Raw genomic sequence first — 144179 nt, 5'->3', positions numbered from 1 at the left:
AAGCAGGTTGATAACACCAAGGAAGTGTCAATGAATCCACTGCTTCTGCCTGAGGATCCCTGGACCTGGACAGGTACCTGGGAAGTTTTTTGTTCAGATGAGATGCCATCAAATCTATTTCTGGAAGCCCCCACATCTGAACAATTTGAGAAAACACATCTGGGTGGAGAGACCATTCTCCCGGATGTAAAGTCTCATGACTGAGGTTATCCGCTTCCCAATTGCCTATACCTGGGATATGAACTGCAGAAATTGGACAGGAGCTGGATTCCGCCCAAACAAGTATCCGAGATACTTCTTTCATAGCTTGAGGACTGTGAGTCCCACCCTGATGATTGACATATGCCACAGTTGTGACATTGTCTGTCTGAAAACAAAACTGAAGAGCCCTGAGAATCACACGGAGTTCCAAAATATTGATTGGTAATCTCGCCTCTTGAGATTTCCAAACTCCTTGTGCTGTCAGAGATCCCCAAACAGCTCCCCAACCTGAAAGACTTGCATCTGTTGTGATCACAGTCCAGGTTGGACGGACGAAAGAGGCCCCTAAAAATATACGATGGTGATCTAACCACCAAGTCAGAGAAAGTCGAACATTGTGATTTAAGGATATTAATTGTGATATCCTTGTATAATCCCTGCACCATTGGTTCAGCATACAAAGCTGGAGAGGTCTCATATGAAACTAGCAAAGGGGATCGCGTCCGATGCTGCAATCATGAGACCTAAAACTTCCATGTACATAGCTACTGAAGGTAATGACTGAGACTGAAGGTTCCGACAGGCTGCAACCAATTTTAAACGTCTCTTGTCTGTTAGAGACAAAGTCATGGACACTGAATCTATCTGGAAACCTAAAAAGGCTACCCTTGTCTGAGGAATCAAATAACTTTTTGGTAAATTGATCCTCCAACCATGTCTTCAAAGAAACAACACTAATTGATTTGTGTGAGATTCTGCAGAACGTAAAGACTGAGCGAGTACCAAGATATCATCCAAATAAGCAAATACTGCAATACCTCGCTCTCTGATTACAGAGAGTAGGGCACCTAGAACCTTTCAAAAGATTCTTGGAGCTGTCGCTAGGCCAAAAGGAAGAGCAACAACGTGGTAATGCTTGTCTAGAAAAGAGAATCTCAGGAACTGATAGTGATCTGGATGAATCGGAATATGAAGATATGCATTCTGTAAGTCTATTGTGGACATATAATGCCCTTGCTGAACAAAAGGCAGAATCGTCCTTATAGTTACCATTTTGAAAGCTGGTACTCTTAAATATCGATTTGAAATCTTTACAGGGAGTGCAGAATTATTAGCAGAAAAAACAAGGTTGGAGAAGGCGCCAAAAGGCTATCTGGTGGTGAATATTTATAAAATTATTTTAATTAAATGTGCTTCAAAAAATAAAGGGTATGAATAAAATTTGTCTATGACCATATAAATATAAAGATGTGACTTAACATGTGATATACACTTGCGTTGTAAGAAGGTAGTCTACTAATTAAAAATGAATAAATAAATTCAATTTATTACTAAAATAGTGAAACTGCTAATACATTTCTAATACATTTCTAATAGAATAGTACTTTAAACATTGCTCTAAGTTCACGATATCAGCTGATAATACTTTTTAAAACTTTATAAAAAGAGAAGCATCAATCAATGTATGACAATTTAAAATTCAAAATCACAGTAACCTATAGTATTACAAATACTAAACTGCTAAACAATAAATTCATTGACTAAAAGAGCTATTATGATCCCGGGTTAAGTAAACCTGTGTGTACGGCTATATTTTCTAGTAAGTAGATTCAGGTAAGCACTGTGTGCTAATAACGATGGATAGTCTTTTGATAAAGGAGAAATAGAATTTAGCACATTGTTCCTTAAAATACAGTTCAAGTAGGTAGCTACGAGTCTTCACCCCCAATTTTGAGGGTCTTTTCTATAACACAGTCAGTGATAGGCACTCACCCGAAGCTCCGATGTTTAGGGGCGGGCCTCTTTACTCTTCTCACCTGTGATAATCCTTTAGCCACTCGATATTATCTTCACGAAAATTGGGAAAACAGATGCTGCTTCAAAGTGTGCACACTTTCTTGAAAAGTGCTCCTACCGCTTTCGCTCAGTACCTGGGTCAGTTTCACTTGGTTCTGGCTATGCGGTCCTGGGAGCTAGTCGGGTCTGTGTCCTTTCCAAAGTTAGCTGGATGCCGGTATGCTCTACGCGTTTCAGCTCGCCAGGGAGCCTTTATCAAGATACCTTCCTCCAGCTGTGATCCCTTTTTAAAGGGTTCCTTCATTAACCCTGTATGTGCTTAGGTAAACCAATTAGTGCTTCCGTTTGCTTTATTCACCTTACTTGTGCCTCAAGTCCTAAAAAAATATAGCCCTTTTCTACTACAGGTTTGTTATGATTTATCAGTTTTGTGAAGATAACCCGGTCATTAAAACAATATACAATATACAAATGATCATGTTATCTTTAAATACTTTACTCGTGTTAACAATTAATAACCCCCTAAATCTATTACCTAATTTAATTATCACGGAACGCCACAACTTCATATCTATATAGACACTAAAATTTAATTAAAAAAAAAAAAAAAAAAAAAAAAAAACCAAAACAATGGAAAAATTTAATAGAACTTAAAAAGTGGTTCCTACTTGGATTCGAACTTACAACCCTTTACGCCTGAAGTCCGACCACCTAACCATTAGGCTATGATGAATGTTTGCCTAAAATTACTTTCACATTAGTATTTGTCTTTTTAAATTCACAAATAAGTGGTCTCATTTATATTACACCAAATATCTTTTGGTTTATTTTGGTTTAATATGTCTAGATTGAAGAAAATTCAATTGATATCAGCTTGTTGATATTATTTGTGGGAGATACCAGGAAACACTAACTAGTGTCTATATGAGTTCATTTTCTGACCCCTACTATCTTTAAATTCTAAGTTGTTATAATGATCCCCAGTGGCCAATAATCCATCTGAAATGCAAGTAAATTTATTCAAATTAAATGAGAAAGATGCGCCTCTTGATTATATAAAGGCATTCAGGTCCATTTCGCTATTCAATCCCTTAGGGTGAAGGGTATCAAAATTATAAATAAATTCTGCCTCATGTCTAAGTAATTTCTTACCCATATTCCCTCTTCTACCATCCTGTACTATTTTTTTAATCCCCCAAAATTTTAGTGTTCCTGTGTTACCTTTGTGTACCTCTTTGAAATGTTTATATAGAATAGTGTCTTCTCTCTCGTGTTCTATTGCCAACAGATGTTCACGTATGCGGTCTTTCAATTTCCGTCCGGTTTGACCAAAGTACCTTAAGTTACAGTCACATTGTAACAGGTAGATAATATTTATATCGGTACATTTTATAATGTCCGTTATTTTAATAATTCTCCCATCTTTATCTGATTTAATCTGTTTCAGTTTCGTACTATGTCTGCAAGACTTGCATTGGTGGCAGGGGAAGAACCCCTCTATTTTGTTACCATCAAGTGTTCTATAGCCTCTCTTACAAATTTCATTCCCCCCTTTATATTCGCTCGGGGCTAATATTGTTTTTAGATTCCTGGCCTTTCTGTAAATAAATTTAGGGTTTCTTCCTAAATTTGGGCCTATTAAAGGGTCTTTCAATAAAAGATGCCAGTGTTTCCTAACTACCTTTTGGAATTGTTTGTGATGGGCAGAATAGGTGGTAATTAACGGTATGTCTAATGTTTCCTTTGACTCCCCCTCAAGAGGTTTTTCCTTTTTCCTTAATAGTTCCTCTCTATCCATCTTTTTCACTTCGTTCACTGTTTCTAGAATCTTATGGGTATCATAGCCCTTTTGTTCGAATCTCTTTATTAATACTTCTGATTGTTTCTCAAAATCCTCTAAATCCGTACAATTCCACCTTACACGCATCAATTGACCCTTTGGTATGTTCTTTTTCCACTGACTCAGATGGCGCATCTTTCTCATTTAATTTGAATAAATTTACTTGCATTTCAGATGGATTATTGGCCACTGGGGATCATTATAACAACTTAGAATTTAAAGATAGTAGGGGTCAGAAAATGAACTCATATAGACACTAGTTAGTGTTTCCTGGTATCTCCCACAAATAATATCAACAAGCTGATATCAATTGAATTTTCTTCAATCTAGACATATTAAACCAAAAGATATTTGGTGTAATATAAATGATGAGACCACTTATTTGTGAATTTAAAAAGACAAATACTAATGTGAAAGTAATTTTAGGCAAACATTCATCATAGCCTAATGGTTAGGTGGTCGGACTTCAGGCGTAAAGGGTTGTAAGTTCGAATCCAAGTAGGAACCACTTTTTAAGTTCTATTAAATTTTTCCATTGTTTTGGTTTTTTATTTTATTTTTTTTGTTTATAATTAAATTTTAGTGTCTATATAGATATGAAGTTGTGGCGTTCCGTGATAATTAAATTAGGTAATAGATTTAGGGGGTTATTAATTGTTAACACGAGTAAAGTATTTAAAGATAACATGATCATTTGTATATTGTATATTGTTTTAATGACCGGGTTATCTTCACAAAACTGATAAATCATAACAAACCTGTAGTAGAAAAGGGCTATATTTTTTTAGGACTTGAGGCACAAGTAAGGTGAATAAAGCAAACGGAAGCACTAATTGGTTTACCTAAGCACATACAGGGTTAATGAAGGAACCCTTTAAAAAGGGATCACAGCTGGAGGAAGGTATCTTGATAAAGGCTCCCTGGCGAGCTGAAACGCGTAGAGCATACCGGCATCCAGCTAACTTTGGAAAGGACACAGACCCGACTAGCTCCCAGGACCGCATAGCCAGAACCAAGTGAAACTGACCCAGGTACTGAGCGAAAGCGGTAGGAGCACTTTTCAAGAAAGTGTGCACACTTTGAAGCAGCATCTGTTTTCCCAATTTTCGTGAAGATAATATCGAGTGGCTAAAGGATTATCACAGGTGAGAAGAGTAAAGAGGCCCGCCCCTAAACATCGGAGCTCCGGGTGAGTGCCTATCACTGACTGTGTTATAGAAAAGACCCTCAAAATTGGGGGTGAAGACTCGTAGCTACCTACTTGAACTGTATTTTAAGGAACAATGTGCTAAATTCTATTTCTCCTTTATCAAAAGACTATCCATCGTTATTAGCACACAGTGCTTACCTGAATCTACTTACTAGAAAATATAGCCGTACACACAGGTTTACTTAACCCGGGATCATAATAGCTCTTTTAGTCAATGAATTTATTGTTTAGCAGTTTAGTATTTGTAATACTATAGGTTACTGTGATTTTGAATTTTAAATTGTCATACATTGATTGATGCTTCTCTTTTTATAAAGTTTTAAAAAGTATTATCAGCTGATATCGTGAACTTAGAGCAATGTTTAAAGTACTATTCTATTAGAAATGTATTAGAAATGTATTAGCAGTTTCACTATTTTAGTAATAAATTGAATTTATTTATTCATTTTTAATTAGTAGACTACCTTCTTACAACGCTAGTGTATATCACATGTTAAGTCACATCTTTATATTTATATGGTCATAGACAAATTTTATTCATACCCTTTATTTTTTGAAGCACATTTAATTAAAATAATTTTATAAATATTCACCACCAGATAGCCTTTTGGCGCCTTCTCCAACCTTGTTTTTTCTGCTGTTAGAATTGATTGCATGTTTTGTGAGGAGTGCAATTAGGAGATAGGCCATTCTGGTTTAGCTTAGCAACAGCTTACACACCCTTTTGACTTTCTTAGTGCAGAATTATTAGGCAAGTTGTATTTTTGAGGATTAATTTTATTATTGAACAACAACCATGTTCTCAATGAACCCAAAAAACTCATTAATATCAAAGCTGAATAGTTTTGGAAGTAGTTTTTAGTTTGTTTTTAGTTATAGCTATTTTAGGGGGATATCTGTGTGTGCAGGTGACTATTACTGTGCATAATTATTAGGCAACTTAACAAAAAACAAATATATACCCATTTCAATTATTTATTTTTACCAGTGAAACCAATATAACATCTCAACATTCACAAATATAAATTTCTGACATTCAAAAACAAAACAAAAACAAATCAGTGACCAATATAGCCACCTTTCTTTGCAAGGACACTCAAAAGCCTGCCATCCATGGATTCTGTCAGTGTTTTGATCTGTTCACCATCAACATTGTGTGCAGCAGCAACCACAGCCTCCCAGACACTGTTCAGAGAGGTGTACTGTTTTCCCTCCTTGTAAATCTCACATTTGATGATGGACCACAGGTTCTCAATGGGGTTCAGATCAGGTGAACAAGGAGGCCATGTCATTAGATTTTCTTCTTTTATACCCTTTCTTGCCAGTCACGCTGTGGAGTACTTGGACGCATGTAATGGACCATTGTCCTGCATGAAAATCATGTTTTTCTTGAAGGAGGCAGACTTCTTCCTGTACCACTGCTTGAAGAAGGTGTCTTCCAGAAACTGGCAGTAGGACTGGGAGTTGAGCTTGACTCCATCCTCAACCCGAAAAGGCCCCACAAGCTCATCTTTGATGATACCAGCCCAAACCAGTACTCCACCTCCACCTTGCTGGCGTCTGAGTCGGACTGGAGCTCTCTGCCCTTTACCAATCCAGCCATGGGCCCATCCATCTGGCCCATCAAGACTCACTCTCATTTCATCAGTCCATAAAACCTTAGAAAAATCAGTCTTGAGATATTTCTTGGCCCAGTCTTGATGTTTCAGCTTGTGTGTCTTGTTCAGTGGTGGTCGTCTTTCAGCCTTTCTTACCTTGGCCATGTCTCTGAGTATTGCACACCTTGTGCTTTTGGGCACTCCAGTGATGCTGCAGCTCTGAAATATGGCCAAACTGGTGGCAAGTGGCATCTTGGCAGCTGCACACTTGACTTTTCTCAGTTCATGGGCAGTTATTTTGCGCCTTGGTTTTTCCACACGCTTCTTGCGACCCTGTTGACTATTTTGAATTAAACGCTTGATTGTTCGATGATCACGCTTCAGAAGCTTTGCAATTTTAAGAGTGCTGCATCCCTCTGCAAGATATCTCACTATTTTTTACTTTTCTGAGCCTGTCAAGTCCTTCTTTTGACCCATTTTGCCAAAGGAAAGGAAGTTGCCTAATAATTATGCACACCTGATATAGGGTGTTGATGTCATTAGACCACACCCCTTCTCATTACAGAGATGCACATCACCTAATATGCTTAATTGGTAGTAGGCTTTTGAGCCTATACAGCTTGGAGTAAGACAACATGCATAAAGAGGATGATGTGGTCAAAATACTCATTTGCCTAATAATTCTGCACTCCCTGTAGATCCAAAACTGGTCTGAATGAATTTTCTTTCTTTGGGACAATGAATAGATTTGAATAAACCCCAGACCCTGTTCCTGAAACGGAACTGGCATGATTACCCCTGATAACTCCAGGTCTGAAACACACTTCAGAAAAGCCTGAGCCTTTTAAATTTACAGGTATATCTTGTGCATTAGATGTTGAAGAAACAGCAACAGGTAATGAACTACTACTAATGGATACATTTTCTGCATGAAAAAGTTTATCATGACAACTATTACAAACCGCTGGAGGTATAATTTTCATAAGTTTACAACAAATGCACTTAGCTTTGGTAGAACTGTTATCAGGCAGCAGGGATCCAACAGTGAATTCTGAGAAAGGAACAGATTGAGACATCTTGCAAATGTAAGAGAAAAAAACAACATATAAAGCAAAATTATCAATTTCGTTATATGGCCGTTTCAGGAATGGGAAACAATGCAAACAGAATAGCCCTCTGACATAGAAAAAGGCAAGAGGCAAATAGGAATGGGGTCTAAAATAATGAAAATATTTGGCGGCAAGTATGACGCACAACAAACAGAAAAATATTTTTTGGTGCCAAAAACATCCGGAAACGACACTCTCACGTCATAGATGACGCAACCTTGTGAAAGGACCCAGCGTCAACTATGATGCCGGAAATTATTAATTTGCGTCAACGAATGTAACTTTGCGCCAAAAATATCTTGCAATAAACGTAAGCATTTTGCACCCTCACGAGCCTAATTCTGCCCGCAAATTTGAAAAATGACAGTAAATTGAAAAAAGACTACACCCCAGGTAAGAAATAGATTTCTAAAAAAATGCATTTCCCAGATATGAAACTGACAGTCTGCAAAAGGAAATATACTGAAACCTGAATCATGGCAAATATAAGTACAAAACATATATTTAAAATTTTATATAAATACATAAAGTGCCAAACCATAGCTGAGAGTGTCTTAAGTAATGAAAACATACTTACCTGAAGACACCCATGCACATATAGCAGATAGCCAAACCAGTACTGAAACAGTTATCAGTAGAGGTAATGGAATATGAGAGTATATCGTCGATCTGAAAAGGGAGGTAGGAGATGAATCTCTACGACGAATAACAGAGACCCTATGAAATAGATCCCCGTGAGGAAAACCATTGAATTCAATAGGTGATACTCCCTTCACATCCCTCTGACATTCACTGTACTCTGAGAGGAAACGGGCTTCAAAAATGCTGAGAAGCGCATATCAACGTAGAAATCTTAGCACAAACTTACTTCACCACCAAAAGTTTGTAAAACTGAATTATGGGCATTTTGAGGTTTGGGAAACTTTGCACCTCCTGGTAGGATTGTATATCCCATACGTCACTAGCTCATGGACTCTTGCCAATTACATGAAAGAAATATATATATATATATATATATATATAATTACATGAAAGAAATATATATATATATATACTGTATATATATATATGTATATATGTGTATGTATATACATATATGTATGTATATATATGTATATATATATGTATATTTATATATATATATATATATATATATATATATATATATATATTATATGTATATATATATATTCACACACACCGTCGCAAGAAATAGAAATTACTGCATTTATGTATAAATAAAGTCTGGTTTGATGTTCATCTAAGTTACAGTAATCAACAAGCACAGAAAAAGGTTAGGAAAATTATGTGAAACCCTAGTTTAATGACTTCAACAAAAGCTAATTAGATTTGGAAATCGGCAAACCTGGAGTTCAATTAATGAAACGAGATCAGATGTATGGGTTAGAGTTACTTTGACTTTTGAAAAGCACTCAATCATTTTGAGTTTGCTATTCATAAAATGCATCTATTGATGTGAACGATGCCTCACAAAAAAGAACTCTTAGAAGAATCAAGAATTGTTGCATTGCATAAAGCTGGAAAGGGTAACAAAGTTATCTCAAAGAGTTTAGATATTCATCTGTCCACTGTTAGACAAATTGCCTATAAATGGAGACAATTTAGTACTGTGGCTACTCTCCCTAGAAGTGGCCACACAATTCTCAATGAGGTAAAAAGAACCCTATACTGACAGCTAAAAACTTGAAGAAATTATTGGAACTAGTTAACAACTCTGTTTATGAGTCTACTATATTGGGAAAACATTGAACAGGCATGGTGTCCATGGCAGGACACCACAAAGAAAGCCATTGCTTTCCCAAAAAGCATTGCTATGTGCCTGAAGTTTGCCAATGCTACTGGAAAACATTTGTGGACTGATTAAATGAAGGTTGAGTTGTTTGGGAAGAATATGCAGCATTATGAATAAAAAATAATAATAATAAAAGAGCACCGCATACCAACATAAAGATATCATCAAATTGGTTAAGAACGGTGGAGGGAGCATCATGATTCAGGGCTGCTATGCCACTAGCCATCATTAAGGAAAAAATGAATTCCTAAGTTTAGCAAGATAATCTTACAGGATATTATCACAGTGGTTATGAGCCAACTGAAGCTCAGTGGAAGTTGGGTGATGCAGCAGACAATGATCCTAAACATTGAAGTAAATCCTCTACAGAATGGCTTAAAAAAAAGAATATCTGCCTTTTGAAGTAGCTCAGTCAGATCCCAGACCTTAAAGGGACACTGAACCCAATTTTTTTCTTTTGTGATTCAGATAGAGCATGACATTTTAAGCAACTTTCTAATTTACTCTTATTATCAAATTTTCTTCATTCTCTTGGTATCTTTATTTGAAATGCAAGAATGTAAGTTTAGATGCCGGCCCATTTTTGGTGAACAACCTGGGTTGTTCTTGCTGATTGGTGGATAAATTCATCCACCAATAAAAAAGTGCTGTCCAGAGGGCTGAACCAAAAAAGAAGCTTAGATGCCTTCTTTTTCAAATAAAGATAGCAAGTGAACGAAGAAAAATTGATAATAGGAGTAAATTAGAAAGTTGCTTAAAATTGCATGCTCTATCTGAATCACGAAAGAAAAATATGGGTGTCCCTTTAACCCCATGGAGATGCTGTGGAATTACCTCAAGAGAGCTGTTTATTACAGACATCCTAAGAATAAGGCTGAGCTGAGGCAGTTCTGTAAAGAAAGGTGGACCAAAATTCCTTCTGAATATTGTGCAGATCTATTCTGTAGCTACCGGAAATGCTTGGTTGATGTAATTTACTGTTAAAGGAGGATCAAATAGCTATTAAATCCAAGTGTTAACATCATTTTTCCACAACACTGCGAATGTTTAATGGGATGTGTTCAACAAAGACATGAAAGATTATAATTGTTTGTGTGTTATTAGCTTAAGCACATTGTGCTTGTCTATACCAACTCATATATACTGTATATGTGTGAATTGGAGCCCTTTGCAGTCAAATACCTCAAAACATGGAAAAGCATTTTTATTCAATATTAATATTCCTATATATAGCTGTATATATCTATACCTATAAAATTTGATATATATATATATATATAAAACATTTTAAATTAGGAGGAGATAAAAGGCGAGTTTAAAATCCTCCACTACGCACAAAATATAGAAAAAATAACTCATTGTGTAGATCGTTAACAAATCTAGACAGGACCTGAGGCTTGTTTTCCCACAGAAAACCTTTGAATTATATTGTTTCCAATGCAGCAAAGGATTCTGGGTAAGATATGTAAATTAAGTACACAATGACACACATTTTTACTTCAGTCTGCTTTTCAGCAGGTTCCCTTTATGCCAAAGTATCACTGTTCACACAGCTAAAAAACTTAGCTGGAGTAAGTGCAGTGATTCATAACCATCCCAGGACAGACTGTTTCATGGTTTTTGCCACTCTTCAGCTAGGAGAAAGTTAGAATCACTGCTGGGTGAAGTTGATTCCAGGCAGAATACAACAACATTTTAAATTAGGGGGAGATAAAAGGCGAGTTTAAAATCCTCCACTACGCACAAAATATAGAAAAAATAACTCGTTGTGTAGTTCATTAACAAATCTAGACAGGCCCAGAGGCTTGTTTTCCCACAGAAAACCTTTGAATTACATTGTTTCCAATGCAGCAAAGGATTCTGGGTAAGATATGCAAATTAAGTACACAATGACACACCTTTTTACTTCAGTCTGCTTTTCAGAAGGTTCCCTTTACGCCAAAGTATTGCTGTTCACACAGCTTATAAACTTAGCTAGGGTTAGTGCATTGATTCATAACCATCCCAGGACTGTTGTTGTATTCTGCCTGGAATCAACTTCACCCAGCAGTGATTCTAACCTTCTCCCAGCTGATGAGTGGCAAAAACCATGAAACTGTCTGTCCTGGGATGGTTATGAATCACTGCACTAATCCTAGCTAAATTGTTAAGCTGTGTGAACAGCGATACTTTGGCGTAAAGGGAACCTGCTGAAAAGCAGACTGAAGTAAAAAGGTGTGTCATTGTGTACTTAATTTGCATATCTTACCCAGAATCCTTTGCTGCATTGGAAACAATGTAATTCAAATGTTTTCTGTGGGAAAACAAGCCTGTCTAGATTTGTTAATGAACTACACAATGAGTTATTTTATATATATATATATATATATATATATATATATATATATATATACTGTCAGAAAAAATGTGCAAAAATTGTACCTTTAGGGGTACAACAGCTTGTCACTGGGGCAGTACCCTCAAAGTTACACCTGCTGCACCCTTTAAAATGGGTACACATTGGTACCCTTGTAGATTGTACCTTTCAAAGGCAAATATGTACCTTTGGTGACTAGATTGGACCTCAGTCCTATGGTACCATATTGTACCCTTAAATAATGGTGCAAATCTGGCCTTTTAATGGTACTGCCCCAGTGACAAGCCCTTTGTACCGCATGATGACAATTTGTACTCAACACAGCATATTACAAATGCTGTTCCATTAAATTTATCATATAACATTCAAATATGCATTCAATGTGTACTTTTTCAGGCAGTATTAAAAGAGCCACAAAGCAGTTTTAAAAAAAATAAAAAAGTTTGTATACTTAACTGCAATTATGTAGCAATTCCAAAGACTGCTATAGACCCACCTGAAAAAGCAAGGCTAAACAACCAATTCCAAAATGAACTTCTCAAAGTGTTTAGTATCACTCTGTACTAGACTCTAAAAACGCCCCATTTAATTTAGGGTGACATGCTACATAAAACATAAATATATAGAAAACATATAGAAAACAACATAATAATAAAATATAACTCTAACGAAAAGAAGGGGGATTCAGGGGAGGGATAAATGATAAAACTCACAACCATACATTGAATTGTCACTCTATGCAAAATATATGCAAATGAGTCTATTTCCCTAGTACACACTTTGGTGATGAACTTGCTACCAATAGATGGAGCTGTGTTAAACATGTCAAGGAACTTTCAACCAACAGACGGCGCTATGGCATGTCACACAATGTCCAAGTATGTGATTGGGGAATGGTTACAATTTTATTTTATTTTTTTTAAAACTGGTTCTTAAACAGCTCTTGTTTATTTCATAGAGGTTAAAACAAAAAAAATTCTTTGTAATTTTAGTTAATAGATTTGCTTTATGTTTAAGAGTTAACATCTTGATGCTCTAAATATAAACATTAAAATGTTAAGTGCTTGTTTGCCATTTAGAACCAGCAACACAGTATCATTGAATATATGGGTTATTAAAAGGGACAGTCTAGTCAAAATTAAACTTTCATGATTCAGATAGAGCATGAAAATTTAAACAACTTCCCAATTGACTTTTATCACTAAATTTGCTTTGTTCCCTTGGTGGTATTTTTGAAAAGCTAAACCTAGGTAGGCTCAAACGGATTTCTAAACCGTTAAAAACTGCTTCTTAGCTCAGAGCATTTTGAATGTTTTTCACAGTTAGACAGTACTAGTTCATGTGTGTCATATAGATAACAATATGCTCACTCCCATGTAGTTATTTAGGAGTCTGCACTGATTGGCTAAACTGCATGCCTGTCAAAAGCACTGAGATAAGGGGGCAGTCTGCAGAGGCTTATATACAAGGTAATCACAGAGGTATAAATTATATTAATATAACTGTTGGTTATGCAAAACTGGGGAATGGGTAATAAAGGGATTATCCATCTTTTTTAAACAATAACAATTCTGGTGTAGACTGTCCCTTTAAGTATTTTTTTTTGCTTTGCCCACTTCTGGCATATTACCAACAACAATTGCTGTACAACATGTATGTTGCATTCATTTTGGGTGACTGTCAGTTATGTGAATATGAATAATTGAGCTGTACAAATGATACGGACTTGCAGGGTTTGGCAGCCTTGAACTACCCATCCCCTCAATATTTTAGTCACACAAGTGATTGTACCTTTTTGGGGGGATTAAATGGTACAGACATGAACCCTTTGGTACATATTAGTTCCTTAAGGTGTAATTATTATCCATTGAGGATACAACCACAGCAGTTGTACCCTAAGTGTTCACAAATGGACCCCAACCGTACTCTTTTTTCTGACAGTGTATATATGCAAAAGGGGTGTTAATAACAGCACCTTCAAGGTAGAAATCCTCATGTGCATGTGAGAATACAAATATATCCAAATGAGTAAAACAATGATTTGTATCAAATAATAGCAAAAATAATCTGCTCACCTGTTATGACCACAGGGATAAGTGGTCAGCGATGTGATGTGGCACTCCCAGCCAGGTTGTGTTGTCTTCTCAGAAAGAAGTATTCCTCTTATGTGAGAAATAAAGGCTGTCTGTATTAAAAGACTGGGAAATATAGGTATATCTATACCTATATAATTATCTATCTATATATAGTATATATAGATAGTGCACTTTCATCTATACTCAGCAACTGCCAGGGTACCAGACAGGTTAGTACATAGAAAGTAATGAGACAGCACTCATTAGTCCTTTAAGCACAGTAAATAAGCATTAATGTAGCGTAAACATTTTTGGGGAAACTCTCAATTTATTCCTTTGTAATTTACATACAAATTTTATGTTTTTGATAAAATACGGTGAAGAACTTTGTTACAATTTTTCCCTTTCTATTTTTGTGTGAATGCTTCAATTATTCATTTTGTAAGATATTTATTGTGCAATTTTGCAATGTATGCATCTCCTGCCCATACGAAAGTGCAGTATACGTAACTTAGCGAGATACCCTGTTTTCAGGGTAAAAAGTGGCTTTAGATCATTCTATCAGGGAAAAATAAGTACTGTGATCATTCTTTAACCCCTTAGGGACCACAGCACTTTCCATTTTCTGACCGTTTGGGACCAAGGCTATTTTTTGTGTTTAGCTGTAATTTTCCTCTTACTCATTTACTGTACCCACGCATATTATATACAGTTTTTCTTGTCATGAAATGGACTTTCTAATGATACCATTATTTTCATCATATCTTATAATTTACTATAAATGAAACTATAAAATATGATGAAAAAATGGAAAAAAACACACTTTTTCTAACTTTGACCCCCAAAATCTGTTACACATCTACAACCACCAAAAAACACCCATGCTAAATAGTTTCTACATTTTGTCCTGAGTTTAGAAATACCCAATGTTTACCTGCTCTTTGCTTTTTTTTGTAAGTTATAGGGCAATACATACAAGTAGCACTTTGCTGTTTCCAAACCATTTTTTTTTTCAAAATTAGCAATAGTTACGTTGTAACACTGATATCTGTCAGGAATCCCTGAATATCCCTTTACATGTTTCTTTTAGTAGACAACCGAAAGTATTGATCTAGGCCCATTTTGGTATATTTCATGCCACCATTTCACCGCCAAATGCGATCAAATAAAAAAAATTGTTCACTTTTTCACAAACTTTTTCACAAACTTTAGGTTTCTCACTGAAATTATTTACAAACAGCTTGTGCAATTATGGCACAAATGTTTGTAAATGCTTCTCTGGGATCCCCTTTGTTCAGAAGTAGCAGATTTATATGGCTTCGGCGTTGCTTTTTGGTAACTAGAAGGCCACTAAATGCTGCTGCGTACCACATGTGTATTATGCCCAGCAATGAAGGGGTTAATTAGGGAGCTTGTAAGGAGCTTGTAGGGTTATTTTAAGCTTTAGTGTAGGGTAGTAGACAACCCAAAGTATTAATCTAGGCCATTTTGCTATATTTCATGCCACCATTTCACAGCCAAATGTGATCAAATAAAAAAAATCGTTACATTTTTCACAATTTCAGGTTTCTCACTGAAATTATTTACAAACAGCTTGTGCAATTATGATACAAATGGTTGTAAATGCTTCTCTAGGATCCCCTTTATTCAGAAATAGCAGAAATGGCTTTGGCATTGATTTTTGGTAATTAGAAGGCCGCTAAATGCTGCTGTGCACCACACTTACATTACGCCCAGCAGGGACGGGGTTAATTCGGTAGCTTGTAGGATTAATTTTAGCTTTAGTGTAGAGATCAGACTCCCACCTGACACACCCCACCCCCTGAACCCTCCCTGATCCCCCTCAAACAGCTCTCTTCCCTCCCCCACCTTATAATTGTCACTGCCATCTTTAGTACTGGCAGAAAGTATGCCAGTACTAAAAAAAAAAGCATTTTTTTTCTCCAAATGATTCTGCAGTGTTGGTTCCTCTCTTAGCCCCCAACCTCCCTGATCCCCCCATACAGCTCTCTAACCCTCCCCCCTCTACCTATTTGCCACCATCTTGGGTACTGGCAGCTGTCTACCAGTACCCAGTTTGCCCCTAAAATAGTGTATTTTTTATTTTTGTTATTACATTTGATATTTTCTGTAGTATAGCTGCCCCCTCTCAATATCCTACCTCCCAGATCCCTTGCCCAACATTCAGAGAGCCCCCCATCGCTATACCAATGGTTTTGTCTTCTTTGCAAAAATTTGGAATTGCCGCGGGTGCCCGCACACACGCGCGCACCCGCCCGTCCCCCCGGCCGCTTCCGCCGAGTGTCGGTACGTTGAACTGTAACTAATATACCCACAAGAGATCGATGGTCCGCCCACCCGCCTCCCATCTGCTGCTCCCACCCACCCACCGACGATTGGAGCCATCAATGCCAGTTGCATCACTGCAACACCTTTGAAGTGGTTGGAAGCGATCTAGATCACTTCCACCGCTTGAAACCCCTGAGGACGTACAGGGTACGTCGTTGGTCACTAGCTGATTTTTTTTGTAGAATGTACCCTGTACGTCCTTGGTCCTTAAGGGGTTAAAGGGATACTAAACCCATTTTTTTTTTACTATCAATTTTTCTTCGTTCTCTTGCTATCTTTATTTTAGTAAGATTTTTTCAGTATTTTCTTTCCCAATAAGGTGATTGTGGGGACATCTGTGATGTTAAGCAAGGGATCTCGGAGGAGGAGGGAGGGAGGGAGGGAGGATATTGAGGGGGGCAGCTACACTACAGAAATATCTTATTTTATAAAAAAAAATACACACATTTTTTAGGGGCAAAAAGCTGCCAGTACCCAAGATGGCAGTAAATAGGTAGAGGGGATGGGTTTAGAGAGCTGTATTGGGGGATCAGGGAGGTTGGGGGCCAAGATTGGATCCAACTCTGCAGAATCAATTGAAGAAGAAAAAAAAATGCATTTTATTTTAGTACAGATATAAAAACAGGAATGGCTGTGATACTAAGTTCCACAGGTCTCCTATAGGAGGCGCTAGAAGGCGATGATAGATATTAAAAAATAAGTGTGCATCTCATAACACAATATACATAATGTAAAGAAGTTAAAATTGTAAAATATTAAATATATATATACAAACGTAGCACGTAACCAATTGGTAATAGATAAGTTCCAATAGTCACAAAGTCCATATGTAGAACAGGCAGCTCTCGGTCTTCACCCAAAGGATGATGTAACTTCTATGATGGATAACTGTAATGAAAACAGAAACAGAGGCGCCACATGTGTAGATCAATAAGGACCAAGAATATCCAAACGAGACAAGATACAGGGTACTCACAAACGTGAAGGCACTCTATTGTGCCTGTAGAAGCAGGCTGGTATTCTAACAGAAAACCAGCTGGCTGTACAAGGGAATCCCCGTCATGATATCCTGTGGCTCTAGGTCTCCAAACAGCAACCCTTGCCTGGGTCACTTTCTGCGAATTGGAACTGGAGTAAGGAGGGGAGAAAGGCTAAACAGCCCTTAGGTTACTTACAAGGAAATTGCCACACTAACACCAGACTTGTAAATAGTGGAACTGATATTTATTATTATACAAAATAAAAATACCAACAGTGTAACAAATTACAGCTGGGTGTGTAAAAAGCAAATCTCCTTTTGTGTACAGAGATAGTAGCGACGCGTTTCTCGGGGATAACCCCGTTTTCTCAGGCTTGTATGCTCTGACCTTGTCTTGATGCCCTTTAAATAGGGCTCAGTAACCATATGTTTACAATAAACACTCCCCTTCCTTCACATAAACCAATGATACCCTTCCTTTCCCTAAACGCCCACTTGTTGCAGTAATTATAGTTATGCTGACAGTCATGCCGCTACACTTCCGGGAAGTTTCACTGATGAGGGACACATACAGGCATGATTGTACTTGTAGTCTTTCCAGCTATAACGGCGCACACCAATCCGATATATCATAGGACTCAAGCCTCCCTAAGGTCTGTCATAATTGGATAAGGAGATTGTACTTATAGTCTTTTTCGCCATTACGGCGCACACCAATCAGATATATCATAGGACACAAGCCTCCCTAAGGTCTGTTTCAATTGGATAATGAGATTTCATTGACGTAGTTTGTTTACATTAGTAGACTCGCACATTTTTTCACGATCGGCATAAATTCACATTTATGTAATTTCATATTTATTACTTTACAGGACACAGTTCATAGAGAATTATATTAGAAACTTTAATTTTATACACAGACAGTAGCATAACTATAATTACTGCAACAAGTGGGCGTTTAGGGAAAGGAAGGGTATCATTGGTTTATGTGAAGGAAGGGGAGTGTTTATTGTAAACATATGGTTACTGAGCCCTATTTAAAGGGCATCAAGACAAGGTCAGAGCATACAAGCCTGAGGAAACGGGGTTATCCCCGAGAAACGCGTTGCTACTATCTCTGTACACAAAAGGAGATTTGCTTTTAACACACCCAGCTGTAATTTGTTACACTGTTGGTATTTTTATTTTGTATAATAATAAATATCAGTTCCACTTTTTACAAGTCTGGTGTTAGTGTGGCAATTTCCTTGTAAGTAACCTAAGGGCTGTTTAGCCTTTCTCCCCTCCTTACTCCAGTTCCAATTCGAAGAAAGTGACCCAGGCAAGGGTTGCTGTTTGGAGACCTAGAGCCACAGGATATCACGACGGGGATTCCCTTGTACAGCCAGCTGGTTTGCTGTTAGAATACCAGCCTGCTTCTACAGACACAATAGAGTGCCTTCACGTTTGTGAGTACCCTGTATCTTGACTCGTTTGGATATTCTTGGTCCTTATTGATCTACACATGTGGCGCCTCTGTTTCTGTTTTCATTATTTTAGTACAGGCAGACTTTCTGCCAGTTCTTAAGAAGGCGGTGACAATTGTGAGGTGGGGGAGGGAAGAGAGCTGTTTTAGGGGGGTCAGGGAGGATTCAGGGGGTGAGATGTGTTAGGGGGGAGGCTAATCTCTACACTAAAGCTAAAATTAACCCTACAAGCTACCTAAATTAACCCCTCCACTGCTGGGCATAATACAAGTGTGGTGCTTAGCGGCCTTCTAATTACCAAAAAAGCAACGCCATTTCTAAACAAAGGGGATCTTAGATAAGCATTTACAACCATTTGTGCCATAATTGCACAAGCTGTTTGTAAATAATTTCAGTGAGAAACCTAAAATTGTGAAAAATGTAACGATTTTTTTTATTTGATCGCATTTGGCGGTGAAATGGTGGCATGAAATATGCCAAGATGTGCCTAGATTAATACTTTGTGTTAATAAAAACAGAGAAGCGCTCAACCTGGGAACGAACAATAGCATAATAGCTTGTTCTATGGCTAGTTACCACCCTAGAAGCAGCCTCTTTTTGCTCAAAATGTGCCTTTCACAGAGAAGAACTTTCCTGTAGCATATCAGTCTACTTTGTGTTGTCTACTACACTACACTAAAGCTAAAATTAACCCTACAAGCTTCCTAATTAACCCCTTCACTTCTGAGCATAATACACATGTGGTGCGTAGCGGCATTTAGCAGCCTTCTAATTACCAAAAAGCAACGCCAAAGCCATATAAGTCTGCTACTTATGATCAAAGGGGATCCCATAGAAGCATTTACAAAAATTTTTGCCATAATTGCTCAAGCTGTTTGTAAATAATTTCAGTGAGAAACCTAAATTTTTTTTAAAAGTTTGTGAAAAAGTGAACGATTTTTTTTTATTTGATCGCATTTGGTGGTGAAATGGTGGCATGAAATATACCAAAATGGGCCTAGATCAATACTTTGGGTTGTCTATTAAAAAAAAAAATATATATATATACATGTCAAGGGATATTCAGGGATTCCTGACAGATATCAGTGTTACAACATAACTATCGCTAATTTAAAAAATAAATGGTTTGGAAATAGCAACGTGCTACTTGTATTTATTGCCCTATAACTTGGAAAAAAAAAGCAAAGAACATGTAAACATTGGGTATTTATAAACTCAGGAAACAATTTAGAAACTATTTAGCATGGGTGTTTTTTGTTGGTTATAGATGTGTAACAGATTTTTGGAGGTCAAAGTTAGAAAAAGTGTGCTTTTTCCATTTTTTCATCATATTTTATAATTTTTTATAGTAAATTACAAGATATGATGAAAATAATGCTATCTTTAGAAAGTCCATTTAATGGCGAGAAAACCAGTATATAATATGTGTGGGTACAATAAATGAATAAGAGGAAAATTACAGCTAAACACAAACACAGCAAAAATGTAAAAATAGCCCTAGTCCCAAACTGTCAGAAAATGGAAAAGTGATGTGGTCCTTAAGGGGTTAATAATCTCACCAGCCCAGAGACCTTTAGATCATCAGGCCAATAGTGAGCTAGTAGAGATTGAATATTGAGTAGGTGCTGTCCCATCAAGCAAGAACAGAATTTTCCAGTTATGTAAATTTTTAGTTGAGTGTCCCTTTATATGTATGCAAAATATTCTGGGTGTAATAAAAATACATCTCATTAAGGAGCTAAAGTGAGACAATAATAAGAATAAGAATAATAAAAATAAGAGATGTTCATCAATGAAAAATTCAGTTTGTCCAAATCTTTTGTAACGAATATTCAGGGAAATGTGTTCCCTCGAATATTCGTTAGTGATGTCCCGAATAGTTCGCCAACGAATAGTTCCCGGCGAACATAGCTTGTTCGCGTTCGCCGCGGCGGGCGAACATATGCGATGTTTGGTCCGCCCCCTATTCGTCATCATTGAGTAAACTTTGACCCTGTACCTCACAGTCAGCAGACACATTCCAGCCGATCAGCAGCAGACCCTCCCTCCCACCTCCTGGACAGCATCCATTTTAGATTCATTCGGAAGCTGCATTCTTAGTGAGAGGAGGGACAGTGTAGCTGCTGCTGATTTAATAGGGAAATCGATAGCTAGGCTAGTGTATTCAGTGTCCACTACAGTCCTGAAGGACTCATCTGATCTCTGCTGTAAGGACAGCACCCCAAAAAGCCCTTTTTAGGGCTAGAACATCAGTCTGCTTTTTTTCTTTTCCTGTGTAATCTAATTGCAGTTGCCTGCCTGCCAGTGTGTGTGTGTCAGATTCACAGCGTATACTGTGCCCACTTGCCCAGTGCCACCACTCATATCTGGTGTAACAGTAGTGTACATTTAAAAAAAAACAACAATTTTTTGACTGTGAAATAATAGCAGTCAGTTTCCTTCACACGTGTGCGTTTCAGGGCCTGCCAGGGCACAGTGTCACACCAGTGCAACTCATATCTGGTGTAACAGTAGTGTACATTTAAAAAAAACAACACTTTTTTGACTGTGAAATAATAGCAGTCAGTTTCCTTCACACGTGTGCGTTTCAGGGCCTGCCAGGGCACAGTGTCACACCAGTGCAACTCATATCTGGTGTAACAGTAGTGTACATTAAAAAAAAATTGAAATTTGACTGTGAAATAATAGCAGTCAGTTTCCTTCACACGTGTGCGTTTCAGGGCCTGCCAGGGCACAGTGTCACACCAGTGCAACTCATATCTGGTGTAACAGTAGTGTACATTAACCCCTTAACGACGCGTGTTGTACAGGGTACGTCGCACACAACCTGGTCTTAAAAGACCAGCGACGTACCCTGTACGACATTAGGGGTTTAAAGTGGCTGGAAGCGATCCTGCTTGCTTCCAGCCGCTTTCCGGTTATTGCAGTGATGCCTCGATATCGAGGCATCCTGCAATAACACCCCTTGGCCATCTGATGCCGAGAGAGCCACTCTGTGGCCCTCTCTGCACCGGACATCGATGGCCGGTATCGTTGGTGGGTGGGAGCCTGTGTGGGAGGCGGGTGGCGGCCATCGGTGATGTGGAGGGGGCGGGATCGTGGGCGGGGATATCCATGGGCGTGCACGGACACACGCGCGTGCATGGGAGGGCGGGGACGGGCGCGTGCACGGGGAGGGAGCGGGTGGGAACTGCTATACTACAGAAAAAGTTGGTGTCAAATTTTAAAAAAAGGAATAAAAAAAAAAAAAAAAAAAAGATCAGTCAGGTGGTGGGGGTTGGTCTGTGGGGGGGGAAGCTACACTACAGAAAAAAAAAATAAAAAAAAAATAAAAACTACTTTTTTTTGCAAACTGGGTACTGGCAGACAGCTGCCAGTACCCAAGATGGCCGCCAAAAAGGCAGATGGGAAGGGTTAGAGAGCTGTTTTGGGGGGATCAGGGAGGTTGGGGGCTAAGGGGGATGCTACACCACAGCACATTTATTTTAGTACTGGCAGACTTTCTGCCAGTTCTTAAGATGGTGGCGACAATTGTGGGGTGGGGGAGGGAAGGGAGCTGTTTGGGAGGGATCAGGGGGTCTGATGTGTCAGGTGGGAGGCTGATCTCTACACTAAAGCTAAAATGAACCCTGCAAGCTCCCTACAAACTACCTAATTAACCCCTTCACTGCTAGCCATAATACGCGTGTGATGCGCAGCAGCATTTAGCGGCCTTCTGATTACCAGAAAGCAACGCCAAAGTCATATATGTCTGCTATTTCTGAACAAATTGGATCCCAGAGAAGCATTTACAACCATTTGTGCCATAATTGCACAAGCTGTTTGTAAATAATTTCAGTGAGAAACCTAAAAGTGCGAAAAAATTTAAGTTTTTTTTTAATTTGATCGCATTTGGCAGTGAAATACCAAAATGGGCCTAGATCAATACTTTGGGTTGTCTACTACACTACACTTAAGCTAAAATTAACTCTACAAGCTCCCTACATGTTCCCTAATTAACCCCTTCACTGCTGGGCATAAAACACGTGTGGTGCGCAGTAGCATTTAGCAGCCTTCTAATTACCAAAAAGCAACGCCAAAGCCATATAATTCTGCTATTTCTGAACAAATTTAACCCTGAAATTAACCCTGCAAGCTCCCTACAAACTACCTAATTAACCCCTTCACTGCTAGCCATAATACGCGTGTGATGCGCAGCAGCATTTAGCGGCCTTCTGATTACCAGAAAGCACCGCCAATGTCAAATATGTCTGCTATTTCTGAACAAAGGGGATCCCAGAGAAGCATTTACAACTATTTATGCCATAATTGCATAAGTTGTTTATAAATAATTTCTGTGAGAATCCTAAAGTTTGTGAAAAAGTGAACAATTTTTTTTTATTTGATCGCATTTGGCGGTGAAATAGTGGCATGAAATATACCAAAATGGGCCTAGATCAATACTTTGGGATGTCTTCTAAAAAAAATATATACATGTCAAGGGATATTCAGGTATTCCTGACAGATATCAGGGTTCCAATGTAACTAGTGCTCATTTTGAAAAAAAGTGGTTTTGAAATAGCAAAGTGCTTCATGTATTTATTTCCCTATAACTTTCACAAAAAGCAAATAACATGTTAACATTGGGTATTTCTAAACTCAGGACAAAATTTAGAAACTATTTAGAATGGTTGTTTTTTGGTGGTTGTAGATGTGTAACAGATTTTGGGGGTTAAAGATAGAAAAAGTGTGTTTTTTCCCATTTTTTTCCTCATATTTTATAATATTTTTAATAATAAATTATAAGATATGATAAAAATAATGGTATCTTTAGAAAGTCCATTTAGTAGCGAGAAAAACGGTATATAATATGTGTGGGTACAGTAAATGAGTAGGAGGAAAATTACAGCTAAACACAAACACAGCAGAAATGTAAAAAATAGTCCTGGTCCTTAAAGTGTCAGTAAACATTAAAAATAATGTTATATAATTCTGCACATAGTGCAGAATTATATAACATTATATTAGCGCAACCTTTATAAAACAAAATTTCCCTATACAGCTGGCCCGATGCGCTGTTTGAAAAAAACAGACCCGCTCAGCAGATCACAGAGAGCGGGTCTGTAAAACCGCAGGTTTTTTTTAAAATTCAAAGGGGAAATTTTGTTTTATAAAGGTTGCGTTAATATAATGTTATAAATGGCCTTGGTCCTTAAGGGGTTAAAAAAAACTAGAAATTTGACTTTGAAATAATAGCAGTCAGTTTCCTTCACACATGTGCGTTTCAGGGCCTGCCAGGGCACAGTGTCACACCAGTGCAACTCATATCTGGTGTAACAGTAGTGTACATTAAAAAAAAAAAACTAGAAATTTGACTGTGAAATAATAGCAGTCAGTTTCCTTCACGCATGTGCGTTTCAGGGCCTGCCAGGGCACAGTGTCACACCAGTGCAACTCATATCTGGTGTAACAGTAGTGTACATTAAAAAAAAACTAGGCTGAGGGGAGGGGGCTGGGCAAGTACCTCACGTCCTCAAAGCGCGCTGCTTCATTGTACACCGATGTCGATTGTTTCTTTACTGCAGGGGGGGCGGAGCCTGCAGCTGAAGCTAATGGACGCATATTCTTTGAGCTCCTGGAGCAGGGCTCAATAAAACATTATCTTTTTGCTAATAAGGCGATTAAATTTGCTTATGTAATATCAACATTGGATGCATAACCACCGTTGACTTTGAACATAATTAAAAATACAAAGGTTGGCGACTTTGACAGGAGAGGAGTTTTAGTGTTGCGAGCAGTGACTTATTGTTGTAAGACGCCTGAAGTTGAAAAGATAATCAGGTATCTGTGACTGTTCTGATCGATCATGGGAGCAATACGAGCACTCCTCTACAAGTTCGATCAACAGATGAGCAATCATTTTGCTGAGCTCATTTCTCTCGTTAGAGATGCACGCGCCAAAGAGGATTATGCAGCACCCAAAATGGCGGAGAGCCGCGATGTTCTTAGACTGGCCGAGAAACAATTCAAGCCTATGGAAAGTGGCTACTGCACAATTTCTAACTCTGAACGCTGCCCAACTCAGCCTGGGATATTTGAGGCTGATCTTAATGAGCCATCACCTACTGAGGACACGAGTACAATCTACAACCTAACTGGCGGCGAGTCACCAGTAAAACGGCTCTATCCTTATATAACTTTAACCTCTGCTGTTCATCTGGATAAAGTGAGATCCGATATGGCGAAGATGACCTTTAACTCTAAAGCAAAGAAGACAGACGGACGGCTACAAATAGAGCACGGAGCACAAGATCACCGGCTAAGCAATATACACCTTGGGCCGCAACAGACTAAAGCGCATAACTATTTGACCGGGCTGTGTTTCTTGGGGAGCAGCGGTAGCAGCAGCAGATCCGACCAGCAAACAAGTCAGTTTTCATGTCCGTATCCCTACCTGTCTACTGGGACTGATCTTATGGTGCCCCTAGGCTATGCCTGCCATCCTATTTTACAGCATGCCCTCCAGGTTCTTTTGCGGCGGACATTAGATCTGAGGTCTGGAGTGGGGTAAACTTTTTTCAGCTGATAGTCTATGCTGGAATGTGATTCATGGTTAGTCATGCCCGGCCACATAGCTATTGATCTATAATAGGGTGCAGAAGAATTTGCGACTAATGGACTGAATGATGGTTCTCTAGGGAATCTGAGAACGTGGCCTACCAACTATAAAAATGTGGCTCAAATGACTCTGTTTACCTATTTCATTATTTTATGATTGGTTAAAAATATTTAGTTCTAAGCTCACAACTTTTTAGTTAAGTTTTACACAGGATGCTAGCTTGTTTCTTATATGTGTTTATACTTTGCCCTGCACATTTAACACTGGCTACACATTCCCACTTATTCTTTATACGAGTCTCCCCTCTTAAAATAACTCATGGGTTATATGTTAGGTTCAGACATAATTCTGGCATGCTTTGAATAGTAGATTCACAGTTAATTAGAGATCTGTGGAAACTATACATAGAGTTAGTGTGAATTGACTAGAACAATTGTTATGCATTCTACAAACCTCAGGCTTGCTAATTAAGGTTCATAGCTTAGTTGTAATTACAGAATTTATGCACTGTATACATGTAAATGCCTATATGTTTGATAGTTACTATACATTACTTATTCTCTTCTATAAGAGGCCTTTTTCCCCAAAGTTACGCAAGGATTCTATGCTAGACTATGATGTATTCCTTGCGTGCTTGTAAAGCACGTTATTTCTGTTAAGTTAAATTAACCCACTTCTAGCCAGGGTGCTCTCAATGAAAGTTAGATCTACTGTAAGTCCTGGTCTTTAGAAAATGGTTGCAGTTTGCACTGCTAGCTCTGTAAGTATCATAAGCACTAGTAATTAATGTGACATGTACTTTGTCCTTACCTCCACTGTCTCTACACATACTGGACATATGCCACATAATACATTTCTGCTTTAAACCATATATATTCGGTAGCATTTTGGTATTACACTGCTCCCAAGAGCTGCTATGGCCCTGAATTAAGATATTTGAGGAATTCTTTTATCCCTACCTGACTAAGTCATATATAATTTAAGTATCAACCTTAGAGTTTTCCTGTTGAGCCCTTCTTGCAGTAATCTGTTGCTGCCTTATAATGATAACATGCCAGCTATGGGTTACGTTTATCCAGCCCTGCTATGTAGTGACAATATAGTGCATATATGACAATATCAACTTCACTGTACTGTGGCATTAGCATGCTTTTATAAGTGTATAGTCTACATATAGTGGATATGTTTGTTCTGCAATCAGGACATCTTATTAGTATATTACACTTGGTGCACAAGATATAACTGTTTCGTATCTTCTCAACTGTTATTAGACACCAGAATGAGAAATGTTTGTTCTTATATTTACAAGACATAACTGTTTAATATCTTCTCAAATGTTATAAGGAAGGTGTAATATGTATCGTACTCCATTTCCACTAGTCGACACGTTTGCCACGCAATGTTTGGATAAGTTTATATATTACCTGTTTCATTACTCTTTAGATCAGTTCTAAACTCCTATGTGAAGTGCTATCACTGTGACATATATGCATTTCTTTGTAGTCATTTATGTAACTTTTGAGCCTCCCTGAATGAATCAGCAGAGTAACCTTTTGCCACTATTTAGCTACTCCACCTAGTGTTATGATGTCACTTTGCCCCTCCACTTACTCCTGAGTAGACTAATTCTCTAAGGCATATCTAATTTATCTTATCTTCTTAATATTCCAGAAGCCAGACCTACGGTCTCTACGTTCGGGCTCTCCCAAGCCCACCCCAGGTACCCGGTACCCTATGCTACTTATACTTACTTATATATGGCTCCGCCCTCCCACCCCTTTTCCTATACATATAGCGGTGCTTACCCGCTGAATATCCCCCTCCCCCTATATATCTCGGCCCAAGAGTGGCTGATACTTATGCTAGCCCTCCACAGGCTGATATTTTGGTTTTAGGCAATATTTTATTAGAATGTGGAGTTCATACGCTGATATTATAAAAGAAGTTCTATTCTATCTCGCCATAGATATTGTCTATCTTCATAACTGGACTTGAAATATATTTTATCTAGCTGTATATGCATATTGCTTTCTCAATAATGCCTGTGTATAGACAATGTATTATTCTCTTTGTTGTAACTTCTACCTTAGGGCGAGTCCTTGTTTAGATGATATATGCTTTAACTTCAATAAAAAAATTATTTAAAAAAAAAACAAAACAAAAAAAACTAGAAATTTGACTGTGAAATAATAGCAGTCAGTTTCCTTCACACGTGTGCGTTTCAGGGCCTGCCAGGGCACAGTGTCACACCAGTGCAACTCATATCTGGTGTAACAGTAGTGTACATTAAAAAAAAAAAACTAGAAATTTGACTGTGAAATAATAGCAGTCAGATTCCTTCACGTGTGTGCGTTTCAGGGCCTGCCAGGGCACAGTGTCACACCAGTGCAACTCATATCTGGTGTAACAGTAGTGTACATTAAAAAAAAAAAACTAGAAATTTGACTGTGAAATAATAGCAGTCAGTTTCCTTCACACGTGTGCGTTTCAGGGCCTGCCAGGGCACAGTGTCACACCAGTGCAACTCATATCAGGTGTAACAGTAGTGTACATTAAAAAAAACTAGAAATTTGACTGTGAAATAATAGCAGTCAGTTTCCTTCACACGTGTGCGTTTCAGGGCCTTCCAGGGTTTAGTGTCACACCAGTGCAACTCATATCTGGTGTAACACTAGTGTACATTAAAAAAAAAACTAGAAATTTGACTGTGAAGTAATAGCAGTCAGTTTCCTTCACAAGTGTGCATTTCAGGGCCTGCCAGGCCACAGTGTCACACCAGTGCAACTCATATCTGGTGTAACAGTAGTGTACATTTAAAAAAAAAATACAATTTTGACTGTAATAGATTGAATAGCAGTTAGTTGTCTGCAAGCGTGTGTGTCAGGCCTACAGCGTCTACTCTGCCAACTTCTGCCAGTGCACAGTGCCACTCATATCTGTTGTCACAGTAGCTTGCACGCATAGTACCACTAATCGAAAAAAAAATGAAAGACAGAGGCAGGCCACCCCGCAGGGGCCGTTGTGGTCGTGGTGCTGTGATTCCCTTTGGCCCTAGAATAATGACCAGTGTTCAGAGGCCACGTACCCTGAACTCAAAAAGTTCTGAGGACATAGTTGACTGGCTAACACAGGACACCCAATCTTCTACAGCTTCCGCTCGGAACCTTGACGCACCATCCTCCTCCAGCTTAGCTTCGGGCACCTCTCAAGTTACCACTCGCCCGCCTGCCGCCATCACCAACACTAGCACCACAGCCGCTTCACTTGATCTGTCAGAGGAGTTATTTACACATCAGTTGGAAGAAATGAGTGATGTGCAACCATTATTGCCAGAGGATGTAGATAACAGGGATATGTCTCAGTCAAGCAGCATTACACACATGGACATACGGTGTGATGATGATGATGTTGTACCAGCTGCTGCTTCCTTTGCTGAGTTGTCAGATACAAGTGAAGCGGTTGATGATGACGATGCGTCCGTGGATGTCACGTGGGTGCCCGCTAGAAGAGAAGAACAGGGGGAAAGTTCAGATGGGTAGACAGAGAGGAGGAGGAGACGAGTTGGAAGCAGGGGGAGGTCATCACAAGGAGCTAGTGGCACAGTCAGACAGCATGCATCGGCACCCGGGGTCAGCCAGACAGCACGCCAATCAATGCATGCTGTTGCCACCACCAGAATGCCATCATTGCAGAGCTCAGCAGTGTGGCATTTTTTTTGTGTGTCTGCCTCTGACAACAGCGATGCCATTTGCAACCTGTGCCAAAAGAAACTGAGTCATGGGAAGTCCAACACCCACCTAGGTACAACTGCTTTGCGAAGGCACATGAACGCACATCACAAACGCCTATGGGATCAACACATGAGTACAAGCAGCACACAAACTCAAAGCCGCCATCCTCCTCCTGGTCCAGCATCTTCAGCCACGTCAACCACTGCTGTCCTCCTTGCCCCCTCTCAACCATCCGCCACTCCGTCTCTCGCCTTGAGCAGTTCCTGCTCATCTGCCCACAGTCAGGTGTCTGTCAATGACATGTTTGAGCGTAAGAAGCCAATGTCACAAATTCACCCCCTTGCCCAGCATCTGACAGCTGGCTTGTTTGAACTCTTAGCCCGCCAGCTTTTACCATACAAGCTGGTGGAGTCTGAGGCGTTCCAAAAATTTGTAGCTATTGGGACACCGCAGTGGAAGGTACCCGACCGAAATTTCTTTGCACAAAAGGCAATCCCGAACCTGTACTCGATTGTTCAAAAGGAAGTAATGGCATGTCTGGCACACAGTGTTGGGGCAAGGGTCCATCTGACCACTGATACCTGGTCTGCAAAGCATGGTCAGGGCAGGTATATCACCTACACTGTGCACTGTGAAGCGGGCATAACCCTTACACTACCTGATTGATACAACATCATACCTGATGTTTTAAAGCACGTTATTCCAAACAATTTAGGAATGTTAAGTGATTTATGCCCTTTATGGATTGAAACCAGACTCTGTATCAACTATGTAATTTTCCATGGGAGTTTTGCCATGGATCCCCCTCCGGCATGCCACAGTCCAGGTGTTAGTCCCCTTGAAACAACTTTTCCATCACTATTGTGGCCAGAAAGAGTCCCTGTGGGTTTTAAAATTCGCCTGCCTATTGAAGTCTATGGCGTTTCGCCCGTTTCGCCCGTTCGCAAACATTTGCTGAAGTTCGCGTTTGCCGTTCGCGAACGGAAAATGTTATGTTTGCGACATCACTAGTTGGCTACACTATTCGGTATTCGTTAATTTAAAACTAAACAAATAATAAATATTCATTAAACATTTACATTCATTTTCATTAAATAAATGTAAATGTTTAAAGGCTATGGGTGAAAAAGTAATAATAATTAATGATGTGCAGCCAAGAAAAATTTAGTTTGTTGAAATCTTTCATAAAAAATTTTTGGGGAAATTAATTTCCCTGAATATTCATTGGCTACACTATTTGGTATTCATCTAGTTTAAAACGAAACAAATGCTGAATATTCATTAAATATTTACCTTTGTTGTTTAACAAATGTAAATGTTTAAAAGCTACAGGTGAAAAAGTTCCCCTATAGCTTTATACTTACCCTTTGCGTTCTGGAGAGCATAATAACCAGCTTCTTTTCTTCACAGAACCATTCTTCTTTAGTGGAGGCTCTGGGAGCCACCGCGCTAATCCTCTTGTTAGCGCGACCAGGCTTCTAAGAAGAGGACCAGTTAGCGTGTGTCTCCAGCATGCAAAAGGTAAGTATTAACCCCTGAATAGTAATTTCATCAGTATTTTTGTAATTATCTTTCTATTTCATTGGTGTATTCATTCAGATATTGGTTTCAATAAAACAAAACAAATATCCGATTTTCGTTATGAATTTGCATTTGTAAGAAAACAAATACACATCTCCAATATTAATAATAATAATTTGCTGTTTTTCTTTTTAACAAGAAATAGAATCCATCCTCTATTTTTAGCATAGAAAATATTTTATTGTAACCACATAATGGGTTAAAAAAGGTAATGTTTAAGGCCAGCTATTGGCCCTTAGTCATGTCTGTTTGTGACTATTTGATGCTGTCTCCTAGTATATACATTTGCTGTATTTCTTTTTTCCGGGAAGAAATTCTAGTAGACTGGCTTTTAGCTCAAAATTAGATTGATATTACACATCACATTTAGATTCTGAAAAAGGCATCGTAAGCTAAAAGAATTAAGACATATTGGAAAAGCCCAGATTCTTCAAGCTTTTTCCTTTTCTCAGTTGAATATGTGACTTTTTCTTTATAAGTATGCAAAGTACTCTGGGAGTAGTATCCCTATGAGTAATAAGTGGAAATCAGACATTGATTTCTAGAGGGACGTGCTGAGCCTTTGGTGCATGGCATGAGAAGTATTTAATTGCTGAGTTTTATTTCTCAAGTTATTTTATTTCATCATTTGTTTCAACATTAGAGAAATTCAATAGTACAAAAAGATGGACTCCTGATAAAGTAAAAATATCCTTTTTAAAGGCTTTATAAGTCACATTGGATTTCAATTTATATTACACAGTTTGTCAGTTGAGATTTTATATAAATAAAAAAATATTTTCCATTTCCCAATTTGATTACAAAATGATTTTCTAATTTGTATTAAAGGGCCAGAATACCCACATGTTTAAACACTTGAAAGTGATGCAGTATAGCTGTAAAAAGCTGACTAGAAAATATCACCTGAACATCTCTATGTAAAAAAGAAAGATATTTTACCTCAAAAGTTTCTCAGTAGCCACATCCCATTGTAAAGGACTTCTAAGCAACAAATCAGTATGTCTGGGACAGCGGAAGGAGCGAGCTTTCGTGCACACTCATCTTATTTCCCTATTCAGTGTAAGGAAGTTTACAATGAAATCTCATGAGAGTTAAGTCAAATCTCATGAGATCACAGTAAAAGAGTTCATGACCTTAGCACTGTTGATGCCGATTGGCTGCTGTTCATTTCTTCATTTTTTGTTTACCTGCAGCTGGGCAGCAGCTGAATTATAACTTTTTACACAGAACTTACACTGCTGAGCTGAGGAGATTGTGAGGTAAAATATCTTCCTTTTATACATAGAGATGCTCAGGTGATATTTTCCAGTCAGCTTTTTACAGTTATACTGCATCAGTTTCAAGTGATTTAGCATATGAGTATTATGTCCCTTTAAGCAACAGAAAATCTTAGGTGTTGAATAGTAAAGCCAATACTTTGCATGCACAACATTTCATTAAATGTGTGTTTTTTTAAAGACAATTTGCCGACTGAAGTTACCCATATCTATATATATATATATATATATATATATATATATATATATATACATATATATATACCAAATGTCATGAAAAATTACTAGCCTTTTTACGATGTAAGCATTTACAAAAAAAGGTTCACAGCCGCAAGTGGTCTAAAAAAAAAAAAAAAAAAAAAGCTATGGAACATGAAAAATATTTTAACAATTCAGCTAAAGTATTTTATAGAAACTACAATCTTTGTTTTTTATTTAATCAACTAAGATTATTTAAAAAAGCAGCTAGCTCCCACTAGTGTAGGGTATGTGCGTATTATTTTTCAACAAGGTATACTAAGAAAACAAAGCACATTTGAAAATAGAAGTGAATTTAAAAGTGTCTTAAAATTACTGTACATGCACTATCTGTATCATGCAAGTTTAATTTTGACTTTCCTATTACTTTAAATTGATTTTTTGAATGCAGTTAAAACAGTTACTCTAAATATGGGAAGGCCATTTTGGCACCAGGAGCAGCTTTTCTGTAAGCATGAAAGGGTTAAAAATTACATTTTTTTCAATACAGTTCTAGCGATTTCTTTATCAGCTGAATGATTCCCGTGTCAGCCAATCAGTATGTAAGCTTCACATTTGTCCTTGACAATCCTAACCTTAATATAAGTAAATATATAAAGCAATCTCTTTTTTTGTGCTGCTACTGACTTGTAGTAGTAGTACTAGTAGTAGTACTAGTATTACTTTAAGTTGCTGTCCAGATGATCCTCTGCTGCCTCAATATGTTCCTTTATAGGAAATAGTGGATAAATAGATTTTCATTAACAATTAACTTTTTTTTTTTAATGTGCACAGTTCTACTATGCAGTTATTCAAGAAAATGCTTTGCTTTTATTTGATACATGGTAGCTGAGCAAGTTATGTCTAATTCTCAATCTACGTCATAGAAGGTAGAGCTATATAAAAGCACATAGTTTTATTACATAACCAGTAACTGTGAATCACAAATTCATATTTGTTTCTTTTTTTATTACTTTGATAACAAGCAATCTTTAAAAAGAATATACCCCACAGTTCATTGCTTGCTTGCTAGCCTGAGCATTGCATTTTATAGAATGGTAATGTGGCTATTATTTAAAACATTAAACTTAGACAACATTACTTATTCAACACCAAATTTGTTCTACTGGAACAAATACTTAGTTTATTGAATGTAAATGTGGCGTGTAACTAACCTGTATTTACACGCACGTTCCCAAACCATTAAACGGTCAGTTTGGCAGGATTTCTGTCATTGAAGCAGTTCTGATGTTTGTTTTCCATATTCAACTTAATTCACCCAGAAAAGTCAAAATTGTTTTAAAGGGAAATGAAACCCAATTTTTTTTTTCATAATTCAGATAGAGGGGCAAATTTATTAAAGTACGGATGGACAGGATACATTGTAGTGTATCATGTCCCCCGCACATCGTTAAAGGCCGACAGCATACGCTGCTTGTGCAATGCCGCCCCTTGCAGATTTGCGGCCAATCGGCCGCTAGCAGGAGTTGTCAATCAGCCCGATCGTATAGGATCGGGCGGATTGATGTCCTCAACCTCAGAGCAGGCAGACCAGTAATGGAGCAGCGGTCTTTAGAAGAAGCCAGAAGGCTCGCGCAGAAACAGGGGCATCAAGCTCAATTCAGAGCTTGATAATTGGGCCCCAGAGGATACAATTTGAAACAACATTCCAATTTACTTCTATTATCTAATTTGCTTCATTCTTTAGGCAATCTTTGTTGAAGAAATAGCAATGCAGATGGGTGAGTCAATAACGAGAGACATCTATGTGCAGCCACCAATCAGCAGCTTCGGAGCCTATTTAGATATGCTTTTTAACAAAGGATATCAAGAGAATAAAGCAAATTAGATAAAGAAGTAAATTGGAAAGTTGTTTAAAATTGCATGCACTATCTGAATCATGAAAGATTTGGGTTTCATGTATTTTTAGGCAGTTATGTGCAATATTGTAATAAAGAAAATACTTAAAAAACAAAAAACAGAAATACATTTCAGACATTTTTATTACTAAATTGGGTATTACATTTCAGTATTACTGTTACAAAGTTTTAATTTAACCCTTTTGCTGCTGAACAGCCTCTATGCTGCAACATTTTTTTTGGTTAAGTATTTAGCACTTAAAGGGACATTCTGGTGTACTCTCTTTAATTAAAGTCTTTTTTTTAATACATTGTCTTCCTCCTTCTCTTTTACACAAGCAACTATAAAATATTAAGGCACCAATTCATTTCATTCAAAATAGTCCTGGCATTACATTACTTGAAAATCAGCCCTGGTAGCATAGGCATCTTGCTCTTTACTATATTCAGTTTGAAAGAAAATGCTTGGGGCAATAGCTAGATAAATATATTCCTGCCAAAGCTGGCATTCCTTGTGCAATCAATAATACCAGGGTAATATGGTTGAATAAAATATGTTTAAGGAAAGCACCAAACAAGGCTAAGGTGTATAGGATATAATAATATTAAAATAAAATAAAAATAATAGTTTTTAAATACAGCTATAGTATAAATGTATCCAAAATCCACCAAAATGTATTTATTATATTTTGATATTATATCCCATACACCTTAGCATTGCTTGACACAATCCTTGCATATACTTTTAATTCTGTTATTTTGTAGATTTAGGACCAGATAACAAGTGGAGCGCTAACAGTTACGCCTGAGCGAAAAGGGGTTTATCATGGGTGTTTGCGCATGTTGGGTTTAGCGCTCGTCTTACAAGTTGAAAGTAAATGCAATCGCTTGAACACATGAATTTAACGCTCGTCAGGGTAGTGCATCCTCAAAGCTCTGGTCAACTGTTTAGTAAAACAAAAAAGTGTCACAAAGACATAAAAATACATTACAAAGTACACTTGCATTCAAAATAACACAAAATAAAAATTATTAAATATTGTACAAAAAAGTTATAAGGGCTCAAAGATATGAGATCTTAGGTGTAAGAAAAAAAGGCAGTCAAAGGACTTTAACATAGAGATACATAAATGTCTAAATACATATATGTATGTATGTATATATATATATATATTTATGTATTTACAGATGCAGAAGAAACATCAAGGCTGTATTGCGGTTCCCTGTCGTGACAAGTAGTCACAATGAAGACCTCTGTGAAGTATGCCTGAGCTTGGTGGATAAATGGAAAAACAATGTGGTTCAATAGAGGTGGGTACTCACTGGATCCTTTGCAGCATCTGATTGGAGGGGTAAACAGGTGATTCTCTGGTGTCTTAAACCAAACGGCACTGCCACCGCTGCACCTCTGGAAGACTGGTGAATCCTTAGACACTCCTTGCGTCCGCTCTCTGGCGTAGCTGCACTTCCTGTCAAGCCACTGCGTTGATACCAGCCAATCCGTGCTCGTCTGTGACGTAGCTCCACCGCTCGGCCAATCCTTCTGAGGAAAACTCCGAAATCCAAGTCCGGGGGACAAATGGGTAATCCCAGGTATTATAACCAAGGAAACAAAGTTTATTTGTTTAAGACCACATTTGGCTTTTTCATTCTTTACTTATATATTTACAGACATATATACACATATAAATACATAAAAACATATACAGTATGTATGTATATATATATATATATATATATATATTTATATATTTACAGACATATATACACATATAAATACATAAAAACATATGCAGTATGTATGTATATATATATATATATATATATTTATATATTTACAGACATATATACACATATAAATACATAAATACATATACAGTATGTATGTATGTATATATATATATATATATATATATATATATATATATATATATATATATATATATATATATATATATATTTACAGACATATATACACATATAAATACATAAATACATATGAACACATATGTAGACATATATATGTGTATTGGAGCCCTTTGCGTTTAAAGGGACATTCCAGCCAAAATTAGAACCCACGTGAATACATTCCAGTTTTGCGTAGAAGCATTTATGTATTATACATGCATTAGCAAAAATGCTTCTAGTAAAAGTTATAACTGTTTCAAAAGTATATTTAAGTAATCACCGTGCACCAGCATTTTGAACAAAGCACTCACTCAGAGAGCCTAAGGTGCTTGTACCATCTGGTAAAGACTCAATTTGTTTATTGCTGAAATCATACAAGCCCCACTAATGTTCTGAGCAACTGCAGTATTTAAAACAATGGTGCATTGAGAATATCTTCTTATGTTTCACATGCACGTGCAGAGAAAAATGCTAACACTAAATCAGCGAATGTCCCTTTAAGTAGATGAAAACATGTTAAAACATATGTATGCAATATTACTGTTTAATAAAGTGTTATAGTGTGTATTTACTGTAAATATTTCACATTCCAAAGTTATGCACATAGCAGAATATGTTCTATGTATTTTTAAATAGATATTTCTATATATACTGTATATATATATATATAAGCAAAAAGAGTCAGTTGCACTCTCACAAACAGTTATCCAAGGGCCAGGGTGCTAGAGTATGTGAAATGTAGCAAATAGGAAACAGCACTCTCTGGACTTAAGTTTTAAACAAATAGTTTAATCGGTAACGTTTCGGGGAATGCTCCCCTTCATCAGACCCTGATGAAGGGGAGCATTCCCCCCGAAAAGTTACCGATTAAACTATTTGTTTAAAACTTAAGTCCAGAGAGTGCTGTTTCCTATTTGCTATATATATATATATATATATATATATATATATATATATATATATATATATATATATATATATATAGTGGGGCAAAAAAGTATTTAGTCAGCCACCAATTGTGCAAGTTCTCCCACTTAAGAAGATGAGAGAGGCCTGTAATTATCATCATGGGTATACCTAAACTATGAGAGACAAAATGTGGAAACAAATCCAGACAATCAAATTGTCTGATTTGGTAAGAATTTATTTGCAAATTATGGTGGAAAATAAGTATTTGGTCAATATCAAAAGTTCATCTCAATACTTTGTTATATATCCTTTGTTGGCAATGACAGAGGTCAAACGTTTTCTGTAAGTCTTCACAAGTTTGTCACACACTGTTGCTGGTATGTTGGCCCATTCCTGCATGGAGATCTCCTCTAGAGCAGTGATGTTTTGGGGCTGTCGCTGGGCAACACGGACTTTCGACTCCCTCCAAAGGTTTTCTATGGGGTTGAGATCTGGAGACTGGCTAGGCCACTCCAGGACCTTGAAATGCTTCTTACGAAGCCACTCCTTCGTTGCCTGGGCGTTGTGTTTGGGATCATTGTCATGATTAAACACGTTTAATCTTCAATGCCCTTGCTGATGGAAGGACGTTTGCACTCAAAATCTCACGATACATGGCCCCATTCATTCTTTCATGTACATGGATCAGTCGTCCTGTTCCCTTTGCAGAGAAACAGCCCCAAAGCATGATGTTGCCACCCCCATGCTTCACAGTACGTATGGTGTTCCTTGGTTGCAACTTAGCATTCTCTCTCCTCCAAACACGACAAGTTGTGTTTCTACCAAACAGTTCTACTTTGGTTTCATCTGACCATATGACATTCTCCCAATCCACTTCTGGATCATCCAAATGCTCTCTAGCATACTTCAGATGGGCCCGGACATGTACTGGCTTAAGCAGGGGGACTCGTCTGGCACTGCAGGATTTGAGTCCCTGGCGGCATAGTGTGTTATTGATGGTAGCCTTTGTTACGTTGATCCCAGCTCTCTGCAGGTCATTCACTAGGTCCCCCCGTGTGGTTCTGGGATTTTTGCTCACCGTTCTTGTGATCATTTTGACCCCACGGGGTGAGATCTTGTGTGGGGCCCCAGATCGAGGGAGATTATCAGTGGTCTTGTATATCTTCCATTTTCTAATTATTGCTCCCACAGTTGATTTCTTCACACCAAGCTGCTTGCCTATTGCAGATTCAGTCTTCCCAGCCTGGTGCAGGTCTACAATTTTGTTTCTGGTGTCCTTCGACAGCTCTTTGGTCTTCACCATAGTGGAGTTTGGAGTGTGACTGTTTGAGGTTGTGGACAGGTTTCTTTTATACTGATAATAAGTTCAAACAGGTGCCATTAATACAGGTAATGAGTGGAGGACAGAGGAGCATCTTAAAGAAGAAGATACAGGTCTGTGAGAGCCAGAAATCTTGCTTGTTTGTAGGTGACCAAATACTTATTTTCCACCATAATATGCAAATAAATTCTTTCCAAATCAGACAATGTGATTGTCTGGATTGGTTTCCACATTTTGTCTCTCATAGTTGAGGAATACCTATGATGAAAATTACAGGCCTCTCTCATCTTCTTAAGTGGTAGAACTTGCACAATTGGTGGCTGACTAAATACTTTTTTGCCCCACTGTATTTGTGTAAAAAAAAAAATCACATATATATATATACTGTATATTAATGAATAAATAGATCATATTTTGCTATGAAGAACAATAGAATGTGAAATATTAATATTTTCATGTCAGGTTAGCACACTTGAGAATATGCGATTGGGTTTCCGCACGAGTATGGGTCTTTTTTAGGGGGGTTTTTTTCTGTGGGGGAATACGTTATTATGTACGCAATATTCTAAGCTTGGCTTTTTACACGGATCAGGTTAGTGCGAAAGCATAAACAGTTTACTTTAAACTTTCTACCTGAGGGCACAAAAAAACGTACTTCTAGCGGGGTTAGCACTCAAGTGGGAGCATTAAATACTACCCCACTTGTAATCTATCCCTTAGTTAGGAGGTCTACAGTAGGACAGTTGGTGCATTTATAGCTATTGGCATGAGACTATTACTATAGTATGGTTAAACATTTACATACTGATCATGACACAGTTGCTGATAGAAACCCCTTTTAAAAAGATGAAAATACGGGGGGCGGAGCTAGCTGCCGAAGCGACTGGAAGCACATAGCAGAAGCTAATGGATATAATTATATTTATTGGGGTTCTTTACTTCAATATTTGGCATGTTTTTGACTTTTCATAGAGACCTTTAATTAAGGGTTCATGATACAGCTTTAGAAGGATCAAGAATTACTTTTACATTTCTACTTCTACCCCGGTAACTGCTTCAATGGCTCAACAGGCAGCAGCAACTGTAGAGGCTAATCTCTCTGAAGAGACCTTTTTACTGCATCCTCTCCTAACAACTTTGGGAACACTTGAGGACAGACTATGTGATCTGGTGAGAGAACATTTGTCTGGGCTGCGCATCCTGCTCCTGAAGCGGTGCGAGAACATAGACAGACAGCATGCACTTCAAGATGGCGCCGTACTGGCAGTGCATCGACCACGGGAGCATGGGCAGCCCAGACGTGACGACAGGCTGAAGCTCACCCCGCCTGGCATCGCGGAACCTCCCGACATCTCACCTCCAGGCGGCAAAGGGAAGTCGTCTAAGTGGGACAGAGACGACGAGGCAGCTGATGAGGAAATTGTTTTCTTTATCTCCCCAACCGCCACTGCAGCAGCATATAACAAAGGTGACTTTACCCCTAAGACAGTGGCAGTGGGGAGACTTACCGAGACTTTGGTCCAGAGGGCCTATTCTCAAGGCGCTAGACGGCTATGTTTCCAGCATTTGCGCCTGTCCTATAATCTGATACAGTACGCAGCTAGAAACGTTGGAGTGGGGTAGACTGATGGGCCCTGCATGGAGGCTTGTTTGGCTATCCTGAATGTACTCTTAGTATAAGTTTATATATATCTGATTGTTTGTTTTTTCTTTACATCTGGTTCTATTGCCATTTCCATATTTAATGCTGTCTGTTCAGTGTGTATTTTATGATAAGAGTGTTATACTAAATAGGCAGCACGCTGCTAGACAAATTTGTGAAAGATAGGCTATCAAGCCATACACAGAGATTTAGACTGAAGATACTTTAGGCAGTAGTTAGTATATATGATTGTTTGCCTTTTTTTTTTTTTTTTTCAATTTAGCCCTATTGCCATGTACATATTTTATGCCGTGTGCTCAGTATGTATTTTATGTTAAGACTGCTATATTAGACAGGCAGCTTGCTACTAGACAAACTTGGAAGTGATAGCATATTAAGCCCTACGCAGAGACTTCCTTGGTTAATGCAAATGTGCTTTAAGTATTAGTTAGTCTGCGTGTTCAGCATATATGTTTTGTCAAGAATGCTATTATATACACTCTGTTTTGTTCCGGAATGCCTTTAGTTATACAATGTACATACTAGATGTTCTGGTTTGTTTTTAAGCTGGCACATTTTGGGTTTTCTCTACTGGATTGAAGTCCAGGTTAGGCAGGACTAAACACCTCTTACCCTTTTTATTAGACCTTTAATACAGAATAGACGGCTCTTTCTCTATGCACCCTAGGCACTTATTAGCCAACATTAAGTACAAACCGCTAGTTTATGTATGTGCATACCAGTTTTGGAGTTACCGTATAATAATAATAGAACTAGGTCTGAGACACTGTAAACGGCTCTCATTCCCTCTGCTGGGCTGCCTGTGGCCGAGACAGCCTAGCAAGCACGCCATGTTTGTACTGATAAAGCCATATTTAGAGGTATTTTAAATACAAAGCTACAATACAGTTTCATAGACCACCTATATTAAGGTGAATAATAGCATTATAGTGCTAATTATGTCTCTCTGAGTTGCATTATATGTATCTACTGTCCCAATTGAGGTACCTATACTATCCATTCTATGCTTTCCTATGAAGGTAACTCAGCGTTCAATATGTATACTCAACTGGTTCATTTAGTGTTCTTGGCTGCTATAGTTATAGTCTCCTTTTGGTTCATGCGAAAAGAGCTAAAACAGTTTCATTATAATACCTAATTTGCCTTCAAGCTGATTTGTCTTGAGTGAGTTATTTTCATATCTTATTTGATTAGCCCTAGCAGACTGACATTCGTGATCCTCATATTGCTCCGTTTCCCCCATTATATTACTTACTGGTTAAGTATAGGGACACAGATCCCATATGCAAATCCCTACATTATGTTTAAGTGTGATTGCCCATAGAAGTTATCGATATATCCCCCTGTACCTCTTAAAAGTTAAATGAGGTATTTTTCTATAGATTCTTTTCTCAAGTTCTGACATCTCAATAGGCAAAGCAAAATACTGTGGTAAAAGCGTTGCTATATTTAATTCTGTTACTGAAAATATGTTGAATTTGAGCAGTCATGGTATTTAATGCTGGACTACAATATTCCATAGTCATTATACAGATTATTGTTTGATATGCATTTCTGTTTGTTGATGCCGATCCTATATTTTATTGTAATATGATTCTTGAGACAAGTGAATCTTCAATGTATGATATGTGGTTTGAAAACCTCAATAAAAATAAAAAAATTAAAAAAAAAGATGAAAATACTATAAATTACAATCACAAAAATGCAAATATGAAATCAAAAGATATATTTTAATAAAGAGATTGCTAAATGCCATTTCTAGATCATGATTTCATTAAACTCTTATTTCCTACAGTCTTCATTATCTGTTCGAGATATCACCTAAAGTATATATCTATTAACCCCTTAAGGACTACGACGTATCCTGTATGACACTGGTCGTTAAGGGATTGTCTGTCTGTAATAGCGTGTGTCTTGCCACAAAACCCTCCCTCCCTCCTGCAGGTTTGCTAAAATAGCGTGTTCTCTGGTTATTAAGGTGTTAAATACATACACATATGTAAACTTCTATAATGCCCAATAACATCCTGTACAAAACTATACCATTGCGATGGTTAGATGCAAAGAATGTTGAAAAGACTTGTTTTGTCCCTATCAACTAACAATTTTTTTAAATAAAAAGAGAGAAGTGCTCATCCTGGGAACGAACAATAGCATAAAACTTGTTCTATGGCTAGTTACCACCCAAGAAGCAGCCTCTCTTTGCTCAACATGTGCCTTTCGCAAAGAACTTCCCTGAAGCATATCAGTCTGATCCTGACTTAACAGTACAGTCCAGCCCCAACATACCAGGCAATCCCTCTGTGAACGAGAGAAACAGCAAAACTCCAGACATACGTTTCGGCCTATTGTGGGCCTTGTCAGTGAGGTGCAGCCATATCCCTCTAGGCACACTGAGCAACGGGTCCACGTCTGGATTCCCGCATCCCATTTAGGGAGACTTCCCTAAGTGTCATTATTTTCCTAAATAAAAATGATGACACTTAGGGAAGTCTCTCTAAGTGTGATGCGGGAATCCAGGCATGGACCGGTTGCTCAGTGTGCCTAGAGGGATATGGCTGCACCTCACTGACGATGCCCACAATAGGCCGAAACGTACATCTGGAGTTTTGCGGTTTCTTTCATTCAGAGAGGGATTGCCTAGTATTTTGGGGCTGGACTGTACTGTGAAGTCAGGATCAGACTGATATGCTTCAGGAAAGTTCTTCTCTGTGAAAGGCACATGTTGAGCAAAAAAAAGGCTGCTTCTTGGGTGGTAACTAGCCATAGAACAAGCTATTATGCTATTGTTCATTCCCAGGTTGAGTGCTTCTCTCTTTTTATTTATGCAAATTATGACACTTAGGGAAGTCTCTCTAAGTGTGATGCGGGAATCCAGATGTGGACCCACTGCTCAGTGTGCCTAGAGGGATATGGCTGCACCTCACTGATGAGGCCCACAATAGGCCGAAACATGCGTCTGGGGTTTTGCTGTTTCTCTCGTTCAGAGAGGGATTGTCTGGTATTTCGGAACTGGATTGTACTGTGAAGTCAGGATCAGACTGATATGCTTCAGGAAAGTTCTTCTCTGTGAAAGGCACATGTTGAGCAAAAAGAGGCTGCTTCTTGGGTGGTAACTAGCCATAGAACAAGCTATTATGCTATTGTTCATTCCCAGGTTGAGCGCTTCTCTCTTTTCCTTTATAACAATTTTTTTACATGCTTGAAAGAATTAAATCATCTAATTTTTGCATGAGAATATCACTTCTTAGGGTGTACTTACCACTTATTTCAGTTATCTGTGTTTTATTTTGTATTGTAACTATGTGTTTTTTTCCTGTATTGCCATTTTGTTTTCTTTGTGAAAAGTGTTAAGAAAAAATGTAATACTTTGTTTTACAGATTTTTCATAATTAAGCATTTACCTTATTAATTGACACAACTAAGAAGCTTACATGTTTTGAAATAGACTTAATAATTAATGCCTTAAAATTAATAATTTTGGTTGTTGCTTAGCAACAATTTTAGAGCACTTTGCATTAAAAAATAAAAACACAAAATGCCAGTTTAATCACAGTTTGCACATACATTCTAATGTATTTTGTTAGAAAAGCTTTTTTGTCACAACCCGTATCCTTTAATTAATATCTATTATAGCTGTCTTCTGCTAAACCACTGTACTTTCATTAAATATGGTATTTGCACAGTTTCAAAGCAACTCACAATCCAGTTAATAGAAAAATAGATGGAACAGTTGACAATATGGATAGAAACAAAAGAGAAAAGTTTAACCATAATGAAGCTTCATATATTAAAATTAGAAAATTAATTACATGCAAATAATTCTTGTATAAAACTGAAGTTTATTTATGCTAGAATTAAGCATTAAACAAACAATAGGGAATAAAGGCAACTTAATGACTGGGATTTATTGTTCTGCTTGCAGACAAGATTCTCATAGAGAGAACGTGTCCACGCACTTTTAGGGCCTGCAGAGCAACATCCCTCCTGGAATTTAAGATTGCAAAACAATTGCTCGTGCCGTTCCCACTCTTGCACAACCAGCTGCACGAGACCAGGTCTTGTCACTAATTCTAGGTGAATGAGTCTGGATTGTTTGGCTTCCAGAACCTCTGTGGTTGCAGACATGTTAAAAATCAGTGTTTGCACAACCGCTGCTTCTTAACTATTGTTTTCAGGCTTGCATGCACCTTCCCCAAAGCTGCTTTCACAGCTTCACAGATAGAGCCCAAAGTTTTTACTATAATTTATTTTTCATTTAAGTAAGTGTATTTTGAACAAACCATCAGCATACAGCTGACAAGATAAATCAGTGAGACCTGAGGGTACAAAATGCTTAGAGAATATCATGAGAATTGTGGGAGAGATTTAGACAGACTTTGGGAACTTTTCTGCTCTCCCACTTTCTGATGTAATGCAATGTAATTTGTAAAATATACACATAAATATACAAAGTATCTAAATGCATTAAAATACAAAACAGAAACCTTAAATGTAATACAATTTAAAGGACTCAATCTGAAGTCTAAAGTAATATAAAATGCAAAGCACAAAGGGATACTTTCCAATTGCTTTTCAGCTGTTAAATGCTTTATATAGTGTGTGTTTTTCATTTTTTTGTATTCACTGCCGGAGGAAAGGGTGCCAGAAGTACTCTGAAATGCATTGCAGATTTTGTATGTTTTTAACTTGTGTTTTAATAAATTACCCCCTAGACACAGGGGTGTGCTGCTTTTAAGGAGCTTTGAGTCTTTTTTGGGAATTTTGAATCATTATTTAACTACTTTCCTTATTGGACTTGTATCTGATTGCCAGAGTGAGCCAGTTGGTGGGATCTAATCCATCCAGCTTGCCTGACTTGCACTGCATTATAGTGTGCCATTTTTGTGAGTATAACTCATTGGAGGGTACTGGGAGTAGTCCATATATTGTTGAGATTGTCTGCACCATTGGAGCCTCTGCCCCTCCCTCTTCTCTTGTCTATATAGCAGGGTAAGGGTGCCGTATAACCTGGAGTGAGCCAGCTGGTGGGCTCTGATCTATCCAGCCTGCCTGACTTGCACTGCATTATAGTGCATCATTTATGTGAGTACCTTTCTGTAGAGGTTTTTTTTGGAATACTTTTGGTTTATCTTGTAACCATCTGCACAATTGTAGCGCCTTTTTCTCTTTTTTTCTTGTTTAGTATTTCCACCTGTTATAAGAAGTGCTGATCCTGGTGTGTATCTACCAATGACAGAAGCCTCTGAAGGGCGCCTTTGGAACCATCTCTGATGGACACAAAGGGCCCTATTTATGAAGCTGTGGAAGCAGTTTTAGCACCCCAGCATGTAAGGGTCTTGCGTATGAGCCTGAGATACCACCTAACCTAAATCATCCAAATCGCAATTGGACACGAGTGAGCAGTGGGCGGCATTGCAGAAGCGAGATTACATATACGGCGTAGGTTTCAGCGCAACTGCTTAAACCCATGACACCCATAAGTTCACCTCGCACATTAGGTGAATCACATATACGGTTCCGGTAGATCATATACTTCCGTAAGTCAAGTAAACTGCCGAGGTTCAGAAATGTGCGGAAATACAGTGACTTATGGCAGTATATGAACTGTCCTGACCATCCCCCACATCACAACTAATAATAAAATGTTTAACCTCTAAACACATTATCCCCCCACAACACAATCTACCTATTTAAACTATTAACCCCTAATCCACCAACCCCCACATCCCAAAATACCTAATAAATGTATTAACCCGTAATCCGCCATTCCCCACAAAGAAAAGTACCTAATAAATGTATTAACCCCTAATCTGCCCTCTCCCCACCATGCAAAGTACCTTATAAATGTATTAACCCCTAATCCGTCAACCCCACAACGCAAACTACCTAATTAACCTATTAACCCCTAAACCACCAACCCCTCACAACACAAACTACCTAATTAACCTATTAACCTCTAAACCGCCAACCTCCCACAATGCAAAGTATCAATCTAATCACTAAGCCCCCTAACCTAACACCCCCAAAATTAACCTAAACTAACTACAATTACATAAAATAAAAAAGACTACCTTTAAAAATTAATAAAAATTACCAAAAATAAAAAATCCTATCTTTACCTGAAAAAACAAAAACAAACTAACTTTACATAAAAAAACTAAGATTAAAGTAAAATAAAAAATCTAATATTACAAAAAATAAAAGAATCTAAGATTACAGAAAAAAATAAATGAAATTATCCAAAATATTTTTTTTTAAACTTAATCCAATACCCCCTATAAAAACAAAAAAGCCACCCCAAAATAAAAACACCCCCTAATCTGACACTAAACAACCAATAGCCCTTAAATGGTCTTTTGTAGTGCATTGCCCTGAAGAAATAAGCTATTTTACATTAAAAAATACAAATTAACACCTAACAGTAAAATCCAAAACCCACCCAACCACCTAGAAAATAAAAAAGACCTAACTCTAAAAAAATCAAATCTACCCATTGCCTCTAAAGTGGCATTTGTATGGGCATTGCCCTTAAAAGGGAAATCAGCTCAGTGCCCATTAAAAAACAAAAAAGCCCTCATCTAAAAAAAATACCACCCAAAAAAAAAATTAGCCAATAGGATTTAGGTGGCTCTCATCCTATTGGCTGATTTCAAATTTCCAGCCAATAGGAATGCAAGGTACCCCAATATATAATGGGTACCTTGCATTCAATCTTCAGTGTGCGGTGGACGATTGCATGAAGAGGAGCCTCAACGTTGGATGTCTGCACCGCCACGGTTCCTGCTCTACGCCGCCTTCGCTCCGCTCCACCGGAATGAAGAAAGAAGATGGTCCCACGCTGGATGAAGATGGAGCCGCCTGAAAGAAGACCTTCACTGCCGGACTTCAGGAATGGTGAGTACCTATGTTGGGGTTGGTGTTAGTTTTTTTTGGGGGTGTTTTTTTTTTTAAATGGGTACCTTGCATTCAATCTTCAGTGTGTGGCGGATGATGGCATGAAGAGCCTCCACGTTGGATGTCTGCCCCACTGCCCTTCCTGCTCCACGTTGCCTTCGCTTCGCTCCACTGGGATGAAGAAAGAAGATGGTCCTGCGATGGATGAAGATGGAGCCACCTTGAAGAAGACCTTCACCGCTGGACTTCAGGAATGGTTAGCACCTATGTCGGGGTTAGTGTTCGTTTGTTTTGTTTTTTGGGGGGGTGTTTTTTTTTAAATTAGGGCTTTTTTTTGTTTTTTAATGGGCACTAAAGAGCTTATGGCCCTTTTAAGGGCAATGCCCGTACAAATGCCCCTTTAGGGGCAATGGGTAGATAAGATTTTTTTAGAGTTAGGTCTTTTTTATTTTGGGTGTTTGGGTGGATGGGGGGTTTTACTTTTAAGGATTAATTTGTATTTTTTAATGTAAAAAAGCAGACTTCTTCAGGACAATGCCCTACAAAAGGCCATTTTAAGGGCTATTGGTAGTTTAGTGTTAGATTAGGGGGTATTTTTATTTTGGGGTGGCTTTCTTAATAGGGGTATTAGATAAGGTTTAAAAAAAATATTTTGGATTATTTCATATTTTTTTTTTCTATAATTTTTTTTTTTGTAATATTAGATTTTTTTATTTTAATTTAATCTTAGGTGGGGGTTTTTATGTAAATTTAGGTGTTTATCATGTAAAGATAGGATTTTTTATTTTTGGTAATCGTTATTAATTTTTAAAGGTAGTCTTTTTTTATGTAATTGTATTTAATTGGGGTTAATTTAGGGGGTGTTAGGTTAGGGGGCTTAGTGATTAGATTGATACTTTGCATTGTGGGGGGGTGGCGGTTTAGGGGTTAATTTGGTAATTTCTGCTGTGGGGGTTGGGGGTTTAGGGGGTAATAGTGTTAATAGGTAGATTATGTGGTGGGGGTTGGTGGATTAGGGGTTAATAGTGTAATTAGATACTTTGCATTTTGGGTGGGTTGTGGATTAGGGGTTAATAACTTTATTAGATACTTTGTGATGTGGGGGTTGGTGGATAAGGGGTTAATATATTTATTAGTTACTGTGGTGGGGGGATGGTGGTTGAGAGGTACATATTGCGCATGTGTTAGGTGTTTGTTAAGGCTTTTAGGGAGTTACAGTGCTCATATACTCAGCGCAAGGCTTGCTGCGTCTGCTTATGTGTTGCGAGGTGACAATGGAGTAAAATTTCTTCATTTTCGCTGCGTAAGTCCTTGTGCTGAATATGTGATACCAACTTGCGATGCCGGTTCTATGTTAGTTTATGATAGTAAAAACAGCGGACGACGGGTTAAATATATACATGCTGCACTTGTATGTGGTGCCGTATATGTGATCTCTAGATTTGCAAAATATTTGTCTTTCACTCAAGCGCAAACTATAACTTTCAACTGTAATACCAGTGCTATTTAGAAATATCCATTGAAAGTATAGGTTGTGCTAGAGCGATATCTGTCAAGCTAACCCATCTCTGGTAGTTGGGTTTTACCATGGACTTGTAATATCAAGTTAAACAGTAATGTTATCATGGTCCAATGCTATGCTTATCGAAACCCGCACTATCCTTAGAGCGTCACTTGAAATCTGGTCCACTATGTGTAAAAGTGGTTCTTTCATATAAACAATAAAAACATGAATAAGCTTGTGATAAGACTTCTTTTGAAATAACTTTATCAGTTTATCTGTATGGTCTGACTGTCAACTCATGATGAAAACAAATAAAGATCTGCTAATTTTCCAACCTCAGCTAGCTTCTGGTGTTTTTTGTGTGCTAGATTATATATCTGCTGGTGCTCATTTTTATGTGTTAAACGCTTAACATTTGGAATGTTCCTTGGCAGGAAGATTGTATGGCAATTTGAACTGCAATATTTAAGTTTTGTGTGCCAAATCAGGTACTCACAAATATGTTTTCAATGCTCATACTCATATTCTTCTATAATTTGTTTGAAGAACATGCTGTCTTATATATCTTCAATTAACTCTTTTATATCAGTAGTTTGGGATATACACTATTACACCATTACCTGACAATAGATAGATAGATTGATAGATAGATATAAACAGATGCTCCTTAGAACAATATCAAAATGAATTTAATGATAATAAAAGCAGATTTTTAATGTCCAGGATTTTGAAAACGTAGGTTAAAGAATTTGCTTTTTGGTCTCTCTAAGGAGGTTAGGAAAACATAATATTAATACAAATATGAATTAAGTACAGACAGAAGAAAGAACAGCAAACAGATCATTGTATGCCTTACCAAGAAAATATTCAAAGCTCAATGCAACCTATAACTCCCAGTAAATTTTAAATAAAGTTATTTGGGGTTGTGACAGATCTTAGGCACAAATATGTCTCTACAAATAGAGCCAGATTACGAGTGGAGTGCTATTTAGCGCTTTCGATAGAGTGTGCTAATTGTGCTAGAAGTAAACGTTTTGCGTGCGTCAGGTTGCACTGGTATTATGAGTTGAAAGTAAAAAGTTATCGATCTAACCAGACGAACGCAAAAACCCGAACTTAGAATATTGTGTGCTTGTTAACCTATTCCCTCATAGAAGTCAATGGAGAAAAAATGTGAAAAAAACTACCATACTCACGTGCTAGCCCGATTGAATATTCTCAAGTGGGCTAACCCGACATGAAAATATGAATATTTCACATTCCCATGTTCTGCACATAGCAGAATATGTTGTATTTATTAATATATATATATATATATATATATATATATATATATATATGTGATGGTATTTTGGTACAAAATATAGCTATACTTATATATAAAGAAAGTTCAAAGTTCCAGGCACTTCTGATTAAAGCACGTCCAAGTAGAACTAATAATTAATCTACCCTAACTGAGACCTCATAGCTTTGAGCCTTATAGCTTTTGTGTCCAATATTATTTAAAAATATTTTTATTAGATGGTGTTTTAATGAGTATAAGTATACTTTGTAATCTATATTAATTTTTAATAAAGGTTTAAACTATGCATTTCCTTTAAATATTTCACATTCCAATGTTCTGCACATAGCAGAATGTTTTATGTATTTCTAAATTCTAAATAGATATTCCTTTATATATATCTATATATATACATGATTATATATACCTATATATAATCATGTATATTTATTTATTTATTTATTTATTTATATATATATATATATATATATATATATATATATATATATATATATATGTATAGGTATAGATATATATTGTTCCAAAAACATCATATATATGTATTACTATATGTTTTTTTTTTAAATTATTTATTTATATCCAACAGAGTGTACAATCAAATAAAGTCAGCCTCTTTATGCCACGCAGGGCTAGGTAGACAAAGTATATAACAAAACGAAACAGTTTAAGTCAACAGATTCACTTTCTCTAGGCAAAATAATAATCCCCTTATATACGAAATTTGTACACTGAGCTGGGATTTTTCTCTTTTAAGTACATGGAAAGATACAATTAAGCACTCAAATAGACAGAAACAGATAATAACAATAACGAAAAAGAAAGAAAGAGAAAAAGCTAAAAAAAAAAAAAAAAAAAAAAAAAAAAAAAAAGATCTTCTCCCCATCCTCTGCCCCTTCTCCCCTTCTCATCTACAAGATCGATTGTCTCCAGAGTTCTGGATAATTATCTGATAACATTAGTAGTAGAAATTCTGCTGATTTACTAAAATATCTTAATACTTGTAGCTGAACTTCCTTAGATTGACTTAGGATAACTTTGTCCCATTTTGCTAAATATTTTTTGATCTTATTTTCTTCAAATATTTGTGGGTCATGCTGCTCTAATAGCATTTGATATTGAACATTACGAGTAATCGAAGCTATACTTGGGCTGATTCTATCCTTCCACCTTCTTAATATCGCCTGTCTCACTAATAATATCGTTGTATTTATCAGAGGTTTATTTTGAGTCTGATTGTGTATCAGGAAAAAGATATGTACCGGCTTAATTGTTATTCTAATCGGTAGAAATCTGTTTAGCCAAAATTCCACCTGTTTCCATAACTTAGTGATCTTGGGGCAGGCATAAAATACATGGAAGAGATCCGCATAGGGGAATCTACATCTAAGACATGTTGTGTCTCCCTTCCATTTAGCTAGTCTGCTAGGGGTGAGATAGGCTCTATTTAGTAGCTTGAAATGCGATTCTCTTATTGCCATATTGCTGGAAAAATTCTTTACCATATTAAAGCTCCTTTGAAATAATCCTCGGTCTAATTCAGGAAAATCTTGTTGCCACATACGGAGAAGACTATCTATTCTTACTTCTGCATCCCTAGAGATGAGAAGTTGATATATGTGCGTGATGGAGTGCTTCCCAATAGAAAATAAATGTATTATCGGCTCTAATGGGCCCAGTGACCAGCCTTCCCCCTCCAATGTCTCTAGACTGTACAGAAAATGCCTGATTTGAAGATAGGCAAAAAATGATCTTCTATCTAAACTGAACTCCTTCATTAGGGGTTCAAAGGCTTTTACCTGGTTAGACAGTGGATCCACCATCTGACGTAAAAATATCAGATTATTTGCTGACCATTTCGCAAAGGCAGAGAAGGTACATCCACTCTCGAAATCAGGATTTCCTCTGATGGGTAAATATTTAGAAAGAGTATGCCTAATCTTCAAATTTTTACAGATTTTATGCCAGGCTAAAATTACATTATATATTGTAAACTTTAGAGTGCACTTTCGCGCTTTTGAATGATGTGGGAGATGTAATAGTGCTTTAAGGGCAAAGGGAGTTACAATGTGCTCCTCAATCTCGAGACTGGAGACATAATTGGCATTGGTCAGCCAATCGAGAGCAATTCTCGCAAAACAGGCTAAATTGTAGTTTACCAAATTTGGTAGGGCAAAACCGCCCATTTCTTTTGGATGCATTAATCTAGATAGTGCGATGCGGGGTTTTTTCGAAGCCCAAAGAAAGCGAGAACATCCTGCATTGAATTTTCTAATATTGGCCTTTCGTAGGAATACAGGGATGTTTTGGATAAAGAATAGAATTCTTGGGAGGGTTCGCATTTTAATTAGTGCGATCCTTGCCGAGAGTGACAGTGGTAATCTTTCCCACTTCTGCATCTCACAGAGACATTTCCTCCATATAGGGGCAAAATTTAAATCATACCATTTTTCTGGGTTTCTAGAGATATTAATTCCTAAATATTTAATATAGTTATCAGTTAATTTGAATGGATTTTCCAGGAGGCTATTTTTTTTTTTGATTATCCAGAGGATTTCTGATTTAGATAGATTTACTCTATAACCTGTAAAATTACTAAATTCCGCCAAAAGATTTATTAGGATTGGAATGTTTTTCGAAGAGTTCCTTATATAAAACAATATATCGTCCGCGTAGAGAGATAGAGTTACCTTTTGGTGTTTTAAGTTGATGCCTTCAAGTATTTCTCTGCTTTTTATGGCTAAGGGTTCTATTGCCAGATCGAACAGCAGGGGTGAGAGAGGACACCCCTGCCTTGTTCCTTTGCAGAGAGTTATCGGTGGAGAGAGAATATTATTTATACTGAGAAATGAGATAGGGTTCTGGTATATTAGGGAGATATATGTAAGGAAATGACCTGAAAACCCAAAGTTCTCTAGTGTCGTTAATAAGTGATCCCATAGGACAGAGTCAAAGGCCTTTTCGGCATCGACTGTCAGTAACGCAAAATCATGCTTCGGATCTGACCCCGCCCTATGGGATACCTGTATATATTCAGTCAATAGCATCGCCTTTCTTATATTTTTTTCTGCGCTGTTCTGCCTGGTATGTATTACTATATGTTTATTAACTTTTTTTTACTCCACGGACTTCTATGGGGGAATAAGTGAACCTGCAGGCAATATTCTATCTTCTGCTTTTTGCGCTTGCAAGGTTAGTGCAAGAGTAAAAACAGTTTACTTTCAACTTGTAATATAAGTGAAACACGACAAGCGCAAAAATCTTACTTCTAGCTAAATTTTATCGCTCAAGCAGAATCATTAATTTGCTCTCCACTCGTAATCTGGCCCAATATGAGTAAGGATGAACTCAGTTGACCTAAGTATTAATGGAACCATGGAATGACAAAGCCTTACTACTGAAATGTTGTAGAGGGACCTTAATTCAAAGTAGGACAAAACATTTTTCCATGTTGCATTTTAAAGAGGTATTTTTAATATATTTTATAGGTTTTTTATTTTTTGTTTTTTTTATAAAATGTATGTTACTATTCTGAGAATGTTTTTTAGCTTTTTTTTTGTTTGTGATGTGTCATTGTCCATTAATAAAGCCATTAACCCTTTGAGTGCTAAGCACTTTCCCACCTGGGTGCTATGCTTTTTTAAGTTTTTTTTTTTTCAAGTTTTTTTTTAACTTTTATTTTTTTTCCCAGATCCCCAAGACTTACATTAATGGAAAGGTTAGGTGATTACCTTTCCAACGATGTGTCTTGGGGGCCTGTAGCTGCTTAGATGCCTGAGATACAAGCTTGTAAGCAGCATGCCCCCTGCTCCTATACTTAACATTGTTAAAGGGACAGTCTAGGCCAAAATAAACTTTCATGATTCAGATAGAGCATATAATTTTATTACAAGGACAGAGACTCCTATTTTGCAATAACTTTCCATTTACTGAACAGACAGCAATTAAAAGCATTGAAAATTTTGAATAAATAATACAGAAAAATTCAACCAATGATATCACAGTAACAGGTTATGCAACCAGATAACAGCCAATAATATCACAGCCAAAGGTATAAGAGGTAACAGTCCAAACAGCTAATCCTCTTTTCACTTTGCTGAACAGACGTTAAGTATTATTTGAATTTCATTTTTAAATAAATATTGTGCTTTCTTCATTTGTTTTTATTATTATTTGTTTTATGCATATTTTCTTTTTATCATGTTGTTTTTTCCAACTTTTCTCCCCTATAGCGTTTTTGTTTACACAATATATTATTTATCTGTAATTGATATCCTTGTGACAGTTTGTTAAATATATTGGGTATTTGTTTAAAATCACTTTAATTATCATTTTCGTTCGTTTCCTTTACTCCCTGTTGCTCCGGTGCCTCTTACCTCCTATGTCAGGCTTTTCTTCACTGTCGGCTACTTTCTCCGCCCCCTGTTAGTGACGCATTACTTTTTTCTTTTCCCGCCCTCAGACCCGCCTCAGCCTGTCAGCCGCAATATTCCCCCTCTGGTTCTCATTAGATTTTGGGTTTGGCAACTTTTGTTGCAAATCGCTTTTTATTTTTTTCAAAGTGTATCTTATTTTACTTGTCAAATATCTCTTAGCCTGCCAATTTTTCAAACAATAGTCTAGCTGTGTGGTTTTCTTGTCAGCCTTTAGTTCACAAGGTCCTAGGTTTGATTCCCCATATTTTCAACAAAGATATTTAATTTAAAGCTTAAATTATATATTTTAAAAAAATTATATAAATCTAAATTCATATATTATTTTAAAATGTCTAATGAAAACATATCTGAAGTTTCTAATAAATCTTTGCAAGACATGTCTTCTATGACTTGTCTTCAGCAACAAATGCAGTCTGTCATGGCTGCAGTTAATTTCTCTGGCACTATCCCCAAAAAAGTGACATGTAAAAGAAAACATTTAAATTCTAATACTAATGATAACTCTTCTGTCATTTCTACTGACAAATTAAATAAAAGTCTGTCTAATTCAGACAATGAGTCCACGCTTATAAAATTTTTTGAAAATTATTCCTCTGGGGATTCTGATACCACTTCTTTTATAACCAGAAAACAAAAACCTAAGCGCAAAATTGATGTTGACTCTGATTCAACAACTGAGTCTAACGACTCCTATACTTCTGATAAAATTTATGATGATAAAATTTATGATGATAAAGATTCAATTTATGAGGATGTTTCGTACTCATCGTCCTCTGATGACGATTCCCCTAAATATAAGAGCTCTAAAAAGTCTAATAAGTCCAAAAAACCTAGATTATTAGATAATGCTGGGGAATCTTATTTAGATCCGGATGATATAGAACATCCCAGGTCATCTAATTGGAGAGCATCAAAAAGAGTATCCAAATTTATTGCTTTCTATATAAGAAGACCCCTTTCTAAAAAATCTAAAAGTATTTTAAGGGCGGAATGTCCTAGACCAGAGTTACCCAGTTTGGCCCATGCCACTCCAGAAATTGACCTCAATTTATTGAAGTTTATTGGATCAAAAAATTTTAATATCAGAAAAGGACCTGACAGGTTTTTAAAGGCCTGTCAGGATAAATTGCTGGATACTCTAGGTCCAGTGACTAAATTATTGGAATTATCTGAGGATGCAATTTCAAAAAATTCTCAAGTTGATCCTGTTGTGATTAAACAATGGGTTCAGCGATTGGTGTATTTAATTGGAGATTCCAACTCTGCCTTATCCTGTCAAAGAAGGAGAATTTTACTTAGGAAGATTGATCCCAAATTGTCAGACTTTGCCCCCAAAGAGATGGGTAGAAAAGCTAAAGGCTTTTTATTTGGAGATGCAGGACTAAAAGAACTGTCCAATTATGTTTCATCCCTAAATTCACTTAATAAAATTAAAACTCAAACAAAGAAAATATTCAATCAAAACAAGGGCTGGGAAAGGAAGGGGCCGCTTTCCTGGCCGTTCAGCATTCTCCTCAAGGCCCTTCTACCAAAACAACCAAGTACCATCAACATCCTTCAACAACTTCTTTCCTACAAGAGGCAGACAATGGCCAACAAGATCATTTAGAGGAAGACCTTCTAGAAGACCTTTCTCAAGTAAGTTTGAACACTTATCATTTCATACCTTTTTCCCCTCAAAAAGTAGGAGGCAGACTTGCCCTATTTATTCACAATTGGAAGAGTATAACACAAGACCCATGGATACTCCAATCAGTATCAGGTCTCCATCTAAATTTCATATCAATTCCTTATCAGTCTGTTCCTCCAAATCCAATATTCTTCTCCCTTTCAGACTATCTTCTACTAGACCAAGAGATATCAAATTTAGACAAAAAACAAGCTATAGAACTAGCTCCATCAGGAAAAGATTCTTTCATCAGCAATATGTTTCTGGTCAAAAAGAAAGAAGGATCTTTTCGCCCTGTTATAAATCTAAGAAATCTAAATTTTCATCTAGAGTACAATCATTTCAAAATGGAGGGAATTCATCTCCTCAGAGACTGTCTCCTTTCCAAGGATTGGTTAGTTCGTTTAGATTTGAAAGATGCTTATCTTTCTATCCCCATTCATCATTCTTTCAGGAATTTTTTGAGATTTCTATGGAAAAACAAAATTGGCAATTTACATGCCTTCCTTTTGGGCTTTCTTCTGCACCTTGGGCATTTACAAAAATTCTTCGTCCTGTAGTTGCTTGGCTTCGAATGAGAGGTGTTCGCCTTATAATTTATTTGGACGATATCCTTATCATGCATCAGGATCGTCATTGTTTGATTTCTCATCTCAAACTAACTATAAATCTCCTTCAGAATTTAGGATTTGTTATCAATTTCGTCAAATCAGAGATCCATCCTTCTCAGTCTCTAAAATTTCTGGGATTTCTTATAGATTCACAATCTGCAACTTTGAGTCTTCCTTCAGACAAAATCAACAAAATCAAGAAAGAGATATCTTACCTTCTCAAGAGACCTTTCTTTCCAATTCGGACCTTAGCCCGTATTATTGGTCTTCTTTCCTCATCTATTCAAGCAATTTTCCCAGCTCCCCTTCATTACAGGGCTCTTCAAAGATTGAAGATTTTTTTTATCTCCGACAAGGTTTCTCTTATTTTCACAAGATCTCCTTGTCAGAAGAAGCAAGATCGGAGTTATTATGGTGGTTAGCCAATTTAGAGGCTTGGAATGGGAGAGCAATTTTTGGTTGTTCTCCCGAAATAATTTTGGAGTCAGATGCCAGCATTTCAGGATGGGGAGCCAGATTGGGTTCTTCCATCACTGGTGGAAAATGGACTTCAGAAGAAAAGAATCTTCATATAAACTGTTTAGAACTTTTAGCAGGTTCTTTTGCTGTGAAGAGTTTCATTCATTCAGATCGTCCTATTTCTGTCTTACTCAAGATGGACAATATTTCTGCTGTCAGGTACCTCAACCGTTTAGGAGGTACTACATCAAAAATATTGTCAGATCTAACTTCAGATTTTATCCATTCTTGTTTGGATCGCAACATTTTTATTCAAGCAGAATATATTCCAGGCCAAAACAACATCATGGCAGATTGGGGTTCTCGTCATCTTCAGGACTCCAGCGATTGGAAAATGAATTCCAACATTTTTCAAATTCTGTTCTATCGCAGAGGTCCTTTCTCAATAGATCTCTTTGCTTCTCGATTGAATCATCAACTGACTCCATATTACAGTTGGAGACCAGATCCTTTTGCTCTAGCGACGGATGCTTTTCTTCAGACTTGGCCAGAGAAGGGAGCTTATGCGTTTCCTCCCTTTTCAATGATTCCTCGGACAATATCTTATGTCAGGAGAAATCTTATTTCCATTCTCCTCATAACTCCTTGGTGGTCGGCCCAATCCTGGTTTCCGGCTCTTCTAGAGATGTCATATCTTCCTCCTCTCCTTCTTCCTCTACAACAAGATCTTTTATTAGATCCGACAGGACAACCTCACAACCTAGTTGTTCAAGGATCCCTTCAACTGATTGCTTGGATGATTTCAGGGGTTCCTGGTCATTCGAAGGACTTTCGGAAGAAGCTAAATCTCTACTCAGAGATTCCTGGGCACCAGGTACTAAGAAACTATACAGATATGCATGGATCAGATGGTCTGATTGGTGCAATAGCAGAAATTTGGATCCCTTTTCAGCTCCTGTAAATGAAGTCATTAATTATTTAACTTCTCTTTTTAAAACAGGTCTTGCATATAGGTCTATTAATATTGCTCGATCTGCAATATCAGCTGGACATTGTGGATTTATTAATTAATCTTTTTAATGATTGGCCTTTCAATAAAGATCTTTCTCTCAAGCAATTAACTTGTAAATTAGCTTCTTTATTATGTTTACTCTCATGTAAAAGATTATCTGATGTTAGAGCTATAGATTATAATTCTAAGATGTTTACTCCTCAAGGTGTTGTTTTTTCTTTGTCTAGAAGAACAAAATATTTATCCTCTTCTATCTTTTAGCCTTACTTTTTTGACTACCCTAAATTATGTGTGGTTTATTGCCTAAAGGAGTATGAATCCAGAACCTTACCATTCAGGTTATCTTCCTCCTCTTCTCAACTACTTATTTCTTTTGTTTCTCCTCATTTATCAGTTTCTACTACCACCATAAGTAGGTGGGTTAAGTGGATCATGTCTTTAGCAGGAATAGAAGACAAATTTTCAGCTCATTCAGTTAGAGGAGCTTCTGCTTCTAAGGCTTTTATCAAATCCGCTTCACTACAAGAGATCCTTAATGCAGCAGATTGGTCCTCGGATTCGGTATTCCGTCAGTTTTATTTTAAACCAATTTCTTCAATTCAACATAGCCTTTTATCTTAATTGTTTTGCTTTAAACTTGCAAAATAGGAGTCTCTGTCCTTGTAATAAAATGACGATTATCCTAACATTTGTGACGGTATAATCTAGATTTTATTAAAGAGACAGAGACGAGTATTTTCCCTCCCCTTTTTTCATATATATATTTAATTATATTAATACATGTTTTTCCCTCCCAATTACTTATGGGTGTATTTTATATTATGTTATTATTATTTACATTTTATCTTTTTCAGCCCAGAATTCTGCAAATCCCGGATTCCAACAATAATCAAACTTGGGTGTCTGATTCAATTTCTCAGAATTCTTCTACATTACGAAGAGTTTCAAGATATCTTCAAGAAGTTTCTCATCAGCTGTGGAATCAACTTCTGTCAGTCAAGTTTTCTGTTTTCATCACTATTCTGTTTTGTGCATTTGCCTGTGTATCTGAGTTTTGTTTCTTTTTTGTTCCTATTTTCTTTTTGTTATTTGCAGCAAAGTTCAAAGAGGATTAGCTGTTTGGACTGTTACCTCTTATACCTTTGGTTGTGATATTATTGGCTGTTATCTGGTTGCATAACCTGTTACTGTGATATCATTGGTTGAATTTTTCTGTATTATTTATTCAATTTTTTCAATGCTTTTAATTGCTGTCTGTTCAGTAAATGGAAAGTTATTGCAAAATACTTGTCTCTGTCTCTTTAATAAAATCTAGATTATACCGTCACAAATGTTAGGATAATCGTCATTTTAAACCATTTTCCAATTTACTTTTATCACCAATTTTGCTTTGTTCTCTTGGTATTCTTAGTTGAAAGCTTAAAGGGACATGCCACCCACATTTTTTCTTTTATGATTTAGAAATAGAATGCCATTTTAAACATCTTTCTAATTTACTTATATTATCTAATTTGTTTTATTCTCTTGATATTCTTTGATGAAAAGCATATCTAGATATGCTCACTGGCTGTTGCACTGGCTGTTGATTGGTTGCTGCACATAGAAGCCTCGTGTGATTGGCTCACCATGTGCATTGCTTTTTCTTCAACTAAGGATATTTAAAAAGTGAAGAAAAATAAATAATGGAAGTAAATTGTAATGTTGTTTAAATTTCTATACTCTATCTGAATCATGAAAGAAAGATTTTGGGTTTAGTGGCCCTTTAACCTAGGAGGTTCATATGCTAATTTCTTAGACCTTGAAGCCCACTTCTTTCAGATTGCATTTTAACAGTTTTTCACCACTAGAGGGTGTTAGTTCACGTATTTCATATAGATAACACTGTGCTCGTGCACGAGAAGTTATCTGTGAGCAGGCACTGATTGGCTAGACTGCAAGTCTGTCAAAAGAACTGAAAAAAGGGGCAGTTTGCAGAGGCTTAGATACAAGAAAATCACAGAGGTTAAAAGTATATTATTATAACTGTGTTGGTTATGCAAAATTGGGAAATGGGTAATAAAGGGATTATCTATCTTTTAAAACAATAAAAATTCTGGTGTAGACTGTCCCTTTAAGTTTAAATAAAGTTGTGCGGTGACGTCATCACGTCGTTGAGTGTGATGTCACCACGCATAACGTAAAGTCCCGGCGATCAAGTTGGGAGACTGCTAGCGATGGCTCTGAGCGTCGTTAGCACCAGAGTGGGAAACTCTGCCATGGCTCAGAGTCGTCGCAGGTCTTAATGCCCATTCCTGCTCACAAAAAATGAATCAACTTTAACTTAATCTTTATTCCATGCAAAAATATATATATATTTTAACATCTTTAAATAATTATCTTATATGAAAATGTTTCGAGTTTACTGTTCCTTTATTAAAAAAATATAAGAACATATATGGAATCCCAAGGACACCTTTATCTCTGGAATGAAACAAAGGGCCCCATGTATCATGCACTGTGCAGACGAGGTTCATGACTTTGGAACCTGTTGTACAATTGTCTCCACAGCAAATAATCATGGATACTCAACAAACGCTGCTCTTATGAGATATTGCACAAGCACTTGCTTGTGCAGCACCACCATATTCAGTGTGATTTATATCTGCCAATTCAGAGGTGGTAGAGATGGTATGAAGTGGTGGATTGGATGACTGTGGCTTCTAGTTGAAGGGGCTATATCTACTCTGGCTAAACGTACTACTATTCCTATGGAAGATAGTACATCTTTTAAAAAACCTTTAGATAGGAAACTTGAATCTTATCTAAGAAAAGCTTATTTATATTCAGGTCATATGCTCAGGCCTGCAATTTCTTTGGCTGATGTTGCAGCTGCTTCAACCTTTTGGTTGGAAACTTTAGCGCAACACGTATTGGATCCTGATTTGTCTAGCATTGTTAACTTGATTCAACATGCTAATAATTTTATTTGTGATGCCATTTTTGATATCATCAAAATTTATGTTAAATCTATGTCTTTTGTAGCTTAAATCTTGGAATGCTGACATGACTTCTAAGTCCAGATTGCTATCTCTTTCTTTCCAAGGTAATAAGTTATTTGGTTCTCAGTTGGATTCAATAATTTCCACTGTCACTGGGGGGAAGGGAGTTTTTTTGCCTCAAGATAAAAGACCTAAGGCTAAATCTGAAGCTTCTAACCGTTTTTGTTCCTTTCGACAAAATAAGGAACAGAAACCTAATCCTTCCCCCAAGGAATCTGTTTCCAATTTGAAGCCTTCCTCAAATTTGAATAAGTCCAAGCCATTTAAGAGATCAAAGCCAGCCACCAAGTCTGCATGAAGGTGCGGCCCTCATTCCAGCTCAGCTGGTAGGGGGCAGATTATGATTTTTCAAAGATGTTTGGATCAATTCAGTCCAAAATAAATGGATTCAGACTGAGTATTGTCTCTCAGGGGTACAGAATAGGTTTCAGAGTAAGACCGCCTGTGAGAAGATTTTTCCTCTCACGCATTCCAGCAAATACAGTAAAGGCTCAGGCTTTCCTGAAGTGTGTTTCAGACCTGGAGTTATCAGGGGTAATCATGCCAGTTCCGTTTCAGGAACAGGGTCTGGGGTTTTATTCAAATATATTCATTGTCCCAAAGAAAGAAAATTCATTCAGACCAGTTTTGGATCTAAAACTTTTGAATCAATATGTAAGAGTACCAACTTTCAAAATGGTGACTATAAGGACTATTCTGCCTTTTGTTCAGCAAGGGCATTATATGTCCACAATAGACTTACAGGATGCATATCTGATTAATCCAGATCACTATTAGTTCCTGAGAATCTCTTTTCTAGACAAGAATTACCAATTTGTTGCTCTTCCTTTTGGCATAGCGACAGCTCCAAGAATCTTTTCAAAGGTTCTCGGTGCCCTACTCTCTGTAATCAGAGAGTGGGGTATTGCAGTGTTTCCTTATTTGGACGATATCTTGGTACTTGCTCAGTCTTTACGTTCTGCAGAAACTCACACAAATCAAATAGTGTTGTTTCTTCAAAGACATGGTTGGAGGATCAATTTACCAAAAAATTATTTCATTCCTCAGACAAGGGTCACCTTTTTAGGTTTCCAGATAGATTCAATGTCCATGACTCTGTCTCTAACAGACAAGAGACAATTAAAATTGGTTTCAGTTTGTTGGAACCTTCAGTCTCAGTCATTCCCTTCAGTGGCTATGTGCATGGAAGTTTTAGATCTCATGACTGCAGAATCGGACGCAATCCCCTTTGCTCGTTTTCATATGAGACCTCTCCAGCTTTGTATGCTGAACCAATGGTGCAGTGATTATACAAGGATATCACAATTAATATGCTTAAATCCCAATGTTCGACTATCTCTGACTTAGTGGTTAGATCACCATCTTATAATTCTAGGGGCCCCTTTTGTTCGTCCAACCTGGACTGTGATCACAACAGATGCAAGTCTTTCAGGTTGGGGGGCTGTTTCGGGATCTCTGACAGCACAAGGGGTTTGGAAATCTCAAGAGGCAAGATTACCAATAAATATTTTGGAACTCCGTGTGATTCTCAGGGCTCTTCAGTTTTGGCCTCTGTTTAAGAGAGAACCGTTTATTTGTTTTCAGACAGACAGAATCACAACTGTGGCATATGTCAATCATCAGGGTGAGACTCACAGTCCTCAAGCTATGAAAGAAGTATCTTGAATACTTGTTTGGGCGGAATCCAGCTCCTGTCTAATTTCTGCTGTTCATATCCCAGGTATAGACAATTGGGAAGCGGAATACCTCAGTCGTCAGACTTTACATCCGGGGGATTGGTCTCTCCACCCAGATGTGTTTTCTCAAGTTGTTCAGATGTGGGGTCTTCCAGAAATAGATCTGATGGCATCTAATCTAAACAAGAAACTTCCCAGGTACCTGTCCAGGTCCAGGGATCCTCAGGCGGAAGCAGTGGATGTGTTGACACTTCCTTGGTGTTATCATCCTGCTTATATTTTCCCACCTCTAGTTCTTCTTCCAAGAGTGATCTCCAAAATCATCATGGAGCAATCGTTTGTGCTGCTGGTGACTCCAGCATGGCCTCACAGGTTTTGGTATGCGGATCTTGTTTGGATGTCCAGTTGCCAACCTTGGCCACTCCTTTAAGGCCAGACCTTCTATCTCAAGGTCCGTTTTTCAATCAGGATCTCAAATCATTACATTTGAAGATATGGGAATTGAACTTTTAGTGCTTAGTCATAGAGGTTTCTCTGACTCCATGATTAATACTATGTTACAGGCTCGTAAATCTGTAGAAAGATTTATTATCGCGTTTGGAAGACTTACATTTCATGGTGTTCCTCTCATAAATTCTCTTGGCATTCTTTTAGAATTCCTAGAATTTTACATTTTCTTCAGGATGGTTTGGATAAAGGTTTGTCTGCAAGTTCCTTGAAAGGACAAATCTCTGCTCTTTCTGTCTTATTTCACAGATAGATTGCTAAACTTCCTGATATTCATTGTTTTGTGCAGGCTTTGCTTCATATCAAGCCTGTCATTAAATCAATCTCTCCTCCTTGGAGTCTTAATTTGTTTTTGAAGGCTTTACAGGCTCCTCCATTTGAGCCTATGCATTCTTTGGACATTAAAATACTTTCTTGGAAAGTGTTGTTTCTTTTGGCAATCTCTTCTGCTATTAGAGTTTCTGAATTATCCTCTCTCTCTTATGAATCTCCTTTTCTGATGTTTCGACAGGATAAGGCAGTTTTGCGGACTTCATTTCAATTCTTACCCAATGTTGTGAATTCTAACAAAATTAATAGAGAAATTGTTGTCCCTTCTTTGTGTCCTAATCCTAAGAATTCTTTGGAGAGATCTTTACATTCTTTGGATGTGGTGAGAGCTCTGAAATATTAAAGCTACTATAGATTTCAGGAAGACTTCTAGTCTATTTTTTAGCTTTTCTGGTTCCAGGAAAGGTCAGAAGGCTTCTGCCATTTCCTTGGCTTCGTGGTTAAAGCTTTTGATTCATCAAGCTTATTTGGAGTCAGGTCAAGCCCCGCCTCAGAGAATTACAGCTCATTCTACTAGATCAGTTTCCACTTCCTGGCCTTTTAAGAATGAAGCTTCAGTTGATCAGATTTGCAAAGCTGGAACTTGGTCTTCCTTGCGTACATTTACTAAATTCTACCATTTTGATGTATTTGCTTCTTCGGAGCAGTTTTTGGTAGAAAAGTTCTTCAGGCAGCTGTTTCAGTTTGATTCTTCTGCTTCTGATTTAAGTTTTTTCCTTTCATTTATGAGAATAAACTTATGTTTTGGGTTGTGGATTAATTTTTTTCAGCAGAAATGGCTGTTTTTATTTTTATCCCTACCTCTCTAGTGACTCTTGCGTGGAGTTCCACTTCTTGGGTATTGCTCCCATACTTCACTAGCTCATGGTCTCTTGCCAATTACATGAAAGAAAACTTAATTTATGTAAGAACTTACCTGATAAATTAATTTCTTTCATATTGGCAAGAGTCCATGAGGCCCACCCTTTTCATGGTGATTATGATTTTTTGTATAAAGCACAATTATTTCCAAATTCCTTTGTTGATGCTTTTTACTCCTTTCTTATCACCCCACTACTTGGCTATTCGTTAAACTTAATTGTGGGTGTGATTAGGGGTGTTTTTATAGGTATTTTGAGGTTTGAGAAACTTTGCCCCTCCTGGTAGGATTGTATATCCCATACGTCACTAGCTCATGGACTCTTGCCAATATAAAAGAATGAAATTATCGGGTAAGTTCTTACATAAATTATGTTTTGGTATAGCAAAACTGTACAAATTCTCAAAATTGACCCTCAAAACTATATATTTTTTTAAACTAGACAATCCAAAGTATTGCTCTTTGTCCATTTTAGTATATATCATGCCTTTTAACCGCGAAATGCCATCACATAAAAAAATAGTTAAAGGGACAGTCAACACCAGATTTTTTGTTGTTTAAAAAGATAGATAATCCCTTAATTACCAATTCCCCAGTTTTGCATAACCAACACAGTTCTAATTATACACATTTTACCTCTGTGGTTACCTTGTATCTAAGCCTCAGCAGACTGCCCCCTTATTTCAGTTCTTTTGACAGACTTGCATTTTAGCCAATCAGAGCTGTTTCCATGTTAAATTCACGTGCATGAGCTCAATGTTATCTATATGAAACACGTGAACTAATGCCCTCTAGTGGTGAAAAACTATCAAAATGCATTTAGATTAGAGGCGGCCTTCAAGGTCTACGAAGTTAGCATATGAACCTCCTAGGTTTAGCTTTCAACTAAGAATAACAAGAGAACAAAGCAAAATTGATGATAAAAGTAAAATGGAAAGTTGCTTAAAATGACATGCCCTATTTAAAACATGAACTTTTTTTTGGACTTGACTGTCCCTTTAACTTTTCACAAACTTTTATTCATTTATTTATTTATAAAATATTTTACCGGGAAGGATACATTGAGATTTCTCTCGTTTTCAAGTATGTCCTGGGTCCACAAAACATTGCATTGTTACAATAGGGTACAATAAAATACAGAAACAATATTAATACATAATATGCAAAATTTAACATAGAACAGGTAGGAAATATATAATCAACCATGACAGGTGCATTCTGTTTAGAGATATGTAGAGAGGGATCTCTTAAAGGATTTTAGGCTTGGGGAAGGTTTGAAAGTGTGCGGGAGGTTGTTCCATAATTGTGGTGCTCTGTAGGAAAAGGAGGATCCAGCTGCTTTCTTTTTGTATAGAGGCAGACTAAATAATGTTCTGGTATTGGATCGGAGATGGGAACAGCCGGGGAGAGCATTCTGCTCAGGTAGGGTGGGAGCTTCCCAGAAAAGCTCTTAAACACAAGGCTGGAAAGATGAAGGGTGCGTCTGGATTCCAGCAACAGTCAGTTTAGTTCTTTGAGCATGTCACAATGGTGTGCCCTGTAGTTAAATTGTAGCACAAAGTGGCAGAATGATTTATACAATGTATTAAGTTTATTAAGGCGAGTTTGCGGTGCAGGTGCATATACTAAATCCCCATAATCCATGATTGGCATCAGCATTTTCTTTACAATCTTTTCCTTTACTGTAGGGCTTAGACGGGTTTTGTTTCTGTACAGGGCACCTAGTTTTTGATAGAGTTTAGATGCAAGTTTTTCTATGTGGAAGCCAAAAGATAGATCGGGGTCTAACAACATACCCAAGTATTTGAAAGAGTGGACTGTGGTCAGTGTGAAATTTGATTTTGTTTTGATGCGTAGATGGAAATTTTGTAGTTTGTGTAATTTAGGTACCGTTCCAAAGATCATTGTGACAGTTTTGTCAGTGTTTAGGAAGAGTTTGTTTTTTGAGATCCACTTTTCTACCTCTGTGAACTGGTCTTGGAACACTGCCTCAAGCTGCGGCAGATCGGATTTGCTTGCATAGATTACTGTGTCGTCTGCGTACATGTGAGCAGTTGAGGATTTGCAGACATTTGGCAGATCATTTATAATTAATGTGAATAGTAGGGGGCAGAGAATGGAACCTTGGGGAACACCACACGTGACTGGGAGAGGGAGGGAGTCACTGTCAGAAATGGAGACATATTGTGATCGATCTGATACATATGATCGAAACCAGGTTAGCGGATGATCACCAATACCTGAGTTTTTTTTATTTTGAGCAGTAGTATGTTGTGGTCTATTGTGTCAAAGGTCTTTGCAAAATCAAGGAAAATAGCTCCAGTTAGGTCTCCTTGTTCCATGCCAGTTTGGATGTCGTTGCAAACTTTTAGGAGGGCAGTAGTAGTGGAGTGGTTTGGGCGAAAACCTGATTGATCAGGGGTCAGATAGTTAGATTGTTGGTAATACTCACATACAAGTAAAAGTCAGAGGGAAGGCTCTTGAAGGAGGTGCGCGCAGTACTAGGGTAGTCAGGGTCCATCCAAAACATCCAATAGGAGGCAGCTCTTCCGATACGTGGAGGAACGATGAAGAAATCTATAGCAGGAGAAAGGAAGGCGCCAATAGGGTAATATCGTTTACAACCCAAACAGAGTATGGGGAGTATGAGAAACAATACTCACAAACAGAGCAGCACTATGACGTGCATGAAAGAGCAGGCCGGGACCTCAGCGTCGCCCGGAAGACCAACGTAGGTAGCATAAAATCTTCGGTCAGGAGCATGTTGCGTATGGCCAATCAGGATCCCAATGTAGTGAAACACCTTCCTCTCTGTGTTCCGAGAGTCTGGACACTTACAGGAGGAAAAACAGGTCACCGTAGACAGTGTGTATGACTCTGATCACTCGAACTAGCAACAGTCCAATGTGGGAAAGAGGGGAGATCAAACTCCAGCAGGGTAAAAGTAAAACAATTTTATTAAAATGTTTTAAAATCAAGCAATGCGTTTCTCGGCTACACAGAGCCGTTTCATCAGGCTATAATACATGTTTCTGAAAAGCCTGCTGCTTAAAAACCTCCTCTAACCAATCAAAATGCTTCAGAGTCTACACACCCCTAAAAAGGCGGCTTGCGTCTCAATTTACAGATGACAGACACAACCATAGACAGAGTGAATTTACGTTCCACTTATGCTATATATTAATAACAGAGTAATAACATTAACACTTAGGGCTACCAAAGAGAACTAATATTGGTATTTAGGTGCCCCATTGGATCCATCATTTCCATTCTCATGGGTAATACTTTGTAATACATTTAAATAAAAAGAAATATATAAAAAGTGAATAAACAAATGAAAAATCAATAAGGCACCCACGCTCTAAATATCCAGATTATATCATCAACTATTTAGACTGCCGGAAGAACCCACTATGGGTATTTGATTGCCCTATTGGATTTTACATTTGCATTCCAGCATTGTAATATTATAATGCATGAGACATTTGATTATAAGCGAATAGAATCATATAAAACTTGCACAACAATAATCTCATAGATACAGACTAAATGATAATATTACAATTTTCTATACAATCTCAAATTCATGATTAGACAAAATAACTCATTCAATTCAGGAAATATATATCTTATACAGTGTATGTACAAACATTAATAGATTGATTTTCAACCATTAAAAATAAAAAAAGAAATATAAATTAATTTAAAAGATAATTTCAGACTCCCTTAAAGACAGACCCTAAACCTATAGAGATAAAGTCAAGGCTGTTAGTTATTCATAACAGTAGATTGTTATATGAAATGATCAATTATTCCGATACATGAGCGGTCTAAGTTAGTTGCTCATTCCACAAGGGGATAACATAATCATTAAATGTTCAGTGTAATTATCTAAATAAAAATATAAGTAAAAAGTAGATAATAATATAAATAATTCATAACAACCAATACCACATAAAAATAAATATTAAAGGGACAGTCTACAACAGAATTTTTATTGTTTTAACCCCTTAACGACCGAGGACGTGCAGGGTACGTCCTCAAAAAAAAGGCAGTTAATGCCTGAGGACGTACCCTGCACGTCCTCGGTGTGGAAAGCAGCTGGAAGCGATCCTGCTCGCTTCCAGCTGCTTTCCGGTTATTGCAGTGATGCCTCGATATGGAGGCATCCTGCAATAACCTTAAATGGCCATCCGGTGCAGAGAGAGCCACTCTGTGGCCCTCTCTGCACCGGACATCGATGGCCGGTATCGTTGGTGGGTGGGAGCGGACTTGGGAGGCGGGTGGGCGGCCATCGATGCGCCGTGTAATGTGCAGGGGGGCGGGATCGGGGGCGGGAGCGACGGGGGCGCGCATGTGAGCGCGCGCGTGCACGGGGGGCGGCGGGCGGGCGCGTGCACGTGGCGGGAGCGGGAGGGAACCGCTGCACTACAGAAAAGAAAAATCTGAAATAGCTAGAATAAATAATAAAATAATAATTTTTCTAAGTGATCTGCAACTGGTGGGAGGTTGGGGGGGGGGGGGGACAGCTACACTACAGAAAAGGGGATTTTTTAAAAAAAAAGATGTCTTTTTTTACTAAACTGGGTACTGGCAGACAGCTGCCAGTACCCAAGATGGCGCCAGCTAAGGCAGAGGGGGAGGGTTAGAGAGCTGTTTGGTGTGGGATCAGTGAGGTTGGGGGCTAAGGGGGATACTACAAAGCAGCATATGTAAATATGCTAAAAAAAAAACCTAAAAAACCCCACAAATATACCTTTTAATTTAGTACTGGCAGAGTTTCTGCCAGTACTTAAGATGGCGGGGACAATTGTGAGGTGGGGGAGGGAAGAGAGCTGTTTGGGAGGGATCAGGGGGTCTGATGTTTCAGGTGGGAGGCTGAGCTCTACACTAAAGCTAAAATTAACCCTGCAAGCTCCCTACAAGCTACATAATTAACCCCTTCACTGCTAGCCATAATACACGTGTGATGCACATCGGCATTTAGTGGCCTTCTAATTAACAAAAAGCAACGCCAAAGCCATATATGTCTGCTATTTCTGAACAAAGGGGATCCCAGAGAAGCATTTACAACCATTTGTGCCATAATTGCACAAGCTGTTTGTAAATGATTTCAGTGAGAAACCTAAAATTGTGAAAAATTTCACGTTTTTTTTTAATTTGATCGCATCTGGCGGTGAAATGGTGGCATGAAATATACCAAAATGGGCCTAGATCAATACTTTGGGTTGTCTACTAGACTACACTAAAGCAAAAATTAACCCTAGAAGCTCCCTACATGCTCCCTAATTAACCCCTTCACTGCGGGACATAATACACGTGTGGTGCGCAGTGGCATTTAGCGCCCTTCTAATTACCAAAAAGCAACAACAAAAGCCATACATGTCTGCTATTTCTGAACAAAGGGGATCCCAGAGAAGAATTTACAACCATTTATGCCATAATTGCACAAGTTGTTTGTAAATAATTTCAGTGAGAAACCTAAAGTTTGTGAACAAAATTGTGAAAAAGTGAACAATTTTTTTTATTTGATTGCATTTGGCAGTGAAATGGTGGCATGAAATATACCAAAATGGGCCTAGATCAATACTTTGGGGTGTCTTCTAAAAAAAAATATATACATGTCAAGGGATATTCAGGGATTCCTGAAAGATATTAGTGTTCCAATGTAACTAGCGCTAATTTTGAAAAAAAGGGGTTTGGAAATAGCAAAGTGCTACTTGTATTTATGGCCCTATAACTTGCAAAAAAAGCAAAGAACATGTAAACATTGGGTATTTCTTAACTCAGGACAAAATTTAGAAACTATTTAGCATGGGTGTTTTTTGGTGGTTGTAGATGTGTAACAGATTTTGGGGGTCAAAGTTAGAAAAAGTGGGTTTTTTCCATTTTTTTCCTCATATTATATAATTTTTTTTATAGTTAATTATAAGATATGATGAAAATAATGGTATCTTTAGAAAGTCCACTTAATGGCGAGAAAAACGGTATATAATATGTGTGGGTACAGTAAATGAGTAAGAGGAGAATTACAGCTAAACACAAACACTGCAGAAATGTAAAAATAGCCTTGGTCCCAAACGGACAGAAAATGGAAAAATGCTGCGGTCATTAAGGGGTTAAAAGATAGATAATCCCTTTATTACCCACTTCCCAGTTTTGCATAACCAATACGGTTATAATAATACACCTTTTACCTCTGTGATTATCTTGTATCTAAGCCTCTGCAAACTGCCCCTTTTTTCAGTGCTTTTGACAGACTTGCAGTCTAGCCAATCAGTGCCTGCTCCCAGATTACTTCACGTGCACGAGCACAGTGTTATCTATATGAAATATGTGAACTAACACCCTCTAGTGGTGAAAAATCTGAAAGAGGTGGGCTTCAAGGTCTAAGAAATTAGCATATGAACCTCCTAGGTTAAGCCTTCAACTAAGAATACCAAGAGAACAAAGCAAAATTGTTGATAAAAGTAAATTGGAAAATTGTTTAAAATTACATGCTCTATCTGAATCATGAAAATTTATTTTGGCCTAGACTGTCCCTTTATGACGTTTATGACGTTCTATTCCATCATAATTAGACTGAGCTTTAAAGCCGTTATGACGGAATAGAACGTCATAACTAACGGCTGTCCTGAAGCCTTCTGTGCAGTCAGGACTTGATCGCGGTCTTGGGGGCGTTCCTAGGGTTGTAGGGACGCCCCCCAGACGCGATCCAATAATTGAAATCTTACGATCGTGTGCACGATCGCGTGGTTTCAATTTGTCTACATCGGAACAGTTGTTCCGATGTAGGCACTTTAGCCCAGACTTGAAAGGGTTAAAATACTATATACCAAGTTAATGGTGCTTGCAAATGATAAAGTATATACAGAAAATAAAACTAAACTACTCTTGAAAGGCTGCGAGATCAATGTTCATATTGAGACCTAATGGATGTAGAGTGTGAAGTCTATAAATCCAGAAGGTCTCCCTCTGTCTAAGCCTAAAAAAGCGATTATAAAAGTCGGATCTAGGGATATGCTCTATAGGGGTTATTTGCAAACAATGTAAATTACCACTATGTTTTATATTGCAGTGTCTGGGCACACTATGTAGTTTGAAATTGGTTTTAATATTTCTAAAGTGTTCTGACCATCTCACACTCAAACGTCTACAAGTGCGCCCCACATATTGATACCCACAAACACAAGAGAGCAAATAGATCACAAAATTTGATGCACATGTCATCCGACTGCCCATTTTATAGATTTTGGACGTCACATTAGATTGGAAGGTATTTACGTTATGTGTTATATAATTACACATTTTGCATTTTTTGTTGTTACATTTGTAACTACCTTTTCTTTGTATTTTACATATAATATTATTATCCATATTATTACTTAAATTAGTTTGGTTATTTCTATTTTTGACTATTTTACTGGGTGCCAAGATCCTTTTTAAATTGGGCGCTCTTCTATATACAATAGTAGGTTTCGAATCTAGCAGTGGGCCCAATATCGGGTCCTTTAATAAAATTTTCCAATGTTTAGTGATACTCTGTTTAATAGTGTTGTGGTTACAATTATATTCGGTAATAAACATAGTCCGATTACTAATACTGTCCTGAGATTGTATATTAGCTTTCTTTTTCTCAAACTATTGGTTTCTGTCATCTTTTTTGGCTCTTTCATATGCACTATCAATGAAATGTTCTGGATATTTTCTCTCTTTAAATCTATCTTTGAGGATCTTGCTCTGTATCTCGTAGTCTATCAAGCTACTGCAATTTCTGCGAACCCGCTTGAATTGTCCATATGGTACATTTCTTTTCCATGGGAGATGGTGATTGCTTCTAAAATCTAGGTAACTGTTGCAATCTACTTGCTTGAAATGGATGCTGGTAGATATCCTACCATTATAAAAGCTTAACTTTAAGTCTAAAAACACAACAGTATTAGTATCTAATGTGCTTGTAAATTTTTGTTGTTACTATTAAGGTGTCTCACAAATTCCTCAGCTAATTACCTATCACCCCTCCACACGATAACCAAATCGTCTATATAGCGGCCATAGTATACCAGGTTCGCCCCAAAGTCAGGTGTGTCACTACATTGGGATCCTGATTGGCCATACGCAACACGCTCCTGACCGAGGATTTTCTGCTGCCTACGTTGGTCTTTCGGGCGACGCTGAGGTCCCGGCCTGCTCTTTCAGGCACACCATAGTGCTGCTCTGTTTGTGAGTATTGTTTCTCACCCTCCCATACTCTGTTTGGGTTGTTAACGATATTACCCTATTGGCGCCTTCCTTTCTCCCGCTATATGTTTACCCCTTAACCGCCGCTCCCGGCCGCAACTATAATAAATATATTAACCCCTAAACCGCCGCTCCCGGACCCCGCCGCCACCTACATTATACCTATTAACCCCTAATCTGCCGCCCCCTATACCACCGCCACCTACATAAAGTTATTAACCCCTATCCTGCCGATCCCGGACCCCGCCGCAACTAAATAAATTGATTAACCCCTAAACCGCCACTCCCGGAGCCCGCCGCAACTAAATAAAATGTTTAACCCATAAACCGCCACTCCCGGAGCCCGCCGCCACCTACATTATACATATTAACCCCTACCCTGCCCCCTACACCGCCACCACTATAAGAAAGTTATTAACCCCTAAACCTAAGTCTAACCCTAACACCCCCTAACTTAAATATAATTTAAATAAATCTAAATAAATATTACTATTATTAAATAAATATTCCTATTTAAAACTAAATAATTATAAAATAAACCCTAAGATAGCTACAATAAAATTAATAATTACATTGTAGCTATTTTAGGATTTATTTTTATTTTACAGGCAACTGTGCATTTATTTTAACTAGGTACAATAGTTATTAAATAGTTATTAACTACCTAGTGAAAATAAAGACAAATTTACCTTTAAAATAAAACCTAACCTTAGTTATAATAACACCTAACACTACACTATAATTAAAATAATTAAATAAATTAACTACAATTAAATAAAACTAACTAAAGTACAAAAAAACAAACACTAAATTACAGAAAAATAAAAAAAATTACAAGAATTTTAAACTAATCAAACCTACTCTAATCCCCCTAATAAAATAATAAAGCCCCCCCACCAAAATAATAAAATTCCCTACCCTATACTAAATAACAAATAGCCCTTAAAAGGGCCTTTTGCGGGGCATTGCCCCAAAGTAATCAGCTCTTTTACCTGTAAAAAAAATACAATACCCCCCCAACATTAAAACCCACCACCCACACAACCAACCCTACTCTAAAACCCACCCAAACCCCCCTTAAAAAAACCTAACACTACCCCCTTGAAGATCATCCTACCTTGAGCCGTCTTCACCCAGCCGGGCACAAGTGGACATCAAGATGGCGTCCCTTGAATTCTGATTGGCTAATAGGATTCTATCAGCCAATCGGAATTAAGGTAGGAAGTTCAATCCTATTGGCTGATCCAATTAGCCAATAGGATTGATCTCGCATTTTATTGGCTGTTCCAATCAGTCAATAGAATGCGAGCTCAATCTATTGGCTGATTGCATCAGCCAATAGGATTTTTCCTACCTTAATTCCGATTGGCTTATAGAATCCTATCAGCCAATCGGAATTCAAGGGACGCCATCTTGGATGACGTCATTTAAAGGAACCTTCATTCTTCATTAGGACGTCGATGGAAGAGGATGCTCCGCGTCGGATGGCTTGAAGATGGATCCCCTCTGCTCCGGATGGATGAAGATAGAAGATGCCGTCTGGATGAAGACTTCTGCTCGTCTGGAGGTCCTCTTCTTCCAGGATTGGATGAAGACTTCTGCCCCTCTGGAGGTCCACTTGTGCCCGGCTGGGTGAAGACGGCTCAAGGTAAGGTGATCTTCAAGGGGGTAGTGTTAGGTTTTTTTAAGGGGGGTTTGGGTGGGTTTTAGAGTAGGGTTGGGCGCAGATTAGGGGTGTTTAGACTCGGGGTACATGTTTGGGTGTAAACGTTACTATAGGAATCAATGGGATATCGGGCAGCAGTGAACATGAGCTTTCGCTGCTTTCAGACTCCCATTGATTCCTATGGCATCCTCTGAAACCAGGTACGCTGGGCCGGAAAAGTGCCGAGCATACCTGGTAGGATCTTGATAACTTCCAAAAGTAGTCAGATTGTGCCGAACTTGAGTTCGGAACATCTGGAGTGGCGTAACCATCGATCTGTGTCAGACTGAGTCACTATATTATACTTTTGCCGGTCTCTAGCCTTTGATAACTAAGGCGAATCAGGCTTGCCACAAATACGCTGTGTAATTCCAGCGTATTTGCGGTTGACAGCTTGATAAATAGAGGCCATGGTATGAGAACTTCGCACAGCAAAGGGGATAAGTAGCGCAGCGATTGCAGCAATTTGTAAATATATATCTACCAGGCAATAAGCCCTAGAGGGCAGTCTATGTTTAAATAATACAAACCCCCAAGCTTATGTTACAAAAAATAAAAAAAGTAAAATTACAGAAAAAAATAAACAAAGCTATTCAAAAATAAAAAAAACAAACCTAGACTAATACCCCTATAAAAATAACCCCCCCCCAAATAAAAATATCCCCTAATCTATCAATAAACTACCATAGCCCTTAAAAGGGCCATTACTTAAAAAATTACCAATTGCCCCCAAACAGTAAACCCCCCCACACAACCAACCCCCCCCAAAATAAAAAAACATAACACTAAAAAAACCTAAGCTAGCCATTGCCCCTAAAGGGGCATTTGTATGGGCAATCAGCTCTTTTACAGCCCATTAAATCCCTAATCTTAAAAATAAAATTAAAAAATTTCCTAAAACTAAGCCCCAAATAGGTACTCACCGTTCCTGAAGTCCGGTGGTGAAGCAGAGGTGTGGATCGGTCTTCCCCGATCCACGGATCCTGTGCGGCGGTTCTCAACAGCGGTTCTCATTGGTGGTCCTCAGCGGTAGTCTTCAGTGGTGGCGATCCTCAGCGGAGTGGAGACTCCTTTTCATCCGATCTCCGGCGTATACTGAAAATTGAATGCAAGGTACCGCATTTATTTGGGGTAACTTGCATTTCTATTGGCTGAAATTTTGAAATCAGCCAATAGGATTAAAGCTACTGAAATCCTATTGGCTGTTCAAATCAGCCAATAAGATTTCAGTAGCTCGCATCCTACTGGCTGATTTCAAAATTTCAGCCAATAGGAATGCAAGGTACCCCAATAAATATGGGGTACCTTGCATTTAATCTTCAGTGTGCGGCGGATGATTGCATGAAAAGGAGCGTCCACGCCACTAAGATCCATCACTGAGGACTGCCGCTGAGGATCCGTGCATCAGGGAAGACAGCTCTGCACCTCCGCTCCGTGCCGCCTTCGCTCCGGATGAAGATCTAAAATATAAGATGATGGAGCCGCCTGGAAGAAGACCTTCTCTGCCGGACTTCAGGAACGGTGAGTACCTATTTGGGGGTTAGATTTAGGATTTTTTTTTATTTTTGTTTTTTTTATTTTTAAGATTAGGGATTTAATAGGTTTGTAAAAGAGCTGAATGCCCTTTTAGGGCAGTAAAAGAGCTGAATGTCCTTTTAAGGGTAATGCCCATACAAATACCCCTTTATGGGCAATGGGTAGTTTATTATTTTTTTATTTATTTTTTTGGTGGGGGGGTTTAGCTGTTAGGGGGGACTTAGTATTTTTTAAAAATAAAAGAGCTGTTTAACTTAGGGCAATGCCCTACAAAAGGCCCTTTTAAGGGCTATTGGTAGTTTAGATTAGGGGGTGTTTTTATTTGGGGGGATTTTTTATTTTCATAGGGGTATTAGTCTAGGTTTAATTTTTTTAAAGGTCAATTATGGGGCAGTCTAGTCAAAATTGAACTTTCATGATTCAGATAAAGCATGTCATTTTAAACAGCTTTCCAATTAAGATCTGTTATCTAATTTAGGCATTGATCACAATCTGCCAGGAGCCAGATTTTCAGCTTTTTTTATGGGATGACAAGGCTACTTTCTAATTGGCTTGATAATAATAGCAAATTGTGTCTGATTCTCAAACTCAAATTGGTTTTTGGTTGCTAGAAAAAAAAGCCCTATTTACCATACAGAGCCTAAACCTTTTCGGCAATCACAATATGCTTTTGGCTGACTTTTTAACTGCTTTTTGGACACCTGTTAGACTATTTTACAACTATTTCTAAAAATTCTTTTAGCTTGCTGCTATGTTTAACACTCTGAAATGGCCACTAAAGACATTCTAGAGGTTGATTAACATACATGGTATCTATTCATTCAATAGATCAATTTCCATTCATTCCTATCAGAGAGGCTGTATTCAGTCGAGTGCACATTTACATATGTATAGGGACATAAAAATATGTAGATGTGATATAATTTACAGCTAAGGGCATCTGCAGCAAAACTCTCTTCAGGACACCAACATCTACAAATGGCATTATTTTATATTTGTTAGTACAGGTATCATTAAAATCATGTTTTTACAGCAGATCCTTAGCTGTAGCTTTCAGAGCTAAACTATTATAATCCACATACATCAGCACTATTGCTAACCCATCTAAAACACTAATATATATTTTTTACCCAGGATTTTAACATAATTTTGCATAAACTATTGAACACACATTCACGAATATTTGAAAAGACACAAAGGATCAGCACTTCACCTGTATCGCAATCCGGTAAAACTGAAAGGTGCAACACTTTCCAGACTTCCCTCAGAGAGCACAATAGAACAGTTCAACAATCAATCATCGAGGTGGCACTCAGAATAAAAGCAATATCCTTTATTGAAGAGCAACGTTTAAGGGCTCCTGCCCCTTTCTCAAGCTAATGAAAAGTGGTCACAACACACCTTATATTGTATACAATAAAAAGGGAACACCAATCACCTGTGACTATATTATAACTGTAAAACTTAATCTCAAATAAAAGGAAGCAAGTTAAAGTCCCTATTCAGGCCCTTCGGGTACATAGTGTTAAGTTGCTAGATCAATTTTTTTGTTGACATTATATATAACCATAAATTTAAGCTGGTTTACCTGGTGCCCCATCTCAAGAAAGTGGCTGGCACAGGTAAGTTAGCTGTAGCTTCATTTTTTATAGTGGATTTGTGTTGGCAGATTCGATCTCTGATCTTTTGGGTGGTTTTGCCCATGTAAAGCTGCCCACATAGACATTTTAGGGCATACACCGCATAGGTTGAATTACAGGTGTAGTTACCAGGTATACTAAACCTTTTGCCCATATAAAGGTGAGATATACTGCAACCTTTAATGACACTATTGCATTGTACAGATCCCAGACAGGGAAACGTTCCATGTCTGGGTTTGCCAAAGAAGTGTGTCTTTTTGTCTGTGCTGGCACTATTGGCATGGACCAGCCTCCTGCCTATAGTATTTCCCCTTCGATAAGAGGCCCTAGCGATAACTTTAAATTCCTCAATTTCAGGACAAGCTTCCTGTAATAAATACCAATTTTTCTTGATGATATTAAATATCTTATTGCTCATTACATTATAAATATGTACTCACAAAATCCCTCCTAGCAGTCACCGGCCCTTTCTCTTTATTGGTGCGTATCTGCAGGGAATCCTCAATGCTGTGGAGTTCCTGTCCATTATATCCTCTTTTCACAATTGTATCCCTCATTTCATGTGACCTCAACTTTCTTTTCTAAAGGTCTGATACCAATTTCTATTTACACAGATCATTTGGGACTTTGGGACACTGTTGAATATTCTAGGCGGGTGGAAACTTGTTCTGTGAAGGAGTGTTTTGTGATCAGTGGGTTTCACATATAAATCTGTAGTGAGTCTGTCATTCTGTTTATAAACAGTGGTATCCAGAAACTCCACCTGATGGCAATCATTCCTACAACTACATTTTAGGAATGTACTCTCTCTTTCCAAATCTTGCTGAAAGTCAGACAACTTGTCAGGGGGCCCCACCACACAAGAAATCATTTATTTGGCAGTACCATTCCTGGCAATTTTGTCTGTAAGAAGGATGAGTGTAAACATATTTCTCCTCAATTGCATCCATCACTAAGCACTCATAGGATGGGGTCACATTGGACGCCATAGCTGTGCCTGTTTTCTACATATAGAATTTGTTGTCAAAAATAACAAAATTATTTGTTAGCACAGTTTCCAACAGTTGAAGCAAAAATGCCAATTGTGGTTCATTATATTTTCCACTTGATGTTAAAGTTCTTTGCACACAAACAACCCCCACTGTACAAGGAAGTAACATCCCAAGTGGACAATAATACAGTCTCATTTTGATTACTAAATTGTTTGACAAGATCTAACAAGTGTATTGTATCCTTAATAAAGGATTTTCCTGCCTTACCATAGGGAACAGGATCTTATCAAGGAACTGTGCTGTTGGACGTAAAATGGACCCTATTCCAGCAGCAATGGGTCTACCGGGGGGATTTTTTAAATTCTTGTGGACCTTGAGAACAATATAAAATAATGGGGCCACAGGGAGTAAGGGGAGCAGAAAATCATGCAATTTCTGTGTAATCAAATTATTTTTAAGTGCATTTTCTAGTACTTTAGCAAGCTCTATGCTGATTATATCAGTTGGATTTCTATCTAATCTGACATACACATATGTATCACCAAGTTATCTAAATATTTCTACTTGATATTTAGCTATATACATTACGACAGTAGCCCCGCCCTTATTGGCAGGTTTGATAGTAATGCTATCGTCCTTCTTTAACATTTTCAAAGCACTTTCTTGTCCTTTGGTTAGGTTATAGTGAACAGTCCCCTTGTTCCATTTTTACTTCAATGATTTAAACTCAAAGTCCACAATTTAATGAAAGTCTCGACTGCCAGGTTATCCCCTATGGGGTTAAAATTACTTTTGTTGTGGAGGCCGTAGTCACCAGTGTCAAAAGGCTTTCTGTCACCCTCATTGGTAAGTCCATGGGTCCCATAGGCATAGACCCTATCAGGATTGTTGAAGAAGGCTTTAAAACTTAAACCCCTAAAATATCTAGTCAGGTCAGTCATGATGTTAAAGGAATTCGGATGTTCCATGGGGCAAAATGACAGTCTCATACATAAAGCCTTGATCTCATCATTACTTAGTTGTTTGGAGGATAATATTTTTTCCAGAGTACATGTTCAATAATATATGCACTGTTGTAAAGGAGTTTCACAATTGTGCTATTTTATTTAAGGGTCTCCTAAAAAGATACAAAGCAGTAAGGCATCAGGATCAGCATATCCAGTTTTAAAGAAGTGAAAATCCTGTAAAAAAAAAAAGATGTTATAAATCTTTTGCATAGAAACACATATCCACAATATAGTTTACAGTTCGATTAAAAAGGAACCAAGCCTTTAACAAACAAGAGAAGTAAATATACTATACTAAAAGAATCCTTGTAAAAGTTGTCAAATGCACATATAGGGCCCTATGTATTAAAATGCGGGTGGACAGCTTCTCAACTTGAGAAGCTGTCCGCCCTCCTTCACTGCATACAGGCAGCGGATCTGTTTATCCGGTGGCCCGTATGTATCATTTACACACACTGATGAGTGTGTAATGCTCGCCCCTTCATTCGCATGACCAATCGCACAAGAGAAGGCACTGTCAATCACCAAGAGCAAGCGATCTCTCAGTGATTTCTCTTTGCCACCTATGAGATGGCGAGGAGTGTAAGAAGCGGTGGTCTAATGACCGCTGCTTCTTACATTGCGGGAAGCAGGCTCGCATATGTGAACCTGCCCTATAAGGGCTCCGGAGCAACTCTTGCTGCTTCGTACATGGACCCCATAGTGATAGAAAAACAATACACACAGTCTCCCTATCCTGACAAACTGAAATATGCAAGAATGCATCTTTAGAACTCTCTGACAGCAGTGTTTGATAACATTGGGGGTGATCACAATCTTTCAGAAAATGTTTTCAAACTATTTTTCTACAAAAATCCTCATAGGCTGTAATGGTGGTTTTCTGTAGAGAAACATTAAACATGTGTTCCTAAAGCATTGATAAACCCCATTGTTTGTAACAATGTTATACACTGTTGCAAACATTTATGCTATAGATTCTCCTTAGCTGCTCCTAAGGTACAGAAGTAAATTAGAAAGTTGTTTAAAATTTCATGTTCTGTCTAAATCATAAAAATTTAATTTTGCCTTTACTGTACCTGTAATGATAAACCCTGACAGTTAAAGGATTCAGACTGGGAAATAAGAATTTTAAAAGTGAAACTAAGAGGTAAACAGAAGCCAAGTATATGTACCTTATTACGGCCCAGGTCTTTTATGTTTTTTTTTCCAAACAATTGACCCTTGATTGAACTCATTATATTTCAGTGGCCCATTACAGGAAAACTAAACCTTACAGGAGGCAACAAGTTTTTATATACAGCTCATTTTTAGCACGAAGCAGCTGCCTCAAGGGTGGATGACAAATACTGGATATACAATTACTAGGTGAGCTGCTTATATGTAGAGAGTGTTTTGTTGTAATTGAAGCTCATATTCGCTCAAATTATTGGGTTCATGAACTTAGCTTATTTGAATTAATTCTTCAGCATTTGCCATATTTTCTCAGAAATAGCTCAACAGTCTAGAAATAGGCCGTGGTAAATGATCCTTAGGGCTCCATGTACAAAGCAGCGTAAGCTTGCTCGGGGGGATTGACAGACCTCTCTCTTGCACGATTGTTCGCACGAGAGAAAGGGCATGCATTACACACTCATCGGAGTGGGTAATGATGCATACAGACCAGCGGACGAATAGATAGCACTGCCCGTATGCAGCAAAGACGTACAGACAACTTCCCCAGTTACCCAGCTTGTCCACACACCAAAAAATAAATGAATATATGTATAAAACATCTATATTCTTTCTGCCTACAGCTCTACTACAATGAACAGAAAGGAAATAATTCTGTCTTCAATAAAAATTCTATCCATGGCCTTTGCCCCATAAGTTCATTTTTAATTAATAGTAGAAAACACAGCAGACATTTGTTGTCATGGGGGTTTAAATAATTTTAAACAAATTATTCTTCCTTTAATCATTTTAGTGTTATGCTACAATTTGTCATATTTAATATTAATTGCACAATTTAATGAAGAGAAAAAGGGTTTTAATATTGATCTCCCTAGTGTAATAGGGTGATATAATGTGATAATTCCACTATTTCATTTTATATTTTCCATTTAGGTTCTAGGCAATATAAAATGTAATTCAGCATTAAATAGCTCATTGCTAAAAATTCATAAATAGAATTCTTCAGTCTCTCCTACATTTCAATCCTCTCCAATTTCTCTACTGCCTGTTATTAATTGTAAGCTTTTATACTAAACAGTGGAATGATGTGTGGGCTTTATGGAATTGGTTCTATAGATTAACACATTATGGTCCAAATTACTAGTGGTGCCTGCGCTATTTAGTGTTTTCGCTTGCACGCAAACAGAGCCAGAAGTATATTTTTAACATGTGCAGGATAGCACACATATTGCAAGTTAAAATTAAAATGTTTGCATGCGAGCGAAAGCCGACGCGCGCTAACTTGAGGCCTTCTGCTCTCCATATAGTTCAATGGACACAGCGTTAGACCAACTGAGCTAATCAGAAGGTAGTCAGGAATATTTTACAATCCAATATGCTTCACATAGATGAAAATGTTCTACTTCTCCCAAAAAATATAAAAATTATATATATATATATATATATATATATATATATATATATATATATATATATATATATATATATATAGATAGATAGATAGTTAGTAGAGATGGAGGGCACTCACAGGACTTCATACAAAAGATAGCCTTTATTATTATAGTAACATAAGTATAGTGTCAACGTTTCGGCCTTTTCCTAGGCCTTCTTCAAGACAATTTTCATAGTCTAAAAACATAAACAAAAACAATACAATGAGACACAAAACCAAGAATGTCATACCCAAGTATGCACCAAAGTGTGACCCTCCACCAGTGGAGATCATAATAACCCAAGTGACATATAAAAAGGCTTCAACCAGAGTAGAGAAGCCATATCAACCAGTTGCCAGGGAAGAATTGAGAAGAAAGTCCAAAGAAAGCAGAAAACAGAAAATAGAAAGAGAAAAAGGAAAAAAGAAAAAAAGGAGAAAAAAAGGCAATTATGGGGAAACATGCATCAAACTGAGCTACTGAGCTATATTCAAACACTGTCACAGTCCACATGGAACTAGAGCCACCCTAATCATTAATATGATATGAGAACACCTAGTAACAGGCAGATACCATTACAACCCTGTATAATACTCAAAGACTATGGTGGACAGACAGACTGTGCATTCACAGATCCACCATCAGTTAACCGCCAAAGGTAAGAACCCTTACTGAGCGACTCTTAGTGATCAATTGCCACTCACCACATTATTAAGTACATTATCATCATCATACACAACAGAGTGTCAGTAAATCACTAAATCATAGTTGTAAGAGCACTATCACAATCGGACAGTGTGTCAATAAAAACACTAAGCCAGACTATTAAACCCACATGTTCACAGCCACAATAAGCCCTGAGTGCAGAATGCCCATGACCTAAGTGCCACTCACCATATTATAAAATATCATCATCATACACAGCAGCGTGTCAGTAAATCGCTAAACCATGATCATATGCACACTATCTCAAACAGCAACTATGTCAATCAAACTGCTTAGCAGCAATGGTAAACTCGTAGATCACTAAACCATAATTGTTAAACAAACTATCATCATCATACACCGCACTGTGTCAGTAAATCACAAAACCATAATTTGTAAGCGCGTTGTCACTCTCAGAGTGTATGTCACTAGAACCGCTTAGCCACAGTAGTAAACTCACATAATCACAGCCAAAGTAAGCCCTGAGCGTAGAATGCCCATAACCTAGGTGCCACTCACCGTATCATTAAATATACTATCATTATCATACACAGCAGCGTGTCAAAAAAATGACCATCATAAGCACACTACTAAAAACGGCAAATCTGTCAATAAAGCCGCTTAGCAACAATAGTAAATTTGCATATTCACAGCCACAATAGCACTGTGTATTAGACGCCCACAATATAAGTGCAGTTACTGTCAATAGTACATCTGAAAACAACCGGTTTCATATCCATAAAACAGTAAGCTATAGCATTAAACTCATTTATACACCGCCAACAAAAGCATAAGAGAATGAGGAGCCAAGGCAGGAGCCATCACCCCCCTTACCTCAACTAATGCGGAATACGACCTCCGCGTAAAGCTCCCAAAGTGACAAGATCATAAGGGGGAATAGCCGCGAAGTGAGCCTTTAAATTGGGCGGTCCCGCCCCCTCCAGGAGCCAATCAGACCCCACGCCCTGAGCGTAACTCAACCGGACGTATGTCAGTGGCAACATCTAAAAGGTACACACAACGTAAGGAGTGAGTGACATGTACCTGCCCCATATGCGCCAATCATAACCCCCAATACCGATCACATGGGCGTAGTGACAGAATGAAAACACCTCAATGTATGCAGATGCCTAGCGGCAAAACTCAATTTACATAGTGATGAAATCCACAATCCCTCCAAATAATGGGGGGTCAGATATAACATATGCCTCAATGCTGAAGCTGCAAAACAGATAAGGAATTTAGAATAACCCTTATAGTGATCAAACATAAAAATATACCGTACTTGTAACATACACAGTAAACCATAGCAGATAAAGATAGGGGCAAAAAGAATGTCTATGCAGGCCGGATGTCTGACATACCCCGACCGTAAGTGTGGCATACCCAAACCGACTTATAACCACGGTGTACAATGACACAAAACTGGGGGCCTAGAACCATGGCACCAGGTGCCAAGTAGCACGGATATGGGGTAGAATAGTATCCTGAGTGGAGAAAGAAAATGGTTTCAGACAAGAGAACAAACAGAAAGTGAACAGATGTCACAGCAAGACAGAGAGAGTGTAAGGGAACACCACCCATAACAGGAGGACCGCATATATATGACCAATGTAATTAAATATTTAATAAAATAGGGCATAGTCAATGCTGGCATTTAAGCCATTTGGAGCCAGTGTGTCTAGTCTATGTATCCATCTGGCTTCACTTCTGAGGAGTTCAGAATTCCTGTTTCCCCCCCGTTTCAGGGGGGCCACCCTGTCAATGAGCATAGCCCTAAGGGTGGATATTGTATGTCGTTGCTCCAGGAAATGTCTTGCCACAGGCTGGTCCGAGTGGCCATCCTTGAGGGCTGCCCTAATGGCGCTCTTATGATTGGCCAATCTCTCCCGGAATGGGGTGATGGTTTTACCCACATAGAACCGTCCACATGGGCAAGACAGTAGGTAGACCACAAAATCAGATGTGCAAGTCAATCTATGCTTTATAGCAAAGCTCTTATTGGTGGTTGGATGGTGGAAACGTTCACCAGTTATAAGGGAGCTGCAGGTCACGCAGCTCCCACATTTGTAACATCCATTTTTGAGGGGTTTTAACCAGGTTCTCTCCTTCTTCCAGGGGTCCGTCCTCATCAGATATGATTTAAGACTCCGTCCACTTTTATGTACCACCCTCGGGGGAGGGCTTTCTTTAAATGGTAGTGAACCATCTCCACTTACGAGTGGCCAGTTCCTGTTGATGACCTTACGCAATGTACCTGTAGCAGGGGTGTATCTGGTGATCACATTCAGGGTGGGTTCACTGGTGATGGGGTCTGTACCAGCCCTTCCTGCCATTAGACAACCTCGTTCCTGCTGCTTCACCTCTTCAAGTATTTTTTGCACCATTACAGGATTATAGCCTCTGTTGAGGAATTTTGTTTTCATTTCATCGAGTTGAAGTAGCATCTTTTCTTGGTCAGAGTTATTGCGCATAACACGCATCAGTTGGGACTTGATGATTCCCTTTTTAAGTTGAGGTGGGTGGTAACTGGTGAACTGTAGAAGTGTATTTCTGTCAGTGGGCTTTGAATACAAGGTCGTGTTCAATTTACATTCCCCTGTACCCCCTGACTTAAAAATGCATAGATCTAAGAAGTGTATCACCTCACTGCTTATCTCATGTTTAAACTTAACCGGGGTCAGGAAATCATTAAGGGCTTTGATCCACGTCTCCAGTTCTCCTGCTGTTCCACCCCAAATGACCAGCAGGTCATCTATTTACCGGCGGTATAGTAGTATGTTTGGGTTATTCTGGCTAAACACGTACTCATCTTCGAACCATGCCATGAATAGGTTCGCGTAGGAGGGGGCCAAACTGGACCCCATGGCTGTCCCTACCAATTGGAGATAAAAATATTCCTCAAAACGGAAATAATTGTGTATACAGTATATATAATTATACATATTTATTGATTAATTTTTTTATATAAATATAATATATATATATATATATATATATATATAAAATTATATACGGATATATATATATAGGAATATCTATTTAAAAATACATAGAACATTTTCCCCTATGTGAAGAACATTGGAATGTAAAATATTTACAGTACATACACAGTAAAAACACATTGGGCCAGATTACAAGAGGAACGTTATCATTTGCACACGGGCGATATCAGGTTTTCGCGTTCATTTCTGCGCAAGTTAAATTGCGTTCGTATTACAAGTTGAAAGTAAAAGTGATGGCTTGGGTACAATCGTGATTTATGCTAGAATGATTACTGCATCCTCAGAGTTCGGGTTAACTGAGTCCACGAAACAAAAGTACAGTTACAAAAACAAAATAAGAGTGCACTAAAGAAAGCAGCAATGTGAAAAAGCAGACATAAAAAGTCTACATAAAATAAACAGATAGCTCAGCATGCTAAGGCACTGTGACTGAGCTTTGTAGCAACCCAAGGGTTGCAGGTTCGATCCCAGGCGAGGTCCACTCAGCCTTTCATCCTTCCCAGGTCGATAAAATGAGCAGCGCCTTGAGACCCTTACGGGTGATTAGCCGCGCTTTACAAGTACCCAGTACATACAATGTGAAAAAGCAGACATAAAAAGTCTACATAAAATAAACAGTACAATTTATTAATAAAAGTTACTTATAGTAACAATAATGATATTATTAAACCACCGGTTGTCACAAATACCTAGATGCATGGATTGTAAAAGTAGATAAAAATGTAGACAACGCTTATACACTTATAAACAGGGGGTGGCATTGCACAAGCAGTTCAGCAGAACTGCTTTGGCAATGTTAAATGCCGACAGCATATGCTGTCGGCATGCAGCGATGTCTGTCGGACATGATACGCTACTGTGTATAATGCCGGACAGACATTGATAAATCGGCCCCAGAGTCTTCAGTTGCACTAACCCGACAAGTGCAAATTTAGTTTACACTCATGCAGTTGCGTTTTCTTTCAACTTGTAATACACTCGAAAGTTAACGAGGGTGTAATATTTCAATATCACATACTCTATCGTTAGCACCCCACTTGTAAACTAGCCCTTAATGAGAGAATTCAAAAACTGAGGAGAAATGTTGGCGAATTCACATGTTAAATTTCAAAAGGGACAGAAAACTTTAAACTATATACTATGCATATAAAACTACTTTGGGGCCTGCATTTCCAATGTAGTGTTTCTAAAGTATTTGTTTTTGATTTTTCATGAGTGGAAATACTCTATTTATCAACTTAGAAACAATGCAATTATTGAGAGGTGATACCATTTTGAATCATTTGACATTTATTGATATTGCAGAGTGGTGCACTTACTTGTATACTGCCAATGCAACAAAATGAAATACACCTGTGATCACTGACACACAAGTTAGATCATTGGAAACAATTGAGTGCACCTGGGATTTCCAATTAGCCTAATTGCATGAGCATGATTATAAAATGACCTGTGAACACCAAAACGTTCTCAATTTTGGACCTATGGGCTCTGTCTATCTGCATGTCTGCATCATGGCTCCACATGGAAAATAATTGCCAAAGGAATTGAGAAATCTGTTTGTGAGACTTCACAAAGATGGAGGATACAGGAAGACCGGTGAACAACTAAAAATCAGTTGAAACCTAGTTGCAGCAGTAATCATGAGGTATAGAACAAGCCACAGTACCACTAATCAGAGCCGTAGTGAGCGCCCCCCCTGAAATGACACCATGGGCAGTACGCTAATAGCACAATCTAGCTCTGAAAAACAGACAGGCAAGTGCTTCAGACTTGGCTCAGGGGTTATAAAGGGAAAGCTGAGTTTCTATGACAGCTACAACAGTGCAAAGGACATTGCATAATGTCAATCTCTATGGACGGCATGAAAGAAAAAAACCTTGCTTGCTCTTCGGCACAAAAGTGCAAGATTAAACTTTTTGGGAGCACATTCTTTAGTCAGATCCAACCAAGATAACATTTTTGGCATAGATGGGGTCCAGCATGTTTATCGTGAAGCAAATCTCAAATTCACTTTTGAGCAACAAAAATCACAAATTATATTTTTAGACATAGAACTTAGGGCAAATATATCAACATGCACTATTGACACCTGTCTCTATAGGAAACCAACGGGTGGCAATACAATTTTAAATTACAAATCGTGCCACCCAGGACACGTCTTGAAAGCCATACCAAAAGGCCAATACATACGGACTAAAAGACTCTGTTCCAATGATGCAACATATATGGAACAAATTGATATTTTGGACAAAAGATTGTCTGAGCGTGGCTATCCAACTCATTTACTAAAAACTACTAGAGAAGAAGTCACTCTAATACCACGTGATACTCTTTTGGAGTACAAACGTGTCGATTTGGACCACTCTAAAACAAAGACTAGTGGGAACAAGCTAATTTTTAGCACTCCATATAGTCAGGAATTTCACAAAATCTGTAATGTTGTAAAAGAATGTTTACCCATTCTTGCCACTGACCCCAGTTTGGAGAAAGTGGCAAATAATGGATGTAAATTCGTGGCTAGAAAAGCTAAGACCATAGGAAATATGGTGGCCCCTTCTCAATTACCTGAACGCAATGTGCGTACATGGATACCCAAAAGGCTAGGCTTTTACAGATGCAAGTCTAGAATTTGTAAGACTTGTAACTATGTTACAGAGGGAGAACTGTTCAAATCCTCTGTCTCTAACAGTACCTATCAAATCAGATATAATTTAAATTGTAACTCAACACACGTAATATATCTTCTGACCTGTAGGGGGTGCCAAATCCAATATGTAGGAAAAACTAAAAGGATGCTCAGGGACAGAGCACTCGAGCATATTAGGGACATCGATGACCCCGAGGTGTTTACACCAGTGTCAAAACATTTTAAAAACATGCACGATGCAGATTCATCATTGGCATCCTTTCAGGCAATTGATTATGTCCCCAAACACAAGAGAGGTGGAGACAGAGAGTACAAACTTAGTTACAAAGAGGCACAGTGGATATTTACATTAAATACTAGACATCCTCTAGGAATAAACATGGAGTCAGATGTCAATCTATTTATTTAATTACCTTTAGTATAAACATTTTGTTGTACTGAATTTGTAATGTCCTGCTTTAATCCCCCACTACATATCCCTTGCATATCACTATAGAATTTTTGAATATTTAGTATATATTATTCATATGTAATCAAATGTAAATGTATAGCCACTACTTACTAATGAATTGTGAATCAACTTTACTATACAGGCAGGAAAGTGTTAATTATCACATGTGTGTTCAATTTAATTGTTTAAGTGTATCCCTTAAATTAGGGCATCCGGGTAAGTGCAGATCATAGCAGTGAACAAGTGTGGAGATCCCACACGAAACATGTCTGCTGTTTCCTGCACTGCCGGATACTCTTTCCTGCTGATGTGAGCAGCTTTGCTCCCCTATGGTTTTATCCTGTATTCACCACCAATAAAGAAAATGTTTTTTACCTATACAAGGACTTTTCATTTCCTGTGAGTAGGAGTTGCTGTGGAATTTGCATATACTGGAACTCTGTTTGCGTTCTAACGGGGACGCTTTTCCAGCTGCACCCTCCAACAGGAACAGGCTCCTTTGACGTGTGCACGCTGAAGAAAACGCTGCCGGATATACACGTGGTGCAGGTGAGCGCCGTAGATCTTTTGCTTGATGTTTATCGTGAACCTGGTCAGGATTATTACAGTGAATGCATAGTCCCAACGGTGAAGCATGGAGGTGGAAGTGTGATGATATAGGGCTGCATGAGTGCAAAATGTGTTGGGTGGATGGGTGGATGTCATTTATAGATGGCACCATGAATGCCTGTGGAAATACCAAACTACTGGCCGAATTATCAAGCTGTCAACGGTGCTGCATTCGACGGCACCAATACGCTCGCCTACCATCGCCTAGTATCGCAGCTGCGGACTTGAATACACTCTACATATTTATTAAAAAAGCTGTCAAAAAGCTGCGCACCAAGTACGGGCGATGAGCAGCAGACTGTTGTTAACTAGCAGTCATCGATCTCTCTGCTATTCGGCTTTTTCCCAACTTTATTTATACCCTGTCACTAAACAACGCCACTATACTAAAATGTTTAACCCCTATCCCGCCGCTCCCGGACCCCGCCGCAACTAAAAAAAGTTATTAACCCCTATCCCTTCGCTCCCGGAGCCCACCGCAACTCTAATAAATGTATTAACTCCCATCCCGCTGCTCCCGGACCCCTTTGCAACTCTAATAAAGGTATAAACCCCTATCCCTCCACTCCCGGACCCCTCCGCAACTCTAATAAAGTTATTAACCACTATCCTTCCACTCCTGGACCCCTCCGCAACTCTAATAAAATTATTAACCCCTATCCCTCCACTCCCAGAGCCCACCGCAACTCTAAAAAAGTTATTAACCCCTATCCCACTGCTCCTGGACCCCTCAGCAACTAAATAAATGTATTAACCCCTAAACCCCTGGCCTCCTACATCACTACCACTTACTAAACCTATTAACCCCTAAACCGCCAGCCCCCCACATCGCCATAAACTAAATTAAGCTATTAACCCCTAAACCTAACAACCCGCTAACTTTACATTAAATATTAACTCATCCTTAACTATTATACTAAAATTACATTAAACTATATTAAACTATTAATTAACCTACCCTAACTATTTTACTAAAATTACATTAAACTATATTAAACTACTAATTAACCTACCCTATTATACTAAAATTACATTAAACTATATTAAACTAAAAATTAACCTACCCTAACTATTATACTAAAATTACATTAAACTACAAATTAAATTAACTATATTACATATTTAAAAACCTAACCCTACTCAAGTTATTTAAATCTATAATAAAGAATTACTAAGTTACAATAAAATAACAACTAAGTTACACAAAATAAAAAAACACTAAGTTACACAAAATAAAAAATAAATTATCAAATATTTAAACTAATTACACCTAATCTAATAGCCATATCAAAATAAAAAGCCCCCCCCCCCCAAAAAAAAAAAAAAAAACCCTAGCCTACAATAAACTACCAATGGCCCTTAAAAGGGCCTTTTGTGGGTCATTGCCCCAAATAAATCAGCTCTTTTACCTGTAAAAAAAAATACAAACACCCCCCAACAGTAAAACCAAACACCCACACAACCAACCCCCCCAAATAAAATCCTGTCTAAAAAGCCTAAGCTCCCCATTGCCCTGAAAAGGGCATTTGTATGGGCATTGTCCTTAAAAGGGCATTTAGCTCTTTTTCAGCCCAAAGTCCCTAACCTAAAATTAAAACCCACCCAATAAACCCTTAAAAAACCTGACACTAAGCCCCGAAGATCCACTTACAGTTTTCAAAGAGCGGACGTCCATCCTCATCCAAGCGGCAGAATTCCTCAGTGAAGCCAGCAGAAGTCTTCATCCAACCGGGCAGAAGTCTTCATCCAGACGGCATCTTCTATCTTCATCCATCCGGTGTAGAGCAGCTCCATCTTCAAGATATCTGGCGCGGAACATCCTCTTCTTATGACGGCGACTGAAGAATGAAGTTTCCTTTAAATTATGTCATCCAAGATGGTGTCTCTTACATTCCGATTTGCTGATAGAATTCTATCAGCCAATAGGAATTAAGGGGGGAAAAATCCTATTGGCTGTTGCAATCAGCCAATAGGATTGAGCTTTCATCCAATTGGCTGATCCAGTCAGCCAATAGGATTGAGCTCGCATTCTATTGGTTGATTGGAATTGGAGTTGTGGAATAGGGGTTCATTAAACATTATGTAGGTGGCGGCGGGGTACGGGAGCGGCGGGATAGGGGTTAATAACTTTATTTAGGTTGCGTCGGGCTCCGGGAGTGGCGGGATAGGGGTTAATAACTTTATTTAGGTTGCAGCGGTGTCGGGGAGCTGCGGGATAGAGGTTAATAACATTATGTAGGTGGCGGCGATGTCGGGGCGGCAGATTAGGGGTGTTTAGACTCTGATCTTATGTTAGGGTTAGGTATAAATGTTACTTTTATTCTAGCATAGAAATCAATGGGGTGCTGCTTTCAGACTCCCATTGATTCCTATGGCATCTGCAGCCTCCGGGGTGGCGGATTGAAAACCAGGTATGCTGGGCCGGAATAGCGCCGAGCGTACCTGTTAGACATGTGATAACTAGCAAAAGTTGTCAGATAGTGCCGAATATTTATTCGGAACATCTGTAATGACGTAAGCATCAATCTGTGTCTGATTGAGACCGGCGGATCGTATATTACGTCACAAATTTCAACTTTTGCCGGTCTGTAGGCTTTGATAAATGGGGCAAATCAGGCTCGCCACAATTACGCTGCGGAATTCCAGCGTATTTGCGGTTGACGGCTTGATAAATATCCCTCTTTGTCTCAGGAAGGTTGGCAGAAGAATATTCCAGCCTGATAACGATCCAAAACACACTGCCAAAATCACAAAGCAGTTTCTAAAGAAGAAAAAAGTGAAAACTATGACATTGCCAAGTATGTCACCTGCCTTGAATCCAATAGCACACCTTTAGGGTACTTTAAAGAGAAAGGTAGAGCAACACAATCCCTCCAGCAAAGAGCACCTGAAAAATTGTCTCTGAAGAATGTCAGAACATCGCTCCAGAAATCTGTGCAACACTGGTATCCTTTATGCCCAGAAGAATGGAGTCTGTCATTAAAAATAAAGGAGGACATGCAAAGTATTTGACAAAATAAAAGATTTTAATTTCAGTAATGAAAGACTTGAGTTCCTAATGTGGGGACAGTATTTTTAATATAGTAAATCTAAACTGTTAAGGTTTTTACATTTTACATAAGATCAAATACACTACTGAAAAAATTAAAAGTAACACAATTGCATTAAGGCACTGGTTTTAGAACCTGCCCTCAGGCCTCCCTAACAGGCCAGATTTTCAGGATTGCCTTGGGTGAAAGCAGGTAAAATAACCATCGGCTAGATTACGAGTTTTGCGGTATGAGTGAAAAAGCAGCGTTATGGCTCTTTTTCACTACCGCTGGTTTTACGAGTCTTGCAGGTATATCTGTAACACACACTTTTTTGTCCGTAACGCAACATAACCACTGCAGCTTTTAAAAAGTCCTTTTTCAATGGGACTTCCTTTGCGCCGGTAATACGAGTTTGCCTGTCCAGCCAAAAAGTGAGCAGTACAGCCTATACCATCAAGATCCATACCGTAAACTGAAAGTCAGTAGTTATGGGTTTTATGTTACAAAGCCATAACATAAAACTCATAACTAAAGTGCTAAAAAGTACACTAACACTCATAAACTACCTATTAACCCCTAAACCGAGGCCCTCCCGCATTGCAAACACTAAAATAAAATTATTAACCCCCTAATCTGCCGCTCCAGACATCGCCGCCACTATAATAAACATTTTAACCCCTAAACCGCCGCACTCCAGCATCGTAAATACTAGTTAAATATTATTAACCCCTAATCTGCTGTCCCTAACATCGCCGCCACTATACTAAAGTTATTAACCCCTAAACCTAACCCTAAGTCTAACCCTAACACCCCTAACTTTATTATAATTAAAATAAATCTAAATAAAAATTACTGTCATTAACTAAATAATTCCTATTTAAAACTAAATACTTACCTGTAAAATAAAACCTAAGCTTGCTACTATATAACTAATAGTTACATTGTAGCTATCTTAGGTTTTATTTTTATTTCACAGGCAAGTTTGTATTTATTTTAACTAGGTAGACTAGTTAGTAAATAGTTATTAACTATTTACTAACTACCTAGCTAAAATAAATACAAATGTACCTGTAAAATAAAACCTAACCTGTCTTACACTAACACCTAACCTTACACTACAATGAAATAAATTACATTAATTAAATACAATTAACTAAATTACAAAAAAAACCCACTAAATTACACAAAATAAAAAATAAATGATCAAATGTTTAAACTAATTACACATAATCTTATAGCCCTATCAAAATAAAAATGCCCCCCAAAATAAAAAACCCTAGCCTAAACTAAACTGCCAATCGCCCTTAAAAGGGCCTTTTGTGGGGCATTGCCCCAAAGAAATCAGCTCTTTTACCTGTAAAATAATAATACAAACAACCCCCCAACAGTAAAACCCACCACCCACACAACCAACACCCCAAATAAAATCCTATCTAAAAAACCTAAGCTCCCCATTGCCCTGAAAAGGGCATTTGTATGGGATGGTTCCCTTAAAAGGGCATTTAGCTCTTTTTCTGCCCAAACCCTAAGCTAAAAATAAAACCCACCCAATAAACCCTTAAAAAAACCTAACACTAACCCCCGAAGATCCACTTACAGTTTTTGAAGACCGGACATCCATCCTTAACGAAGCCGGCAGAAGTCTTCATCCAAGCGGGCCGAAGTCTTCATCCAAGCCGGCAGAAGTCTTCATCCAGACGGCATCTTCTATCTTCATCCATCCGGCACGGAGCGGCTCCATCTTCAAGACTTCCGGCGCGAAGCATCCTCTTCTGATGACAGCTAACGAAGAATGAAGGTTCCTTTAAGGGACGTCATCCATGATGGCATCCCTTGAATTCCGATTGGCTGATAGAATTCTATCAGCCATTCGGAATTAAAGGTGAAAAAATCCTATTGGCTGATGCAATAGGGTAAATTTGTATTTATTTTAACTAGGTAGCTAGTAAATAGTTAATAACTATTTACTTACTATTCTTCCTAGTTAAAATAAATACAAACTTGCCTGTGAAATAAAAATAAAACCTAAGATAGCTATAATGTAACTATTAGTTGTATAGTAGCTATCTTAGGGTTTATTTTATAGGTAAGTATTTAGTTTTAAACAGGAATTATTTAGTTAATGATAGTAATTTTTATTTAGATTTATTTTAATTATATTAAAGTTAGGGGTGTTAGGGTTAGACTTAGGGTTAGGTTTAGGGGTTAATAACTTTAGTATAGTGGCGGCGATGTTAGGGACAGCAGATTAGGGGTTAATAACAGTAATGTAGGTTGCGGCAATGTTATGGACAGCAGATTAGGGGTTAATAAATGTAGGTAGGTAGCGGAGACATTGGGGCGACAGATTAAGGGTTAATAAATGTAGGTAGGTGTAGGCGACATTGGGGGCGGCAGATTAGGGGTTAATAAGTGTAGGTAGGTGGCGGCAATGTCAGGGGCGGAAGATTAGTGGTTAATAACTATAATGTAGGTGTCGGCGATGTCAGGGACAGCAGATTAGGGATTAATAAGTATAGGTAGGTGGCGGCGATGTCGGAGGCGGCAGATTAGGGGTTAATAACTGTAATGTAGGTGTCAGCGATGTCAGGGACAGCAGATTAGGGATTAATAAGTATAGGTAGGTGGCGGCGATGTCGGAGGCGGCAGATTAGGGGTTAATAACTGTAATGTAGGTGTCAGCGATGTCAGGGGCAGCAGATTTGGGATTAATAAGTGTAGGTAGGTGGAGGCGACATTGGGGGTGGCAGATTAGGGGTTAATACGTGTAGGTAGGTGTCGGTGATGTCTGTGGTGGCAGATTAGGGGTTAATAAGTGTAATGTAGATGTCGGTGATGTCAAGGGCGGCAGATTAGGGGTGTTTAAACTCTGGCTTTATGTTAGGGTGTAACTTTTCTTTCCCCATAGGAATCAATGGGGCTGTGTTACAGAGCTTTACGCTCCTTTATTGCAGGTGTTAGGCTTTTTTTTAGCAGCTCTCCCCATTGATGTCTATGGGGAAAATGTGCACGAGCATGTAAAACCAGCTCAAAGCAGCACTGGTATTTGAGTGTGGTATGGAGCTCAATTTTGCTCAACGCTGCAATATTGCCTGCTAACTCCGGGTTTATAAAAACCTGTAATAGCAGCGCTATAGGGAGGTGAGCGGTGGAAATAACTTGCAAGTTAGCACCGAGCTGCTCTTACCGCAAAACTCGTAATCTAGCCGCATGTTTATTAATCAACTGATTATTTCACCTGTGCTCTAGTTCAGATATCCTCAAAATCTGGCCTGTTGGAGGGGCCTTAGGACAGGTTTGAAAACCAGTGCTTTAAGGTGAAACAGTTTTGAATCATTTGACATTTAAGTGATATTGCATAAGGGTGTACTCACTTCTCTAGTTAAAGTACTACTCAGGAGAGAGAACTGCTGGTTCTGAACAGATTAGGCTGCTGAGCCAGCTGTTCTTGAATGTTGTTCATTTTACTACCTTTTCTGTGCCTAATTATCTATGTGTATAAAAGAGACAGTCTACTACAGAATTGTTATTGTTTCAAAAGATAGATACCACTTCATTACCCATTCTCTTGTTTTTCATAACCAACACGGTTATATTAATACACTTTTTACCTCTTTGATTACCTTGTATCTGAGCTTCTGCAAACTGTCTCATTATTTCAGTTCTTTTGACAGACTTGCATTTTAGCCAATCAGTGCCCTCTCATAAGAAACTTGACAGGCGTGAGCACAATGATATCTATATGGCACACATGAACTAACACCCTCTAGCTGTTTAAACCTGTCAAATGCATTCAGATAAGAGACAGCCTTCAAGGGTTTAGAAATTAGAATATGAGCATGCAAAGGTTTAGCTTTTAACTAAAAATTCCAAGAGAACAAAGTAAATTTGATGATAAAAGTGAATCATGAAAGTTTAATTTTGACTAGACTGTCCCTTTAACAAGCTCCTGCACATCTCAGCCAATAACTGTGCAGCATGAAGGAGAGTCAGTGTCCTACATTCCATGTAATGCACCAAAGCATAACTGTGGGGTTTGAAATATTATAGTTTTCAGAGTAAAAGTACAGTAAAATAAATAATAAAACTACATTGCAAAGTTGTTGTTTACTGTACACAATTCGACAGTTTAAAGTGAATACAATTTTGAGTTTAATTTTTCTTCTTCAAAATGTGTTCACAGGTTAAATTAATAAACATATTGACAGTTAAATAATATTTTTCTTTATTAAGACACAGTGAATCTACTGATCATCAATTACTGTTGGGAATATCATTCCTGGCCAGCAGGAGAAGGCAAAGAGCACCACAGCAAAGCTGTTAAGTATCACTTCCCTTCCCACAACCCCCAGTCATTCTCTTTGCCTTCGGTGCAAGGAGGAGGTGACATTTTTGGTGTCTGAAGAAAATTGAACTTCAATCAAATTTTTTTTATTTTGAATGCCAGAGAAGGTTTACTCTGAAATTCTTTTCGAGGTTGGGTCTAGCCATACTCCACATTAGTCTCTTCAGTTGGGCAGTGGTGGCTTTAAAGCAGTTAGGAACTTGTGAGATAGGTCTTGCTGCATTTTCCTAACATGTTGCTGTCCTGGTATAGAAAGCCTGAGTAGGTTTACTCTGATCTTTCTTTTATTCACAGGTCACTGTGAGGAGCGGCATCCTCTGATACCGGGTGAGCTGTCCTCCTGCCAGACAGCTGAATGTGCAGGTAAGTACCCTTTGTCATCTGGGTTTAGGAGGCTGACACTGCAGGGGCTCAGACCTATCTTTATTTAATTTGGGACAAGAAATCCTTAATAAGGACAATTTATGACAGTGAGCAGGCACTTTCATGTAATTGGAGAGACTTAGGAGTTAATCTACTTCAGGATAGAAGGGGTTAACCCTAATTTGAGGCTCAGATTGTTTATATACTAATCCCCAAAGACCTTTGTATACAAAAATTTGGTACAGTGGGCTCAATCCTTATGTAAAGAGAAATGAGACAGAACATATACGATTTTTATGTTTTTTGTGTCTAGAGGATAGCGCGCTCTCCCTTTCTGATGGCTTGGTTTAGTGTAGGTGTCTTTTCCTCTGTTTTTGTTTAATTGAAGGAAGTACTCAGTGTGATAAGAGTTAGGAGCTCAGTGCGATAAGAGTTAGGAGATTGTTAAAGATATTACATTCCTTTATGGCCGGATGAAGCGCGATGGTTGCGAGCTTCGTATTCATGCAGTCTTGTTCCGCCACATTTTTTCTAGAGACGGAGCGGTGCCATTTTGGGCTATAGGAATACTGCCTGTAGTCCAGCCTCATTCTTCAGGTGGAGATCGGAGCAGCTCTCTTGTGGCGCAAGTTCTATTTAACAATTTTTTTGTATATAACAAATAGATGAGAGGGCTAAGACACAGGTTTTTTAAAGTTTAAAGCCGCATTTGATCATCCTGCCCTAAGCAGTGCAGCGACAGCAGTTCGAGTCATTATGGCTGAACCAGCTGGAATCTGCTGCTTTGTTGTGTTTGGAGATTGTTAAAGACACTATTTATTTTGTGACACAAATAGCATACAACAATTTTTAAGACCTTTATAAAGGGTACATACATTGTTATTGTTATAGCCAGTATGAGTTTATCTTCTTTAATAAAGACTCAATGTGGGGCTAATGTACTTAATGGAACAGGGGGGCTGTTCTTGAGTATTAATTAATATGAATTTGTCTTTAATTTTAAGTTTTTATTCTTCTTGATAACCTAGGTTGTGCAATGTCTCAGATGCTTTGTTGCCTAGGAACCTTTTTTCTCTCAGGATTATGCTGTTTAGATATGCAACAGCTTCTCTTATACGTCCAAGCCTTTTTGGTGTCACAGGCAGTGCCCTGTGGTTCCCCTTAGTTTCAATAACCCTCTGAACCTCATATCTCCCAGGATGATGCTGTTTAGGCAATGCCACAGTTTTCTCCTTATCTGACCCAAGCCCCTATGGCATCACATGCAGTGCCCTGCAGTTCCTCTCAATCTCCTGGAGGAGTTTTTTTGCCTACATATTTTGAAGCTCAGGTATCCTCTGCGGTACCTGTGACTTTATCTGCTTTCTTTCCCTTACCTATAGGTAAAGTGCAAGAGGACATTTTAGATTCAGATAGTGAGGTTTCTGTTCCACCTTCTGCTATGCAGTTTGTTCTCGCTCCTAGTCTGGTGAGGAAGCTTCACCAGTAGTTCTGAGGACAAAATCTCAGATTTGGACAGTATAATTCCTTCATCTGATGCTGAAGTCATCTCCTTCAGATGTATGCTTGCACACCTCGTGTACTGTTATGGGAAGTTTTAGCTACTTGGACAACATTGAGATGCCTGTTGTTGTCAACCCTTGGAAGCTTGGTAAATTTGATCAATTTTATGATGTTCCTTCCTTTGAGGAAATGTTTCTAGACGTGCTATGGAAAGTTTCACAGGTGTAGGAAAAGCTAGGGATACCTTTCTCCCGGTCTCTTGTACTTTAAAAGGATTTTCCTGTTGCTGACTCCATTCAAATGCACGGTGCCCTAGTAGAAGGGAGATTTTTTACTATGGCTCAGAGATCTTTGATCCCTATGGAGGGTAGCTGCTCCTTTACGGACCCATGGAAAGAAGCTGGAGGTTTTATTGTTCTTTTAGAGCAATGTCTGGTCTTATTAAACTTGCTGTTCTAGCCATCAAGCTTTGTGGCTGGAATCTTCATCTGAGAAGCCTATCTGTGGTTTAGTTATACAGCCTAGGCTTTATAGTTCTGCAGTTATAGGTTCTATATTTGATGTTTCCTCCTGTCCCTCGCTTCTGAATTCTCCTTTTAAGGATGAGTCTTTGTTTGGACTTGTGTCTAATTTAAGATTTCCTCCCAGGGGCAGGTTTCTCTTTCTAGAGTATCTGCAAAGGTATGATGAGAGGCATTCCTTGAACTGGGTTCAGGACCTTACTCTCTGGGAGGAACTACCGAGTCCCAGTTTGGAAATGGGATCTAGGTATTCTCCTCTAGTAACTCAGATTCTGACCTTCATGTGGGGGCTGTTCATTGAACATAGGACCTGAAGGATTTATTGTCCCTTTGATTTGGGATCTCTTCAAGTTTCTGAGTTCCATCATCCTCGACAGACTTTAGGTCTTGTATGTCCTCCTTTCCCAGGGTATTGCGTGTTTTTCTGGACAATATAGGGCTCGGGTGTCAGCCTTCCTTCGAGCTAATTCTATTTTAGAGATCTTGTCCATCTTTCCCAGGGAAGGGAATGAATCTGGAAAGGAGTGTCCTTGTCTCATCTACAAGGGTGATTTATTTGGGTCTACCGCCACAATACCCTGTATGCACCCAATTTCATCTGATCTCAGAAGTTATGCAGGGCCAGGCCTGGTCAGTACCTGGATGGGTACCTGCCTTGGAAGACCAGGTGCGGTAGGCTCAGATATTTATAGATTCTCTATCTAGGAGAAGATATCTAACAGAGGTCAGATAATCAAACCTTTCTTCCTTTTATTCTATTTGCAATCTACTGTATGACCGACTGCAGGCTCTAGTGGCCCGGTGGGTAGATTAGCCATCTTGCAACCAGGAGGTTGGGAGTTTAGATCTAGCTGCAGTTGATTTTCCTTCGCTTTTCAGTGACTATCTTTATGGTTGGATCGCTCCCTTGGAAATCCTTTCCTTGTTGTTTTCCATAAAATGGAGAACTCTTGGATCTATCTCAGAGAAATTTCTGTCAACAAGAGATTCTCTCCTGTAGTGGTTTTTCATGAGTATCCGTCTCAGGGCACATACTTCTGGAGATATTCCTGGGTGATGTGACCAGGAACACAGACCTGCGGGGCTTGTAAGCAGTTGGGGTCTAGTTAAGTGTCTGCTCTCTTCTTTGACTTCTATGGAGTGGAGAGCAATATGCAATTCTTTGATGGCTTGGCTTCAGCCTAGCTTGGTTCCAGTCGGACATTATCACCTCAATGTTTTATTTCAACCACCAGGGAGGAACTCAGAGTTTCTTAGCCATGTAGGAGGTGACTTGGATTGTTCAATGGGCAGAAACTCACAATTGCGGTCTGTCATCCACTTTCCAACATTTAGGAATTGGACTTCTGAACAGTCAGATATTTCATCCCAGGGAGTGAGTTCTCCATCCAGAGGTGTTCTCTATCTAAACCCTTGAATGGGGGGTCTGGAGTTGGCTTTTGAGGGTGTTTTTGGATGAACGCCGAGTTTCCAAGGTACGGTTTATGGTCAAGTGATCCGCAGACCACCCTGATAGATGTTCTGGCATTTTTCTTGGAATGCAGACCTAGTGGAAAGGTCATCTCCCCACCTTGGAGACTGCCTCTGTCTAAGTGTGGGTCTTTCTGAGTTGGTCATTGTAACCATGACTCATGCTCGCATGCCAGTTACTAGAAAGATTTGCCATAAGATATGGCGTAAATATCCTTATACGGGTGAATCCAAGGGTTACTCTTGGAATAGAGTCAGGATTTCAAGACTTTTTCCTTTTCTCCAGGATGGTCTGGAGAAAGGTTTTGTCGGGCAGTACCCTGAAAGTCATATTTCTGCATTGCCTATTCTGCTACATAGGCGTATGGCGGACGTGTCAAATGTGTAATCCTTTTGTCAGGCCCTGGTCAGAATCAGGCCTGTGTTTAAATCAGTTGCGCCACTTTGGAGTCTTAACCTTCTTCTTAAAGTTTATTACAGGCTCTGTTTGAGCCTATGCATTCCATAGATATTAAGTTAATATTTTGAAAGGTTTGGTTTCTTACTACTATTTCTTCTGCTAGGAGGGTTTCTGAACTCTTAGCTTGCAGTGTGATTCTCCTTATCTCAGTTTTCATGCAGATAAGGCAGTTCTCTGTTCCAAGTTTGATTTTCTTCCTATGGTGTTTCGGACAGAAATATTAATCAGGAAATTGTTGTTCCTTCTCTTTGTCCTTATCCTTCTTCTCATAAAGAACGTTTATTACACAACTTTGATGTTGTGTGGACTCTTAAATTCTATCTGAGGGCTATGAAGGACTTTCATTAGTCTTCTGCATTGTTTGTTTGCTTTTCTGGAAAACGATAGGGTCAGAAAACTTCTGCTACTTCTATTTCTCTCTGGTTGAGAAGTATTGTTCATTTGTCATATGAGACTGCTGGACAGCAGCCTCCTGAAAGAATTACTGCTCATTCCACTAGGGCAGTGTCTTCGTCTTGGGCCTTCAAGAATGAGGCCTCTGTAGAACAGATCTGTAGGGTGGCGACTTGGTCTTCGTTGCACACTTTTTATAAATTCTATAAATTTGATAATTTTTCCTTGGATGAGGTTTCTTTTGGGAGAAAGGCTCTGCAAGCAGTGGTGCCTTCTGTTTAGGTTACCTGTTGCTCTCCCTTATCATCTGTGTCCTCTAGCTTGGATATTGGTTCCCAACAGTAATTGATGATTCGTGGACTCACCGTGTCTTAAGAAAGAAAACAAAATTTATGCTTACCTGATAAATGTATTTATTTCTCGACATGGTGAGTCCACGGCCCTCCCTGTTTTCAGACAGGTTTTTTATATAAACCTCAGGCACCTCTGCACCTTGTGTTATTTCCTTTCTCTCCTTTTCCTTTGGTCGAATGACTGGGGGTTGTGGGAAGGAAAGTGATACTTAACAGCGTTGCTGTGGTGCTCTTTGCTCTTTTGCTCTGCTGGCCAGGAGTGATATTCCCAACAGTAATTGATGATCTGTGGACTCACCGTGTGAAGAAATAAATACATTTATCAGCTAAGCATAAATTTTGTTTTTTTCCCAAGCTTTCCTCAAACACTTACAAAATGTGGACAAAAACCCAGAAAGAACTTAAGAAAATGTATCTAATTGGTTCAACAAAAAAAACAAGAATGAGAAATTGTTGACATCAATAAAAAGACAATGAGACAACTATATGCTTTTTAACATGTTGTTTCATTAACTGTAAAGCTATTCTTGTGTACAACAGAATGATTTGCATATAAATAGAAATTAAATTCTTAATTGAATTTCTTTGCTTAAACTACTCAACCAAATGCAAATATATGCAGGAAACAATTCTTTGTAATCTATTTGAAATGTGTTCTTGGATTTGTACTATTTATAATATGAAATACATCTCAAAATAGCATGTTGAAAGTGTGGAACAAGGATTGTAATACTTCTATTAGATTATCATGTAGACAGAATTGAAGAGCCTATGGCCTCTATTTATCAAGATCTGGCAGACCTGATCCGACACTGCGGATCAGGTCCGCCAGACCTCGCTGAATATGGAGAGCAATACGCTCTCCGTATTCAGCATTGCACCAGCAGCTCACAAGAGGCCGCCAGCAGTACGATCGGGTTGATTTCTGGCGATGTCTGTCAGTCTGCTCAGAGCAGGCGGACAGGTTATGGAGCAGCGGTCTTTGTGACCGCTGCTTCATAACTGCTGTTTCTGGCGAGTCTGAAGACTCGCCAGAAACACGGCCCTTCAAGCTCCGTACGGAGTTTGATAAATATGGGCCAATGCATTCAGGTAAAAGGTGTGACCATGCAAGTAACAGAAGATTAAAGGGACATGAAACCCATAAATATTATTTCCTGATTCAGATAGGGAATACAATTTAAAAAAAAAAACTTTACAATTCACTTCTATTATTAAGTTTGATTTATTTTCATGTTATTCTTTGTTGAAGAGGTAACTAGATAGGTAGCGTGCACATATCTGAAGCAGTACATGACAGGAAAAAGTGCTGCCATCTAGTGCTCTAGCTAATGTATAACATTGTTGCAGAAACGTGCACACTCCTGAACTTACCTTCTTGCTTTTCAACAAAGGATAACAAGAAAACAAAGAAAACTTATAATAGAATTACACTGGAAAGGTGTTTAAAATTGTATTTTTTATCTGAATCACACACAAAAATGTCCCATTAAGGGGTAGGTTTATCTGGGAACCTAGGAAGTAAGCAGCCTTAACTGCCTGTATTTATCACTTCATGTGCAATGTTGCCCCCTTGCTTTCACATAACTAATTGCGCAAGAGCATGGCCTGCCAATCACCCCTTTAGGATCAGTCTGGGGTAATTTTACTCCAGAGTCTAGTCTTAAAGGGACACTAAACCCCAAAAATGTATTTCATGATTCAGGTAGAGAATATAATTTTAAATAACTTTCCAAGTTACTTCTATTATCTAATTTGCTTCATTCTTTAGATAATCTTTGTTGAAGAAATAGAAATGCACATGGGTTAGCCAATTACACGAGGCATCTATGTGCTTCTACCAATCAGCAGCTATTGAGCATATCTAGATATGCTACTCAGCAAAGAATATCAAAAGAATGAAGCAAATTAGATAATAGAAGTAAATTAGAAAGTTGTTTAAAATTGCATGCTCTCACTAAATCATGAAAGAAAAAATGTGGGTTTCATGTCCCTTTAAGTTGCTGTTGCTGGATTGCATGAGTGAACCTGCAACACAACATTCATTCACTGTTTAATAAATCTGCCTCAAGTCATTATATGTCAACAGCTGCATTTCAAATGATCTGTCTGTAAAATAATTGTTTTAAGAAGCATTTAAAACTATTTATTAGGAAAATGATTATTTTTTTGCAGTCCAGAGATGTACTCCTTGAAAGTCTTAGAGTAGTGTTTATCTGATCTCTTTTGCTGTAATTGACTACATATAATCAAGAATTTTATAGAAGATTACTTTTGGTCTTAGGTGTCTTTACTTTTTATATTATAATTTGTTGGAGAATTAAACCTGTTTCAAATTAAATTACTTGAAACATCTGAAAGCTTTGGGGCAATTTAAATTTGAACACCGTATTTATGTAATGATGTCTATGGTTTTATATTTTTTAGTTTTTAAACTGCAATCTACAGAAAACAAATCAAACGTTCATTTACTAAACAAGCTGTAAAAAATAAAACTCAGGATGAATGTTAGGAGCTATGCTGGTAAATGTATTATGGAGAATTAATCACATTATAAAAGCTAAACATTTTTAGGAAACTGTTGGGCACAACTACTAAGTAGTTTAGTTCCTGTGCCTGAAGCTCCTAATTTAACTAGACATGTGCATTGCATTTTGGACGAATTTTGTTTTCAGACGAATTTTGGCCACTTCAGAGATTCGAATGCATTGAATTTCCGAATCGGGACCATAACTAAAATACCGAAAAATTCCAAAAATTAATAAATCAGTTTCCAAATCAGCCATTAGGAATGAGAGCTACTTAAATCCTATTGGCTGTTCAAATCAGCCAATAGGATTTAAGCAACTCTAATTCCTATTGGCTGATTTTAATTTTTCAGCCAATAGGAATGCAACGGTACTCAAATATAAAAGGGGTACCTTGCATTGAATCCTCAGTGTGTGGCAGACGATCGCATGAAGAGGACCTCGACGTCGGACCGATTTACCTCCACTGGGCCAACGCACATAAACCGCTCCGCCTCCGCAGGGATGAATAAGATGCCCATACAAATGCCCTTTTCAGGGCAATGAGTAGATTAGGTTTTTTTTAGTTAGGTTTTTTTATTTTGTGGGTTGGAGGTTTGTAATGTTAGGGGGTGTTGGTTGTATTTTTTTTTAGCAAAAGAGCTGTTAACTTTAGGGCAATGCCCTACAAAAGGCCCTTTTAAGGGCCATTGGTAATTTATTATAGATTAGGTTTTTTTATTTTGGGGTGTTTTTTTTTTTTTTAAAGGGGTATTAGAATAGGAATCATTTTTATTATTTTGGAATATTTCGTTTGTTATTTTTTGTAATGGGATTTTTTTTTTTTTTTTTTGGTTAGATTAAGCATTTTTTTATTTGTAATGGGCAGTAAAAGAGCTGGTTGCCCTTTTAAGGGCAATGCCCATACAAATGCTCTTTTTTGGGGCAATGGGTAGATTAGGTTTATTTTTATTTTGTGGGTGTGGGGAATAGGGGGTTTGTAATGTTAGGGGGTGTTTGTTTTAATTTTTTTGCAAAAGAGCTGTTAACTTTAGGACAATGACCTACAAAAAGCCCTTTTAAGGGCCCTTGGTAGTTTATTATAGATTAGGGTTTTTTTATTTTAGGGAGGGTTTTTGTTTTGAACGGGGTATTAGAATTGGAATAATTTTTATTTTGTTGGATAATTTCGTTTGTTATTTTTTGTAATGGTAGATTTTTTTATTTTTTGTAATGTTAGTGTTTATTATTTTTTGTAATTGTAGTTTTAATTTTTTAGTAATGTTAGGTTTTTTAATTTTTAGTAATGTTAGGTTTTTTATTTTAGTAATATTAGGTTTTATTATTGTAAGCTTAAGTTGTATTTTTATTTCACAGTTAAGTTTGTATTTATTTTATCTAGGTAGTAGACATGTGCGATTCGTTTCGTTTCGATTCGGAAATTCGGCAAATTCGGCAAATTCGGCGATTCGTATCGAACCGAATTTCAGAATTAAAATTCTGCCGAATTTCCGAATCGAACCGAATCGAATCAAATCGATTCGTAAATTCGGATGGCCATTGGGATTACACTAGTATTGTACAGTATGTTAGGTTAACACCTAATATACAGTATAATACTAGTCTAATCCCACCTAACACTTACCGAAATGCCGAATTTACGAACCGAATCGAACCGAATCGAACCGAATTTCTTCAAATCCGAATGAATCCGAAACGAATCCGAAACAAATCGATTCAGAATTTTCCGAATTCGAATCGATCCGAACCGAACTTCAAAAAACTCTGAATCGATCCAAACCGAATTTTTTCGCCATGCACATGTCTACTAGGTAGTTAGTAAATAGTTATATTGTAGCTAGCTTAGGTTTTATTTTTATCTGACAGGTAAGTTTGTATTTATTTTTAAATAGGACGTTAGTTAATAATTGTAACTTTGATTTCGGTCTATTTCAATTATGTTAAAGTTAGGGGATGTTAGGTTTAAGGTAATATAGTTTAATTTAGGTTGTTGCGATGTGGGGGCTGGCAGTTTAGGGGTTAATAGGTTTAGTTAGTGTTGGCCTTGTGGGTGTACGGCGGTTTAGGGGTTACTAGGTTTAGTTAGTGCTGGCAACGTTTTTTCTGATTCATTCTTTATACATATGCATTATTCTATTCTAAACTTCAGAAAAGAATAATGCATTTGAATAGAGAATGGATCTGAAATAACGAATGGATCCGAACAAACAATTTAACTTATAACTAATTTGCTGAAACAAATTTTTCTTTAAACTTAACTAAACTAATTTGCCAAAACGAAATTATGTATTTAACTAATGAAAATGAAGCGAAACAAATGTTTTAATGTTGCACATGTCTAAATTTAAACCCTTACACTTGTCAGTTATTGAAGCTCTTGAACACTTTACTTTGGCATGAACAATACAGGGTGGAACTGTATCTTTCTGCAGTGACTGAATTGCTCTTTATTATTTCGGATACCTTTTTATATATTTGTTTTGTAACTTTTAAACCACGTAAAAAAATGCAAAGATATTAAAAAATTAGCTTCTGTTCTTTATTGTGCAAGCTATATACTGATAGAAAAAACAGCTGTCAAAAAAAGCCAACAACAACCCTAAACAGTGAACGTGCACCACATAACTGTCACAGAGTGCAAGAATACGTGTTCAAAGATGGTGACTCGCAGTATAACGAGGCGGGGCTTTACAAACAGCATCTGCAATGAGTTCGAATAAGAGAATAGCAAAGAAGAATGCACATGAGGAAAACAATAGCATGGTGAGTGTTAATTAGTTGTTCTCAGCTGTTTAAAGGAACAGTAAACACCTTCAGATTTTTATATAAAATGTTTAGTTATGCATAATAAAACAACTTTGCTATATATTTTCATTATTTATTTTTCCCCATTTTCATATAATTTAGTTCTTAAAATAGAACAATTTCTAACTCTCAGACCTTGAAACACCCCTTGCTGACTTCCCAAGGCTAATAACTGCTACAAATCCATCTGTAATTAGCTTTACCTGATAACAATTGCAAAACAAATCACTTTATACTCACTTGTTGACAGTGACTAGCTTTGTTTTCTGCAGACTAAAGCCCAAAGTGGCTCCTCCAAATCAGGCAAATGATGTGTGGAATTTGGCTATTGAAAAATAATTGCAGTAAAAAGGATGTTAATTTGTTTTAAAAACATGAAGACTTTGACTGATGTGTTATTCTATAGCAACACAACAGAAATGTCTTGTAATTACAAGGTGTTTACTCTCCCTTTAAAGGGACATTCAACACTAATTAAATGCTAGGTAGAATGATGCATTCAAAGAAAAAGATTAGTCTCAGAATAACATGAAGATGTATTTTTTTTTTAAGTTTCATTAGCTGTTTAAATACTGAAAAATAAGTGTAAAGTTTTAGGCCTAGATTTAGAGTTCGGCGGTAGCCGTCAAAACCAGCGTTAGAGGCTCCTAACGCTGGTTTTGGGCGCCCGCTGGTATTTGGAGTCAGTGATTAAAGGGTCTAACGCTCACTTTTCAGCCGCGACTTTTCCATACCGCAGATCCCCCTACGCCATTTACGTAGCCTATCTTTTCAATGGGATCTTTCTAACGCTGGTATTTAGAGTCGTTTCTGCAGTGAGCGTTAGAGCTCTAACGACAAGATTCCAGCCGCCTGAAAATAGCAGGAGTTAAGAGCTTTCTGGCTAACGCCGGTTTATAAAGCTCTTAACTACTGTACCCTAAAGTACACTAACACCCATAAACTACCTATGTACCCCTAAACCGAGGTCCCCCCACATCGCCGCCACTCGATTAAAATTTTTAACCCCTAATCTGCCGACCGCCACCTACGTTATACTTATGTACCCCTAATCTGCTGCCCCTAACACCGCCGACCCCTGTATTATATCTATTAACCCCTAACTTGCCCCCCACAACGTCGCCGCAAGCTACTTAAAATAATTAACCCCTAATCTTCCGACCGCAAATCGCCGCCACCTACGTTATCCCTATGTACCCCTAATCTGCTACCCCTAACATCGCCGACCCCTATGTTATATTTATTAACCCCTAATCTGCCCCCCACAACGTCGCCGACACCTACCTACACTTATTAACCCCTAATCTGCCGAGCGGACCTGAGCGCTACTATAATAAAGTTATTAACCCCTAATCCGCCTCACTAACCCTATCATAAATAGTATTAACCCCTAATCTGCCCTCCCTAACATCGCCGACACCTACCTTCAATTATTAACCCCTAATCTGCCGACCGGAGCTCACCGCTATTCTAATAAATGTATTAACCCCTAAAGCTAAGTCTAACCCTAACACTAACACCCCCCTAAGTTAAATATAATTTTTATCTAACGAAATAAATTAACTCTTATTAAATAAATAATTCCTATTTAAAGCTAAATACTTACCTGTAAAATAAATCCTAATATAGCTACAATATAAATTATAATTATATTATAGCTATTTTAGGATTAATATTTATTTTACAGGCAACTTTGTAATTATTTTAACCAGGTGCAATAGCTATTAAATAGTTAAGAACTATTTAATAGTTACCTAGTTAAAATAATTACAAATTTACCTGTAAAATAAATCCTAACCTAAGATATAATTAAACCTAACACTACCCTATCAATAAAATAATTAAATAAACTACCTACAATTACCTACAATTAACCTAACACTACACTATCAATAAATTAATTAAACACAATTGCTACAAATAAATAACATTAAATAAACTATCTAAAGTACAAAAAATAAAAAAGAACTAAGTTACAGAAAATAATAAAATATTTACAAACATAAGAAAAATATTACAACAATTTTAAACTAATTACACCTACTCTAAGCCCCCTAATAAAATAACAAAGCCCCCCAAAATAAAAAATTCCCTACCCTATTCTAAAATACAAATATTACAAGCTCTTTTACCTTACCAGCCCTGAACAGGGCCCTTTGCGGGGCATGCCCCAAGAATTTCAGCTCTTTTGCCTGTAAAAAAAAACATACTATACCCCCCCCCCAACATTACAACCCACCACCCACATACCCCTAATCTAACCCAAACCCCCCTTAAATAAACCTAACACTACCCCCCTGATGATCTTCCTACCTTGTCTTCACCATGCCAGGTTCACCGATCCGTCCTGGCTCCAAGATCTTCATCCAACCCAAGCGGGGGCTAGACATCCACTGAAGAAGTCCAGAAGAGGGTCCAAAGTCTTCCTCCTATCCGGCAAGAAGAGGACATCCGGACCGGCAAACATCTTCTCCAAGCGGCATCTTCTATCTTCTTCCATCCGATGACGACCGGCTCCATCTTGAAGACCTCCAGCGCGGATCCATCCTCTTCTTCCGACGACTAGACGACGAATGACGGTTCCTTTAAGGGACGTCATCCAAGATGGCGTCCCTCGAATTCCGATTGGCTGATAGGATTCTATCAGCCAATCGGAATTAAGGTAGGAATTTTCTGATTGGCTGATGGAATCAGCCAATCAGAATATAGTTCAATCCGATTGGCTGATCCAATCAGCCAATCAGATTGAGCTCGCATTCTATTGGCTGATCGGAACAGCCAATAGAATGCGAGCTCAATCTGATTGGCTGATTGGATCAGCCAATCGGATTGAACTATATTCTGATTGGCTGATTCCATCAGCCAATCAGAAAATTCCTACCTTAATTCCGATTGGCTGATAGAATCCTATCAGCCAATCGGAATTCGAGGGACGCCATCTTGGATGACGTCCCTTAAAGGAACCGTCATTCGTCGTCTAGTCGTCGGAAGAAGAGGATGGATCCGCGCTGGAGGTCTTCAAGATGGAGCCGGTCGTCATCGGATGGAAGAAGATAGAAGATGCCGCTTGGAGAAAATGTTTGCCGGTCCGGATGTCCTCTTCTTGCCGGATAGGAGGAAGACTTTGGACCCTCTTCTGGACTTCTTCAGTGGATGTCTAGCCCCCGCTTGGGTTGGATGAAGATCTTGGAGCCAGGACGGATCGGTGAACCTGGCATGGTGAAGACAAGGTAGGAAGATCATCAGGGGGGTAGTGTTAGGTTTATTTAAGGGGGGTTTGGGTTAGATTAGGGGTATGTGGGTGGTGGGTTGTAATGTTGGGGGGGGGGTATAGTATGTTTTTTTTTACAGGCAAAAGAGCTGAAATTCTTGGGGCATGCCCCGCAAAGGGCCCTGTTCAGGGCTGGTAAGGTAAAAGAGCTTGTAATATTTGTATTTTAGAATAGGGTAGGGAATTTTTTATTTGGGGGGGCTTTGTTATTTTATTAGGGGGCTTAGAGTAGGTGTAATTAGTTTAAAATTGTTGTAATATTTTTCTTATGTTTGTAAATATTTTATTATTTTCTGTAACTTAGTTCTTTTTTATTTTTTGTACTTTAGATAGTTTATTTAATGTTATTTATTTGTAGCAATTGTGTTTAATTAATTTATTGATAGTGTAGTGTTAGGTTAATTGTAGGTAATTGTAGGTAGTTTATTTAATTATTTTATTGATAGGGTAGTGTTAGGTTTAATTATATCTTAGGTTAGGATTTATTTTACAGGTAAATTTGTAATTATTTTAACTAGGTAACTATTAAATAGTTCTTAACTATTTAATAGCTATTGTACCTGGTTAAAATAATTACAAAGTTGCCTGTAAAATAAATATTAATCCTAAAATAGCTATAATATAATTATAATTTATATTGTAGCTATATTAGGATTTATTTTACAGGTAAGTATTTAGCTTTAAATAGGAATTATTTATTTAATAAGAGTTAATTTATTTCGTTAGATAAAAATTATATTTAACTTAGGGGGGTGTTAGTGTTAGGGTTAGACTTAGCTTTAGGGGTTAATACATTTATTAGAATAGCGGTGAGCTCCGGTCGGCAGATTAGGGGTTAATAATTGAAGGTAGGTGTCGGCGATGTTAGGGAGGGCAGATTAGGGGTTAATACTATTTATGATAGGGTTAGTGAGGCGGATTAGGGGTTAATAACTTTATTATAGTAGCGCTCAGGTCCGCTCGGCAGATTAGGGGTTAATAAGTGTAGGTAGGTGTCGGCGACGTTGTGGGGGGCAGATTAGGGGTTAATAAATATAACATAGGGGTCGGCGATGTTAGGGCAGCAGATTAGGGGTACATAGGGATAACGTAGGTGGCGGCGGTTTACGGAGCGGCAGATTAGGGGTTAAAAGTGTAATGCAGGGGTCAGCGATAGCGGGGGCGGCAGATTAGGGGTTAATAAGTGTAAGGTTAGGGGTGTTTAGACTCGGGGTACATGTTAGGGTGTTAGGTGCAGACTTAGGAGGTGTTTCCCCATAGGAAACAATGGGGCTGCGTTAGGAGCTGAACGCTGCTTTTTTGCAGGTGTTAGGTTTTTTTTCAGCTCAAACAGCCCCATTGTTTCCTATGGGAGAATCGTGCACGAGCACGTTTTTGATGCCGGCCGCGTCCGTAAGCAACTCTGGTATCGAGAGTTGCATTTGCGGTAAAAATGCTCTACGCTCCTTTTTTGGAGCCTAACGCAGCATTTGTTTGAACTCTCGATACCAGAGTTAAATTTATGGTGCGGCCAGAAAAAAACCCGCGGAGCGTTAACAGCCCTTTTACCGCCGAACTCTAAATCTAGGCCTTAGTGTCTATAAAACAATGGGAGCTGCCATGTTGTAACTTAGGTTACCTTCTCTGCTGTGGCCAATTAAGGACAGTTATAAATAGGTCACTAGAGAGTGCAGCCAATGGCTGTGTGGAATATAACAGTATTCTGAACGTCCATTTTTAACAGGAACTGAAAAACTCACAATTTCAGAATGGAATTACAGAAAAAGGGGACAAAATAAATAATGAATGTATATTGCAGAGTTTTTTTACATATATGATTTATCATTTTATATTACCATCTCAAAGTGTTTAATGCCCCTTTAATGTCCCTCTGACAAATGCAGTTAATTCAAGATGATCAGAGATTACTGGAGCCCCTAGTTAGTACAGTTAACACCAAATGTATTTACAATATGATCATGTATGATCAGTAGAAGACTACAAACACATAGATTAGCCTACAAACATTCATTTAAGCACACAAGTTTCCCTATCCACTATTCTAATTCAGGGGGGACATGTGAGGAAATTGTATACAAACACTGCATCCATTTTACCATACAATTGAATTATGTAAAGCTAGTTGTATTTCATCACTTCTTAAATTGTAAAACTTGATATATGTAGAACTAAAACTGACAAGTGAGGTGTTTCAAATCCAGTCTTCAGTAACCTCATAACGGGGAAAGCTTTAGATATCCCTTCTAGGGTATATCTACAGCTCAGTTACTGTCATTGATCCACCTGTGGTCAATTGAAGAACATTCATAAAATGTGGCCTAATATGAGTATGGAGAAAACAGGAGTCTTTCAAAAATATAAAACAGTTCTGGAACAGAAAGCATTTTCATTCCTTGAATGTACATCTCTAAACTGATTTATAATCTTGTACATTGCTGATATTGCTGTTTTTTTAAATGAATTTTTTGGAATTGTTCCTTTATAGTAAAATAATGTCATAAAATAATAAAACATAGGTTCTGCGTGTTACACAATTTATTTTAGTGGGAAAAAAATGTAATATACTGTTTGTTCTGCTATTTCATAAAGCTTATTTGTCATTAACAGATGTGATTTCTAAATGAACTATATATTAAGTGAACTCACTTCTAATTCACTTAAAATTCACTTGCCTCTATATCTACTACATAGTAGACTTGCACAGCAGCAAAAAAATATTTAGTCCGAATCTTTCTGAACGAATATTGAGAAAAAAAATGAGTTTTAAAGAAATTAATATTTGAATATTTGTGGAACCGTTACATTTGTTTTTGTTAAACAAATGTAAATATTTCTTAGCTACTGTGGAAAAAGTTCACCTGTATCATTATACTTACCTCTAGGGTGTTGGGAGCCGAGCTAATCCCGACCCTTCTTTACAGAGCCTCTGGCCCCACTAATAGGAAGCTTAGAACAGCTGATCCCAGGGCCTGCGCTAAAGAACCTTCTGCTTTAACACAGACTCATGTGAACCACCCTGCTAAGTCTCCTATTATTGCGGCCCAGGACTCTATGCAGAAGTGATGGGATTAGTGTGGCTCTCCAGCTCGCTAGAGGTAAGCATTTAAGCTCTAAACGTAATTAAAAGGAAACAAATGAATATTGACACATTTCATCAGTATTTCTTTGTTTTCTTTCAATTTAGTTGGTACATAATATATTATAATTAGTCCCAAAAAGACCAAGAAGACTCTCACAAGACTGTGGATATCTCCTGAAAGTATGCACAAGTAAGCACTCTTAGCCTAGACTTTTAAGGCGGTTTTTCCAGACCGGAGAAAAAATAAAATATAACTTTTATTATGAATTGCACTTAAAATAAGGGTAACACACACGTTAAAATCGACACTAGCACTATCATGTAATTGGACTGTATATCTTCACTTGGAATAGTCTGGGTTGTGCCAGACTTAGCCAGGGTCTAATATATTCAATACTGAGTCATTTAGCCTAACAACTACCCTTAAACTAAACCAGAGAGGATTTGCTGTACGGAAAGCTCAGCAAACGCAATGACAGTACAAATATAATAATTGTGATATCTGCAAAAGAATCAAACTGAACTTAAAGCTTTGTGAACAGTGTTACTTAGTTCCCCTAAGGCTCTGTGAATAATATACACAGAACCGAATAGAACCGTGTCACAAGACACTGCCTATAAAATCTAGAGACATATATAGCCAAATACAAACTATACCGATACAGGCATTATAGAGATATGTTTTCTTGAAATAAAGATAAGGGCATTTGGAAGTCCTCAGTACACACAAATGATAATAATAATTGTGCCTTATTGGGGAATTACTGAGAGGGTTACGTCTCCAAAACGCAAAATAAAAATATTGTGACATTTATAAATGAAGCCGTTCAGACTTTGCATGATATCAGAGTTGCGCTAAAATTAAAATCACTTTTTATAACGCCAATGTACACACCATAGTGTTACATTTTTCTAGCGAACAGAGGCAACTCTAGAATATTGAATCCACAAAGCACTTAAGCGAATCCTACAGCAAAAAACTGCAATTGCTGTTTTACAAATAAATAACAGCTCTCAGGTACATAAACAGAGGGAGTTCATTTAGAACCATTCCTGGCTGACACTATATATACAGGGATTACCAGGGTACCCAAACATTCCTATAGAGAGTGTATAGTATAGGTTCACCTAACATACACAGTGTTGTGGGACTCTTTTCTTCTAAGTATAACATATTTAATACAACATTATTCTGGGGGAGTCAAGATAAGCACCATAGGCCACTGATATTATAATCCTCCACCCAAGTGAAGATATACAGTCCAATTACATGATAGTGCTAGTGTCGATTTTAATGTGTGTGTTACCCTTATTTTAAGTGCAATTCATAATAAAAGTTATATTTTATTTTTTCTCCGGTCTGGAAAAAACGCCTTAAAAGTCTAGGCTAAGAGTGCTTACTTGTGCATACTTTCAGGAGATATCCACAGTCTTGTGAGAGTCTTCTTGGTCTTTTTGGAATATTTATTTTTATGCATTTAGCACCATTCCCTATATAATATAAATTTCATAAACTAACAAACATTAAGTTTAGAATTATACAATAATAGGGAAATAGCCCTTGTGGTGCCTTTGTTCGTGTGTTGTAACAAAAATATTATAATTAGTGTACATTTGCATGTAACTACTCAAGTGCATCTATTGGTCAGATGTGTCTATATTAAATATAATTAACCCTCTTAAGTTCAAGTCATTTTTACATGGAGCCACTGATGGAAAAATTAACAATACTGCTTCTATCCATGGAATTGTCAACCAGTAGTTTTTTTTGTTTTGTTTTTTTTTAAGCTATCTTAATGAATTTGTATTGAAGTATATATTTTGCAAATATATTCTGGTAACTGTGAGAAGAGAAATTTCTTATATAAAAATATAAACTGGAATTAAAAAATATTTTGCCTTAAATACTGCATTTGTTTATCTTGCAAGTGTCTGTGCTTAACATTTTTTAAAAGAGTGAAACTGGTTAGTTAAATTAAAGGAAGCCTAACGCATTTTGTCCTACTCTTATTGTATTATAACATGGTCCTTTAACATGACCTTCTGCTACCCAGTCATATATTTCTACATTAAGTGAACTAGATATCCAATCTAGACTGCAAAAAGTGATAATGGCATTTTGAATCAGGGGATACCATTAAATCCAAACACCTGATCCTCTACCAGGATACTATAAAATGAATACATTGAAATATAATAGACTTACAGTTCTATCAAGAACACATTGTACGAATGATAGATTTAAAAGAATAATACGGCAAAAGGGGCTGTATATGACTTTTATTTCTTTGAATGTCTGCGCTTATTTACTGTATGTGAACTAAATGTTTAAATGATAGGATTCTTAAAAGTGTGGTATTCCTGTAGCTGTTTACTTATATCTGTTTATATATATATTGATAGCTTTTTAGAGAATACATGTTTTAATAAATGGTGTTTTACTTTAATTACAATGTGAGTTTTCTTTAGTAATATTTTTATTTTAATTGCAATTATCAGTTTTGAATCACTGCATTAGGGTTTATAAATTCAATGCTATATTCCCTCTGTAAATTGTTTAGTGTTCAATTGTTTGTAGTTGGAGCATAAAAAATATGTATAAAAGGTCTCTACAATTTTTAGAAGAGGGTTAACTTTATTTATTTTTTCCTTAAAAATTCTCAAGACTGAAACAAAAACAGTGATAAAGAAATTTCACATAAGTATTTTTCTAATATTATAAATGCCTCAATACTACATATTCATACATAGGGCTAGATTACAAGTGGAGTGCTCAAGGTAAAGCACTAGTGCTCCTATGTTTGTGCTGGTATTACAACCCCAATTTCAAAAAAGTTGGGACAGTGTGGAAAATGCAAAAAAACAAACAAAAAGAGTCATTTGAAAGTTCAAATCACCCTGTACTATATTGATGTTTTGCTTTGTGAATTTAATGTATGTTTGCCATCAGGATGAAGTTAGAAGATGGACCACTGCTGGGATGAAGATGAATGAAGATGGACTGCAGTGATTATGATAAAGATGGAGCACCGCCCATCATCATTTCAGTAAGGTTTTTCTTATTTTTTGGGGGTAGGGGGGTTGTAATGTTAGGGGGTTAGTGTTTTTTTTAAGCAAAAGAGCTGATCACTTTAGGGCATTGCCGTACAAAAGGCCCTTTAAAGGGCTATAGGTAGTTTATTTTTACAATAGGTTTTGAGGTTTTTTTAGGTTAGTTTTTATTTTTAAGGGTTGTTAGATTAGGATTCATTTTTTTTCTTTTTTGTAATTTCATTTTTTTATTTTCCGCAATGTTAATTTTTTTTATTTTTTGTAATGGGAGTTTTTCTTTTAAAGGTAAGATAAGGTTTTTATTTCATTTTACAGGTAAGTTTTTATTTTATTTTTAAGGTAGGTAGGATTTTTTTAGTTAATTTGCGTTGTTAGGGGGTGTTAGGTTAGGGGGTTTAGATGTTAGTTTATATCTTTGCCTTGTGGGGGATGGTGGTTTAGTGGTTAATAGTTTATTTAGGTATGTTGCGAGATGGGTAGATGGCAGTTTAGAGGTTAATATTTGATTTAGGTATGTTGCAATGTGAGGGGATGGCGGTTTAGGGGGTTAATAGTTTATTTAGGTATGTTGCAATGTGAGGGGATGGCGGTTTAGGGGGTTAATAGTTTATTTAGGTATGTTGCAATGTGGGGGGATGGCAGTTTAGGGGTTATTACTTTTATTTAGTGTTTGCATGTGGGGGGATGGCCGATTAGGGGTTATTAAGCTAGGGGCTTATGGTAGGGTGTTTTATGGTAGATTTTTTCACTTTTTTTTTCTCCATTGACTTCTATGGGTAATGTGAAAATGTGAGGTCTTTTGCGCAGGTAGGGTGTTAGGTTTTTTTCTACTTATTTGTCTTCATTGATTTCTATGAGGAACACATGCACACAAAATTTCTACTTTTGTGCTTTTTAGGTTATCGCTAGTGCAAAATAAGTTTTTTTTCAACTTGTAATACTAGCGCAACCCAAGAAGTGCAAAAAGCCTAATGTTAGCAAAGTTTTCACTAGCAAATTTATTTTATTTTTTCTGCGGCACTTGTAATCTAGCCCAAAGTCCTCCTGGTGTATGATAAATGGGGCACAATATGTCCTCTGACATAGAACTTTTTATTTACTATTTTGCTAAATAAAAAAGAAATTTGAATCATTTAGTAAAATTCAGAAAAAATAAAGTAGTAAAAAAGAAAAAAAAAAAATTAGTTTTGTTTTTGAACAGTTAGATGTTAAGACTCGTTTATTACATAACATCAAAGTCTTTGTATCCTAAACTTTTAGTTCGATCAGTTCTAACTGATTTTTGACAGTGGGAGGGGAAATCTGATTAATAATCTGATAATTATAATAATAACAATACTAACAGTGCTCTGTGATATGTATAATCAGTGTTACTGATGGTGCTTTGAAACTGATCATTTCAGAGTTCAAAGTAGCCTGCTTGATTGAACTGTGTGAATATTAGAGGAACATCTGTGTGAGTTATCATCATAAAACATCACTGGGGAATTCAACAGTATTCTTTTGATGAGTACATACTGATGATTAGTGTATCTTATCATCTTAGCAACAAGCTAACATTCCAAATTGTTGTTATAGTATGATACATAAATTAAAACATTGGCTTGATGAACGTTTATAGTGATCATGGAGGGCCGTAGTGTCTTCTCAATTTGCTCAGCGTAATATTTTTTTTATTTTGATAAAAACATAGATAAACACATGTACATTTTCTAGCATGCTACAGCAGCTATTGAAAAAAAAAGCAACTCCAAAAATTTAAGGAACATTATAGCCTCATTTAAAATGTGAATGAGGGCATTTCATTTTTGAAAATACATTTTTATGCTGTTTGTGCTTAGTGCATCTACTCCTGCTAAGAGATCCAGCAGTGGCATGTATAGTGTCAGTGATAACTCAATAAGCATTATGCAAAATACTAGACATGTGCGATTTGGTTGAATTCGGAGATTCGGAACGATTCGAATTCCGAATTGCGGTAGTGCCGAATCTACCGAATAAATCCGAATCGATTCGAATTTATTTGGTAGATTCAGATGGATTCGGATGGCCGTGTATTACACTAGTATTGTACAGTATAGTAGTGTAATACACAGCACATCCAACTTAACACTGACCGAAATTCCGAAAATCCGAATCGATTCGAACCGAATCGAACCGAATCGAACTGAACCGAATTTCCCACGAATCTGAAAGAATCCGAATGAATCTGAAACTAATTCATTTGATTTCTTCCGAATTTGAATCGATCCGAACCGAAATTCGAATCGGTCCGAATCGAACCGAATTTTTCGCGGCTGCACATGTCTACAAAATACTCTCTCTTTGAATGTGGAGTCACTGGGTAAATGTAAATATGCTAAAATAAACAAACAGATGGGCAACAGGAGTCTGAAACCTGAAACTGTTCTATGTCTGATTCAAAGTGTCGTAATAAGGTGATACAACAATTTAGTTTTTGTCAGAAAGAGCAAAAACCAATGCAATGTAAATAAAGTAAAACAAAATTAAGCAATGGTTCTTGCATACAAAGGAGAATAGAATTTACTTTTAAAAAAAATTCAAAATAGATATTACATTTATTTGCTAAATTGTCTATTAAAACCAAATTTGTGCACACAAATAAGACAAATAATTTTGCAATAGAAAAAAACACACTCAATAAAAATAAAAATATAAAAAATGTTATTTTTCACAGTAAAAGGTGTACAGTATATTCCATACCCATAGAAAATACGTTTTGAAATTATAATTCTAAATTTACCAATTGTATGCCAATCCCTGTAAAGCTCTTGTAGGTTTGTGTTTGATTATGTTAGGAATATATAAGAAATATATAAAATTGGATGACTGTTTATCCCCTTGGCAATTCTGTGTGCGAAGTTCAACCAGCTAAGGACAATCAGATTGCACATATCTGGAAAGCAGGAGAAGCTTTTCTGGCATCATGTATGTGACAAACAGCAAGGCATCCTGAGGAACTTTTCAACAGCCAATAGCCATACTTACACGGAGGATTTTACCATATTCCATAGAGAAGAAGAATAAATACCATGCTCTGAGAGGCTTGATGAGAAGAGTACCATACTTCAAAAGGTTGAAGAAAGGGGGGCGGAGTTTAGCCAAGCTCTAAGATGGCAGCATAACTTGGCAGCTCCCTGCAGTAACAAAAGCCATGAGGAAGAAAAGCATGTCTGGAGACTTCGTATAATGTCTAAAAGTACCCATGGGTGATCACTAAAACAAGCGGACACTTTTGGCAGAGTGCCGTCAAAAATACTGGCAGAGAAGACAACAAATTAGACTGAGAGCCGCGGCACACAATTCTCCACTGCCGCGCCACAGCACACACGCCATCACGGACAGATGAGTGGGGAGACTAACCGTGACCCGGACCAGAACCCATTACCTGCTTTATGTGGACCAGTGGGTGAGTGGTAGCCGAGATCTCCCGCCGCAATACTTAGAGGAGGCCGGAAGGCAGAGAATAAAGCAGCACACAGCAGGGCCTGGCAAGAAGCCATATCGCGGCCGCCATTAAGCTCCAGCTGGTCCGTGGGTAAAAGTGGAAGTGAATAGGAGGCCATTACCTCCCCCACAGCTCCATCAGTAACAGTAACCGCAACGCCTGACAGGAGGGGTATGTAAATGCTGGGCATTAACGTCCAGGCCGCATATAACACCCAAGGGGACAGTGCACATTACCTTAAAGAATCAAAAAGGCCCCACATTAGTACCGCCACAGATTTGATCCCAGGCTGTCATGCTCCTTATTGCCAAGTGAACAGTGGAGCCTTTGAATCGAAAATCAGTCTGCCACCTTTTTTGGGGTTTGTGAGGGCATCCCATATAATAACCCTGACTGCTAGTGTGTCAATAAAGACCTCATATTGTCAATCAGAACTGTGCCACCATGACAGCTAAAAATCTTAACAAATCTGATAAAAACCTAAAATCCACTGCACTGGACAATTATCTAAGATCTACTAAAAGTCTGGTTACAGGGGAGATTGATGATGAATCAGAAGAGGGGCACCAGGCACACACATTAAACATAATGGAACCATGGGAGCATGACAAAAGCTGATCTCCACGCCCTGGTATCCAAAGAAGACATGGCTGTGGGTCTGGAGAAACTAATGAACAAAATTGATAGTTTGCACTCCTCAGTCACGAACAGCTTGGCGGAGATAAAACAGGACTTATCTGAGCTGGGAGATAGAGTGGAGGTGGTAGAAACTGAACATGAATCTCTGACTGAAAATATAACATCCAACTCTGAAACTATCACATCCCACCAACAACAGCTTCTAGACCTCCAAGACAAAATGGAGGATCTAGAAATAGAAATAGAAGGAATAACATCAGGCTAAAAGGGGTCCCAGAGACGGTAGAAGCCACAGATCTACCCTCATATCTACTACGCCTTTTCAAAGCTGTCACAGGCGGAGAGGGTGAGACAGACTTTGTGATGGAGAGAGCTCACAGAGCCCTGAAACCAAGACCAAAAGAGGGACTCCCACCCAGAGATGTCATAGTCAGAATGCTGCATTTCCCTGACAGAGAAAGCATCATGTCGGCGGCCAGGAAGCACCAACCTTTCAAGTTTCAAGGACAAATTATTCAATTTTTTCAGGACCTTTGTGCCTGCACCCTACAAAGAAGATATGCCCTTCGTCCCCTGACATCTTTGCTGCGGAAGCAAAATATTTCATACAGATGGGGATATCCTTTTGCGCTGCACATCTCCCACAACCAAAGGATGCTCACCATTAAATCAGCACAGGACATTCCAAAAATATGTCAATATTTAAATGTAGAGACTCCAGTACTTCCTGAGGAACCTGTCTCATCACAACACGCTACAGGTAAAGAGCCGCGGACCCCGGCAAGTAAGCCCAGGTGGTCCAGAGTGGCGAAGAAGAAAAAAGTGAAACCATGAACTGGACTGCTAGGTAATATTGTCACAGTCTTTGCCTATTACTTATCCATGAGCGGGTTTGCGAGCCCGCCTTAGATAACCTTTCTAATAAATGCTTGTATTACCCATATCTATAATCTGAAAGTTCTAGACATGTTTACATTAGAACTACTGCAAAACCCATTGTGATTAATAGACACATGCTTAGTTGCTATAATGTTTGTAATGTTAATTTTGTTCAATCTAGAGTTAAGTTTTTGTTTTATTTACTGCTATCCTGTTTTTATGTAACCGTCAGATGCGATAGAAGAGTCATCCCTAGTCTGTCTAATGCGAACCTTATAATGACTAATTCTTACCCAGACCTAGAGCCCTCACATGTGCCCCCCTTACACTCACGCCACCTACGGCCTCCAGATGTTAGGTCACACACACACCCTAGAAAACTCTAATGGCCCTACCAACAATTAATCTAGTCTCACACAATGTGAGAGGACTAAACTCAGACACTAAAAGACGCACGGCATTTAACCACTACAAACGCCTTCACGCAAATGTGATCTTTTTACAGGAGACACATCTCATTAAACCACAACTCCCCAAGTATTGGTCCAGTGGCTTTCATCAACACTATCATTCTACTGCAGGGGAGAAAAAAAGAGGGGTGTCGATACTACTACATTCCTCACTACACTTCGTACACATAGACTCGACTACTGACAGAGAGGGAAGGTATTTGTTGGTGAGAGGCCAGATTCAAGGAGTAGAAGTCCTGTTTTGCAATATATATGCCCCAAACGAGAAGCAGGATGCTTTTTTCAGGGAAATTACAAGACTACTAACGGGTTGGTCACAAATTAGAATAATTCTAGCGGGGGACTTCAATATTGACCTTCAGGCGCTCAGATATGTTGGGGCCCCACACTCTTCTAAAAAATTAAATCACCTAAGAAAGGTAGCCGACACAGTTTTAAACTTGTTGTCCCTGCACACCCTAGTGGATTCCTGGAACTCTTTATATGGGGTCACAACAGACACAACATTCTACTCGACAGCACACAACACTTATTCCAAAATAGACTACATTATGATCAGCCAAATCCTACGCCCATTGCTGTTGTCAGCTAAAATCCACCTGTGCACCTGGTCAGACCATTCCATCACACAGATATCACTCCAAGGTATAAAAAATCCCAACAGGATACAGACCTGGACATTTGACCCATCCTGCCTTCAAAACCCACTGACAAAAGGAAAATTGACACGAGCAATGGAAGAGTACTGGGCTCTTAACCAGAACTCTACACACAATCCAACTTCAGTTTGGCCCGCCCATAAAACTGTAATCAGGGGGATGTTAATTAAAGAAAAAGCACAGATTAAAAAGGCAGCAAATTTAGCTATGGAGAGACTGACTAAGGACATTGAGAACCTAGAGAGGAAACACAAACTAACCCTATCCAAGTCCACCCTAAAACAATTAAACCAAAAACGAAACCAGCTTAATGAGATCCTCAATAATCAATCGATAAAATATGCCCATAGACTGAAGACACAATACTTCCTTTATGCCAACAAGCCAGATAAATACTTAGCCAAAAAGATCAGAGATAACTATGCGGCGGTGTCTATACCCCTCATATGTAAGGAAGAGGGTGGTGAGACTGGGCATCCCCAGGAGATTGTGGATGCCTTCGCTTCATTTTATCAGGAGTTGTACAATGGCAAAAAAGTCACCCAATGCAGGTCCACTGAAACCTTACTTAATAATTTTCTCACCAAAGCAAATCTGAAGAAAATTACAGAGGCAGATAGGGACTCCCTGAATTCCAAAATTACCATGATAGAAGTAGCACAGGTCATCAAAGAACTTAAGCCTGGCAAAGCTCCTGGACCCGATGGCTTACCGAGCGAATACTATAAGATGTTTGCTGGCCTCTTAATCCCACACCTTACACAATTAGCAAACCACGTGCTGGAGGGCAAGGAGCTACCTAAAGACCTACTACAGGCTAAAATAATAGTCATCCCCAAACAAGGGAAAGACCCAAAATTCTGTGCCAGTTATAGGCCAATATCCCTCATCAATCAAGATGTCAAAATAATCACAAAAATCTTAGCTAATAGGTTAAAACATATTCTTCCCACTATAGTACACCCAGATCAGGTTGGTTTCATTAAAGAGAGGGAAGCCCCGGACAACATCAGAAGGATGGTGTCGGTGATGGACTATCTTACTAGTCATGGAGTGCCTTCTCTGCTCCTATCCCTGGATGCAGAGAAGGCATTCGACAGGGTGGATTGGGGTTACATGGGGGCGGTACTAAAAAAAATGGGCTTCGAGGGATCCTTTATCTCTGCAATAAACACACTGTACTCCAACCCCACAGCATATGTAAGGGCGATCGGCCACCAATCTAGTACTTTCAGCATTCTAAATGGCACCCGACAGGGGTGCCCACTATCACCCCTGCTTTTTGCAATATGCATAGAGCCACTAGCAGAGTTCATCCGTGGGGAAACAGGGGTCGAGGGTCTTAAGATAGGAGGAAAATCCCATAAACTGACACTATTTGCGGACGATGTCCTCCTTACCCTGACGAAGCCAGCTAGTTCCCTGCCCATTGTCTACGACATCCTAGATAAATTCTCCAAGATCTCGGGATATAAAATTAATGTGGATAAATGCGAGGCCCTCCCCATAGCGATCCCTAAGCCCACTATCAAACTACTGGAGATTAATTTTGATTTTTCCTGGGTACACGAACATGTGAAGTATTTGGGGGTCGAGCTGACACCAGAATTTGATAAACTCTACCAAGCTAATTACCTTCCTTTATACAAAACTATAAAACATGATATCACGAGATGGCAACAGCATGGCTTTTCGTGGTATGGGCGACTATCATCGATCAGAATGAATATTTTACCCAGACTCCTTTACCTCTTTAGAACATTGCCAATTGAGGTCCCCAACAAAGATTTAGATACTATCCAATCCAAGTTGATCTCTTATCTAAGAGGAGGTAAACATGCCAGAATACCCGAAATCATACTCACGAGACATAGACAGTTGGGGGGAGTGGGCCTCCCTAACTTGAGAGACTACTACCAGGCTGCCAGACTAGCCCAGACAGCGACATTAGGGAGACGGAACTGTGATATTATATGGCCTGCTTTAGAAGCCGCCATGGGGGACTTAGCTCGCTAGAAGACATACTGTGGAGGAGAGAGTCACTGACGACCACAAAAGGTTTTAAACCACGCGCTTTACTGATCTCTTGCCGACAATGGCATAAATCAATATACTCTCACAAGTTGATATCAGAATATACTCTCGAAAAACCATTAAAATATATAATCCCAGGAGACTGCCATATACATATAGACAAATGGGAGAATAAAGGCCTATACAGGGTGGCGGATTTCCTACAACAAGGCTCTATGGTCACATTCACACATTTGCAGGGAAGGTTGGAGCCAAGCTCCTTACAGTGGTTTGTGTATTTGCAGATTTCCTCAGCTATCCATTCTTACACCCACAATAGGAAGGAAAATCGCTCCACAACACTTGGGAAGCAATGTAGTGCACATCACAGACCCAAACAAGCTATCTCACATATGTACCATGCGATACAATCAGCCAAAACAAAATATAGACCACCCATCATTAATAGGTGGGAGAGAGACTTGAACATAGATCTAACAACAGAGGATTGGTACACCCTGACATCTGAGGCAAGTAAGGGTTTGTTGAGCGCAGATCTCAGAGAAAATAGCCTGAAATCAGTGTTTCGTTGGTACTTAACTCCGGAGAGAGTAGCACACTCGGTAAAGGGGAACTCCAATCTCTGTTATAGAGGGTGTAAGACCAAAGGTACATATATACATATGTGGTGGGAATGTCCCAAGGTTAAAAACATATGGGATCAGACCTCAGACCTCTTGTCTAACCTAATTGGAGACCGAATAATCATCAGTGCCTCTCAGGCTTTATTAAATACTAGAACCCAGGGATACAATTACCACATAAATACTTTTCTCAGAATAATCTTCACTACAGTTAGGACCACAATAGCCAAACACTGGAAGACAGGAGTACCGACATGGTCAGAGGTAACCAACAAATTGGCCGGTGTGTACGCTATGCATGGGACAGCTGCCCACTTACAAAATAAGATGGACACTTTTGGGAAAATCTGGTTCTACTGGATAATGGGGGGAGCTGATAGGAATTCCTGATAATCTACACAATAGAGAGAGGCTGAGAAGGAGCAACAGGCATAAAGTATAGCACAAATAAAGACATCACTGAGATGACCAGAGACAGGAGGTTGAAAATTAAGCACATAGCATTCTGACAGGTTTATTGTTATTAATGTTAAAATTACATATGCTTTTATTTTTGCTATTTTTGTATACTTTTGCCTTATTTTTGTATTGTTTTTTCACAAAAAAAGAGGAAAAGGAAAGTACAACTGGACTGCCGAAGACCCGACAGCGGACTGGGTCTCTTACTTTTGTTCAAACCTTTCTATGTCATCACACATTGTTAAACCCGGTGTGGGTTGGGTCATTGGTGGCCTAGATTTGTTCCATGTACATTTATTTTGTTGTGATGTCTTGCACTCAATAAAAACCATTTCAACTAAAAGGTTGAAGAAAGAAATACATCTTTAACACAGATAAGGATTAAATCCCCTCCACACAATCCACATACCTCACATGTTTGAGGTCTGAAAAGGTGAGCACCTTTCTATTCTGGAATCTACTCCATAGTGGTGTGCAAACAATAGCGCAATAATAAAATGCTCTAACACATTAACCCCTTAACGACCAAGGACGTACATGGTACGTACTACAAAAAAAGGTCAGTTAACAACCAATGGTGCCAATCATTGGTGGGTGGGAGCAGCTGCAGGCAGATGGGTGGGCGGCCCATCACTGGATAACTTCCTGATCCAGTGCACGTAAGTAGTTGGGAGCGTGCGGGCGGGGGGCGCTTGTACTTAAATAATGCCGGTCCTGGGATGGAGGTAGAGGGAAAGGGGCGGGGGGGGTCAGTTGATATAAAGAAAGGGATCCTGGAGGGGGTAGACTATTGAGGGGGGGCAATCTGGGTACTTTTTTTTTTTTAGCAAACTGGGTACTGGCAGACAGCTGCAAGTACCCAAGATGGACACAAATAGGAAGAGGTGGGAGGTTAAGAGAGCTGTTTGGGGAGGATTATGGAGGTTGGGGGGTTAGAAGGGAACCTACACTGCAGAAACTATTAATAAATATTAAAAAAATAAAAAAAATAAAAAGGCTTTTATTTTAGTACTGGCAGACTTCCTGCCAGTACTTAAGATGGCGGTGACAATTGTGAGGTGGGGCAGGGAAGAGAGCGGTTTAAGGGGGGTCAAGGAGAGATCAGGGGGTGGGATATGTAAGGTAGGAGGCTGATCTCTACAAGAAAACTAAAATTAACCCTACAAGCTACCTAATTAACCCCTTAACTGCTGGGCATAATACAAGTGTGGTGCACAACTGCATTTAGCGGCCTTCTAATTACCAAAAAGCAATACCAAAGCCATATATGCCTTCTATTTCTGAACAAAGGGGATCCCAGAGAAGCATTTACAACCATTTGTGCCATGATTTCACTAACTCTTTGTAAATAATTTCAGTGAGAAACCTAAAGTTTGTGTGTGAAAAAGTTTGTGAAAAAGTGAACGTTTTTTTTTATTTGATCGCATTTGGCAGTAAAATGGTGGCATGAAATATACCAAAATGGACCTAGATCAATACTTTGGGTTGTCTACTAAAAAAAAAATATTTACATGTCAAGAGATATTCAGTGATTCATGACAGATATCAGTGTTCCAATGTAACTATCGCTAATTTTGAAAAATAAAATGGTTTGGAAATAGCAAAGTGCTACTTTTATGTATTGCCCTATAACTTGCAAAAAGCAAACAACATGTAAACATTGGGTATTTCTAAACTCAGGACAAAATTTTGAAATTTTTTAGCATGGGTGCTTTTTAGTTGTTGTAGATGTGTAAGATTTTGGGAGTCAAAGTTAGAAAAAGTGTATTTTTTTCCATTTTTCATCATATTTTATAAAAAAATGTATAGTAAATTATAAGATATGATACAAATAATGGTATTTTTAGAAAGTCCATTTAATGGTATATAATGTGTGTGGGTACAGTAAATGAGTAAGAGGAAAATTACAGCTAACCACAAACACAGCAGAAATGTAAAAATAGCCTTGGTCCCAAACGGTCAGAAAATGGAAAAGTGATGTGGTCCTTAAGGGGTTAAACCATTTTCTTTTAGCACTTGTAAGTCCCTTCCCTTTAACATGTATAACCTCAATTTTTAATATACAATAATTGTCTCATGCTTACAAAACCCTGTGCTTTTTTTTAACTATCTTTCTAATTTACTAATACACAGTCACCCCACTCACGGCCATATTTTACAAGTGATGTGCTAATGATAGTGCTGGTCAAAATAAGCAATATTGCTGAACTGTCCTAACATTAGCACCAAACTAGATATTTACAAGTCCATGGTAAATTTGATTTATCAGAGATGGTTTAGTGCTGCCAACATTGTTTTAGTAAATAAAAAGAGAGAGAGATGCACTCAGCTGAGACAGAACAAAAGCTAGAAAAACGTCCGTGCCTGTTCATTTTAGGGTGCCACTCAGGGTGCATACTCTTTTAGCACACTATGCTCCTTCACAGAGAAAAAATATCCTGTAGTATATCAGTCTGACCCTGCCCAATGACAGTCCAGCACCGAAATACCAGGCAATTCCTCTCTGAACAAAAGACAAAACGAAATGGATGGCGCTGGTCTTGAAGTATAGTTAGTTTCTAATGATAGATAGAAATGGACTTGATGTGCAAGTTAAATCTGTTATAATAATGTGCAATATACTCACTCCTTTAGTAATGTGAGTCCTGCTTCTATGGTATGTCTCTCTATGGTATGTCTCTCTCCAAAGGAAACAGCAGGGTGATTTTCAACAGGGCTGGAAAAGGATTAAAACCCCATCAGCAGTAAGGTAATAACTTAAGTTGAAAAAACAAGTAGTAACTTACTTATCCAAAATAGCAAGTCCGGCTCGTCACAGAAAAAGTGATTCAAATGTAAGAGATAAAAAAGGTTTATTTTAGCTCTACGCGTTTCAACGCTCAAGCGTCTTTTTCAAGAGCAGTAAAAGGCAATAAAAACAAGTAACAGTTTGTATAATGCTGTGACAATGTAGCCGGGTTTTTATACAGGTGTATCGATGTTCCAATTTCCTGTATGTGACAGGAAATTGGACTCACATGAGACAAAAATACAATTACAATTTTTAACTGGATGTTTAGGCCCAACCTTATTCTTAACATTGTTAAATCCTTTTATGTCGCTCTATTAAAATTTAAAAATATAATATTTTGTATTCGGTTCGGCGTAAACATGTACATAAGAAAATGACCAATCATTGAATTCTTTCAAATTTTCGTCCAATGAAAAGACAGAGTTAAGTTCCCATTCGAGTTTTCTTTTTGTTTAGGTTCCCTTTTAGGTCCGCCATGAAGTCACGTGATTCTTTTAGCCAATCCCATGATGATGAAAAGTTCTCCATTAATCTACGATGTTGCGTGGGCTCGTTAGTCACGTGTTATTTCTGACCAATCTGAAAGAACGTCCTTTCTCGTGGCTTTAATCAAATGTGCCGATACGAGAATTTAGGCTTAACATTCTATAGATAGAAAAAAGAAAAAAGCGGCAGTATCCATTCTGATCACATATGAAGAAAAATAATTACATTGTATCTGCATAAATAAAAAGAGAAAGAGATGCACTCAGCTGAGACAGAACAAAAGCTAGAAAAACTTCCGTGCCTGTTCATTTTAGGGTGCATATTCTTTTAGCACACTATGCCCCTTCACAGAGAAAAAATATCCTGTAGCATATCAGTCTGACCCTGTCCAATGACAGTCCAGCACAGAAATACCAGGCAATTCCTCTCTGAACAAGAGAAACAACAACCCCAGACGATCGATTGACGTTCTGTCTCAGTGAGTGCATCTCTATATTTTACTGATTTTATGTAAATTACTCTTAGGTCTCCCTAAGAGTAAAAAGGGGGACACCAGACGTGAACTCCTTGCACACATGCCCTAGAGATATGCAACTGCACCTCACTGATGAGACCCAAGAGAGCTCTAAACGTACGTCTGGGGTTTGTTGTTTGTCTTGTTCAGAGAAGAATTGCCTGGTATTTCGGTGCTGGACTGTCATTGGGCAGGATCAGACTGATATGCTACAGGATATTTTTCATCTGTGAAAAGGCATAGAAGTTTTTCTAGCTATTGTTCTGTCTCAGTGAGTGCGTCTCTCTATTTTCTTGACATTAGTGCAACTTAAACCTTCAGTAGATATTGAACGCTTAATAACACTCATATAACAAATTAAAAGTTGTAGTTTGAGCTCAAGTTAAAGCCAAAAATGCACTATTTAGTGGGACATGAAGTAAAGTGTAAGGTTTAAAAAAGAAAATCATAAAACACATCCAAAACATATTAAAATAAAATATTGCACTCATATATACACTTTATATTTAAAAAATATATTAATATTAATAAAAATGCTTTTCAAAAGAAGCAGCTATCAGCATAGTTAGATGCAGTCTTCAAAAATGAAAGCACTCTCTGGATTTAGTATAAAATAAAACATAGCTTTTATTTAGAAGTCACATATAAAATGAGAAGTCCATCAAATATATATGTAAATATGTATATGCATAAATACATACATATAAACACATACTGAATGTATTTGTGTGCACTCAATGTGAATATGTTTGGACCATTGTTCACAAGCTCAAAAGAAATCTCTATAAATGTGTTGTAATATTTTTATTTTCATGTGTGCATTAAGATATTTCTGCATTTTATTGATATTAATTTTGTAATATTTTCATCCGCAATGTAGTCAAATTATTTTAAAGTATTGCCCACTTAATTGCTGTCCAAAAAGTTTGGGATAGATTTCAAGTGGATTGCTAAATTATCGTGCACCCACAAATGGGCAAATTTGCCTGTTTGTGGGTAGCGCGATAATTAACCATTAATTAACCAGCCATTACAAGTGGCTGGTTATTGCTACCACGAGCTTGCAGTAGAAATTAACACTCGGAAAATTAACCAGAGATTAGGGGGCCTATTTATCAAGTTCCGAATGGAACTTTATGCCCTGTGTTTCTGGCGAGCCTTCAAGACTACTGCTCCATAACCGATCCGCCTGCTCTGAGGTGACGGACAGACATTGCCGAAAATCAACCCGATCCAATACGATCAGGTGGATTGACACCCCCTACTGGCGGCCGATTGTCTGCGAATCTGCAGGGGGTGGTATTGCCCCTGCAGTTCACAAGAACTGCTGATGCAATGTTAAATGCTTAGAGCGTATGCTGTCGTCATTTATCGATGTGCGGCGGACATGATCCACAATATCGGATCATGTCCGCTTACACATTAATAAATAGGCCCCTAGATCTCTGGTTAATTTTCTAAAAGTGCTCCAAATGCCCTCAAAATAGAGGACATTTTAGTTTTTTATTTAAAAAAATAGCCTTTTTTTATAAAAAATAACTGCACTAGGCAGTTTTAGGGCTTTAAAGTTGGTGGGAGTAGGGTGTTAGAAAAAAATCAGCCCTGAAAACTGACTATGTTCCCATAGACCGTAATGTAAATATATATGTATATGAGTAATATTTATGTGTTAATATGTGTATATACTATTCCGATTCCCCTCTGCACACCCTGCTGCATGTCAACCCTAGGCTCACTCCAGCAAATACTATAAACTGTGCTATAGATGTAAATCCAGTTAAAGTGACTGTTGTCCTTTCTTGTGCTGACCCTATAATTACATTTTGTATATGCATATGCAGATGGAAAATGTGTTCTAAGTGGTTTTACAACACATTAATGGTTGCCACCATTTTAATTAGTCTGTTTTAACTCAAAAAACATGTTCATATTCCCTGAATTAATGACGTAGCAGTGTAAGCAGGCCTTAGAGCTAGGGATGGGCGAATGTTTTGCAACATTAGAAAAATGAAATTAATTTTAACACATTTGTTTGTTCGAATCGAATTTCGAATGTTTACATAACATTCTAACATTCAATTTTTGAATGTTCGGTTTCGAATTTTACGATTACATTCGAAAATATTAGTTTTGAAATATTCAAATTTATATTTGTATTAGTATTTCTAATGCTTTCTTTAAATGTAATATTTGAATTATGCAATGTTCGAATTCGAAAAATCTGAATTTATATGTTTGTAATAGTATTTCTAATGCTTTCTTTAAATGTAATATTCGAATTATGCAATATTCTATATAGAAACATTAAAAATGATATATTTGTATCTATTATGTATCAATTTACTAGATTCCCTACCACATGAACTATTGAACTTTTGAATAGTATTTGTTAAATAGAATGTTAAATTTGAAATTACGAATGTGGACATTCAATATAATTATAAACATTTGAATTCAAAAGTGGCATTCGAAAACTGTAAATAGCATTTGATTATAGAATTTTTAAGAATATTCGTTCTTATCAACATTCGGATTTATAATTCGAATTTCGGTAATAACATTCGTCCTAACATTCAAATTCGGAAATTTACACATTCGCCCATCCCTACTTAGAGCGCGTAAGTGGTATGGCACGAACACAATATAATAGAAAATCCTCTCGCAATAATATACAGTAACCCATAAATGGCATGAGCAAGCAATGCTTGTACTTTCAACTTGTAATCCCATGCCAAAACACGATGCTCAAGGTTCGCTATAGAAAAATAATGCCAGCGCAATTTACGGCATAGTATAAACGCTATCTTACGCTCCAAATGAAATCTAGCCTATAGAGTTTATGCACAGGTAAACACATATATAAACACTTTTGTGCTCTTCCCAGTCAAATAACATTGTAACATGCAATATCATTTTTATTCATTTTAATATGCTTTCATGTGTTTTAAATATAAATACATTCCTATGTTCTTTAAATAGAAGAAAATGTTCTTTTTCTTTTTTAATATATATTTCTCTATCTATCTGTACAATATCTATCTATCTATTTATCTATCTATCAATATGTGTGTGTGTGTGTTTATATATATATATATATATATATATATATATATATATATACACACACATTCATATAGATATATAGGTATAGATATATTTAACAAAAATATATATATCGATATATATATATATATATATATATATATATATATAAATAAATATATATTTAAAAATAAAAAATAAACATTATTCTTCTATGTGAAGAATATAGGAATGTAAAGTATTCCTCACACCTTCTGGTTTTGCAGTTGGTCTAGCGCAATGACGCATTTGCTCGTGAGCAATGACTGATAGTTTTTTTTTGTAGTGCACCTCTTAGAAGTCTATGAGGAGAAGAAGTTAGAGTGGTCGCTGTATCCAAAGTCCTTAAGTTAGTGCACCTGAGTCTTGTAATACGCGTGCATACCCAGCCGTACTAGAATTTTAACTTGACCACCATTAGCTCATAAAACTTGTAATCTAGCAATCAGTTGTGAAGCCATCTCAGGATGTCAAATATTACCACATTCTCTGCTTTATAATAAACAATAATTAATTATCAAAGTAACACTTTACTATCTTAAAAATATGGCTGAGCAATGGCTAGCTGATAGATTAATATTTAAAAGACTATAAAGTCCTTCTAATTTTATAGAATAAATATATTTGCTTACACAAATAGAGCTGGGATGTCTACAATGACTCTAAATATTGGAGAGACTGAATTGAACTGTTAGTTTATTTTGCTGCCAGTATTTTACTCTATCCTAAGACATGCCAGACCTATTTAGTATAATCAAAAGCAATACTAACAGAAACGTATTATGGGGAAACTGCTCTGCTGGCTGAAACTTGCAATGAGAATTTGTCTTTAAAATAGATTCTGGTTTATAGAGGCACAAACATATCCAAATGATAAAGTAAAAGCAGCTGCACGTTAAAATTCACTGGAATTCAGCATTATAAAGAGTCATGGCAAGGGATACATTTGAGAAGTGTATAAAAGAAGATAAAATATATGGAACAAGACAAGAGCATTACCTGTTGTGAACAAACATGTTTTGTTTTTGTTTTTTTCATTAAAGATAGAAGGTTATAAATATTTGAAAATTGCCTATTGCCGGAGGCGAGCCATAAGTTTGAAGATTGCAAGGCCAGTTGAGATTAGGGAATAAAATAAATGCAGCAGTGGAAGGTGTGGGCTGGTGTTACTGAAAAATAACAATGAAAAATACTAGGGATGTTGCATGAAAACATAATCCTGACATAATTGTGTAAGAACAATGTACATAAACACTCCAAAAGTGGAGATTAAACAAAATAAAAGATATGACAATATTTAGGATATTATTACACAGGAAGAAACATACGGCTAGATTACGAGTCTTGCGTTAGCCTTGAGAGGTCCCAACGCTGCTTTTTAACGCCCGCTGGTATTACGAGTCTGGCAGGAGAGGGTGTACCACTCACTTTTCAACCGCTACTCGAGCTTACCGCAAATCCCCTTACGTAAATTGCGTATCCTATCTTTTTAATGGGACTTGCCTAATGCCGGTATTACGAGTCTTGGAAGAAGTGAGCGTTAGACCCGCTCCTGTCAAGACTCCTACTGCATTTAAAAGTCAGTAGTTAAGAGTTTTATGGGCTAACGCCGTAACATAAAACTCTTAACTAAAGTGCTACAAAGTACACTAACACCCATAAACTACCTATTAACCCCTAAACCGAGCCCCCCCCCCACATCAGAAACACTTTAATAAAGTTTTTAACCCCTAATCTGCCGACCGGACATCGCCGCCACTGTAATAATTATATTAACCCCCAAACCTCTGCACTCCCACCTCGCAAACACTAGTTACATTTTATTAACCCCTAATCTGCCGTTCCTAACATTGCCGACACCTATCTACATTTATTAACCCCTAATCTGCCGCCCCCAACGTCGCCTCTACTATATTGAATGTATTAACCCCTAAACCTAAGTCTAACCCTAACCATAACACCCCCCTAACTTAAATATAATTTAAATAAAACGAAATAAAATTACTACAATTAAATAAATGAATCCTATTTAAAACTAAATACTTACCTATAAAAAAAACTAAGCTAGCTACAATATAACTAATAGTTACATTGTAGCTAGCTTAGGGTTTATATTTATTTTACAGGCAACTTTGCATTTATTTTAACTAGGTAGAATAGTTATTAAATAGTTATTAAGAATTAAGGTAGGAAAAATCCTATTGGTTGATCCAATCAGCCAATAGGATTGAGCTTGCATTCTATTGGCTGTTCCAATCAGCCAATAGAATGCAATCTCAATCCTATTGGCTGATTGAATCAGCCAATAGGATTTTTCCTACCTTAATTCCGATTGGCTGATAGAATCCTATCAGCCAATCGGAATTCAAGTGACGCCATCTTGGATGACTTCATTTAAAGGAACCTTCATTCGTCGGGAGTCGTCGGAAGAAGAGGATGCTCCGCGTCGGCTGGCTTCAAGATGGACCCACTCCGCTCCAGATGGATGAAGATAGAAGATGCCGCCTGGGTGAAGCCTTCTGCCCGTCTGGAGGTCCTCTTCTGCCCGGATCGGATGAAGACTTCTGCCCCTCTGGAGGACCACTTGTGCCCGGCTGGGTGAACACGGCTCAAGGTAGGATGATCTTCAAGGGGGTAGTGTTAGGTTTTATTAAGGGGGGATTAGGTGGGTTTTAGAGTAGGGTTGGGAGTGTGGGTGGTGGGTTTTAATGTGGGGGAGGATTGTATTTTTTTTTACAGGTAAAAGAGCTGATTACTTTGGGGCAATGCCCCACAAAAAGCCCTTTTAAGGGCTATTTGTAATTTAGTATAGGGTAGGGAATTTTATTATTTTGGGGGGCTTTTTTATTTTGTTAAGGGGATTAGAGTAGGTGTATTTAGTTTAAAAAAATTGTAATTATTTTTTTATTTTCTGTAATTTAGTGTTTTGTTTTTTTTTACTTTAGTTTATTTAATTTAATTGTATTTAATTGTAAGTAATTTAGTAAATTAATTTAATGATAGTGTAGTGTTAGGTGTAATTGTAACTTAGGTTATGATTTATTTTACAGGTAAATTTGTACTTATTTTATCTAGGTAGTTATTAAATAGTTAATAACTATTTAATAACTATTGTACCTAGTTAAAATAAATACAAAGTTGCCTGTAAAATAAATATAAACCCTAAACTAGCTACAATGTAACTATTAGTTATATTGTAGCTATTTTATGGTTTATTTTATAGGTAAGTATTTAGTTTTGAATAGGATTAATTTATTTAATTGTAGTAATTTAATTTTGTTGTATCAATATTATATTTAAGTTAGGGGGTGTTAGACTTAGGTTTAGACTTAGGTTTAGGGGTTAATAAATTTAATATAGTAGCGGCAACGTTGGGGGGTGCAGATTAGGAGTTAATTAATATAATGTAGGTGTCGGCAATGTTAGGGGCAGCAGATTAGGGGTTCATAGGGATAATGTAGGTGGCGACGGTGTCCGAAGCGGCAGATTAGGGGTTAAATATATAATGCAGGTGTCGGCAATGTCGGGGACGGCAGATTAGGGGTTAATAAGTGTAAGATTAGGGGTGTTTAGACTCTGGGTTCATGTTAGGGTGTTAGGTGTAGACATAAATTTTATTTCCCTATAGGAATCAATGGGGCTGCGTTAGGAGCTGAACGCTGCTTTTTTGCAGGTGTTAGGTTTTTTTTCAGCTGAATTTGCCCCATTGTTTCCTATGGGGAAATCGTGCATGAGCACGTTTTGCCAGCTCACCGCTACCGTAAGCAACGCTGGTATTGAGGTGAGATGTGGAGCTAAATTTTGCTCTACGCTCACCTTTTTGCGGCTAACGCGGGTTTAAAAGAAACCGTAATACCAGCGTTGTCTTAAGGGAGCGTTGAAAAAAAATGCTCGTTAGCAACGCACCCCTGTTACCGCAAAACTCGTAATCTCAGTGATATTTTTTCAATATTTTTTAATACAACATGGTAGCATATTAAACATTATAAAAGTACTTATTTTGCATGAATCACTAAAAACAGGAGAAAGCACAGTAAAGCTACAAATCACCCTTATTTTTATGAGATTGTCATAGTAACATAATAGATAAGGTTGAAAAAAGACTGATATCCATCGAGTTCAACCCATACAAATCAAAAATACTTACAAAAAGCTCCAGTTAAGCTTAAATAACCCCACTAAAAGGTGACCCATTTAATACTAGCTATCATATCCATAAATTTTGTTTATATACAGAAATGGATCCAGACTATTTTTAAATGTATCTAGGATATTGGCATTCACTACCTCCTTTGGTAATAAGTTCCACAATTTTATTGCTCTTACAGTGAAAAAACGTTTCCGTTGCAAGAGATTAAGGCCCCTATTTAACAAAGGTCTTGCGGACCTGATCCGACAGTGCGGATCAGGTCCGCAAGACCTCGCTGAATGCGGAGAGCAATACGCTCTCCATATTCAGCATTGCCAATCGGCCGCCAGCAGGGAGGTGTCAATGAACCCGATCATACTCGATCGGGTTGAATTGTTGCGATTCCTGTCTGCCTGCTCAGAGCAGGCGGACAGGGTTATGGAGCAGCGGTCTTTGTGACCGCTGCTTCATAACTGTTGTTTCTGGCGAGTCTAAAGACTCGCCAGAAACACGGGCCATCAAGCTCATTTTGGAGCTTGATAGATAGGCCCCTAAATCTCCTTTCCTCCAACCTTAAATTGTGACCTCTTGTCCGAAACAATTTTCTTGGAATAAACAGAGCTTCTGCTATCTCTGTATATGGGCCTTGACTATATTTATATAAAGTAATCATGTCACCTCTCAAGCGCCTTTTTTCTAAAGAAAACAGACCCAGTTTGGCTAGCCTGTCCTGATAGGTTAAATTCTCAAATCCCCTTATTAGCTTTGTCGCCCTTCTCTGAACTTTTTCTAGTTCTGCAATATCTTTTTTGTGATCGGTCCCCATAACTGCACTCCATACTCAAGGTGAGGTCTTACCAGGGCTTTATATAGTGACAGAATTATACTTTCCTCCATTTAATCAATGCCTCTTTTAATACATGCTAGTATCTTATTAGCCTTTGAAGCTGCTGCTCTGCATTGTGCACCCATCTTTAGCTTGTTATCAATTACTACTCCCAAATCCCTTTCCTCCTCTGTTTGGCTAAGTCTTGTCCCATTTAAAAAATATGTTGCCTGCTTATTTTTACTTCCAAAATGTAGAACCTTGCATTTTTCCGTATTAAATCTCATTTTCCATTTACTTGCCCATACTTCTAATTTTTGCAGATCCCTTTGTAATGAAAGTTCATCCTGCTCTCACCTAATGACCTTACTTAACTTAGTATCATCTGCAAAAATAGAGATGTTGCTATTTAATCCTTGCTCCAAGTCATTTATAAAAATATTAAAAAGAACGGTGCCCAGTACTGATCCCTGGGGGACTCCACTGATTACCTTTGTCCAATCTGAGTATGATCCATTTACTGCTACTCGTTGCTCCCTATCTTTTATCCAGTTATTTATCTATGAGCTAACATTTTCAGCTATTCCCAGTCCCTTAATTTTGTGCATTAATCTCTCATGTGGCACTGTATCAAATGCCTTTGCAAAATCTAAGTATATCACATCAACTGATTCCCCTTTATTTATATTTTACTTACTTCCTCATAGAATCTTATTAGATTAGTTTGACATGATCTATTTCTCCTAAAACCATGCTGATTAGAACTCATTATCTTGTTCACACAAATATCTATAGCTTCCTGGATCATCCCTGCTTCCCTTTTTGAAGAGTGGCACCACATCAGCTTTACGCCAATCCTGGGGTACCATGCCTGAGGATAATGAGTCTTGAAAAATTAAGAGTAGAGGTTTGTCTATAACAGTGCTAAATTCCCTTAACATCTGGGCCTGGAGTTTTATTTACCTTAATATTATCCATTTTTTTCCTGATATCCTCTAAACATAACCTACTTAATGGTATGGACTGACATGTTCTATTTTGTTCCAAAGTATCATCCAATGGTTCCTCTCTTGTGTATACTAAAGAAAAAAACTGGTTCAGTACCTCAGCCTTCTCCCTGTCATTATTTATCATGCTACCCTCCACGCATTTCAATGTACCTATATTGTCCTTCTTAGATTTTTTGCTATTTATGTACTTAAAGAACCTTATAGGGTTAGACTTAGAATCCTTTGCAATTAATTTTTCATTTTCAATTTGGCTAATTTGATTGCTTTATTGCATGCATTGTTACATTCCTTATAAATATTGTATATTGCGTCTGTACTATTTTCTTTGAATCATTTAAATGCCCTAATTTTTTTCCTAATTTCTCTTAACACATTTTTATTTAGCCACAACGGCTTTGATTTTTTATTTTTATTTTTATAACCATTTGGTATTTGTTGATATGTATATTTATTTAACAAAGTTTTAAATATTATCCATTTATCCTCTGTATTTTTACTAGAGAATACATTGTCCCAATTTATATTATTTAATGATTTCTTTAAATCATTGAATTTTGCTTTCTTGAAATTAAAAGTCTTAGTTAAACCTTTAAGACACTGCATATGAAAATAGATTTCAAATGTGACCATGTTATGATCACTGTTACCCAAATGTTCTTTGACTTCTATGTTTGATATTATATCTGTGTTGTTTGATAGCATTAAATCCAATATAGCTTTACTCCTAGTTGGCTCCTCTATTAATTGTGACAAGAAGTTATCCCTGAGAACATTTAAAATCTATACCCCTTAGCTGAATTACTAGTTTCATTGGCCCAGTTTATATCAGGGTAGTTAAAATCTCCCATAACTACAGCACTGTTATTAGCAGCCTTACCTATTTGGATAAGTAGTTGAATTTCCTCCAGGTCACTAATGTTGGGGGGCTTGTAGCATGTTCCTAGTAATATTTCTTTAGGATTTTTCTCCCCACTCTTTATTTCAACCCACAGGGTCTCTACATTGTCACTTATCTAATAAATATCTTCCCTTATTGTAGGTTTAAGGTTAGGTTTAATATACATGCAGATTCCTCCATCCCTTTTATTATTCCTGTCCCTCCTAAATAAAGTATACCCCTCTACGTTAACTGCCCAGTCATGTGAATCATCCCACCAAGTTTCAGTTATACTGATAACATCATAGTCCTCTTCTGCAACTAAGAGCGTCAGCTCCCCCATTTTACCTGTCATGCTTCTTGCATTTGTTGTCATACATTTAATTTTCATGTGCTTTCTGCTGCTACTTGGTGTGCTTTCCTCTATACTTTCTAATGTGACATTTCTTAAGTCATCCCTTCCTTGAGATATTAAGGGAGTGACATATTCACAGACTGATCTCTCTGTTCTATTGTGTTCTAACTGACCCTCCCCCCCTTTGCTTAGTTTGAAAGGTTCTTTAAACGTGCTACCATCCTTTCCCCCAACACACCTGCACCCATGTAATTCAGGTGCAGTTGATTCTTACTGTACAAATTGTACAAGTGAAAAGTCAACCCAGTGCTCTAAAAAGTCAAACCCCTCATTTTTACACCATGTTTTTAACCATGAATTAACAGACAAAAGCTCCTTCTGCCTTACTGAGTTAGCACACATCACTGGTAATATCTCAGAAAATATTACTTTGGAGGTCCTTGCTTTAAGCTTGCTACCTAACCCCCTGAAGTCATTTTTAGGACTCTCCATCTCCTGCTGATTCCTTCATCAGTACCAATATGCACCATGACTGCAGGATCAGACCCACATCCCTCTAACAATCTATCAATACGCTCCACAATATGCCTAACACGAGCCCCTGGAAGACAGCAAACTGTTCTATTTAAAGGGTCTGGATGAAAAATTACCCTATCAACCTTCCTAATAATAGAGACTCCTACCACCAACATCTGCCTCAGTCCCTGACTTGTATGCCCCTCTACCATGTCTGAAGGACTGCCCACAATAGTATGCTGCTCTTCCACAACTAAATGACTGTTCACTATACTAGGCAAAACAGCCCTCTCTGACACTGCCACCCCTGAACTGATATCCCCAACATCTTCACTTAATCTGGCAAATCTATTGGGGTGTACCAGCTCAGAACTGGCCTGTCTCTTTCGCTTACCTTTACTTCACCCTCTAACTGTGACCCAGCTACATCCTGGAGTCTCCTCATCTGAATACTCCCCATTCCCACTGCTAGAACCATTAACAACCAGCTCTGTCCTATCCATTTCCCTTTCAAGTTTCTGAATTTCATGCAGTGTTGCAATTCGTTCCTCCAGATCTCCAATACGAGTTTCTAAAGAGACAATATGCTCACACTTGCCACAAACATATAATCCCAGAAGTGGCTGCTCCAGTGATGCAAACATGTGGCAAGCTGTACACTGAATGAGATTCTCACACATTCTTAATAAAAGATTTAACTTAAAAATATAAATAATTATATTTCCACTTGGTTAATCCAAATCCTTGTTTGCCTTACTACCTTGGTTAGCTAACTATTATACTTAAACAGACAATCTTACTTTAACAGAGAATCAATACAGCAGACCCACTCAGAGTAAGCTCACCCAGTTACTGTGCTAAATTTTTAGGCTTGCACCCACACAGGAAACAAAAAAAAAAAATTGGAATGGAAGAAATAAAATGTTTTTCTTTTTTTAAAAATGCAACCCTTGCAAAGCAATTTAAAAATTAACTTGATTAGCCTTAAACAGACAATCTTACTTTAACAGAGAATCAATACAGCAGACCCACTCATAGCCATGCTGCCCTTCTTAAATCATTTCAATAATTTATAACCTATTTAATGTCCCAGTTTTGGTAAGTGAAATTGGTCGAATCTTAACCCCCTCTCAGAAGCATCACCTCCATTTCTTTAATAACCAGCCAACAAACAGCATCCCTGACTTTTTCCAATTGCTTTGACTCTACCCCTGACTACATTCACATATCACATGAAGAATACTTCTAGACCAATCCAACTCCACCTTCTGCACTACAAAAAAAACAACCCCAGTTTGCGAATATATAAAAGTGAGCTGTGAAAAAACAATACAGATTCCAATCTAGGGCGCAATCACATATGTGGCGCCGGCCACAAAACCCGGCAACGCCGGTTTATATTCCGGTGTTGATATCACATATACGGCACCGCATATAAATGCTGCGTGTATATTTCACCCGTCGCCCGCTAATTTTACTCCCATAAACTAACATAGAACCGCGTCGCAAGTTGGTATCACATATTCTGTTCAAGGAAAAGTTTTACTTCATTTTTAAATCGCCACACATAGGCAGGCACAGCAAGCCTTGTGCTGAATATGTGAGCACCGTAACTCCCTGAAAATATTAACTAATGCCTAATGCATGCGCAATATCTATCTGTCAACCGCCATTCTCCACCGCAATAACTAATAAAATATATTAACCCCTAATCTACCAACCCCCTCATTGCAAACTACCTAATACATTTATTAACCCCTAATCCGCCATTCCCCCACATCACAAAGCAACTAATTAACCTGTTAACCCCTAAACCGGCATTCCCCCACAACGCAATAAACCTAATTACACTATTAACCCCTGTTCAAATCAGCCAATAGGATTTCAGTAGCTCACATCCTATTGACTGATTTGAAAATTTCATCCAATAGAAATGCAAAGTACCCCAAATATAAATTGGGTACCTTACATTCAATCCTCAGTGTGCAGCGGTGATCATACAAAGAGGATCTCCACGCTGGATGGTTCTGTGGTCGCCGGTCCTGTTCCACGTTCACCTCCGCTCCGCATCACCTTGGACCTAGATGAAGATAGAAGAGGTCCCCACGCTGGAAGAAGATATCGCAGCCTGGAAGAAGAACTTCACCGCCTGGAAGAAGACCTCCGCCAAACTTCAGGAATGGTGAGTACCTATTTGGAGGTTAGATTTAGGATTTTTTTTGGGGAGGTTGGCTTTTTTTAGATTAGTGTTTTTTGGACTGTAAAATAACTGATTGCCCTTTTAAGGGCAATGCCCATACAGATGCCCCTTTAGGAGCAATGGGTAGTTTAAGTTTTTTAGTGTTAGATTTTTTATTTTGGGGGGTTTGGTGGGTGGGGTTTTTTTTACTTTTGGGGGGGACTTAGTATTTTTTAAATGTAAAAGAGCTGTTTAATTTAGGTCAATGCCCTACAAAAGTGCTTTAGAAAAGGGTATTAGATTATGTATAATTTTTTTATTTTTGATAATTTAGTTTATTTTTTTCTGTAATGTTAGTTTTTTTTATTTTAATTGGTTTTTAATTTATGTAATTGGGGTTAATTTAGGGGGTGTTAGGTTAGGGGGCTTTGTGATTAAATTATTTTATTGTGGTGTGGGGGGTTTGGCAGTTTATAGGTTAATTAGGTTTATTGCATTGTGGGGGATGGCAGATTAGGGGTTAATATATTTATTAGGCAGATTGCGATTTGGGGGGTGGCGGTTTAGGGGTTAATATAGTTATTAGGCAGATTGGGATGTGGGGGGATGGCGGTTTAGGGGTTATTACATTTGTTAGGTAGATTGCGATGTGGGGGGTGGCGGTTTAGAGGTTAATACATTTATTAGTATTTGCGATGTGGGGTTATGGCAGATATAGGGGTTTTTACGTGTCGTGTTTATTTTTGGGAGATGGGTTTTTGGTGTTTTTATTACACGTCGGCAGTTTCTAAACTGCCGTAAGTCACTGGTGACTCCAGAAATGTGTATTTATGCACATTTCTGGACATTGCTAGTTTATACGACTTACGGCAGTATATGAACTGCCAGCAGGGTTTATGTGATTCCCCGATGTGCAGGGTGAAATTACGGGTGACGCAGGTTTCAGCAGTTGCCTTTAGGGGCAATGGTTAGTTTAGGTTTTTTTAGTGTTAGATTTTTATTTTGGGGGGTTTGGTGGGTGGGTTTTTTTTTACTTTTGGGGGGACTTAGTATTTTTTAAATGTAAAAGAGCTGTTTAACTTAGGTCAATGCCCTACAAAAGTGCCTTAGAAAAGGGTATTAGATTAGGTATAAATTGTAGGATTTTTTGGTGTTTTTATTATGAGCCGGCAGTTTCTGAACAGCCGTAAGTCACTGGCGACTCCAGAAATGTGTATTTACGCACATTTCTGGACATTGCTAGTTTATACGACTTACGGCAGTATATGAACTGCCGGCGGGATTTATGTGATTCCCCGATGTGCAGGGTGAAATTACGGGTGACGCAGGTTTCAGCAGTTGCGCTGAAGCCTGCGCCACATATGTAATCTCGCCGCTGGTCGATTGTGTTATTTTGACTGTTTTTTGGCTGTGTTTCAGCTCACAATACACCTTTTGTCTACATTGGAATTCAATGCCAACAATAACACCAATCTGATGTTTAAAAAAAAATTAATCAGATATCTGAAAAGTCAACCATATGAGGAATGAACAGCATCAGCTTTGTCTATTACAATCCATTCGACCACAAGATGACTAAATATCAACATCAAAATGGACACATCACTTTAAACAGCCAAAGGCACTTGATAAATACTAAACAGCAACAGATTGACAACACATATTGGGTTAACAATATCGGCCACCAATC

General features: G+C 37.9%; 1 pseudogene; it reads left to right on the top strand.

Annotated features, from left to right (window-relative positions):
- The first annotated feature begins 99643 nt into the window (after nt 1-99643).
- Nucleotides 99644-99762, top strand: LOC128640616 (uncharacterized; annotated as a pseudogene).
- The last annotated feature ends 44417 nt before the right edge of the window (nt 99763-144179 follow it).

The sequence above is a fragment of the Bombina bombina genome, chromosome 9, assembly GCF_027579735.1.
Source record: "Bombina bombina isolate aBomBom1 chromosome 9, aBomBom1.pri, whole genome shotgun sequence".
NCBI classification, from domain to species: domain Eukaryota; kingdom Metazoa; phylum Chordata; class Amphibia; order Anura; family Bombinatoridae; genus Bombina; species Bombina bombina.
The sequence above is the reverse complement of the archived record's forward strand: the minus strand, read 5'-3'. Positions and strand labels throughout refer to the sequence as shown.